Source organism: Lucilia sericata, unplaced genomic scaffold (assembly GCF_015586225.1).
Source record: "Lucilia sericata isolate MDLA Ls3-8-SP2 unplaced genomic scaffold, ASM1558622v1 Contig000501F_arrow, whole genome shotgun sequence".
Lineage (NCBI taxonomy): Eukaryota > Metazoa > Arthropoda > Insecta > Diptera > Calliphoridae > Lucilia > Lucilia sericata.
Genome location: NW_023994515.1, coordinates 158,331 through 302,509, shown reverse-complemented (window position 1 = coordinate 302,509; position 144,179 = coordinate 158,331). Strand labels below are relative to the sequence as shown.

General features: G+C 32.3%; 1 protein-coding gene across 4 annotated transcripts; it reads left to right on the top strand.

The window, feature by feature from the left end:
* The first annotated feature begins 79,349 nt into the window (after positions 1-79,349).
* LOC119605613 (catenin alpha) lies at positions 79,350-135,112 on the top strand. Of its 4 annotated transcripts, none has more exons than XM_037958824.1 (13): positions 79,356-79,489; positions 79,606-79,828; positions 107,216-107,592; positions 110,694-111,011; positions 111,092-111,295; positions 116,284-116,968; positions 117,047-117,198; positions 119,932-120,004; positions 120,237-120,304; positions 120,374-120,555; positions 126,942-127,182; positions 127,659-127,775; positions 134,731-135,112. In XM_037958824.1, exons 2-13 carry the CDS (start codon positions 79,675-79,677, stop codon positions 134,893-134,895), a joined length of 2,736 nt encoding a protein of 911 aa, XP_037814752.1. In that variant the 5' UTR covers positions 79,356-79,489; positions 79,606-79,674; the 3' UTR covers positions 134,896-135,112. The 4 variants fall into 4 exon arrangements, with proteins under 4 accessions (XP_037814753.1, XP_037814752.1, XP_037814751.1 ...); XM_037958826.1 differs by lacking the exon at positions 119,932-120,004 and adding an exon at positions 119,673-119,742 and having other exon boundaries at positions 79,375-79,489; XM_037958825.1 differs by lacking the exon at positions 119,932-120,004 and adding an exon at positions 119,673-119,742 and having other exon boundaries at positions 79,350-79,828.
* The last annotated feature ends 9,067 nt before the right edge of the window (positions 135,113-144,179 follow it).

The window sequence follows — 144,179 nt, the reverse complement described above, 5'->3', positions numbered from 1 at the left end:
TTACCCCCAATTTCAGCATCTCATCTACTTCTGCATAGATTAGATTCTGTATTGCAGGTGACACAGGATAATACCGGTCCTTTACTGGAATAGTTCCCTCTATAAGCTCAATTTTATGGCATTCCACCTGAGTTCTACCTAATCCCTTTTTCTCAAAAGACATAAAACTATTTTTCACCTCTTCTAATTGTACCAATTCATGATTAGATAATTCATGTTGCTCAACATTATCTGTATTCAGGGGATAATCTTTTTCCAATTTATCAATATTTATTTCGTCACTACTAAAAATTTCAGGAGCCAGGTTAAAACTTCTCCAGAAGTCTACTCCTAAGTAAGCTTCTTGGATCAAATCAGGACATAAATAAAATTGTATTAACTTATTTTGATTCTTAAATTCTACAGGTATATTTATTTTTCCTAACACATTATATTCTTTACCACCTGCTGTCTTAATACTAACGAAAACTGGATCTATTTCTAAATTTAACTTATTTATAATTTCGTGGCAATTATTACCTAAAATACTAATTGAAGCACCTGAATCTAACAGACCTTTAACTTCTACCCCACTTATCTTAATGTTTGCAAACACTCTCGGATCATTCTTGACATTATCTTTTACATCACTGCACATATAGAGAGATGATCTTATTTCCTGATATATTTTTCTTTTCCGCCTGAATTTGTTTCTTAATTTCCGTACTCTTATCAATCTACACATTCCTACTTCCTCATTAAAAATCCTATTTCTTACTATATTATAATTTTTTAACCTATCTTCATAAGATGTATATTTTCTATTTTTTTTTAATGAATTTCTACTATCTATGATATTTGTTGTTTTCTTATTCATCCTATTTAATACTAACGTTTTCTTTTCTAACGATTTTTGCTCTTCTAACTTCTCTAGTTTCACTTGTACGCCAGCATCTTTCAATTCGCGTCGGGAGTTTGAGTGGAGCGTGACTCTCCCGTTTTCGACACACTCCTTATTATGTTTTCCAAACATTTTGGGCATTTGGGGGTAATAACTCCGACCATTCCACATTTATAACAAAACAAATTTCTTTGAACCGCTGGGCACTCCATGAAGGTATGACCTGGATGTCTGCAGTTCCAGCAGATCAACGAAATTTGATTTGTTTGTTGTTTGGTCGCAGGGTTTATCTTGATTCTCATTTCATCGACTTGTTCCCAATTTTCTGATTCTGATTGATTCTCATATATTTCTTCTAATCGTCTGGGACGCGCAATTCGTGAAGTTGGCATTATATTAGGGTTTTCTTTCTTCAAGTAATTTCTTTCTATTTCCTTACATTCATCACGTAGTTGCTCTACTGTATATATTTTCATAGGGTATAATATCTGTGATAAACTAGTACGTAAATTTCTTTTTATTATGCGTATAACTTCATGCTCCGGAAGTGGTGCTCTTAATCTGGCTCTTAACTTTCGCATTGCAGAGAAATATGCGTCAATAGATTCCCCTGGTCTCTGTTGACGCTCTTCGAAATCTCGCATAAATTCATATTCACTGCGATTTGATCTATATTGCTGTAAAAGAGCCTCTTTAAGATTTGACCATTTCCTAATATCTTTTTCCCTTATTACAGACCAATACCATTCCTTAGCTTCTCCTTTTAACAGTCTGTGAAAATCCCCCATGATTTCTATCCAAGGACATCCATGGTGTTGTTGTAGATATTCGATTCTAAATATAAAATCTTCAATATTAAGGTTTTCGGTATTTCCGTCAAATACAACATCCCATTTGTCGATTCTCATAGAGGAAATTTGCCTATTTGCGTTTGGCGAGGGATCATTGGACCTGTTTAAATTGGAATCCGTTTCGCCATTGAGTGGCACATATTGAAATTCCAATCTTCGCGGAATTATATGCTGATTATCAGAATCATCCTTTTCAACTTCTATTCCATCATTCCTTTCAGTTCTTTCTCTCCCTTCTCCTATTTCTATTGAACCTTCAGATGATTTATTTAACGTAGTTATCCTTTGAATTTCCCTAAGCATTTCTGCAAAACCTAATCTCAAACTTTCTTGTATTTTCAGCTCAATATTCGTTTCTAATTTGGATTGATATTCAGCATTGGATTGGTTTATCAATTCTTTAATGAGATTTGCATATTCCCTGGGATTTTTTTCTACTGGTTGATGAGATTTCGGAATTAAAGGAGGTGGATATGACAGATTTGGAATCTGTTGAGGATTGTTATTCTTAGGAATAGCTCCCTTAGGTGGCATTATGGCTGTTTCCGGTCTTACTGTATTTTGAGGTGGGTTATTAATTGGGGTATTAATAGTATCAGACATATCCACTATATTATTATCCCTATTTTCCCTTTCAGGTTTCCTATTATCAGGCTTCTTGTTTGAATGAGACACATACATTTTAAATGATTTATTTTTTTAATGTGAAATTCAAAAAAAAAAAATATAATTATCTTAATTTTCAAAACTAAATAAAAAAAAATCAATAGCTCTAATCTAATTGCCAACACTTAAAATTTTATTTTTTTATATAATCAAAAAGAAAACATTGACCAAAAAAAAAAATTTTAAACAACCAGAACATAAAATAAACAATTGGACTACACTTTTATAAATACAAACACTCAATACAATACTTTACTTATTAGGATTTTAGTTTATATCTCGTTCTCTTTTATTATTGCAGAAATGTTATTATATTTTTATTTTGCTTAACATTATAAGTTGTTGATAATATTTTAGATGTAATTCCTTTTTATGTCTCCTAACTTGGTATACTATTCTAGTAATATTATTTTGAAACCTCTATTATGTTCTTCTAATAGGATTCAAATTATTGTGTAATATTCTTCTTGATTATGCAAACTGATTTGTTTGAATCAGGACATAATCTTTAGAATTTCTATTAACTTTATTATTAATGCAATCAATCAAAAAAAAATTTTTTGTTTGGTCACTAATAACATATTAAATTTTAATAACTCTGTTTAATTATTTATCTTAATGATTTCTCTTTTAAATGTTGATTTTGACTTTTCATTTAACATGTAAATATCATATTGTAATTTACAATCAATGGGGTCTGCACTATCTGAGATAAATTACTCAATATTCTATCATTGGTTAAATGAAACTGACTATTGTTTTTGGTTCTTTTGATCTAAAAAAAAATTGGGCGCCATTTACTGTTACGAATCTTCCTCACGGGCATGTATGTGGTGTTGCCGACTAGCTCTGTCTCTCATATTTGGCGTGGTTCACAAAACCCTCACCACATCTCAATTTCGCACAATAAAAAAAACTAAAAAAAAAATTCAACAAATGAAATTGTACTGACACTAAACCACCCTACAGTACACCAACAGAAAACAATAATACAACTGGAACAGATGTCATATCCAGAACCATCTATGCCCTAGCCCAACCTATATCATCTTATTAACTATTCGAATGACCCCTTATCTGTTTTTATATTATCAACAACTTACCCTTTTTACATTTCTGCACACATCGAACTGAGACGACTAAAATCCTATATATTTACTTTACCAAATCATATTTTTATTTAACAATATACAAAACTACATTACTACATATTACATTTAACAAATAAGTGGCTGGTTTTATATCCTTTAACTTTTGGTTTCCTGTTCTCTATTTTTATTTTTTTTTTTTTATTTTTTTTTAATCCGTGAACAATAGGATATATTTGAATAAAAAAAAAAATTTTAAGACAAACAAAATAATTATATAAACGCAAATAAAAAAAAAAACAAATAAAACAAGATCTATCTTAATTTTAAACTTAAATCAAAATTTACTATATTTTCGTTAACAAATTATTATTTATCTAAAAGGACCGAACCGGATATAAAAATATTGGCTTTTTAAATACTCGCCTTTAATGTTGTATAGCTATTTCTTATGATCCCTAAAAGAGCTCTTTGAAGGATATTTTCGCAAACCTTAATATGTCTGCTCACAAAAAAAAAATATTTCTTTTCTGGTTCTAGGTTAAACTCCAGCCTGATCCCCTTTTACAAACATAAAATTAACCTAGTATAATAAAATTTAACAAGCCTTATACTAATTTGCATTAAATCATAAACTTAAACTAAATTCTTATTCTACCCTAATCCCTATAGCCACTGAGAACAGTTTATTTCATAAATTAGTTTTCCTTATAAGAACTTTTAAATTAAAGCTGCAGAAATATAATGTGGTTCAAATCTTAGATACGGCTACCCTAGTTCCGATACAAATTTTAATCAAGCTTTTAAATTGAGGGAAAGCTCTTCCGTTTTCATACTTTAGGAAGTTCTATCCAGATGGTGTTACTAGCAAAATTTCATAAATTTCTTCTGATGATGCCACTATTTATAATATTATACAGTACACAAAAAAAATATTATTCGTTACCTTTTTATTATTTAAATAAAAAAAATTATTCCTCACATAAGTTAGAACATCTATCTGTTTTTCCCTCAGTATGGATATGGGTTAGCCTCCAGAATTGTACCATCAAAAATTTTCTTTTTCTTTCCAAATAGATTTATTTCCTTTTTATTGTTTCCGATCTGTTAAAAACTACATATTTTCAATAAGAACACTACTCATCTTCTTTATTGTTCATATGTTAACACTTACTTGTAATATTGTTTAACTTTTACACAAAACTTAATAATATTATTTTGTGTTTCACGAACAAAATTTCTAACCAATATTAATTTTCTTTTATAAACTTTCTTTCAACTCTGTCACTTTAAGAATAAATCTGCTCTCGTTTTCATTTTTGAAGTTAAACTTAAATAAAACCTTAAGCAATAAACAAATACTAACAAAAAGCACATATAAAAAACATGTACCGGTGTTCAACATAATAACTAACAGATTACACACAAATACAAATGTACAAGAAAAAGGGTCAATGGACTTTTCTCGTTTGGCCTTGACAATTTTCCTAATTTTCTCTTAAGATAGAAAATTCAATATGGCCATAGCATGTGGCAACTCCTACCATCTACATAAAATACAACTCTGAAAACAACAACTGAAACTAATATTCCAGTCTACACACTTATACTTGTACTTCAGCTGACATACACACAACAATTTGTCCAAAAACTAAAATACAAACAAAAACCAACCAATATGAAAAACAGTGAATACGAAACAAAAATAATTAAAACATCACCACGAATATCCTTTCAATATGAAAGTTTAACATACATAATCCACGCTACAACCACAAAACTCAACAATACAATCAAACACAAAGAAGACAATCACCACCCCAAGCAAACACGGAACAAAACAAACCGGAACATAACAAAAACATGCAAGTGGAGCACTACATCTAAAACAAAAAAAATCAACAAGCCAAACACAACAAACAAGGCAACTACAACACCAAACAAACAGCACACCCAAACGGAACACAACACCGACCATCCAAACATAGTGCCTCTGAGTTTTGGAATCTGTCTCGCCCGCAACATTATATTTAAAAGAATGTAATTATTTAATTAGATTTAAATTATTATTTCTTTATTACTTTTAAATAAATACTGTTAATGTATATTTATATTATGAAACTGTCCGATTAAATTCATTTTTAAATAATTCCATGAAAAGTTAAGGTTGAACGTCAAGTAGGTTAGTATTAGGGCATCCAGAATATTGTTGAGATAGCATGGCAGGGTGGGTAAAGATCATTGAAGAGGTAATGACATCTGGTCCTCTTCTTCAAAGTTTCTCAATTCATTTTTATTTTGTATTTTTTTTTATATTGTTTGTCTGTTTGGAAATTATGCTACCTAAGTTTTAAATAAATTATGTACCGAACTTAGTTCAATTATATAGTGGCACCATCCCAATTTCCCTGAGCACGGCCGGTATTAAAGGTAGCACAGCCTCTAGATAATTGAAGCCTTCGTGGTCGGTCCGTTACACGCGTGGGGGCATCATCATTCAGGGTGCAGAAGGTGGACTCGTCAATCTCTTCCGCCAGCAACGCTCCTCTCTGGTCTTCCCCTAAAGAAGAGTGCCAGAGCTGATGGTGGGCGTTGAAGTCCCCTAGGACAAGACGCTTATCGCCGTCTGACAAAGTCCTGATGTCGGGACGGTAGCCTGCTGCACAGCTGGCTACAGGCGGAATATAGACCTTGAACTCCAAGATATTGGTCTCTGGAGTTAGAATCGAGAGAAAGAGCTCTATACTGCACGGTGTTATGAATGATGAAAGCAATGCCCCCACCGTTACATCTGGTGCGGTCTTTTCGAAGAATGTTGTATCCGTTACAACTTTGCAGACTGGAATTGTTCGTCAGTTTCGTCTCCTGGACCGCAGCGACCACGCTGCATATATCGGGTTATCTCGGAAATTTTGTTTTGGAGGCCATTGCAGTTGAACTGCAATATGGATATCATCCCAGGTCTCCGGAATCGAGGTTGTTAGCTGCTGTTGTTGTGATTGCAGGGAAGAGGGCGGAGTGGTAGCGTAGGAAGATGACGATGTTGTTGTCGATGACGCTGTTGTAAGCAGCATGGGGCGACGAAATTTTCCGACCACTCTCGATGATGGTTAAGTCCGGAGCAGTTCCTGAGATGACACCAGCCCAAACAACCCTATAAGAAATGAATGACCGAAACTAACACATACAAAATGATTTTACTAACACACACGCAACATTTTTTTTATAGAATTGTCGAAAAAAAAAATTTAATGGATGATTCCATCAACAATGACAGTCAAATGACCGGTAAAATGACCGTTACTGGACACAATGTGTGGTATAGGGTTGAATTTGCATATGAAAGAATGAAACAACTACATTTTGATTAAAATGTATTAAAATTTATATTTTGATCAACAATGACAGCCAAATGACCGATCAAATGACTGTCACTGTGTTACAGAGTTGTATTTTTCGTCGTTACAAATTAATTGTTTCTGCGAAAGCCAAAGATCAAGAAGCGAAAAAATAAAAAAGTTACAAAGTCTTTAAATTATTAAAAATAAAGAGAATTATTATAAACTAAATTTTAAAAAAGTTCAGGAAGTGGATCAGAAGATAAACAATTCGGAGTTTAATCAATCAATGGTAACATAAATATGTACTTATGATTTTTATATTTCGATATTTATGAATACTTATGTATTTCTTTACAGACAACTTATTTCCACAAATTAATAGGAGCATCAAAGGACTTAAGATTCTGCGAGATATGTAAAATAGTGAAAAGACTGGTAATTTATGTATATGATTACTATATTAATAAAATTAACAATATATATATATATATATTAAAATATCAATAAATTGTGTTTTATTATAAATTGGTATAGCCGTCAGATTTGACGGATACATTCATCAAATGTGATTAGTCAACAATGACCGATTAATGCATCATTTTTTATTTGTTAACTGTGATGGATATATCCATCAAGCATGATTAGTCAATCATGACTAATATTTATATCATCCATGATTAGTAAACAACAAAAGAGTGAGCAGCTCAAATATATGTTTTAAAGTCGATAGAATTCATAAGTGCGAGGGTGATGCAACATCACATGTACACAAATGTTTCCATCACTTTTTACATATTGCCCTTAAGAAAGTGATGGGAGCTTTGTTCTACGCAATGATGGGTATATTCTCAGTAGTGACAGTCAATTGACCGGTCAAATGACTGTCACTGTTCTTATAGGGAAGGGTTGCACCTTAATTGGATGGACATATGGTGGCAACTGGCAAACTGTGCAGAACCATGGTCCGGGATTTAATTCAATTCCGGCACGGAATTCGGGAAATGTGGGCTATACTATTGATGGGCATGGTATTAGGGCTGATTATAAAGGGTTGAAATCGATTAGAGATTTTTCGCTAGCGGATAATCGACATTCCTTACATAGTTTCCTGGGTTTATGTACCTACTTTCGAAGATTTGTTAAGGATTTTTCATTGTTGGCTAAACCTTTATATGACTTCATGAAGAAGGATAGAAAATTTGTTTTGGGAGAATAGAACATAAAATGGGCAATAGAATGCAACATGTTGACGCGCTGAGCAGATGTACTAATATACTGGTAATAGAGTCTAATACGTAGACATAAGCTTCAGAAGAGTGAACATTTTTTTTATGAAATGCGTAATGGGGTGTTGTATAGGGACGACAACAGTGTTAGTTTATTGTTTTATGTTCCTGAGGAGATGGTGGATAATATTTTATATAAATATCATGATGAGATGGGCCACGTCGGGACAGATAAGATAACTGAACTTATTTTAAGAAGTTACTGGTTTCCGAAAGTGAGGGCAAAGGCTAGGGGACATGTGGATAATTGTATGGACTGCATAGTGTATTCTTCTAAGCATGGTAAGGGGGAAGTATTCTTACATAGTATACCATTTCATGTGGTACATATTGATCACTATGGACCAGTAGATAATGGTAGGTCAATGAAACACATTTTGGTTGTAATTGATGCTTGCACTAAATTTGTTAGACTTTACCCAGCGAGGACATGCGCCAAGGAGGCGATTGTGGCTCTGACGGATTATTTAAAATCTTATAGTCTACCTAGATGCATAATAAGTGATCGCGGGGCCTGTTTTACTTCAAAGGAGTTCGCAGATTTAGGTGAATGTTTGGTTGATGTGAGCGACAGCAGATAACAGGAAGTACGATAAGGTTGAGGGCGGCCGAGAGGCAGAGGGAATCACAATTGTATAATGGGACTTGGTCGATAAACGGAGAAAATCTCTAACATTGATGATTATGTTATGGTGAAGAACTTCGATTCAACGGCAAGTGTATCGCGTAAATTGATTCCGAAATATAAAGGTCCTTATAGGATATCAAAGGTCTTGAGGAATGATCGTTATCTTCTTGAGGGCGTAGAAAGGTTCCAACAATCTCGTACACCATACAGGGGCGTTTCGGCGTTACGGCCGTGGTTTGGAAGATGTGGAGATTCATGTAGATAATGTGAGATCAGGGGATATCATGGTCAGGATGGCCGTGTTATAGTGTGATATTTGCTATAGTACTACAAGGTATTTTTGTGAGAGTAGTTTATTATATTTAGCTTTTGTTTATTTTGGCCCACTACTTTTATCTCTTTTTGTTTTAAGTTATGTTATCCTATTGATGCTTCTTGTTTCATTTACATTGTCATGATACTCTATATGTTTGTATGCTTTAAGCTAACGGTTTTCTATTTTTGCAAATTTGTATACTTTACTCTTATTGAATATATTTGTCTCTTTCACTCTTAAGCTTATAAGGTATGTATCGTTTAGAATAGGTTAAGTTTTAGTTGTTAAGTAAACATTTTTGTAAATTATGATCAATTCTGAATAAAACTTGAAAGCAAAACTTTGTGTTTTCCTGACGATTACATACATATTTAAAAAATGTAGTTTTAAAAATATCTGATTTTAATATTAAATATCTTATATAGGCAATTTCATGTCAAGTAAAAAAATAGATTTGGATGAAATTTTAGTGTTTTTTAAGTTTTTCATTTAAGTTTCGCAATTTAACTCGTTTTAGTTTATTAAAATTAATAAATACACATTAAAAATAAAATATAAATTGTCAAAATCAGCTGACATATTCGTGTGCCGCTTGTGACGCTTACAAAAGTAGAAAGTAAATCTGCTTTAAACATTCTACGCGTCAAGGCATTCTACGCTTTTCTTCTTGTAACTTCTAGCACACAACAACATTGATTCTACTTTTTTTTTACACCCGCGTAGAATGCGTGGTGTAGACCTCCAACTTTAGTATTATTAGATAGTAGATCAGCCCTGTCGGTGACGAACTGCCGGAGTTAGAGGAGGTCAAAGTTGGACATTTCGGTTATACAGGGTTTTTATTTCAAAATAATTTTTTGATATATATCTCACTCGCATTAAGCTCTTAAGGGAAATTGTATAAGCTTTCTTTTGAGCAAAAAAGGGCAATTTAAAAACAAATTTTCACAAATTAAAAGAAATAAAAATAATTTAAATTATAAATTCAGGGTGTACTAAGTAAGGTGAAATCATCAATTCTGAAAAAAATAAATTTGTATTTTCCAAAAAAAAAATTAAAATCAAAAATTATGAATTATTAGATAGAAATTTCTGAAACAAATAAGTTCAGATGAAGTCGCATTATAGCATTAATATTGTGAAATAAAATGAAATTATTTTGTTCTAACATTTTTGTTTTACAATTTTAGAAACAACAACAACAAAATATTGTGTTTGTTGTCGAAACGCTTTCACCTGTAAGGTGTTTAAATAATATGGATAATTTCATGTCAAGTGACCCAACTTTTTAAAATCGTAGTCTTCCGAATGAAATTTGTGCCAAAGTTATTTTTCAGCTATATCTGTCAAGAACTGCCGAAGTTAGAGGGGGTCAAAGTAGGTAATTTTGGTTAACTTAAGAATAAGATTTTTTTCAATATTTTCCATTTACTTTACCCTTTTTTCAAAATGGACGTTTTTGCTGTATTTTTTTACTCAAAAGAAAGCTTATATCATTTCCTTTAAGAGTTTTGTAGTAATTTATCAAACGTAGAACTTGAAAAACTCTTTAAATGTCTATAGCTCCTAAACCAGTTAAGAGAGAGACAAAATTTCAAACCAAAAAATTTTTAATTAATCATACTAGACTTGGTTATAAAATTATGGAAATCGGAGCCCTTTAGGATTGTTAACTTATTCCTAAAATAGTATTTTAATATAAAATATGGCCACTTACTTTTTAATTTTATTTATATAATCTTTGAAGATAATTTCTTTTTGGTATTTTTTTAATAAATTTCACCAATTAACAAAACCTTCTTAAATGTTTATTAAAAGTTGATTTTTAACACAACACTGTCATATTGTTTTTTACTACTTAAGATTCACAATATATCAATAGTGTAACTATTTTCTATGAATATTAAATTCAAAAACTAATATAAGAAGAACCTGAGGGAACTTTATTTGTAATAGGTATCGACCAGAAATCTATGGCTAGTCTTGCCAAGAATAAAGGTAGGGCTTACTTCGCCTCTAAAGCTGTCATATTCAAAATTGGGAAGGTGCCGATTGGAAGGGCTGTTACAACAAGCCTCGAAAAGGACACTAAAATACCTAAGACCACAGCATCAGTAGCAACTACTGATAACGTTAAGGTGTCAAATCCTAAAAGCGAGGAAGATACCACTAACTCGCCAAAAGAAGGTGCAGCTGCACTTTCCAAAATTGGGGAGGTGCCGATTGAAAGGGATGTCAAAACCGGCCCGATAAGGACACTAAAACACCTAAGACGGTACCCAAAGCATCATTAGCAAGTACTGGTAATTTTGAGGAGTCAAATCCTAAAAGCGAGGAGCAAATCCCTCACTCGCCAGAAGACAGAACAGCAGTGCTGTCCAAAATTGGGAAAATGTCGATTAAAAAGACTGCTCTTCCTATGCCTGATAAGGATACCGCAGTGCCATCAATGGTACCCACTGCATCAATAGCCACTTCAGGTTACCCGTATGAGTCAAATCCAAAGAGCGGAGATGTGATCATTAGCTCGCTGGAAGACAGTTTAAATGGATGACAATGATTGAGGTTAAACCTCCATCGGAGCGAGACAGCTACCAACGCTCTGATGGCTAAAATTAACACAGGTAAGATACATATAGCTTTAATCCAGGAACCTTCGACGATTCGCAACAAGGTTTCTGGATTAAATCACTTAAATTTCCAACTTTTCTACGCTGATACAGGGTCTCGACCGAGAACATGTATCTTATGTCACAAGAATTTATGTTTTCTCCTCTCAACAGGATTATCCACATCGGATGCAACGGTACTGAAGCAAGGTCGTGGCAACATATACCTTGCATCTGTTTACCTGCCTTTCGATTCTCCGATACTACCACCAACGTCGGAGCTGATGAAACTGGTCGAAGAGGCACAAAGGCAAAATAAGAAAATTGTAATAGGTTGTGATGCCAACTCCCACCATGTAGCTTGGGGTAGTACAAACACCAATCGCAGGGGACAAGCCCTTATGGATTTCCTTAATACTAAAGACTTGATCACGTCGAACTTAGGTAAACGAAGGTAGCTTCGTCAATAGAAACAGAGAAGAAGTATTAGATATAACTATATGTTCAGAAGAGCTAATAAACGAAATTCAGGATTGGAGAATTTCGGACGAGCACTCCTTTTCTGACCATCGGTACATAAGATTCAAAATACTACGGCCGCCACCAAAGCCGATAAAGTTTCGGAATAAGTCTAAAACTAATTGGACAATGTTCGGTTCCTTACTAAAGAAACGTTTAGGTCAGAACACTTTTCATCTGTCCTCTCCCAGCTGTAATTTCACTTAAGCTGAGGGATGGCAGATTGTCCACCACCTGGGAATATTATATTCCCCGCGGACCAAAAAACTGGAAAAAAACAAATATGGAAAATAAAAATAAAAAGATAAAAGTTACGGTGCAGGGCCTAAATAACCCAGTACAGGCGGCAAGTGTTGATCTACTCGCGAGTCACGTGTCGTCGTCATCCTGCAATCGTGAGCAGAATACTACTACGGAGGTGGGTACCTTGGCCTCCGTGGCGGACAATGCGTCAAGTGTACAGCATGCTGCTGGCAAAAATATAGGGGTGAAAGAGAAGGATGTACTCGGAGAGAGCTCTAAGCTACCTCAGCCTTTAAATATAGGTGAGGGTTCCGACTCTGAATCCTCAGATGATAATAATAATACCATTATAGCAAATCCCAAAAAGGATGAAGTAGAGCAAATGGTGAAAGAAGTGAGTGATAGCATAGCTAAACTACCTATTACTAAGAAAAGACTTTCTGGAGCACAGAGGAGGAAGTTGAAAAAGATGCTTCAGGAAATCATAGTTAGTCAATCCCACGACACTCCAAAGGAAAAATCGGACTCTCTCACAAGATCTGAGGCAAAAAGGATGAGGTCTCCCGAGGAGTTGACAACTGAGAATAAACCTAAGAAGAAAAAGAGCTCCCCGTCTTCTAATACACAGTCGAAGCCAAGCCATACTTCACTCAAAGGAATCTCAAGTGAGAATCCTGCGAGTAAGGGTGACAACGCCAAGCCAGATATTCCGAAGACGAACACGTCGGCGAAATCAACCTCGAAGGTAAGGGAATCTCAAAAGAAGCCCCGAAAAACGAGGAAGGAGAAGCTAGACGGAGGAAAAGGAAAAGAGCCGCCATCTTACGCCAAAGTTGCCAGAAGTAGGCACCGGGACGATCTCTGCTATGCAGTTTACGATGCCGGTAATCCGACAGGCAAAATTCCAATAGACCAACAGAGTAAAATAGAAGACCTGGTCAACAATAAGATAGTGGACCATGCAATCGCTTCAAAGGGCAAACAACCAATAGAGAGCGAGAGCTGCGAGTTCAGCATGGGCGTGATGTTGATGAGGTTGGCATCTCACCAATGTGTTAGCACCCTAAAGAACTTGGTGGAAAGTATCCCTCCTCCCTGGGACGGCGCTAGGCTGGGACTGGCAAAGAAGAGCGAGCTTCCGGTGCTCCTAAAGTCCACTGTCTACATAAAAGGATGGGGCAGTAAACTGGCTAATGAACGTATACTGGAAATTCTTGGAGGTCAAAATGCTGAGCTAGCCGTGAAAAAATGGAATGTCTTTTACAGGAAAGAAGAACCTGAGGGAACTTTATTTGTAATAGGTATCGACCAGAAATCCATGGCTAGTCTTGCCAAGAATAAAGGTAGGGCTTACTTCGCCTCTAAATCTGTCATATTCAAAATTGGGAAGGTGCCGATTGGAAGGGCTGTTACAACAAGCCTCGAAAAGGACACTAAAAAACCTAAGAACACAGCATCAGTATCCACTACTAATAACGTTGAGGAGTCAAATCCTAAAATCGAGGAATTTACCATTAACTCGCCAGAAGAAAGTGTAGTTGCCCTTTCCAAAATTGGGAAGGCGCCGATTGAAAGGGCTGTCAAAACCGGCCCCGACAAGGACACTAAAACACCTAAGACAGTACCCAAAGCATCATTAGCAAGTACTAGCAATGTTGAGGAGTCAAATCCTAAAAGCGAGGAGGAAATCACTCACCCGCCAGAAGACAGAACAGCAATGCTCTCCAGAATTGGGAATGTGTCTATTAAAAATACTGCTATTCCTATGCCTGATAAGGACACCGCAGTGCCATCAACAGTACTCACTGCATTAATAGCCACTTCAGGCTATCCGGAGGAGTCAAATCCAAAGAGCGAGGAGGTGACCACCAACTCGCTGGAAGACAGTTTAATGGATGACCATGATTGAGGTTATCCAAATAAACCTCCATCGGAGCGAGACAGCTACCAACGCTCTGATGGCTAAAATCAACACATATCTTTAATCCAGGAACCTTGGACGATTCGCAACAAGGTTTCTGGATTAAATCACGTAAATTTCCAACTTTTGTACGCTGATACAGGATCTCGCCGAGAACATGTATCTTATGTCACAAGAACTTATGTTTTCTCCTCTCAACAGGATTATCAACATCGGATGCAACGGTGCTGAAGCAAGGTCGTGGCAACATATTCCTTGCATCTATTTACCTGCCTTTCGATTCTCCGACACTACCAAGAGGCACAAAGGAAAAATAAGAAAATTGTAATAGGTTGTGATGCCAACTCGCACCATGTAGCTTGGGGTAGTACAAACACCAATCGCAGGGGACAAGCCCTCATGGATTTCTTTAATACTAAAGACTTGATAACATTGAACTTAGGTAATAAAGCTACCTTCGTCAATAGAATCAGAGAAGAAGTATTAGATATAACTATATGTTCAGAAGAGCTTATAAACGAAATTCAGGATTGGAGAGTTTTGGACGAGCACTCCTTTTCTGATCATCGGTACATAAGATTCAAAATACTAAGGCCACCACCAAAGCCGATAAAGTTTCGGAATAAGTCTAAAACTAATTGGACAATGTTCGGGACCTTACTAAAGAACCGTTTAGGTCAGGACACTTTTCAATGTCGAAATAAAGAGGATTCTATATCCAAAGTGGAAACGTTCACAAGTGCCCTGGTTGAATCGTTCGAGGACAGCTGCCCTCTGCGAGAGCGGAGATCTGCCCAGGAAAAACCCTGGGTAACTGGGGAGATCCGGAACCTTGGGAAGACTCTTCGCAAACTATTTAACCGGGCACGGCGTAAAAAGACCGCAGTATACTGGGATGAGTATCGTAATAAACTTGGTGAATATAAGAAAATCGTTCGAAAAGCCAAACGAGACTCCTGGAAACTTTTCTGTGAACAGGTAGATAGCAAAACTCATGTCCAACCGGAATCTATGATCGATGACACGGGCAGGAGGCTTGAGGATATGGAGGAGACAATGAAACTCCTAATGGATTCTCATTTCCCACCCGGTATATCGAATAACATAGATGAACCAATATTGGAGAAAGGGGAGGGTAACACGGAAATAGTTATTACAACTGACATGGTTAAAGGGGCAATCAAGAGCTTTGCTCCCTATAAAGCTGCAGGGCCGGATGGAATTTTCCCGGCACTTTTGCAGATGGAGGCGGGACTGGTTTCCGTACATCTGTCACAGATATTCACTGCATGCTTAAAATTGGCATATACCCCAGTTAAATGACAGGATGCAAGGGTAATATTTATACCCAAACCAGGGAAACCTAGCTATGCGACACCTAAGTCCTATCGATCGATAAGTCTTACGTCCTTCCTACTTAAAACCTTGGAACGGATAGTCGATAGCATGGTTAAAAGCAGCATACCATACAAAGACCTTAAATATAAGCAGCATGCTTATGTAAAGGGACGATCGGTGGAAACCGCTTTAAACGAAGTTGTCCACTACATAGGTGAATCTTTCGATAGCAAACTGTATACACTGGCAGTATGCATTCGAAGGCGCTTTCAATAACGTGCACACTGATACCCTTATCCAATCCCTAGACCAGTTTTATGTTGACCGGGTGCTCCGTAACTGGATCAACTACATGCTAAGGAACAGATGGATAAGCTGCGAGATGTACGGTATAACTATCAGGAAAAAGGTATTTCGCGGTATACCACAGGGTGGCATTTTGTCACCTTTACTCTGGGTTACCACGATTAATAGCCTCCTAAGGACCCTATCCGAGAAAGGACTTAGACCTGTCTGCTATGCAGACGATGTCGTAATACTTTTAAAGGGAAAGGATCCAAATTACTTGTGTAGAAGAGCTGAGGTGGCTCTGAATACGGCCTTGAGCTGGGCTCAACCGAGAGGCCTCAATGTTAACCCGGCGAAGACGGAAATCTGTCTTTTCACAAGAAAGACAAAAATTTCTTCATATACTGAACCTTGCTTCTTGGGCAAGAAGATACCGGTGACAGACAAAGTTACCACATAGAGGATAGGATCAACAAGGCACATCGGTGCTGGGCGATATGTAGGAGAACCATAGGCATGAAATGGGGTCTTAGTCCTACTATGACAAATTGGCTTTATAAAAGTGTAATTAGACCAATTCTAGCTTATGCTTCAATAATCTGGTGGACTGCTTTGGACAAAAAGTGTAATATCAAACTACTGCAGGGAGTTCAGCGTACATGCTGCTTGGGTATAAGTGGTGCCATGTGTACTACTTCAACCAAGGCTCTGGAAACGTTGCTAGATATTCCACCCATTGAAACATATATAAGATATGAGGCGGCGCTTACAGACGAACGGCTCTTTACTTTAGGCGAACTGGCCAAAAACGGTTATAGGACACGTCATCAATGTATACTGGACACATTGGAAGGTTATACACATTCATCGGACGTGCCTGATCGCATACCAGACTCTGAATATGTCGGAAACTTTGAAACGCTAATCCCAGATAGAATGTCTTGGTCAAGCGGAACATTAGAGCAAATACCAGTAGGAATCCGTTGTTACACGGATGGCTCTAAATTAGGGGACAAAGTGGGCCTGGGGTTCTATATTGAAGACCCAGAAACAGAAATATACCACCGTTTACCTAATCATAACACAAGCTTCCAGGCAGAAGTACGAGCAATAACGGAATGTGTAAATTTCATTAGAATAAATATGGCGCCCACAGGGCTTAATATATTTACCGACAGCCAGAAGGCAATTTGTGCGATATCAGGTGATAGAATTAAATCTAAGACCGTATTGGATTGTAAGAAAGCTTTAACTGAATACTCTCCCAGAGGTAAGGTTCACATCATATGGGTACCAGGCCACTCGGGAGTAGTCGGCAACGAAAGGGCGAATGTAATAGCTTTAAAGGGAAGGGAGCTCGATGTAGTTAACCTGACAAACGCAAAACCATTCGACGCAACAAAAACTGAATTAAAAATATGGATGAGAGAATCCCATAAGGCCTCTTGGAATAATGAAACGGTGGGTAGAACCACAAAGATTCTATGGGGTGACCCTGATGAGAGCAAGACGAGAAATCTTCTCAAAATGAGCAAGTCTGAGGTTAGTATGATGGTACGTATTCTCAATGGACACACAGGATTACGAGCACATCTATACAAAATTGGACGTGCGGATTCAGACGAATGTAGAGCATGTGGAGAGGACAGTGAAACTCTGGAGCACTTTCTTTGCCATTGTCAGGCATTCGTCGAAGTTAGATCCAAGTATCTTGGAAGTGATGTTATTCCGGAAATAACATTCTTAACCAACACCGATTGGAAGATTCTTAGGAATTACGTCCAGGAAACTGAGTTTCTGAACATGGAAAAATAATACATTCAGTGAACAATTTATTTTTTTTTCTTGAATTGGAGCGCACAACAGGCCCGATAGTGGCCTAGGTGTATTTCTTCGGATTTGATGTAGTGTACATCCTCCTATCAACCTAACCTAACCTAGATGAACCGATATTGGAGGAAGGGGAGGCTAACACGGAAATTGTAATTACATCTGATATGGTTGAAGGGGCAATCAAGAGCTTCGCTCCTTATAAAGCTGCAGGGCCGGATGGCATTTTCCCGGCACTCTTACAGATGGAGGCGGGACTGGTTTCCGTACATCTGTCTCAAATATTCACTGCATGCTTGAAATTCACATATACCCCCATTGAATGGCGGGATGCAAGGGTAATATTTATACCTAAACCAGGGAAACCTAGCTATTCGACACCAAAGTCTTATCGACCGATAAGTCTTACGTCCTTCCTACTTAAAACTTTGGAACGGATAGTTGATAGTATGGTGAAAAGCAGTATACCCGACAAAGACCTAAAATTCAAGCAGCATGCTTATGTAAAGGGACTATCGGTGGAAACCGCTTTAAACGAAGTTGTCCACTACATAGGTGCATCCTTTGATAGCAAACTGTATACACTGGCGGTATGCATTGACATCGAAGGCGCCTTCAATAACGTGCACACTGATACTCTTATCCAATCCCTAGGCCAGTTTTATGTTGACCGGGTGCTCCGTAACTGGATCAACCACATGCTAAGGAACAGATGGATAAGCTGCGAGATGTACGATATAACTATCAGAAAAAAGGTATTTTGCGGTATACCACAGGGTGGCATTTTGTCACCTTTACTCTGGGTTACCACGATTAATAGCATCCTAAGGACCCTAACTGAGAAAGGACTTAGACCTGTCTGCTATGCAGACGATGTCGTAATACTTTTAAAGGGAAAGGATCCAAATTACTTGTGTAGAAGAGCTGAGGTGGCTTTGAATACGGCCTTGAGCTGGACTCAACCGAGAGGCCTCAATGTTAACCCGGCGAAGACGGAAATCTGTCTTTTTACAAGAAAGACAAAAATGTCTACGTATACTGAACCAGTGACAGACAAAGTTAAGTACTTAGGTGTAATCCTCGACCGGAAATTAAAATGGAGACACCACATAGAGGATAGGATCAACAAGGCACATCGGTGCTGGGCGATATGTAGGAGAACCATAGGCATGAAATGGGGTCTTAGTCCTACTATGACAAATTGGCTTTATAAAAGCGTAATTAGACCAATTCTAGCTTATGCTTCAATAATCTGGTGGACTGCTTTAGACAAAAAGTGCAATATCAAACTACTACAGGGAGTTCAGCGTACATGATGCTTGGGTATAAGTGGTGCCATGTGTACTACTTCAACCAAGGCTCTGGAAACGTTGCTAGATATTCCACCCATTGAAACATATTTAAGATATGAGGCGGCGTTTACATCCGAACGGCTCTTTACTTTAGGCGAACTGACCAAAAGCGGTTATAGGACACGTCATCAATGTATACTGGACACATTGGAAGGTTATACATAATCATCGGACGTGTCTGATCGTATACCAGACACAGAATATGTCGGAAACTTTGAAACGCTGATCCCAGATAGTATGTCTTCGTCAAGCGGAACATTAGAGCAAATACCATTAGGAATCCGTTGTTACACGGATGGCTCTAAATTGGGGGACAAAGTGGGCCTGGGGTTCTATATTGAGGACCCAGAAACAGAAATATACCACCGTTTACCAAATCATAACACAAGCTTCCAGGCAGAAGTACGAGCAATATCGGAATGCGTAAATTGGATTAGAATAAATATGGCGCCCACAGCGCTTAATATATTTACCGACAGCCAGAAGGCAATTAGGGCGATATCAGGCGATAGAACTAAATCTAAGACCGTACTGGATTGTAAGAAAGCTTTAACTGAATACTCTCCCAGGGGTAAGGTTCACATCATATGGGTACCAGCCCACTCGGGAGTAGTCGGTAACGAAAGGGCGAATGTAATAGCTTTAAAGGGAAGGGAGCTCGAGGCAGTTAACCTGACAAACGCAAAACCATTCGACGCAACAAAAGCTGAACTAAAAATATGGGTGAGAGAATCCCATAAGGCCTCTTGGAATAATGAAACAGTGGGTAGAACCACGAAGATCCTATGGGGTGACCCTGATGAGAGCAAGACGAAAAATCTCCTCAAAATTAGCAAGTCTGAAGTTAGTATGATGGTACGTATTCTGAGTGGACACACAGGACTACGAGCACATCTATGCAAAATTGGACGTGCGGATTCAGACGAATGTAGAGCATGTGGAGAGGACAGTGAAACTCTGGAGCACTTTCTTTGCCACTGCCAGGCATTCGTCGAAGTTAGATCCAAGTATCTTGGAAGTGGTGTTATTCCGGAAATAACATTCCCGACTAACACTGATTGGAAGATTCTTAGGAATTACGTTCAGGAAACTGAGTTTCTGAACACTGAAAAATAATTATTTTTTTTTTCATGATAAGGAGCGCACAACAGGCCCGATAGTGGCCTAGGTGTATTTCTTCGGATTTGATGTAGTGTACATCCTCCTATCGACCTACCTACCTACCTAATTTAAGTTCTACAATCAATAATAAAAACTGAAAGCGACAGGTCAAAACACAAAACATCACTGAACTTGGAAAAATGTCTGCATTATTTACTTTTATGTTTTTTTTGCGTTTATGCTAAAAAATGGAGTATTAATATTTTTTTTAACTTTATATTCATTAGATTTCTCTAATATGGGCTTTCAAGGTCATTTCTCATCTAAATGTAAATAAAAAGATTTATATCATTTTTTTTTCATCCAACGTTTCGCTGGTTTTTTCCAGCTTCTTCAGGGATAGTTTTTATTGATCTGGCAACGATATATAACAACACAAAATAGCAAAAGAGGTTATAATTTGATATAAGTTTTAGTCTTAATTTTTTACTTACATATAATCTTTCGTCAATCTTTACATTTAAATTTAAATAAACATTATTTTTATACACCACGACATAAAAACAAAATTAAATAAATAAATGCAAAATATAATCGAAATTAAAAGATCACAGTAAAAACTTAAACTTAATATCACAGTTGAAACCAATTTTACCACACTAAAATATTGTTACAATATTGAAATTGTATAATTAGCGTTTATGTTGTCTTTGTCTTCTTTTCTATTTATTGCATTTGTTGTTCTCTGTTGTATTCTTAAGCTCTCCAATGTATATCTTTTGTTCTCTTTCCGTTCCTTGTCCAATATTCTGACATTGTCAAGACAGTGTTGTGCCAAAGCCGTAGTCGTTTTATTTTTCCTTATATCCGTTTTATATTCTGTCACTCTCGTATGTAAGCTACGTTTTGTTGTCCCACATATACTTCTTCACAGTTTTCGTTGTTGTTACCCTTACATGTAATTTCGTTGACAATATTGCTTTGTTGTTGTGTTCCAATTTTTATTTTGGTTTGACTAAACAGTGTGTTGATCGTTTTGTTTGGCCTGTGTGCTATTATTATCTCTCTGTTGTTTATAATTTCCCGTAGTTTTTTGTTCTCAGTAAGTTTTGGAACGTAAGAGAGACTGTAATATGATTTAGTGATGCCAGATGTGTTGTCTTCTTGTTTGTCCTTCTTTCCTTTCCCTGGTTTCATTAGGTCATTTATGATGTGAACTGGATAATTGTTATCTTCTAATATCTCCCTGATCTTCTGTAAATTCTTATTTATGTATTTCTCGTCACTTAGTTTCCTGACTTTCTCTATCAAACTTCTTGCTGTGTTTCTTTTTTGTTGCATTGGTTGTGTAGAATTGTAGTTTATCAATCGTCCGGATGCTATCGACTCCGTATACCAATCTGTTGTTATTCTCGAGTTATCATTGTATATTCTAATGTCCAAATAAGGTATCGAACTATTCTCCTCTTTCTCAATGGTAAATTTAATTTTATTATGGTATTCGTTAAAAGTTTTCAGTATTTTCTCCTCGTCGTCCTTCTTAATTATCGCAAATAAATCATCGACACATTATTTTTATACACGTCGTGGTGTATAAAAATAATTTTTATTTAAATTTAAATGTAAAGATTGACGAAAGATTATAGTAAGTAAAAAATTAAGACTAAAACTTATATCAAATTATAACCTTTTTTGCTATTTTGTGTTGTTATATATCGTTGCCAGATCAATAAAAACTATCCCTGAAGAAGCTGGAAAAAACCAGCGAAACGTTAGATGAAAAAAAAATGAAATGACCTTGAAAGCCCATATTAGACCTTAATATGAAAGCCCATATTAAGGTCGATTAATTATTAACTTTGATTAATATTTTTTGTAAAATGTGTGCTCTCGTCTGACAATCGTCCAGAAGTGAATACAATGTATACTTCCAGATGATTAAAATGCAACATTAATGTATACACTCGTCAGACAATCTTCCAGAAGTGGAATAAACATACAAGCCAAGAAGATACAAATTCGGAAACAATGTATTTTGTTATTGTAAAATGTGTGTTCTCTCCTAACTGTCATTCAGAAGTCACTAAAACGTATACTTCCAGATGAAAAAAATGAAATAGTCCTGTTTTTTTTTTTTTTTTTTTTTGTTTAAGCAAAATGGATGCACTCTTCTAACTATCATCTGGAAGTAACTTAAAAGTATATTTCTAGACGACGAAAATTCGAAATCAATTTATTTTGTTTTATATAAAAATTAATTATCGTTTAATTTCATTGTGAATGCCGAACCTCTACGTAAATGCAAAAATTGTGGCCGCCTTGGTCATATTGCTATTAGGTGCAGATCTAAGAAACGCTGCCTGAATTGTGGCAGACCTATTATATTTAACAACTCTGAATGCACATATCGCAGATGTTCCTCATGTTTGCGAGGAGATGAAGTGTTTAAATTGTAATTCTAAGGATCGCATCTCAGTTGATTCTAAAAAGTGTCCAACCTGGAAAAAAGAGCAGAGCATAAGGGAAATCATGGCTATTTTCAATCTTTCCAGAAAGGAGGTAGTCCAGAATTACTTCGTAAATTCAAACTATTACGAGATTCTTTTGGAAGATCAATAAAAGTATAATTTCCCCAGCCTTGATTCAAAACAGCCAACTAACATGAGACATCAATTTGATGAAATTAACCAAAGAGTCACTTGCATCAAATATAGCAAAGTAGCTACTCAAAACTCTCATGAACATTACCTAAATAGGTCCAACATCGATATCTGTGTACTAAGCGAAATTTTCAACTTTGACGACACACAGTGGTATAGGAAAAAAAAGAGGGAAATAAGGCGGGAGGTCCACAAATTTTTAAAACGAACGAAAAATTTCGTATATAGAATCTCCTTATCGAGCACTATAAAAAATGTCGTCGTAGCAGTAAATTATCTCTTATAGTTTAGGAGATATTCGCATTTGAAAATTAAAATTTTAAAATTTTTACCGTCCTTACTTTAGTTTTTTTGATAATAGCGGGTCCAAATAAAAAATGTTTTTTATTCAGTTTTTGCGAAGATACAAATTTTTCAAATTGCAATAAAAATTTTATTTATGAATATTTTTTGATGAAATTTTACAGTATGGTAGATTTTTTTACTCAAAATCCAAAATTAAATAAAAATTTTGAATTTTCTTATTAGAAATCCCGGAATTTCCAAAAAAGTTTTAAAAAATCCCAAAAATGGGATTTTTTGGTTTTTTGCCTATTATATCCATACCAGGGGCGGGGTTATCGAAACCCGTTACAAAATGATTAAGAACATATTGGGTCATATAAAGCAGGTCACTATAATTTGATATCGACTATGCGATTTGAGAATTTTTGCTCAAAATTGAATTTTCCATAAAAAATAGGGTTTTTTTGGATGGACCTGGTCCCCTCGGTATCAAACATTTTTAGGTTTTCTTTCATTTATCGTATTTTATGTAAAGTCAGCTTTCCAAAAAGTATAAATTCTATATACATCTTCTTAGAAACTTTTTAGATAACTTAAAAAGAAAAAGATACTTTTTTCCCAAAAAAATGACAAAAAATCGCCTTTTTTTAATTTTTTAAATTAAAATGCCTATAACTTTGGACTCAGTCATGATTTTTACATAATTCTTTCACTGCTTGATATATAAACTTGTTGTTAAGCGAATAAAAAAAATGGCGAAAATCGGGAATATTTGGACCCGCTATTATCAAAAAAACTAAAGTAAGGACGGTAAAAATTTTAAAATTTTAATTTTCAAATGCAAATATCTCCTAAACTATAAGAGATAATTTACTGCTACGACGACATTTTTTATAGTGCTCGATAAGGAGATTCTATATACGAAATTTTTTTTTAAATCGGAACTCAAATGAAGAAATAGGATCGTTTTAAAAATTTAACATAGCCGAGGTGTCCTAATTTGTGGACCCCCCGCCGGGCCCCTGGTTGGCCTATAAGGTCCAAATTCAAAACCTAAACTCGACAACACCTCCTCTTTGTGCATACCAAATTTCATTAAAATCGGATTAACCGTTTAGAAGTTACCGAATTATTTCCCTCTTTTTTTTTCCTATACCACTGTGCGACAGTTCAAATCTTGGCAGCCTTATTAACTACAACCTATTCATGACAAAACGTGCTAATAACAATTTTGGCGGGGTGGCCTGCTTGTTCAAAAAATCCATAAAAACCAAATAGGTAGCTTTTCAAAGTCCTTTCGAAATCCTCAAATCTCACAATAGTTTCTGTATATTTTCCACACAGTATTAAAATCGGAGAATTCAAAGTTGTGATGGCAAAATTAATCTTTTTTCTCGAACCAAAAAACAATGTGTTTATCTGCGGCGATTTTAACTCCCGCCTAATAGCGCTTGGCGATTCTGTTGACTGCAATCGTGACAAAGCTCTACAGACCATTATCATCCTTTACCTGTATCAATGACCTGAGTATTACCTTCAAAAAATCATTGACTGACCCTCTATGTCGTGGGTCTTGATCTTACCTATACGACACCACTTGCCGGTACATACCATCATAGAGGAAATCTCTCAACTTGCAACAAACTTTTTATACAAAAACAAGATCCTTAGTGAATTTAGTCATACCTAACTTTGACTTTATAGAATCAGCTACAAAAACGTTTATAAATCAATCCATTATAAAAATCAACTACAAACGCTCGTTGGACTCCTAAGGGCTGGTGGAACAAGGATGTGGAAAAATTGTATCGATTGTAAACAGCAGCTCAGAACACATTTAACCTCAGGAAAAATTCTCAAAACGCCATAACTTTGTCCCAAGCTATTAATAATTTCCAAAAGGAAGTAACACGTGCTAAGAAAACTGCCTTTGAACCCAAAACAGAAGAACTTAACAATATATCAAACAGCAAACAATTCTACAAATTTGTTAGAGCATGCAAAAATTCTGGCTCTCAAAACTTCGCATCAAAATAGAATCAGGACAACAAGCTCACCTTTTTGGAATATAATCGGGACCACGTCCCTAACAACTCATTTAGTCCTTAATCTACAATCAACATAGATAATCACGACAAACCTTTGTCGCTTCAGGAACTATCACACATCCTTAAAGGCAAGACTATGGAAACAGCTGCTGGAAATGATGGCGTCACTTACTCAATGATTAGAAAACTAACCCCCCCCCCCCTCCAGTCAACATTTGCACTTTTAACTGCCATTAATTAACACTGGAGACTAGCGATAATTCGTGACAGTTGGAGGTCCATACGAATTGTCCCTATATTCAAAAAACATTGCCCTACTTTCGTTCTTTCTCAAAATTATTAATCTGATGCTAAAGAACAGGTTTTCCACATTTGTTAAGGACGAAAATATACTTTCAAAAAGATCATATGCATACAAGAAATATCGATCCGCATCAAACTGTATCAACGATCTGTTACATACAATTTGCACAGCGAAGGAACAGAATCTAAAGGTCACCCTAGTTGCACTGGATATTTCAAAGGCTTACGATTGTGTCAATCTTAGCCGGCTTGCACATTTCTCCTACCCTCAACACTGGATACTCTGGGTAACTGAATTCCTTAGACCTCGCAGACTTTTACTGGGTAACAGTCAGGTGGACATCTTTAACGGACTACCCCAGGGTAGTCCGAATTTTCTTATTAGAAATCCCGGAATTTCCAAAAAAGTTTTAAAAAATCCCAAAAATGGGATTTTTTGGTTTTTTGCCTATTATATCCATACCAGGGGCGGGGTTATCGAAACCCGTTACAAAATGATTAAGAACATATTGGGTCATATAAAGCAGGTCACTATAATTTGATATCGACTATGCGATTTGAGAATTTTTGCTCAAAATTGAATTTTCCATAAAAAATAGGGTTTTTTTGGATGGACCTGGTCCCCTCGGTATCAAACATTTTTAGGTTTTCTTTCATTTATCGTATTTTATGTAAAGTCAGCTTTCCAAAAAGTATAAATTCTATATACATCTTCTTAGAAACTTTTTAGATAACTTAAAAAGAAAAAGATACTTTTTTCCCAAAAAAATGACAAAAAATCGCCTTTTTTTAATTTTTTAAATTAAAATGCCTATAACTTTGGACTCAGTCATGATTTTTACATAATTCTTTCACTGCTTGATATATAAACTTGTTGTTAAGCGAATAAAAAAAATGGCGAAAATCGGGAATATTTGGACCCGCTATTATCAAAAAAACTAAAGTAAGGACGGTAAAAATTTTAAAATTTTAATTTTCAAATGCAAATATCTCCTAAACTATAAGAGATAATTTACTGCTACGACGACATTTTTTATAGTGCTCGATAAGGAGATTCTATATACGAAATTTTTTTTTAAATCGGAACTCAAATGAAGAAATAGGATCGTTTTAAAAATTTAACATAGCCGAGGTGTCCTAATTTGTGGACCCCCCGCCGGGCCCCTGGTTGGCCTATAAGGTCCAAATTCAAAACCTAAACTCGACAACACCTCCTCTTTGTGCATACCAAATTTCATTAAAATCGGATTAACCGTTTAGAAGTTACCGAATTATTTCCCTCTTTTTTTTTCCTATACCACTGTGCGACAGTTCAAATCTTGGCAGCCTTATTAACTACAACCTATTCATGACAAAACGTGCTAATAACAATTTTGGCGGGGTGGCCTGCTTGTTCAAAAAATCCATAAAAACCAAATAGGTAGCTTTTCAAAGTCCTTTCGAAATCCTCAAATCTCACAATAGTTTCTGTATATTTTCCACACAGTATTAAAATCGGAGAATTCAAAGTTGTGATGGCAAAATTAATCTTTTTTCTCGAACCAAAAAACAATGTGTTTATCTGCGGCGATTTTAACTCCCGCCTAATAGCGCTTGGCGATTCTGTTGACTGCAATCGTGACAAAGCTCTACAGACCATTATCATCCTTTACCTGTATCAATGACCTGAGTATTACCTTCAAAAAATCATTGACTGACCCTCTATGTCGTGGGTCTTGATCTTACCTATACGACACCACTTGCCGGTACATACCATCATAGAGGAAATCTCTCAACTTGCAACAAACTTTTTATACAAAAACAAGATCCTTAGTGAATTTAGTCATACCTAACTTTGACTTTATAGAATCAGCTACAAAAACGTTTATAAATCAATCCATTATAAAAATCAACTACAAACGCTCGTTGGACTCCTAAGGGCTGGTGGAACAAGGATGTGGAAAAATTGTATCGATTGTAAACAGCAGCTCAGAACACATTTAACCTCAGGAAAAATTCTCAAAACGCCATAACTTTGTCCCAAGCTATTAATAATTTCCAAAAGGAAGTAACACGTGCTAAGAAAACTGCCTTTGAACCCAAAACAGAAGAACTTAACAATATATCAAACAGCAAACAATTCTACAAATTTGTTAGAGCATGCAAAAATTCTGGCTCTCAAAACTTCGCATCAAAATAGAATCAGGACAACAAGCTCACCTTTTTGGAATATAATCGGGACCACGTCCCTAACAACTCATTTAGTCCTTAATCTACAATCAACATAGATAATCACGACAAACCTTTGTCGCTTCAGGAACTATCACACATCCTTAAAGGCAAGACTATGGAAACAGCTGCTGGAAATGATGGCGTCACTTACTCAATGATTAGAAAACTAACCCCCCCCCCCCCTCCAGTCAACATTTGCACTTTTAACTGCCATTAATTAACACTGGAGACTAGCGATAATTCGTGACAGTTGGAGGTCCATACGAATTGTCCCTATATTCAAAAAACATTGCCCTACTTTCGTTCTTTCTCAAAATTATTAATCTGATGCTAAAGAACAGGTTTTCCACATTTGTTAAGGACGAAAATATACTTTCAAAAAGATCATATGCATACAAGAAATATCGATCCGCATCAAACTGTATCAACGATCTGTTACATACAATTTGCACAGCGAAGGAACAGAATCTAAAGGTCACCCTAGTTGCACTGGATATTTCAAAGGCTTACGATTGTGTCAATCTTAGCCGGCTTGCACATTTCTCCTACCCTCAACACTGGATACTCTGGGTAACTGAATTCCTTAGACCTCGCAGACTTTTACTGGGTAACAGTCAGGTGGACATCTTTAACGGACTACCCCAGGGTAGTCCGAATTTTCTTATTAGAAATCCCGGAATTTCCAAAAAAGTTTTAAAAAATCCCAAAAATGGGATTTTTTGGTTTTTTGCCTATTATATCCATACCAGGGGCGGGGTTATCGAAACCCGTTACAAAATGATTAAGAACATATTGGGTCATATAAAGCAGGTCACTATAATTTGATATCGACTATGCGATTTGAGAATTTTTGCTCAAAATTGAATTTTCCATAAAAAATAGGGTTTTTTTGGATGGACCTGGTCCCCTCGGTATCAAACATTTTTAGGTTTTCTTTCATTTATCGTATTTTATGTAAAGTCAGCTTTCCAAAAAGTATAAATTCTATATACATCTTCTTAGAAACTTTTTAGATAACTTAAAAAGAAAAAGATACTTTTTTCCCAAAAAAATGACAAAAAATCGCCTTTTTTTAATTTTTTAAATTAAAATGCCTATAACTTTGGACTCAGTCATGATTTTTACATAATTCTTTCACTGCTTGATATATAAACTTGTTGTTAAGCGAATAAAAAAAATGGCGAAAATCGGGAATATTTGGACCCGCTATTATCAAAAAAACTAAAGTAAGGACGGTAAAAATTTTAAAATTTTAATTTTCAAATGCAAATATCTCCTAAACTATAAGAGATAATTTACTGCTACGACGACATTTTTTATAGTGCTCGATAAGGAGATTCTATATACGAAATTTTTTTTTAAATCGGAACTCAAATGAAGAAATAGGATCGTTTTAAAAATTTAACATAGCCGAGGTGTCCTAATTTGTGGACCCCCCGCCGGGCCCCTGGTTGGCCTATAAGGTCCAAATTCAAAACCTAAACTCGACAACACCTCCTCTTTGTGCATACCAAATTTCATTAAAATCGGATTAACCGTTTAGAAGTTACCGAATTATTTCCCTCTTTTTTTTTCCTATACCACTGTGCGACAGTTCAAATCTTGGCAGCCTTATTAACTACAACCTATTCATGACAAAACGTGCTAATAACAATTTTGGCGGGGTGGCCTGCTTGTTCAAAAAATCCATAAAAACCAAATAGGTAGCTTTTCAAAGTCCTTTCGAAATCCTCAAATCTCACAATAGTTTCTGTATATTTTCCACACAGTATTAAAATCGGAGAATTCAAAGTTGTGATGGCAAAATTAATCTTTTTTCTCGAACCAAAAAACAATGTGTTTATCTGCGGCGATTTTAACTCCCGCCTAATAGCGCTTGGCGATTCTGTTGACTGCAATCGTGACAAAGCTCTACAGACCATTATCATCCTTTACCTGTATCAATGACCTGAGTATTACCTTCAAAAATCATTGACTGACCCTCTATGTCGTGGGTCTTGATCTTACCTATACGACACCACTTGCCGGTACATACCATCATAGAGGAAATCTCTCAACTTGCAACAAACTTTTTATACAAAAACAAGATCCTTAGTGAATTTAGTCATACCTAACTTTGACTTTATAGAATCAGCTACAAAAACGTTTATAAATCAATCCATTATAAAAATCAACTACAAACGCTCGTTGGACTCCTAAGGGCTGGTGGAACAAGGATGTGGAAAAATTGTATCGATTGTAAACAGCAGCTCAGAACACATTTAACCTCAGGAAAAATTCTCAAAACGCCATAACTTTGTCCCAAGCTATTAATAATTTCCAAAAGGAAGTAACACGTGCTAAGAAAACTGCCTTTGAACCCAAAACAGAAGAACTTAACAATATATCAAACAGCAAACAATTCTACAAATTTGTTAGAGCATGCAAAAATTCTGGCTCTCAAAACTTCGCATCAAAATAGAATCAGGACAACAAGCTCACCTTTTTGGAATATAATCGGGACCACGTCCCTAACAACTCATTTAGTCCTTAATCTACAATCAACATAGATAATCACGACAAACCTTTGTCGCTTCAGGAACTATCACACATCCTTAAAGGCAAGACTATGGAAACAGCTGCTGGAAATGATGGCGTCACTTACTCAATGATTAGAAAACTAACCCCCCCCCCCCCCTCCAGTCAACATTTGCACTTTTAACTGCCATTAATTAACACTGGAGACTAGCGATAATTCGTGACAGTTGGAGGTCCATACGAATTGTCCCTATATTCAAAAAACATTGCCCTACTTTCGTTCTTTCTCAAAATTATTAATCTGATGCTAAAGAACAGGTTTTCCACATTTGTTAAGGACGAAAATATACTTTCAAAAAGATCATATGCATACAAGAAATATCGATCCGCATCAAACTGTATCAACGATCTGTTACATACAATTTGCACAGCGAAGGAACAGAATCTAAAGGTCACCCTAGTTGCACTGGATATTTCAAAGGCTTACGATTGTGTCAATCTTAGCCGGCTTGCACATTTCTCCTACCCTCAACACTGGATACTCTGGGTAACTGAATTCCTTAGACCTCGCAGACTTTTACTGGGTAACAGTCAGGTGGACATCTTTAACGGACTACCCCAGGGTAGCTGCCTAAGTCTTCTTCTTTTCAATATTTACACAGCTCAACTACATAACTTTGCTGATGAAATGACTCACGTATTTCAGTTTGCGGGTGACTTCGTGATTGTCTCTATTCATAAAGAGTTCAGCACTGCTGTGAACAACCTACAACATAAAATCACACAATTTCATTCATCAGCCAATGATCTTAATCTTCATCTGAACACTGGAAAAACGGTCGCAATGTATGTTGCCAAAGGCGACGTCTTAAAATTGACCTAACCCTAAACACACTCTGCTACCAGAGCAATTAAAATGCTTACGCCAATTAAGGGTGGCTTAAAACCAGATATCGCCATAAATCTTACCAAATCCATAGTATTCACAAAAATCGAATATGCTCGGGCATCCATGTCACATGCCCCAAGATACATTAATACGAAAATTAAATTATGAAAAATACCAACACTATAAAATCCACGGACTGGACTTGAGAATGTGTTGCAAAGAGAAATTTGTGATCTCAACAGTAAAATTGATGCATTTATAAATAAAGTTGATGATGAACAGACATCTATTAAACAAGCATTGGCTGATACTGTTACGAGCTTTAAGTTGGAGATGGCTTCCTGTTTGAAGGAAATCAGAGATTATGGATTGCAACAAACTGATACGTAGCCAGTGTTGCCACTTTGGTTATTATTAACCAAAATTGGCTATTTTTATTTTGCATGTGTACATGTGAATTATTTTTTAGTTTTGGTTATTTTTTGCAAACAATTGAACTAAATGCTGTTTGCTTTTATTCTAAAAATAAAATTTAAAAAAACATATTTTATCTCTAGTTTTAAATCAACTAGGTAAATATACATACGTCCCTGTTTTGAATTTTGGTAATATGTGGATTTTTTTTTTACTATTCGAAATTTTTTTATTACTGCAATTTGTACATCTACTGGTTATACTTATGTGCACAAAGGTATTTTTCGACATCTTTACATTTACATTTTCCACATATTAAATGAGTTGATTTAAATCATAACTACACCGTAATATTATTTTATTTACACTAGCCAATCTAACACCGTGAATAATGGATCCTCTCTCTCCTTTTGGTGCATCCATGAACTTAAAATCGCTTTTTGGGTCGATTCAAACTCGTCCTTCCTTCCGTTAATATTTCTATTGGCACTTTTTATGTAAAGAACTATATGAAAAAACGAAGTAGGCTGTATTTCGCATTTCGATTTTTATGGAATTTGGTTTAAAAAATTTAATTTAATTTAAAGTATAATTGCAACTTCTATACCTATTTGAAATTTTGCATAAACAGATACTGTGCTAATTTGCCGAAATTCTAAGATAAATGATTTAATAAGAATTAATAAAGTATTTTCTGCTAATTGATGCAAGAATAGTATCACAATATCTTTAAAGTATTAATCAACTGATATTTTAAGTAACACAGCTAAGGAAAATTAAATTGTATTGTCTACAAAAGTTGTAATAACATCTAATCTCGTACGACGAACAATAATCGCGATATATGCAAAGATTTGATACTCATGGCCTTTGACTTCTACTAAATATCTCACCATGACTTTTAGTTCTTTATTTACATTTTCTAGATGATTTTTTATTTTACCGTCTTAAATTCTAAATTTTGGTCAATTTGTCGGATAATTTGGATAGATTACGTTTACAAATATTGCTGAAGTTATGAATGTAAAACTGAAATATTTTGCCAAAATATTTTTAGTTGACCCAGTTTGCTTGCGAAATATCGGTCAACAATTTCACCTAGCCCCCATATTATGCCCTATTCAGAAAATTACTATATTGCTTAAAAAATCATGTATAGCGATGAAATTCAATAAGAAAAAGTTTTTTTGGAAATGTATTTGTCAAAGTTTATGAGGATCGGTATATAATTGACTCTATCCCTCATAAAAAGTCTCCTCAGAAAATGACTTTAAAGCTCATAATGTACTGCAATATACCAACAAAATTCAACATAATTAAGTTTTAAAGGAACTAAAATATCTCTGTGAGATTTTATGAGAATTGGTCCATAATTGACCATACGTCTCATATAAGATCCCCTACAGAAAATTACTTTAACCCTCATAACTGCCTTCATAATACCAGTTTAGCGACGAAATTTAACATAGTTACAAGTTCCACTTCAGAAAATGAATTTGTTATTTTAATCCATGTCCAAATGTAAACATGAAACAAATAAAAATAATGTTGTTTACTTTTTTCTTAATTTGGTTATTTTTTATTCGAATTTTGGTTAAAAAAAAATTTGTTGTGGCAACACTGTACGTAGCATTGACTCTTCGACGTCTAAGAAAATAACGGAGTTGGAGATGGAGAATAATGTTTTGCACAAAAGACTGAATCGTGCAGATATTGTTGTTAATGGGTTGCCTGATGGTGTTGATGATCTCTTTTCTGTTACTGTTAAGATTGGATCCATTTATAACGTGTCCATTTGTAAAAATGATGTCAACCATATTTGTTATTTCAACAATCGAAAATCTATTTTGATAAAACTTAACAGTGTTTTCTTGCGGGATGAAATTATGAAAGAATATCACAAAACTAGGTCGCTCAAAGTTAATGATGTTATGGGTAGTGATATTGCTCACCGTGTTTATTTGAATGACAATTTTTCTCCGCCCGCTGGAAAACTTAATGGTATTTGCAAAAGGCTACTGGTAAAGAAAATAATGAATAAATACAGAATTTAAATGATAAACTGAGAGCAAAACTTACTATGCATGATGGTGAGGAGTTGATGCTTGATTACTCTGGATGTCTGTTGGTTGATGCTCCATATGTTTGAAAATTGGTATTTAATATTTTTTTCATGTTTATAAATGAACTAGCTATACCCAGTGTGCTTTGCTACCCTAAAAGGAATATGTATAAATAAATACCAGATTTATTATATGTTACATGTGAAAGATGTCAAGCAAATTATTGCAAGTTCGCCAGTTTCTATCTATCGCCAATTTCTATCTATCTATAAAAATTTGAAAAATATAAGAGTTTCCAAGATGCACGAAATTTTGTATTTAATTCATATACATATGTTGTGCAAAGCCACCCATTGAAAGTCCGCCCGTTAAGCTCTAAATGTTCACATGAATTTCAAAGCTCTCCATGTAATATTTGAAGATTCTAGCTCTAATAGTTTCTCAGATATACGATTTTTTCTATTTGATTCATGTGGGGGCTCTAAGCCCCCCAGATGAAGGTCCGCTCTTTTTTCCTTGAAAATGTTCAGATGAATATTAAAGTTCTTCATGCGAAATTTGAAGAATTTAGTTCCATTAGTTTTCCAGATAAACGAATTTTTGTCTTTAATTAATATAGGAGGTGCCGCTCCCCTCATGGGTAGTCCGCCAATTTATTACCCAAAATGTTTAGATGGAAGTTAAAGTTTTTCGTGCAAAATTTGAAGATTCTAACTGTAATAGTTTCCAAGATAAAGGTATTTTTTTATTTAATTTATATGGGAGGTGCCACGCACCCGAATGATAGTCCGCCTACTTTTTGTCCTAAATAATTATATTGACACTAAAGTTCCTCCGACAAAATTTGAGGACTCTAACGTTCAAACATACAAACAAACACACATTCATTTTTATATATATAGATAAGAATATACAATTTTTTGTAATTACTTCACGCGAGAGGCACCAAAATTGGGGACTCTAGCTATTATAGTTTTCTAGATATACATATTTTAATAATGAGATTTTAGTATTTACTTCATATGGGAGGTGCCACGCCAGCTTTTGCTGAACTCCCTATTTTTGTCCAAAATATTTGTATTTAAACAAAAGTTACTTGTACAAAATTTGGGGACTCTATACGTGGGACCTCGCTCATTTGAAATTTCAACATAAAAAGCAGTTATAACTCCTTCCAGACATACAGAAAGATATTGTGAAAATTTAAAGAAAATCAGTTTAGCCGTTTAAACTGATTAAATAAAAAACCCACTTAACAATTTTGAAAATTCTAACTATAATAGTTTTCCAGATTAACAATATGTTACATATGAGAGATACCAAGCAAATTATTGCAAGTTCGCCAATTTCTATCTATCTATGAAAAATTTGTATTTAATTCATATTTGTGGTGCCAAGCGCCCCATTGAAAGTCCGCCCGTTATTCTCTAAATGTTCACATGAATGTCAAAGTTCTTCATGTAAAATTTGAAGATTCTAGCTCTAATAGTTTCTCAGATATACGAATTTAATTCATGTGGGGGCTTCATGCTCCCCGGATGAAAGTCCGCCCTTTTGCCTCCAAAATATTCAGATGAATATTAAAATAATTTGTGCAAAATTTTAAGAATCTAGTTCTATTAGTTTTCCAGATAAACGAATTTTTGTATTTAATTAATATGGGAAGTCAAGCCAAGTCCCCCATTTAAAGTCCGCCAATTATTCCCTAAATGTTCACATTAATGTCAAAGTACTTCATGTAATATTTAAAGATTCTACATGTAATAGTTTCTCAGATATACGAATTTTTCTATTTTATTCATATGGGGGCTCCAAGCCCCCCAGATGAAGGTCCGCTCTTTTTTCCTTAAAAATGTTCAGATGAATATTAAAGTTCTTCGTGCAAAGTTTTAAGAATTTAGTTCTATTAGTTTCGCAGATAAACGAATTTTTGTTTTTAATTAATAAGGGAGGTGCCGCTCCCCTCATGGGTAGTCCGCCAATTTATTACCCAAAATGTTTACATGGATGTTAAAGTTCTTCGTGCTAAATTTTAAGAATTTAGTTCTATTAGTTTCCCAGATAAACGAATTTTTGTATTTAATTTATATGGGGGGTACCACGCCCCCTAACGCTAGTCCGCCTACTTTTTGTCCTAAATGATCATATTGACACTAAAGTGGCTCCGACAAAATTTGAGGACTCTAACTGTTACATTATCTCAAATATACTGATTTTATATTTTCTTAATGTGGGCGTGGCTCATCGCCCACTTGAAATTTCGAAACAAAAAGTAGCCTATTACCTATTCCAGACATGCAGGAATACGCTGTGAAAATTTCAAGAAAATCGGTTCAGCCGTTTAGTAGTCTATAACGTTCAAACATACAAACATACAAACAAACACACATTCATTTTTATATATATAGATGTTGAATTTAACGTAGTTTTATGGGATTTTTGTGTTGTAAAACATGGAGATTTAGCATTTCTTTATAAACACTAGCGATTTTTATTTAATTTTTAATTATTTAATCTTTTATAAGTATTGGTTATATTTTGTGCTCTTTTTAGCTTTTCTTTTTTATAAATTGTTATAAGATGTTAGATTTTGAATAAGAAGCTGTGTTTTTTTATGAAATAATTTTCTAAAGCATAATGAATGAAAAGATTTTTATCTATTTTGTTATATTTTTCATTTTCTGGTTCCCCACTGTAGTCTTTTGTTTTGATGGCGGTTAGCTCAGGTGCTAGTCCATCTTTCAGCAACTATTCTTATATAAAATCAGTTTTAAATCCATACATGCATTTCTTCAGAGCAGGTCATATGAACTGTCAAAGCCTGAAACCTTCAGCTGATTACTGTAAGATTTATGAATTAAGGGCCCTTCACACGGTCACTCTTTACGTACGACAAGTCTAATGAAAAAGTAAAATGAAATTCCATCCGTATGACAAAAAAGAGAATAAAAGTCGTATGATTTATATTTTTTGTGTTTACACGATTGGTATAAAACAATAACAAAGTAAGATGGAACAGCTGTTTCACTTTTTTTGTATGTGTTTACATAAAAATACATCCCTGATCTAATGCGATTTGCTTGTTTTTTGAATCATTTCAAAAAATGAAGAGAGCCATACGACTGTCAAATTTTCCATCTGTATTTTCTCTCAATGTGCGATGGTTTTATTACATATCAGAGATACAAGCCGAGACGGCTCAAATCGGCGGCGGCTGGCCGCCGGTAATATTTAGCAAGCCGCGCCGCCGCCGACTTCTTTCGGCTTAAAGGCTAGCCACTGATAAAGATTGGAATCGCACATGTCTTTCAGAAAATAATTTCACCAATTTGAACAGAGTTGCCACTATTTTAAATTCTTATGGCAAATTCAAAAGAGTTGCCACACAATATTGTGCTAATATTAAAATAGTGATAACTACTATAATAATGTCCATTTTCTGCAGAAAAAACTTATATAGAGACAGGTTTCTATATAACAGACTATTATACATTTTTCAATATAATAAACGCTTATAAGGTCAATTTCTGAAGAAAAAGTTAAATTGAGCAGACAATTTAGCCGCCGCCGATATTTTCTAATATAAGCCGCCGACCTAAAATAGTTTCGCCGCCGCCGCCGATCATTTTGCATCGGCTTGTATCTCTGTTACATATTGCGTTTAGACGATCCCATCCGTTCTCTTCTACACAAAAGTTTGACAGATCATATTACTTGTGTGCTCGTGTGAAGGGGGCTTTAAGAACAATTTTGAGTAATTCGGTATTGAAGGTTTTTGGTTTATCTGAGACTTGGCTCAAACCTTATGTTTCAACTCGTAGTGTAAATATTACTGGTTTCAACTTTTTTCGCAATGATCGCATACATACAAGAGGTGGGGGTGTGGGAATTTATGTTTCTACTGGACTTAAGTGTAAAACGGTATTCAAGGTTTCTGAGCATGAAACGTGGGAATCGCTTTTTGTTGAAATATCTTTTGGTAGTGTTTTGGTTTTGGTGATTTGGTCTCTTTTGAAAATTTTCACAATGATTTGTTTTTGAAATACTCTAATATTATTGTTGTAGGTGATTTCAACTGCAATATGTTTGACATTGTGCAATCTGGTAGCATGTGGGCATTATGTTTAAGGAATACTTTGTTTACGGTTCACAATTCTATACCTACCCATTTTGATGTAGCTCGTGGTTCGACATCTCTGATTGATTTTTGGCTGGTTAATAACAGTTCTATGGTAAATTTCTCTGACAATGTTCATTCATCTCGTATTTGTTTATTATTTGTCGTATTTGTTTATTTATTTTCATGTAAAAAAATAAAGTTTGGAATTTAAAAAAATTTTTTAAGGCTATTGTAGATTCTGTCCGTCTACCCGCGACTTAATTTTAAATATGTTTGTATGAGTGCAAGTCACAATTTTGAAGATATCATAATAAACTTTGGCACATAGGTTTATATTGGTCAAAAAAAGGCGGAACTTCAATTTGGTGAGAACCTCTCCGTTATTTCGCATAGCTCCCATACAAATGGACCTTCCGGATATGGTTTTAGAGCTTATACTAAATATGTTTTTTTATATTCAAAATGGTATGTCAATCTTTAATCATAGTTCCCATATAAACTATCTGTCGCGCATTGTTTAGTTTGAATTGGTCCATTATTTCTCCTAGTTCACATAGAAATTACAACCGAAATAGACCCACAACATTAATAACTTAAAAAATATACCAATATTTAACCAAAGAAATAAAATATCTTAAGCAATTTTTATATTAATTTAGATTATTTTAACTAAAATTTATTTTTTATTAATTGAAAATGGGTAGTAAATTATTTCTGTTATTTTCTTATTCAATGTAATTTTCATTCTCACTATCATCATCGAAACTATCATCACTACTTTCTGCAGAGTTATTCTTATTATTCGAGTCATTTGAAAGAATAAGGAGATCCAATGCCGCTTTTGGTAGAACAGTTTTTTTCTTTTCCTATTTTTTGCTCATACTTGAAACTATAGGATCGGAGCTTAACAAAAGTCTATTAAATATGTCTTCATTGGTTTTTTTTTTCTCTACTACAGAAATGTTCTCTGTAGTTTTTGAAATCCTTGTTTCTTGCCTCTTGAGCTTCTTCAGAAAGCTGGCCAATTGGCAAAAGAGCATGATAAATTATTTCAGGGCCATGAATAAAAAATTTATGCAGAGTGGGGGACATGTATGGATACTTCACAACATAATATCTAGCTGTATTATTCGCGTAGTTTCTGAAATTCTCAATTTTTTTTAGTACAACAAATTGCACCCCATTATATATTTTTTAAAATTTAAAAAAACAACAATTTTAATTATAATTATAATAATAAAATAAATAAAAAACTAAGAAAACTAATGTTATTTTTTTTCGGGTTTTAATTAGGATGGCGGTACATTAAGCACTCATATTGCCAGGTTATCACACGTTTGTCCAGAGAAAACCCCACCAACCGACCTATACCTTCATATAGGAAGTTGGAGCATCCGGACTTAATTTCATCAAAAGTATTAATGGTCTCCACCAGAAAAAAGTTTTAGAGTTTTAATGGTCTCCACCAGTAAATATTTGAGTTTAAATGGTCTCCACCAGGTTATATCGTGAGTATTTTATGGTCTCCACCAGTTAAATACATAACCTCACTCTGAGGTAAAACGAAAGCACGCGTTTAATGAAGACAACGCATAACTTAGAACAGTTATACGAAGTAATGCATTAAATTAGTGCGGGGTGAGAAGTAATTCTGTCGAAAGCCCAGCAACAAGCACAAGCCTGACCGTCCTTAAGAAATAAAAACGATGACGCGAGAGTTGTTCCCCAACTCAGACCTGAATTACAACTGAAAACTAATGTTAATGTAAATATTTTATAGCTACATTTAAAACAATAACTATAACGATGTAAATACTGACAATAAACACGAAAACATAACTAATTCGTTCTCCTGTATTATGATTAGAGGAGCTGGGTACGTTTATTAAAATCTGAGACAATCTTATTCCGAAGATTGTATGTTGTCATCAAAAAAAACACAATTCGGGTTTAAAATATACAATATTTATTAAAACACACTAGTAGGTTTTTATCTTTTTTCAATTGAAATTGCACGTCCGGTACTAAAAAGTCTGGACAATGTTCTTTACAATATGAAAGTCAGAATGCTACTTAACTTCTACACAGCAATGTCGCTGCTTTTATACCATTTTCAAGCATGGTTGTTGTAATGGTATTCAGAATAATAATATCAATGCACAGAGTTGTTTTAAAATAGTATACAAAATAATCATAGTGTTGTATGTGGAAATAAACGTTAAGTTCAAATATCAATATGTTTTCATACAGAGGTGCACTTCGATCAATGCGTTAAATTCAAATATGATATGTCCTCATACAGAGGTGCATTTTAAGCATTACGTTAAATTCAAATATGGATATAAATTAATACAGAGTCGTGTTCAAACAATAATGTATACTGAATTGTATTTTAAATTAAACGTTAGATTCAAAAATAGTTTTAAATAATAAAATAATGATTAAATATAATAATAAAATAATGATTAATAAATGTGTACTGCTACAGACTCCCCCTCTGATGCCGATAACTTCCCGGTGAGGCAGCAGCTAGATTCTTGGTGGGCGTCCTCTTCGTCTATTCATCTGTACTGGCGTTATGGCTTCATCTGATGCGTGATAAGTATCCAATGGTATAGTTATGTCGTCTCCATGAGTAATTATAGATGTAGTTGCTCCTATTCTGTCCATTACGATGTAAGGACTATCTATTTTTGGCACGTATTTGTAGTTGCTAAACCCATAGTTTGCAGCCAAAACTTTGGAATCAATTTCCAGTGGGTGTGAAACATGTTGGTGATCCTCTGTACCCTCCCCCTGGAGCAAAACTGTCCCAAGAGCGTTACAACTGGGAATGTGGGACATCAGAAGTTTGTCTAAGTCCTCGTGTTTCTTGTCTGTCAGCCCTATATCATCGGAATCTTTTAAAAGGCGGATATCCAATGAGTATAAGGGCAAAAAGACTTCAGCCAAGTATGCATCTTGTTCGGATTTCCTGACTTTAATTGGGGGACCAAATAGTGAAGATATCTCACCTGGAGTTCTCTCTCCAACAGGTATTGCGTCTCGAAATATACTCTGGATAGAGTGTGGTGAATAATCATTCGAACATTTAGGTGTGTTAGATAAGGGTGAAATTTTCTTCTTGTCCTCAACAAAACTGATGAACTTCGAAACCTCGTTCATAGCTTTACTGCATGGAGAACACTCGTCACTCTTGAGGTCCATGCTAAAAATACCAACTTCCATAGGATTTTTAAACAAAAATTTGGCTTTTGGATCATCCTCAAAGTACCAGCATCTTTGCGCCATATTCAGGACTATTCCAGCCTGTTCCAAAAAGTCCGCTCCAAGCAAGGTTCGGCTTTTATCGGAGTTTGGAAGATAGACAAGTCGTATTTTACGAATTCTACCGCCAATTACCACGTCACAAATGGTGTGCATAACCTTTCCTGTGGTACTGGAACCGTTGGCTAACGTAACCTCCGCACGAACGTCCTGGAACACACAACCGTTTTTAGTTAAGATCTTCTTTAGGTTGAGGCTGGCTATGCTCGTTTTTGCTCCAGAATCGAAAACTGCTTCCCCTTTTAAACCAAAAATTTCTATATGAGTTGTTGGCAATGCGTGACCAATAATGGTAGATGACAGCGAATTAAATGCCAAGTATTGTGGGCTTTCCTTTGAGTGGTTGCTGCACGTAGGACAATTGGCCCGATACACTCCAGGAGCACCACATCCATAACAAGAAAACGTTGGTTTTCTTAGCAAAGTGTTGTTCGGTTGACTTACTTGTCTTTGTTGCTGCTCCTCTACTTGTTGTATGGCTAGTTGCTCATCACGTTTTTTCTTTTTTAAACAGCTTTCAATATTGTGGCCCTTCATGCGGCAAAAACAACAACGGCTGCTAGAAACATTTTCCTCTTTTATGTTCATGTTACTTGTTGCTGGGCAAGATTCTGTTACAAATATTTCGGCCTCTCTGCTTGCAGCAATGAGCTCGCTGAATGTTCTTACATTCTCACGGCGAACACGCTCACGAATTGTCATACTTAGAAGACCATATATCATATTAAGCTGAACTTCCTCCGATACAGGCACTTTTAATTGGGACAGCAGGAGTCTCTTTTTGCAAATAAAGCTGTCCGTAGGCTCACTTTTTTGCTGTTTTAGCTCAAAAATGTTGGAAAAAATACGCCAATCTGGTATTGGTGGCGAAAATGTTATTCGAATGAGAGCTTTCGCATCCTCAAAACTGGTCACTGTGTCTTTGACACCAATCCACCACGAGGCTGCATAGTCCTCAAACAGTAGGGGCATTCCACGTAATGCATCTCTATCAGAAATTTTCTCGATATCTTTAAACACACTGATGGCAGCCAAAAATTCCTCTACAGCAGCGGGGTCTCGCTGCCCCTTATAGCGCGCTGTACACTGGGTAAACGAACCGCCTCTGCTGTTACCACCCATAGCTGCTAGTATTTGCTGAAATTGTTCTGCAGAAAATGTTGCCATGCTGACTGCGTTTACGTTTTCACCTGTGGTATGGTCGTCTTCGTTTATTACGCAAACCGCTTCACTGCCACTTCTATACGATCTTCTGCCGGCTTCGTTTTCAACGAAAACCGTGTTGTCGCTAATTTCAGCTGCTTTTGACGACGTTACCACAATATGATCGGCCTCGGCGTTGGCCTTCTTCAATTCTTCCTCGGCTTTTAAATTCGAGGCCACTGAGTTGGGCGCCAATGAGACAATCTTATTCCGAAGATTGTATGTTGTCATCAAAAAAAACACAATTCGGGTTTAAAATATACAATATTTATTAAAACACACTAGTAGGTTTTTATCTTTTTTCAATTGAAATTGCACGTCCGGTACTAAAAAGTCTGGACAATGTTCTTTACAATATGAAAGTCAGAATGCTACTTAACTTCTACACAGCAATGTCGCTGCTTTTATACCATTTTCAAGCATGGTTGTTGTAATGGTATTCAGAATAATAATATCAATGCACAGAGTTGTTTTAAAATAGTATACAAAATAATCATAGTGTTGTATGTGGAAATAAACGTTAAGTTCAAATATCAATATGTTTTCATACAGAGGTGCACTTCGATCAATGCGTTAAATTCAAATATGATATGTCCTCATACAGAGGTGCATTTTAAGCATTACGTTAAATTCAAATATGGATATAAATTAATACAGAGTCGTGTTCAAACAATAATGTATACTGAATTGTATTTTAAATTAAACGTTAGATTCAAAAATAGTTTTAAATAATAAAATAATGATTAAATATAATAATAAAATAATGATTAATAAATGTGTACTGCTACAAATCATAATTTCTTAAAATGGAGCAAACTTGTGCAGTTTTTGCGGAATATTAAAGAAGTCTATATGTAGTAATTTTTACCCATTTTTTCAGAGCTAACAAATGATAACATTTTAAGATGCATTCCATTAAATTTCAAAAACAGGTTAATTTTAGACTATTTAAAAAAAATGCAAAAAATGTTAAGAAAACAAAGGGTTTAATAAAATCTATCAAAAGTACCTGAAGTTGATGGTTCCATTTTGAAATTTTTTCTTGTTCAAATTAAATCTGAAAAATTCTTAAATTTATTTTTTTTTTTTTTGTTTTTTTTTTTTTTTTTTTAATTAAAAAAAATGTTCAACTTTGAAAGCACAGTACAAAAAATCAGTAAAGTTTAAAAAAAAATATTTTTAATGTTAGTGATACATAATTTTGCCTAGTTTTATTCGGTACCCAATTTTATACAAAAAAATCATTTTTCAAAAACCAATTAATCGCCACTTTTGCGAGATTTACCCCATCGTGCACTCCCTTATTTTTGCTTCGTTTTTATTTAGTGTTGAAAGAACTGAAGAGTATATTGAGTTCAGAGATTTTAATTCTATTGACTGGGATGGTTTGGTAAGATTTTTGGCTGAATTTAACTTTGAGGGTTTTAATACAAGTATTGTTGATGGGCAGTGCTCACTGATTTCGTCTCTTTTTGAATCTTTAATGGATTTTGTTCCCGTAGTTAGGAAGAAACTTGCTTCTGAGAGTAATAGTTGGTTGAGGTCTAGAGATGTGGTCTATGAAAGGTCTCTAAGGGATCTTGCAAATCGCTATTTTAGAAAGTATCGCAATAAAGCCAAAAGTATTTTGCGTAGGGCTAAGAAGAGACACTATTCCAGATTATTTTCAGGTTTGGACTCTGCTGGTGTGTGGAGTGTTTTGAGAGGTTCTGGATGTGTTGGTGGTGATTCAGTGGAATATTGTGGTGATGTTGATATATTAAATGACCTTTTTTTCGGGTAGTGGTTCTAGTACTGCGGACAATGTTTCCTTTAATGATTTTTCTGATTGTAGGAATACTTTTTCATTTCGCTGTATTACTGAGCTTGAGTTATGTGAAGCATTTGAGAAAGTGAAGTCTAATTCAGTTGGAATTGACGAAACTCCTTTGAGATTTCTTAAACTGGTTTATCCACTTATTTCTAACTATATTTTAGATTTATTTAATAATATTTTGACGACGTCCACGTTCCCTTATCTTTGGAAGGTTGCTTGTATAATACCTATTCCCAAGTCGAAAGTTGTTCATGGTCCAGATGACCTGAGGCCCATATCAATTCTGCCTGTTTTATCTAAGATTTTTTAGCATGTCATGAAGGATCTTCTTGTTTTTTGAGTATTTATGATGGTCAGTACGCCTACCGTAAAGGATTTAATACCACTTCAATGCTTCTTGGTATCACGGATCACATTAGGATGAATGTTAATGACGGTGAATTATGTGTATTTATATCACTTGACCTTTCTAAAGCCTTTAATTCAGTTTAATTTTCTATTATAATTAAAAAAAATAGGGATGAGTTTCTTTTTTCTGGTACAGCATGTCGTTTTATTTACTCTTATTTAACAGGAAGATCTCAATTTGTTGTTCTTAATGAACGGCGTTCATTACTTCGCCATCAGTTATCTGGTGTCCCACAGAGATCTGTTCTGGGCCCTCTTTTATTCATTTTGTATGTGAATAGTCTACCAAATTATATAGCTTTTCCGATTTGTACTTCTTTTCTATATGCTGATGACATATTTTTGCTTTTTAGGAGTAGTATTGATTTTGTAGACGTTTTGCAGAATAACATTAATTTTAGCCTAGAAAGTGTCCTTGAATGGGCTTCTAGTAATTCATTAACTGTGAATCCCTCTAAAACCAACTCCATTATGTTTGGTCCTACAACTCGGTTTTTTCTTAATCTTGACCTCATCAGCTCTAGGATTCTGGGTATCCTACGCCGAATATACTCAGTTAATTTATATTTACCTACACATATAAAGTATAAATTGGCTCATTCACTATTGATGTCACAGATTTTGTATGAATTGGAAATTGTTTCTGGTACCTGTTCTGTACACTTATCCAGAATTAAACGCTTGGTAAATTCTGTAGTTCGTTTTGTTTATAATGTAAAGCGACACACTTTGTTTGTAGTTTTTTTGGTTGTACCTTTGATAATTTCGTAAAATACCAGAATATTATAATGTTTCATAATATTGTCAAATGTAGAAAACCACTTTCTCTTCATAATTCTTTTGTATTTACGCGATCACTAAGAAACCCACAAATTTATATACCGAGAATTAATTCTTCCTTTTTTGAAAGATCTTATGTGGTTAGAATTGCAAGATGGTTGAATATATTACCTTTTTCATTACGTCTTTTTCACAATCAAATAACGTATTTCGTTTAAAACTTATGTTGCACTTTTCTACGTCCATTTTCGTATGAAATGATACAACACTGACAAAAACCGAAAAATTATTTTAAATACTAAACCTCATTTTCAATCATTTTATTAAAGTTTAATTAATATGTAGTGAATACTCTGTGGAAAAGAGACAAAAATGTTTTTTCAGGAGAATGTTTTAAACTTTTAATTTCAATACAAAACTATATAGTTCACTAAATAAAATTCTAATTTTTATAGAAATTTACAGGATGTTGACTTGGGTACATCGATTTGATACAGAAAAACATGACTTTTGAATAACATGAGATATGTACTTTTTTGCCACAGAATTTTGTATTCGCAACCGGATACAGGGAAGTTAGAAGGAAATAATAAAATGTATATGTACATATAAATGTCAAAATGTTTGACATTATTATTGATAGAGTATATATATATATATATATATATATATATATCTATATATATATATATATATATAGATATATATATATATATATATATATATATATATATATATATATATATATATATATATATATATATATATATATATATATATATATATATATATATATCTATATATATATATATATATATATATTGTTGAAGCGTATTTTATTTACACACTTTTATTGTTGAGTGCTTTGTAATACACTCGTTGAATGTTTGTAAGACATTGATTTTATTTACAAAATTAAAATCTTAAGTACTAAATATAAAAATCTTAAAACTACTAGAACTTGAAGACCTCATGCTACTTAATGTGCATTCAATCTTATCAAGTGAAAATTCTTATAACTGCGTGGGTATAGCACGCAAGTGATAAAAATACATATCATAAATTTAAATAATATAAAATATTTTATAAAATAAAAAATATAAAAAACATGTTCAAGTGATTTGAACATTCTGCCGGGGGAAAAAGTAAAATATGAATTGGAAAATGATTAATAATAACTTATTATTTTATCCACAAAAGAATCCTTGGTTTGCTTCCTTTTCCGGAACTTGTGACAAAAATACCCTGGCACACATGACCACAATTTGGCCGTCTTCTCTTCTCCAGGCTTTTCTATTTTTAGTTTTTCTTCTCTATCATCGGAGTCTTCTGCGGCACCATCTATTCCTTTCTTCTCAACAGCTTCCAAGACAATACCAGTATCATTGTTTTCATGTTCACCTTCTAATTATAAAGGACCATCTCTATCTTTATCCAAATTTGATTTTTCTTCTGCATCTTGATTGTCATCACCGCCATCTGCTTCTTTATCGATAGCTACACACGAATAACCATCGAATTTCTGACACACAACCTCTATTTTGGTATTGGTGTGATGTACTGCTCGCGTTTGTGGACCATCTTTGGCTTTGTCCAAAACAATAGTTTCTTGTTCTTCTTCTTTGGCCTTTTTTTTATCCAGCACAGTACCAGTTACCCATGTTAGGTCGACTGCTAAAGCCTCATCACATTTGATGAATATATATATATATATATATATATATATATATATATATATATATATATATATATATATATATAAGTCCTATATATATATATAGGACTTTTTATTTGTATTTAATATTAAATTAATTATTAATATATGTATTATTTACGGCTGTGGAGCCAACAGATGATTAATACTGAATTATATTTAATTATATGATCTCAGGTTTTTATTATTAATATGTAATATTGTTATTTTTGCCGCGAAGGCTTAATATTACAAAATAAATGAATAAATAAATACTTTTCATACATCAACATATATATATATATATATATATATATACATATATATATATATCTATATGTTTTGTTGCAGATTAGGACTTTTTATTTGTATTTAATATTAAATTAATTATTAATATATGTATTATTTACGGCTGTGGAGCCAACAGATGATTAATACTGAATTATATTTAATTATATGATCTCAGGTTTTTATTATTAATATGTAATATTGTTATTTTTGCCGCGAAAGCTTAATATTACAAAATAAATGAATAAATAAATAATTGGCTCAAATCAAGACTTTTCATACATCAACAATCCCTCGTATTTCGCACGTTACCAGTTCCGTTGTCCTTACCCAAACTTTGGTAGGTCAGAACACAACTTATTTAGAAATCCCTGTTACTTGTGGTATTTATTCTGCTGCAATATTCGGTATTATAACATTTAGCAAAAGGATCCTTGTAGCTTAAAATTCCATCAAAACATGAGTGCATAAAATTTCATGAAACAAAATATTTATTTTATTTTTAAAAACAAACATCAAAACATTGTTTTATTTATGTATTGTGACAAATCTTCACTTTATTTGCGGAAGTGGCACGTCCATGTTGGCTGCGGCTAAGCTCGCAGAAAATGGGGTTCTTTCTCCGCTAGATTTGTACAATTAAATTTCAAGTTCGCGCTAATTTGAAAAGGATTCAAGGCATTCAAGTATTCCGGAAACATAAGTTGATCTTTCCTAAGAGCTTGGCGTTATCAGCTCCATTGGATGACCCTTCCCTTTATGACATTTTTCATTCATCCGTGACAATATTCTCACCTTGGCACGATTGTGATATTGTCCCAAACAAAACTACACCTAACTCAAAAGACTTACTTACATATCAACCCAAATACTGCTTCAATACATAAACAAGTACATTTTCACAAAATTACAATACTACTTTGTTTATTAACAAAACGATCATTTTTTATACAACTCAAAAGATAATACAAAAATTAATCATTCTAATGCAAACATTAAGCATTCTTATACTTATATACATATAGTATAATTGTTGATTATTTAAATATCTTACTTATCCTTATCACTAATTCAATTTCCAATTTGAATATTCGACAATTAATACTACATATGGGCAATTCCATGAAAAGGTAAACCACGACTGAAAAAATAAAACCCTTATAACTTCTGCATTTTTGAAGATAATTTGAAAAAATTTGAAATATGATCTTTTGTAGCACCAAAGACGAAGACTGTTGAAAATTTTTGAAATCGACCTATTTTTACATCTCGCTGCCATACAAAATATCACTTTTTAGCTCATAATTTTGTTAATTATAATACTATCCCTTCAAAAATAGGCAGATCTAAAATGTTTATAAGCCTAAACCATTATGCCGATTTTCATAACGATTAGACCTCATTTGACCCTAGTTCCATTCAAAGTTTAATTTCAGAAAAACACTTAAACGTCCGTAACTCACCTCTAATCACTAGTATTATAATAAAATTTGGCACAAATAGGTTTTATATGAATTAAAATCACACCCTAGAATTTTATGAGGATCGGTGCATATTTGACCCTAGTCGCCATATAACTCCAGTTTTTTTATCTATAAATTGTTTAAACATGTATATAGGTCGGCCGTGTCCGACTGCACTTTCCTACTCCTTTGGATTTGTTAAAGTGTGTGTATGCATATATTTCCAAAATATATATTTTATAACCTAAAAAAAATCTGTCACATACGATGTGTCACGTACGATATTTTGTTAATTATAATACTATCCCTTCAAAAATAGGCAGATCTAAAATGTTTATAAGCCTAAACCTTTATGCCGATTTTCATAACGATTAGACCTCATTTGACCCTAGTTCCATTCAAAGTTTAATTTCAGAAAAACACTTAAACGTCCGTAACTCACCTCTAATCACTAGTATTATAATAAAATTTGGCACAAATAGGTTTTATATGAATTAAAATCACACCCTAGAATTTTATGAGGATCGGTGCATATTTGACCCTAGTCGCCATATAACTCCAGTTTTTATACCCAACATCAAAAAAGATGGGGGGTATATTGATTTTATCATTCCGTTTGTAACACATCGAAATATTGGTCATAGACCCACAAAAGTATATATATTCTTGGTCCTCATTAAATTCTAAGACGATCTAGCCATGTCTGTCCGTCTGTCCGTCCGTCTGTCTGTCTGTCTGTTGAAAGCACGATAGAGTCCGAATGGAAAGAGCTATGTGAAATTTCACATAAATATTTCTTATTGGTAAGGTTTGTTTGGTATTGAAAATGGGCAATATCGGTCCACGTTTTCGGATAGCCTCCATACAAGTGGCACCTCGAAAATCAGCTTTAACAGCCATAACTTGCTTAAAAATACGAATATAGCGATGAACATTCGACATAAGTAAGTTTCTAATCATCCAAAATCACTATGCACAATTTTATGAGTATCGGTCCATAATAGACCCTACCCCCCACATAAGGTCCCCTTCAAGAAATGACTTTATCGCTCATTACTGGCTTAAAAATACTAGTATATAGATGAAATTCGACATAAGTAAGTTTCATACGAGTCAAAATCTATCTAAAAACTTTTATGAGGATCGACCCATAATTGACCCTACCCCCCTATATAAGGTCCCCTTCAGAAAATTACTTTAACGCTTATAACTGGCCTAAAAATACGAGTATATAGATGAAATTCGACATAAGTAAGTTTCATTCGAGTCACACGAGGTTTGATGGTGGGTATATAAGATTCGGCATAGCCGAATATAACACTCTTACTTGTTTTATCTATAAATTGCTTAAACATGTATATAGGTCGGCCATGTCCGACTGCACTTTCCTACTCCTTTTGATTTGTTAAAGTGTGTGTATGCATATATTTCCAAAATATATATTTTATAACCTAAAAAAAATCTGTCACATACGATATTTAAAAATGTTCATTATAAAATTATATAATTTTTTTTTATTTAAAAATTATGGATTACTAATGAAAAAATGTCCCAAAGTGTAAGAAATTAAAACAAAAAAGATGCACCTACAGAAACACTTAAAAACAATTCCGTTTTTTGTCACGTATGATATCGCCATATTTTAATCCATATTTTGGAAAACAAGGTTCCGAATGGGATGATTCCATTTGCAAATATAGTATTCTTTAAATGGAACAGAATGACAAAATTGTTTTCCAATTTTACAAAATCTATACCACTCTGAATGTCACATACAGTCGTATGGAATTGCCCATATATTGAGTCTACAATAGCTTAATTACTTTTTTTTAATATTTGTCTTTTTATTATTTATTTTCATATTTTTTGGCTAATGCTGTTACAAAGTTAGAGAACAATATTTTATAATTTATATATGTATTAGTTTTATATCTTATATACATAATTTTTTTTTATATCTTTCAATTTACAATGTATAATCTCACTTTTTTATTCCTTACGGTAGAAGACTCATTATTACATTAAAAAAAAAAGATTTTTCAAATTATATTCAATTAATAATGATTTTTCAAATCTTTTAAATCTATTTTTTTTAATTTTTCTTTTCTTATATATATTTATGTGTATATTATATATTTCCTTATTAATTTTAATTTGTTGTTTTTTTTGTAAGTATTATTTTTATTTATTATTATTAATATTATTTTCCTTTATTTTTTGTGTTTAGTTTTTCTTTTTCTTCTTTTCTTTTTTCTAAGTTAACAAAAACTAAGATTTTTTTATAAGGACAGTGGACAATCACGGTATACATTCACAGACTTTTAATTTTTTAATTGTTAGTGTTGGAGTCTCATTTCTCATCCTCAACTCTCATCAGTGGAGGAAGGTTATATATTTTTGATCACGTGCTAAACACTTCAAATTTCTTAACTTACCAACACCGCTCAATTAAAGCTCAATGTTCGGTGGGTTGTTGTCTTTACTAAATTATGAACTGCTATAATTGATATACCACAGAGTGTCTTAACCAATACAAATTTGGTTGCTTTCACGAATGCAATCCACAGACCTGAGCCGATTTCAGGATCTTTTTTTCTCTCGGTAAATTACCTCTCCTATTTTTACCAACCGACCACTGTCTCAAGTAATACTTTTATTATAGTAACTGCGGTGATTTTCTAGTAGAGGATAAACAAAGGTATTAAAAAGAAGAAAAACTGCGAATGACAGTTTGAATCCTAGGCAGTGTTTATTCGGTTTTTATATTAGATCGGTTTGTCCAAAGTGCAATTAATCAAAGTTTTAAAACGAGATAATGTATGTAATGTGGGGATAATTTCAATATTATCGGATAAAACCGATTAGAAAATATATCTACTCTTAAGATATCATGTAGGTGGAAGATTTATTTTATTAAAATTACAAAAGAGGTTCATAAATTATCATAATAATTTATTCGTAATCTATATTTTATTTAGAAATTTTTCTACTTCCACATTTTCTCTAAATTCCTCTTTTTAAAGGTGTATAAAAACCGAATAAAATTATTTCCATCGATAACTAAAAAAATTTTTTATCAAACAACATGTTTTCCAAATTTTAACTGGTTTTAAATTCCTTCCTCGTTTTTTTAATTTTCCTTATTACAATTAAACTTACTAGAATTGTTTTAAGCACGTGAACACATTTATTCTAACAGAAATGACCGAATCGCTCATCACCTCCATCTATGTTAGGAGTAACCATACTAACGTTTCTACAGTTTTCTGTTTCGGTATATGTCATAGGGTTATCAACATATAGTATGTATATAGGCGAAACTGAAGGGGTCGTCAAACAAAATTTGTTATTCTCTTCACACAGACGAGCTCTGAGAGAATAAGACACACTTGAGAGAACTAAACGCACTCACAAAACTTCAATTTTTCTTCGTGAAATTGCGAGGATATTAGCACTTAATAGTTGTTCTTATCACTTAAACTTAATATTTATTATTTTTTCCACACTTTTGATGTATTTAAAACCCCGAAAATAATTTATATTTTACAAACGAAAAAAAAATATTTTTTATTCTTTGACATTTCATTTTAATTAAAACTGAAAAAAGAAAAGTGTTTCACATACTTTTTTTCTTTTGCCATTAGTGCAGAAAAAAATAACAAAAAGACGTGTTTATAATATGTTTTAAGATGGAATATCTTTTGAAAAAAAATTAATTAACTAATATTTTCATTCACTAGTATATGAAATCCCAGTAATAACACACAAAAAATAACGTATCAAAAATACATTTATTATTTAGTACCTTTTGAACAACTGTGTTTATTTTTGTGCTTCTACTAAACATTCTCACCAGTTAGGTTTTTGACAGGGGACTTAGGTCTTTGACAATCCCTTTCGCCTATATGCTACTACTATATGGTTATCAATGTATGATACATAGGAAAGGTATACATAGAACTGAAACTGAGTATGACAAAACCTAAGTCTACTGTCAAAAACCTAAGTCGTGAGAATGTATTAGTTGAAAAATATTTTACCCAACAAACACAAACTCTTTCGTTTAAAAAGTTTTTATATTTTTGTTTGATATTATATTTCGATATTTTATAAAATAATGGTTTGAATTAGCCTTTTTTATTCAATATCAGTTGACCAATGTAAGAAAGATCTTCATTAAAAATTATTTTTAATTTTAAATAAACTCTTTGTGGTTGCTGGGTTGAGTCAATATTGACACTTGAAAATAATATTAAAAAAATAAGAACGATTGAAAAAAAATTTTTTTTTTCTGAAAATGTTTTCAATAATTTTATGGGAAACATAACTTTTAGCAGTGTTTATTGCAGCAGCAAGGGCTATTTTGCCAAAGGAATTGTGCTAATGCTAAAATTAACGCTTGATATGAACGATTATTGTTAATTTCAAAGCAGCCCAAATCCAGTCAAAATACACTCTACACCACACTAATGGGAACGGTATTTTGTTTATGTCTTAAAGTTTGTAACACCTGCGTCGATGTAATGATGTAATCCTCCCATAAATTAGCCTATTGAACTTTTTTGTAAGCGGTACATGCTATACAAGAATAGGGTATTTATAAAATTCGACTCAACAAATTTTATATATACGAAATTTTGACTATATATTGTTGTAATGAGTAGTACATTCATTAATTAAGCAAACATCAATCTCTTGAATATAACTTCTACATTAAAAAATACTAAATAACTTATTGCTACTTACTCGCAATGTGGTAGGGTATGATGTATTCGGATACATTTTGTACTTTCATATTTTTGTTATTTTATGTAAACAAAAATAAAAATACTCATACAATTGTATTAAATTCACACAGAACCTGTACATGTGAGAGAGTAATATTTCTTATTCTCAGTCTCAGTTCTATTTATTTTTCTATGGTATGATACCTGTATGATATTTGTTGACTAGGGATGCCAATCGGGACTGATTTTTAAAAATCCCGGCATTCGGGATTTTTAAATAAATCCCGGAATCCCAATATCTGGATCCCGAGATTTTCGGGATTACAAAATGCCGAAAAATATAAAAAAATTAAATAATCTTAATAATTTACCGACAAAAATAACATTTTCTATTTCATATTGCAATATGAATAAGTTTGTTTATGTTTACTTTCCAATAAGCATTTTGTGAAAAGAAAAACAAATTAATTCAAAGCACTTAAAATAAAAATCTTTTCATCCCAGGTACTGAATAGTAGAATAAAAACCTACTTGCGAGCAAAAGCTTCTTATCTAAATATGTATATATACATATATATATATATTATATATATATATATATATATATATATATATATATATATATATATATATATATATATATATATATATATATATATATATATATATATATATATATATTTTATGAGAGCCACTTTAGTAATCATAAAAATATTTTAGACAAAAATGGGCGGACTAGCAATAAGGAGGCGAGATATTAATTTAAATTAATTAAGTACAAAAATTCGTATATCGGAGATATTATTACAGCTAGAATCCTCAAATTTTGCAAGAACCAGTTTGACATCTATGTGAACATTAGTGTAATACATTGGCGGATTAGCAATAGGGGGTGTGACCCCCCCCCCCCCCCCCATATGAATTAAGTACAAAAATTCGTATATCTGAGAATCTATTAGAGATAGAATCCTCAAATTTTGCAAGAACAACTTGGACATCCATGTGAACATTAGTGTATTAAATCGGCGGATAAGCATTAGGTAGCGTGACACCCCCATATGAATAAAATACAAAATTTCGTATATCTGGGAAACTATTAGATATAGAATCATCAAATTTTGCAAGAAAAACTTGACATCTATGTGAACTACAACAGGTAGGAGACATGAACTGTTGTACAAGTAGCTTTATCATAAATTAAATAATAAAATTCGTATATCTGGGAATATGGTTTTTAGTGTAGCAAAGCGCACTGGGTAAGCTAGTATCTTATAAATATAATATAATATCTATGATATCCAAATTTACAATGGGTTCCAAATATGTTTGAAACCTAATATTTAGATAGTATGTGTAATGAGGGTCCATACGAGGCTACATAGAGCACCTGTACTTCACCTATGTACTCATGAGACCATCTGTCTTGAGCTGAATATCGGATATGTATTTGGTTTTTAATGGTCAGTAGGGAAATACTACAGACCTGGTTTCTATCAATTATAGCCATAGTAATTCCAGCATTTGCAAAGTTACTAACAATATTATTGACAGGTTGACTTCCATTATAGATTCTAATACACCCATTAGATATCCGATAGTATCAATGCCTATTTATTGCCCTTTTTATACCCTTCACCACTGGGTTTATCCGGAGTAGTGCTTTTGTTATACCCTACACCACTTTAGTGGGGAGAGTATATTGGGTTTGTGCTGATGTTTGTAACGTACAATAATATTTGTCCTATACCCACCTTAAAGTATACCAATCGGCTCAGAATCATTTTCTGAGTCAATTTAGCCCGTCCTTCCATGTAAACCTTGTAATCAGACTACAGGTCGCATTTTTAAAGATAATTCAATAAAATTTGGTACATGATATTCTATTGCCCCAGGGACGAAGCCTATTGAAAATGGTTAAGATCGGTCCATTATTTCACCTGGCCCCCATACAACTGTACTCCCGAATAGGGCTTGTAAACATTGTAATCAAACTACAGGTCGCAATTTTGGAGATAATTCAATGAAATTTGGCACATGATCTTCTATTGTACCGTAGACGAAGGCTATTGAAAATGGTTAACATCGGTCCATTATTTCACCTAGCCCCCATAAAACTGAACCCCCGAATAGAGCTTGTAAACCTTGTAATCAAACTACAGGTCGCAATTTTGGAGATAATCTAATGAAATTTGGCACATGATCTTTTATAATACTGTAGACGAAGCCTATTGAAAATAGTTAATATCGGTCCATTATTTCACCTAGGCCCCATACAACTGAACCCCCGAAAAGGGCTTTTAAAACTTGTAATCAAACTACAGGTCGCAATTTTGGAGATAACTCAATGAAATTTGGCACATGATCTTTTATGGTACCGTAGACGAAGTCTATTGAAAATGGTTTACATCGGTCCATTATTTCACCTAGCCCCCATACAACTGAACCCGCCAATAGGCTTAGAATCATTTTCTGAGTCGATTTAGCTATGTCCGTCCGTCCATGTAAACCTTGTAATCAAATTTTGAAGATAATTCAATGAAATTTGGTACAACTGAACCCCTGAATAGGGCTTGTAAACCTTGTAATCAAAATACAGGTCGCTATTTTGAAGATAATTCAATGAAATTTGGCACACTATCTTCTATGGTACCAGAGACGAAGTCTATTGAAAATTGTCCATTATCTCACCTAGCCCCCATACAACTGAACCCCCGAATAGGGCTTGTAAACCTTGTAATGAAACTACAGGTCGCAATTTTGAAGATAATTCAATGAAATTTCGAACACGATCTTCTATGGTACCGGAGACGAAGCCTGTTAAAAATGGTTAACATCGGTCCATTATTTCACCTAGCCCCCATACAACTGAACCGGACTAATAGGGCTTTTAAGTTCATAATTATGTTTAATATACTCGTATCTCGACAAAGAGCTGCAAAACCAAGTTCTATACTAGCCTTGATGACCCTGATGAACTTTATACTTATAGGGCCTCATTTGACCCTAGCCCCTATAAAAAGCCCCCATCAAAATTTTACTTAAATATCCACAGTTTTATTAAACAATAAATGGCTTATGTATATCTGAGGCAAGGTACAATTCAACTTAAATGCTTTATTATGAAAACTGAATTACATTTTGTTCGTATACATGTGTATAGTATTATATGGTCGGCCTCGCCCGACTATAACTTCTTACTTGTTTTATACTGTCCTTAAATACCCTGATGAATTTTGAAATGATCGGGCTTCTTTTGATCCTAGCCCCCATACAAATCACAGCTTTAACAAAGAATTTAGTGTCCACAATTCCCTTAAAAAGAGAAGTGCCGCAATAAAATTCAGCATAAATACATTTTATGTAACCGTAAATTCGTCCTCCAAATTTTATGAAGATCGACTCATATGAAGGCTTCCCACAAGCATATTTTAGAAAAATATTTTTTTTAACAATAAATTGCGAAAATAAATTGGTGGCGAGGTATAAATCAACTTAAATGATTTATTATTAAAACTAAATCACATTTTACTCTCATAACTGGTGTAGGGGGTTATATGGTCGGCCTCACCCGCCCATAATTTCTTACTTACTATGCCTATTTATTGCCCTTTTTAATTTTGATATTTCAGTTTGTAAGTTAGTAGAGTCATCTTAAGTCGAAAAATTTTAAAAATTCTCTTATTTAACACTTTAAAATGTATAAAATAGCGGAAAAACACTTAAAAATTCGGGATTTTAAAATCCCGAAATTCCCCGGGATATTATTTTTTAAAATCCCGGTTTTCGATACTTTCAAATCCCGGGAATTCCCGTTTGGCGTCTTGTTGTTAAATAATTTAAATAATAAAAAAATAGTCAATTAGTTTTTAAATATAAATTCAGGGGCCACAAATAGCCGCCACAAAGCCAGCTGTTTGTTTGCAGCCAGTGCAAAAGAAACAGTTGGGAATGCTGCTTGTGTTTAAAACAAGTATTGTGGTGAGCAACTGTCTAGACGAATATTGGAGTTGTTATTATGATCCGGTCTGATCTCTTCCTCTGACAACAGGTTTATCAGGGACTCTCACGCCCTGAAAAAAAGGGTGGACATCTAGTATCCTTTCCTGTCCTTATGAAAAAAATTCCCCTTTTCCATGCCTAATCTGTTATCTTATCGCATTGAACCTATATATTTAGTAAACAGAAGTCTGATTCTAGTATTCGTTAGTAAAAAAATATAATATGAATCAGTGTACATTTCCCCGAATAAGATATATGAAATCGTGTAATTGCCTGAAAACTCAGTAACGCAGAAATGATGCCTTATACAGTAGATAGCGAAGTTCCATTTAACCAAATATTATCCTTGTTTTAAATGTTGTGCGTGAATTTAAATTTTATTTAAATTTTCAACTTCATACTGGTTATTGCCAGTTTTGCTTCTAATTCTACATTTAAGCCATGATCTACATAGTTTAGCGTTGATTCCTTTAGCAAAATTACTCTGTACGAAGTTCTTCCTATAGACTTCCTGTCCTGGTATGAATTTAGTACATCTGCTGCGTTTATTATAGGATCTTACATTCCTTTCATAAGCATCATGTAGCTTCTGTTTCATTCTCTGATGTATGATTTACATCCTTTCTGATTGTGACAGTATTAGGTTTTCGCCATCAGCTATCGATCCCAGTTTTATATTATATCCTGTGAGAGCATAGAAAGGTGTAACGCCGGTTGATGAGTGAATAGTAGATCTGAGGCTGCATTCTATTTTTGAAAGGTTTTCGTCCATCTTGTTTGGTCGGTTTGTAGGTAACTTCTTATGCTTGTCAAAACGGATTGATTCACTCTCTCACTTGCGTTGGCCTGTGGAGAGTCAATTGCCGTTCTTATATGTTTTACTCCATATAAATGTAACAATTCTTTGAATGATTCTGAAACAAATTGTTTCTAATTATCAGAATGTATTACTTCTGGTACCCCAAATTTGTGGAAGACTTCTTCGATAAGATATTTGTTGACGGCCTTTGTCATCGCTTTTGCCATAGCCCTAAGCAATACAAATTTAGTTTTGTGATCGAGAACAATAAATATATATGTGTTGCCTGTCTTGGACCTTGGATATTGTCCCAGGAAATCTACGTATATTTTCTGAAACGGCCTATCTGTTATCACCTCTTTTCCCATTTTAGGTCGTAAAGGTTTACCATTGAAGGCCAATAGAAGAACTCACGTATGTTAAAAAGAAATTTAGCAAATCCACTATGTGAGATATTATTTTCATGAGCATTCCTGATAATGCCTTCCGTCAATCCTTTGGTACATATATCTTCCAGATGGAGCTTCAGGCTACATCCTGCCAGGATGAGGTCTTGTTGTTTCATGAGCCATCTAAGTGCAGAGTGATCGGTTATTACTGTGAATTCCATTAATTCAATATACTGACGGAATTTTTCGATTGCCAGTACAACTGCTAAACACTCCTTTTCGGTAGTCGAATAATTTTTTTGAGCAGAATTTAGTTTCTTCGAAAAGTACTCAATTGGGTGCTCTCCACCTTCATCATCCCTTTGGAAAAGAACTGCACCCATATCGACTTTGGAGGCATCGCATTGGACGAAGAATGGATGATCAAAATTTGGACTAATAAGGATAGGACTAGATAATAGTCTTTGTTTAAGAGTTTCAAAAGATGACAAAGCTTCTTTTGTGAACACGAATTTTGAAGATTTTTTAGGGTATCTGTGAGGTGGGCCGTAAGACTGGAGAATTCGTAGATAAATCTACGGTACCATTATACTGTACCTAGGAATCTTTTTACTTTTGGGTTCTTTGGCGGCTTTATTTTCAGAATGGCATCTAGTTTATTAGCGTCAGGATTTATCGTTCCTCCTCCAACAATATCCCAAAAATATGCTAATTCTTTGTAGCAGAATTTCGACTTTTCCATATTTATGGTGAGTCCAGCTGAAGTTAGTCTTTTTCCAACCAATTTAAGCAAATCTATGTGGGATATAAAATCCCTTTATCCAAAGGGATTTGCCAAAAGGCATCCTTGAGGTCTATAGATGAAATAAAATAGGTATCTCCTAGTCTTGCGAGCAGTCCATCGATGTTGAAAGGGGATACGAATCTTTCTTGGTGACTTTGTTCAATTCTCGAGCATCAAGACAGAGTCTATATTTGTTAGGCTTAATTACCAAGGTAACGCGATTATTCCATTCTGCACATGTAGTTTCTTCTATTACATTCAGGCTGATCATTCTATCTAATTCTGCGTACATCAATCTTTGGACCACAGGACTTACTGGGAAATGGCGTAATTTCTTTGCAGGAGCATCTCCGGCTTCTATAGTGTGGGTTTCTAAAGTTGTTTTACCCAAGCCGAATTAAGTGTAGCATTTAAATGACTTTTTATCTTCTTCTAACACAGCGGTTTGCTCACGTGACAGTTGATGAATTTCAGGATTCTCTGGCTTATTTACCGTTGAAATATAATTAATTGTCTCATTTTTCAAACTTAATTTTAACCCTATATTTCTCCATAAGTCATAACCTAGGATAAGTTCTTGTGTTAAATTCGTCAAGAGATACAATGTCAAATTCACAGTCTTCTTACGTATTTCTATGTTTACATTGACTTTTCCTATTATGGTTTGGTTTTTGCCATCGGCTGTTTTTATCGATGATTTATAGTCCAATATTCTAACATTCATTTGGGCAACATTTTTTAAACAATTTTTGCCTAGACAACTAATTCTTGCTCCACTATCCATAAGCCCTTTTAATGGTAGTTTATTTATTAGCACGTCCATATAAGGACTTAAATCATTATCGCAGTTAAGCAATGCTGATGATATTTCCTTTCTTTCAGTCTTTCTCTTATGGTATCTTTCTCTCGTTTTAGCTAATCTTTAACTTTAAATATTCTATTGTAATTTTCCATACGGACCTCGAACGATATGTTTTGTCTAGATTTAGTATTTACGGGGCTTTTGTTTTCTATGGATAAAACTGGTTTCTGTGTATTTTTGTAGATGATCATGGACTTTTACTGGATCGTGACTATTTACGTTATTATGGGCATAATTGTTAGACAAATAGCCAGAGAGATTAGGAATAGTTTTATGATGGTCTAGTTTCATTATGTTCTTGGCATTATCCGTGTCTTTTTTCAAGTCTATCGTCGTCCTCATCTAACTTTAGTTGTTCGCCCTCGTCCGTACTGTTCATAGGTCTGTATTTTACTGGGCTGTTCCCAGTTTCTGCATGTTCATCTTTGGACAGTTAAGACTAGTTACGTTATCGAACCCACACTTGTAGCAGAAAAGGTTTCGTTGTGCTACTGTACATTCGATAAATGAATGGCCTGGAGCTTTGCAGTTCCAACATGTTAACTGTCTTGCCGGTAAAGAATTTTGTCGAAGATGGAATGTTTCGTTGTCTTCCTCTATTATGTCGTGGTCTAGTTTAGTTACTCGTCTGTAGTTTTGCATCGTTTGGCGGTATGGAGTTCGTTTTGCTATGTTCCTTTCGGCTCTTTTACCCTCTTTCAGTAATTGATCTATAGAGCAAATTTTGATTGGAAAGATAAGTTGAGCTAGTCCATCTTTCAAATTATCCTTCATTATCCGAACTAGTTCGTTTTCACGTACTAAGTGGCGCAGTTTAAGAATATCCGAAATGAAAGCGTCTGCAGATTCTGAAGACAATTGTCTTCGTTCCATTATTTTCCGATGAATTTCGTTCTTAAACGTTAGCCACGGTGCTGGCGTTACCTGTAATCAAATGATGAAATTCTTTCATTACTACGTCCCAAGGACAGTGCTCTTAAAGCCTCTACCCTGAAAACAAAGTCTTCAACAGCAAAAGATTTATTTGTCTCGTCGAACTTAAGACCCCATTTTTCCAATTGACATGGTGTGATAAACTTTTGTCCTGCTGTCATAGTAGGATGCATATTTGGTTGAAATTGATGATTTGGGTATTGCTGTTGCAACCGGTGTGTAGGAACGATGTTTGGTGGGTGATTTGAAGGGTTGTTTAGGTAAAGACGTCGATCCTGATTCGGAAATGGCCTTATATATTGAGGAGGATTAAAGTATTGTTTGGTTCTAACTACTTTTCACACAAATGATTGGTTTTATTCTGATCCTTTTTCAAATAATCTTAATAATATTATTTGTTATTAGGAAATGATTACTGTTAATAATCAATTTCTGATATGTTCGGTTCGTTTAATTATTAGTTTAGGAAAAATTTTAAAGCACAACCAAAAAACAATTATTAGTACTTACGAATTATATATATAAATTCTCTTTTCAGATTGAATCTACAACAAATACATATAGAGGGTTGATATAATAAAGTGTTGCCTTATGAGTTTGGTGATTTTAATGAAAAATAAACTTGAAGTGTTTCCCGAAATTTGATTAAATTTATTACAAAAAAAATTAATAAATTTTATTACTATTCTTAGATGGAAATGAATACGGATTATGATATATGTTCCATTTGAATTGATTCCAAGCAGCCCGCAAAACAGCTAATTTCCCAATGACATCGCAACATAGGCATGGTACTAATTGTACCTTTCAGGACATATGCCGAATAAGAACATAACTTCATTTTGATTATAATAACAAGCTACATACAAGATCATAAACGAATGCTTCACGTTGGGCGGCAAATTGTTGACAAATCTTCACTTTATTTGCGGAAGTGGCAAATTGGGTTCTTTCTCCGCAAGATTTGTACAATTAAATTTAAAGTTCGTGCTAGTTTAAAAAGGTTTCAAGGCATTCAAGTATTCCGGAAACATAAGTCGATCTTTCTTGGAGTTATCAGCTCTATTGGGTGACCCTCCCCTTTATGACATTTTTCAGTCATCCGTGACAATATTCTCACCTTGGCACGATTGTGATATTGTCCCAAACAAAACTACACTTAACTCAAAGACTTACTTACATATCAACCCGAATACTGCATCAATACATAAACAAGTACATTTTCACAAAATTACAATAATACTTAGTTTATTAACAAAATTATTATTTTTTTTATACAACTCAAAAGATAATACTAAGCCCAGCGGTAAATGAAACAAAGTACTTAGATAATATTCGATGACGTCAGTATGACGTTCTAAGAGTGCAATATATGCGTAATCCAACATATCATGCACTTTAATTATAACATAGATTACGATTTAAGCAGAGAGTTAGCTACCTTTTTCATGTTGTTGTTTTGTTTTTATTTCTTTAAAAAAAAAAAAACTTAACTAATGTACTACATGAAAAGAAGAATATTTTTGTTTCAGTTTAAAGTTGATCTTTTGTAAGTGACGTTGTGTTTTGTTAAAAAAGTTATTTTATTGTAAAAATTTAAAATAATTGTGGTGATCTAAATGGCAGAAACGGACTTAAAAATTGGGGTAAATTTACTTCATATATTCTAGTTTTAATACTGACAATTTCCTCTTGATTATTTACAGGATCTCTAAAGGAAGATGACCGAAAGTTTCAAAAGAAAATTAAGATTCATTTATCTTCGTTAAAATTGTTTAATTATATTTTTATTGAATTACCCAGCGGTAAAAATACACATTATGTACTCGCTTATCTAAGTGATATTTCGTGGCAGTCAGTGGTGATACTTTCACTTATTCTTCCACTTAGATTTAACATAAAATCGTCCTAGGCTGCCTCATCGATGTGCTCTCGCTTAGAATGTAAGCCACAGTTTCATTAAGACAAATTAAAATTTCACATACATAATGTGTGGAGTTCTAAGCGAAGTTAATGAAACGCCTATAAACGCTTGCAAATAAGAATGTAATGTATGTAGATTACAATCCTATTTGCATTTGTAAGTTAAAGTACCATGTCTTCCGATTTTGTTATAGATAAATTATATATATTTTACGTTTATTTTAAATTATGTAAGTTTATTTAAAAATTATCATCAAATAATAAACAATAAATGAAATGAATCTTAATTTTCTTTTGAAACTTTCGGCCATCTTCCTTTACAGATCCTGTAGACAAACAAGAGGAAATTGTCAGTATTAAAACTAGAATGTATGAAGTAAATTTACCCCAATTTTTACATCCGTTTGTGCCATTTAGGTCACCACAATTATTTTAAATTTTTACAATAAAATAACTTTTTTAAGAAAACACAACTTCACTTACAAAAGATCAACTTTAAACTGAAACAAAAATATTATTCTTTTCATGTAGTATACATACACAAGAAAAATAAAACGGTACTTTAGTTCTGTTTTTTTTAAGATATAAAAACAAAAAACAACATGAAAAAGGCAGCTAACTCTCTGCTTAAATCGTTATCTATGTTATAATTAAAGTGCATGATATGTTGGATAACGCATACATTGCACTCTAAGTACTTAGATTGCTCGCTTAGAACGTCATACTGATGTCATCGGATATTATCTAAGTACTTTGTTTCATTTACCGCTGGGTTAACTATAATACATGTTTATTATTTGATGATCATTTTTAAATAAACTTACAAATGCAAATAGGATTGTAATCTACATACATTACATTCTTATTTGCAAACGTTTATAGGCTTCTCATTAACTTCCCTTAGAACTCCACACATTATGTAAGTGAAATTTTAATTTGTCTTAATGATATTGTGGCTTACATTCTAAGCGAGAGCACATCGATGAGGCAGCCTAGGACACTTTTATGTTAAATCTAAGTGGAAGAATAAGTGAAAGCATCACCACTGACTGCCATGAAATATCACTTAGATAAGCGTGTACATAATGTGTATTTTTACCGCTGGGCAGTTAAAGTTAACAAATAAAATCATAATAATAGAAAAACAAGAGAAAAATAGTTGAAATACAATTAATTCTCTCCAGATAATTTTGAGGCACTTCTGCATTATATTATAGTTAGCTTGTAGTTAGTATTTAAAAGTCGGTTCTTTACGTTGCTAAATACAAAATTTCGGGACAGCTCTGCATTACATTGTAGTTAGCTTATAGTCAGTCTGTAAAAGTAAACTAGAAGTGAATTTTTCTCGTAGTCGACTACAAAATTGCTGGCAGGGTAATATTCTGATTTTTTTTAAAGACACACATCAAAAAATATTTTTATTTTGACATTGAGCTCATGCAAGTACAAAAACAAAATACATGTTTTTTTAGTATTGTTGTAGTCAAGGCGAATTCAGATAAGGTGGTGGCAGTTCGGCAACAACAAAATTTCCGTGTAATTTGTTTTTGCATTTGGTACGCACCAAGGCGAATAGATTATAAGGTGAAGTCCAAGGCGAATTCAGATAAGGTGGTGGCAGTTCTGCAACAACAACATTTTACATGTATTTTGTATTTGGTTTACGTAGATGTCAAAAATCATAAGTACGGCGAATTCATTTGATGAAAAATTTTTGTAAAATTTTTATATTTTATTAAAAAATAAAGATAAAGATATTAACATTTGTGAGGAAAATATATTCTGAATTGAATAATGTTTGTTTCAAACGAAAAATTCTATTCCGGCAGATTAATTTGCAAAATTCAAGTGAGTGCCTGAAGTTAAGTAAAACTTAATTTTTTGTGAAAAATAAACATAAAATAGTACATATTCATGAAAATATTATATTACGAATGAATGAATATTTGTTGCGAATGGATAATTCTACTCCGGCGGAGTAATTTTCAATATTTCGCCATACTGTAGCAGGCGCCGGATGGGTAAATACCTCATATGGGGTTTGTTATATAAAGCGTTCCGGAACAGACTTTTTTTAATTAATATCTTTATCTACATAGTGTATATATAAAAAAAATATTGTTTAATTTGTTAACATTTAATATATTTCAAAATTAAGCCATAAGTAGAAGTCAGCTGCCGCCAACCGGGTAAATACTTCATATGCGTTTCTTAATAGTAAGTGTTCCGGAAGAGATTTTTTTAGTTAATCACGTTATCTACACAATTTTAATATAAAATATAAGACAATATTGTGTAATATGTTAACATTTAATAGAAAAAAAATATTTTTCTTAAATAACATATTTGTATACATACCAATTATGCCATTATTTAAAAAAAAATGATATCTGTTTACGAGATGCTTGGTATTTTCAGATTTTTTACATAAATAATTCAAAATATTAAAGTTTTTCTCCGTTTAACGGACATTTTTAAATATAAAAATGTAAACAGTAACAAACTTTGACAGCTACGTAAACCAGGCGAATTAAGAAAAATATTATCAGCTGATTGAATAACATCACCTTATATGAATTCGCCTTGGCGAAGTCATTTCATTTTGCGGCGAATTCTTTTTTTTATATGGAGTTTGACAGAGTGCGTACCATGGCGAAACTAATAAGGTGAAGTCTTTTCAACAGCTGATTGTTTTTTGTCCATGGAAATTTAGTCCGACGCTGTCAAACTCCATATAAAAAAATTCTCTCTCAAAACCGACGCTGTCAAACTCCATATATAAAAAATTTCATGAATTCGCCGCAAAATGAAATGACTTCACCTTAAGCTGGAGGTCCACACTACGCGTCTTCGCGTCAAAGCATTTCGTGCTTTTCATACATTCTTTGCATCCTATGCATCAAGTTACATGCTACGCTTCTTAAGCGTCAAATGTTTGCTTTATTTATAAAGAACTTCGCGTTTTTTTAAGTTTTTTGTTTATATTTTCACAATTTAACTCGTTTTAGTAATTAAAATTGATAAATACACATTAAAAACAGAATATAAATTGTCAAAATCAGCTGATATATTCGTGCGCCGCTTACGACGCTTACAAAAGTAAAAAGTAGATCTACTTTAAGCATTCTACGCGTCAAGGCATTCTACGCTTTTGTGCTTGTAACTTCTAGCACACAACAACATTGATTCTACTTTTTTGACAACCGCGTGGAATGCGAAGAAGCGTAGAACGCGTGGTGTGGACCTCCAGCTTTATAGTCTATTCATCTTGGTTCTCATTGATGTCAAAAGCAATAATTGAGGCGAATTCATTTAATGAAAATATTTTGTGAAATTTTTATATTTTATAAAAAATACACATAAAAATACTTAAATTTGGAATTCTACTCCGCCAGATTAATTTTACAAAACTTAAGTTTTTGCCCAAAATTATGTAAAATTAATATTTTTGTGAAAAATAAACATAAAAATGTAAAACTTTATGGAAAAAGTTTATACCGAATGAAAGAATCTTTGTTGTGAATGGAAAATTCTACTCCGGCGGAGTAATTTTTAAGATGTACATGTTGTAGTCAGCTGCCCCCGGAGGGATAAATACCTCATATCGGTTTTGTTATAAAATGAGTTCCGGAACAGAATTTTGTTAGTTAATCATATTATATACACAATCTATATATATAACAAGTAAGAGTGCTATCAAGGCGAATAAGGTGAAGTCATTTCATTTTGCGGCGAATTCATGAAATTTTTTATATATGTAGTTTGACAGCGTCGGGTTTGAGAGAGAATTTTTTTTATATAGAGTTTGACAACTTCGGGCTAAATTTCCATGGACAAAAAAACAATCAGCTGTTGAAATGACTTCACCTATGAGTGCTATATTCGGCTGTGCCGAATCTTATATACCCTTCACCATAGTGTATTTAATTTCATTTTTCATTTTCATTTTCCCGACTATATCATTATTATAGCAATAGCAAAACATAATGAACAACAACAACGCTAAACGATATAAACACACAAAAAACAAAATACACAAGGCAGTAAAACCAACAGACATCCAAACATACGAAACGAAATACTGAGAAAAACAAAAACAAAATACACAACGCAATGAAACCAACAGACATCCAAACATACGAAATTCAATACACCAAGAAAACAAAAACAATATACACAAGGCAATGAAACACACAGCCATCCAAACATACGAAATTGAATGCACCAAGAAACAAAAACAATATACACAAGGCAATGAAACACACAGCCATCCAAACATACGAAACGAAATACGCAAAAAAAAACAAAAACAAAATACAAAGGCAATGAATAAGCAGTGTTGTTGTTGTTTATTTTTTATGAAATTTTCAGAGGTTGTCTCGAATTTTTGCTTATATCTCCGTTGTTTATGAACGGATTTTGCTGATTTTAAATAGGAAACTTCTCGAAAGCATGTCTGATAGAATTATTGAAGATTTGGATCCCGAAGATATCTGGGGTCTTCAGAAAACTGATTTCAACAGACAGACAGACGGACATGGCTTAATCGACTCCGCTTTCTATAAGGATTCAGAATATATGTACTTTATGGGGTCGGAAAATTATATTTTGGATATTACAAACGGAATGACAAACTTATATATACCCTTCTCACGAAGATGAAGGATATAAAAATGAATGTGTGGTTGTATGTATGTATGTACTTTATAGACGGCTAAACGGCTGAACCGATTTTCTTGAAATTTTCAGAGTGTCTTCCTGTGTCTGGAAGGAACTATAGGCTACTTTTTATTTCGACATTTCTCAGAAAGTACAACAGTTAGAGTCTTAAAATTTTGTATGGACATCTTTGACATCCATAAGATTATTTTCGTACAAAATGGGCGGAATGGCTGTAGTGGTCGGGGTACCTTCCAAATGAAGAAAATATTAAGTAAGTATATCTGAGAAATTGTAACAGATAGAGTCCTCAAATTTTGTCGGAACCACTTTAGTGTCAATATGATTATTTAAGTAAAAACGAGGCGGACTAGGGGGCGTGGCACCTCCCATATAAATTAAATACAAAAACTCGCTTATCTGGGAAACTATTAAGGTGGAAGTACACAACACGCGTTGTACGCGGCAACGCGTTTATAGGCTTCTGTCAAAAAAAGTTGAAATAGTGTGTTTTTATATAACAAGTTACACACTGTAGTTTGTAACGCGTCTACCGCGAAAAGTTCAGCAACTTTTAACTTTTGACGCGTCGGCAGCTGATGAGGGTTGTATTTTGTGTTTTGTAGAATAAGAATAAACTAAAACCCCACTTACACATACACGAAATCTAGTATTAATGAGATTTCGAGCCAAATCTAGTTGATTTTAACAAGATTTCCAATCAAAACGAAATCTTCTTCGTAACTAGATTTCATTCATATCTACTCAAAATCTAATAGTTTTTAGTGATGCAACTCTGTTTTTCCATAAATAATACTAAAAAATACGACGCTACAAACAAACTTTTTATAAATTGAAAAACATGAATGAAAAGTTAAGCTAAAATAGAAGGTAATGTTATATTTATATATCTATATTTTTATTATAAATAAAATTTTAGTAAATATCCCATTTTTCCTTCTAGTTTTTCATATCAAACACTTTTTCGAAAAATATTAGAAAAAATTAAATCTTCCTAAATGTCAAGAAGAGTAAGTATAAACGGTCTAGACATATAGTAGCATATAGGCGAAAGTGATTGTCAAAGACCTAAGTCCCCTGTCAAAAACCTAACTGGTGAGAATGTATTAGTAGAAGCACAAAAATAAACACAGTTGTTCAAATGGTACTAAATAATAAATGTATTTCTGATACGTTATTTTTTGTATGTTATTACTGGGATTTTATATACTAGTGAATGAAAATAATAGTTAATTAATTTTTTTCAGAAGATATTTCATCTTAAAACATATTATAAACACGTCTTTTTGATATTTTTTTCTGTACTAATGGAAAAAGAAAAAAAGTATGTGAAATACTTTTTTCATTTTCAATACGAAAATTAACAACTTTTCTTTTTTAAGTTTTAATTAAAAAAAAAGAATAAAAAATATTTTTTTTTTGTTTGTAAAATATAAATTATTTTCGGTTTTCTAAATACAATAAAAGTGTCGCAAAAAATAATAAATATTAAGTTTAAGTGATAAGAACAACTATTAAGTGCTAATATCCTCGCAATTTCGCGAAGAAAATTTGAAGTTTTGTGAGTGAGTTTAGTTCTCTCAAGTGTGTTTTATTCTCTCAGAACTCGTCTGTGTGAAGACAATAAGAAATTTTGTTTGACAACCCCTTCAGTTTCGCCTATATCCCTACTATATGGGTCTAGATTTGCAGAAAGATTTTAAATGAAATCTACTAGATTTCGTATATGTGTAAATGGGGTATAAAATTAAATAACTTTCATCAACAATGAAAGAAAAAAATTAAAAATAAACAAAAACTTAAAATTTTGATTTTTAAAACAGTAATAGTCTTAAAAAAACATTAAAAGAAATATCAAAATGATGCGTGACGTTTGAAAAGCGTAAAACGCGTTGCCGCCTCAACGCGTGTTGTATACTTCCACCTTAAAAACTTAAAATTTTGCACGAAGAACTTTAACATCCATGTAAACATTTTGGATAATAAATTGGCGGACTACCAATGGGGGCGTTACTTCTATAAAATATACAAAAATTCGTTTATCTGGGAAACTAAAAGATCTAGCCTCTAGAAACTATTAGAGCTAAAATCCTCAAGTTTGCAATAACAACTAATTGAAGTTGTCGTTTTTCTGGAAAACTAATAGACCTAAACATGTTGGGAAAAATGGACGGACTTTCATTAGGCGTGGTTGAAACCTCCCATATGAATTAAATAGAAAAAATCGTAGAGAAAAAATCCTTTGACACTAATGTCAACATTTGGGTAATAAGTTGACGGACTAGCAAATTGGAACCTCCCATATGAATTAAATATAAAAATTAGTATATCTGAGAATTCAGCCCAGAAAAATGGGCGGACTTTCAATGGGACCTTAGCATCTCCCAAATGAATTAAATACAAAATTTCGTATATCTGGGAAATTATTATATTATTAAAATGTTCATTAGGTTACATTAAAATCTAAATTAACATTTGGATAAATTGGCGAACTTGCACTAATTTGCGTGGTATCCCCAATATGTAAAAAAATGTATATCTGAAAACTATTATAGTTAGAATTTTCAAAATCGTAAAGTGTTTTTTTATTTACATTGCTTTAAAGGTAGCAAAGCACACTGGGTATAGCTAGTGTAAATATAAAACAATTTATTAATTTTTCTTTTAGATCTCAAAATTGGACTATAATGTAGAAGACAGTTGCCGCCTATCGGGTAAATACCTCATGTGGGTTTTTTATATAAAGTGTTCCGGAACAGATTTTTTTTGTTAATCGCGTTATCTACAAAGTGTTAATATAAAATATAAAACAATATTGTTTAATTTGTTAACATTTAATAGAAAAAATATCATTGTTATATTACGTTGGTACATGCGTTAATTATATAAGAAAAATATTCGTTTACAAAATGCTTGGTATTTTCAGAATTTTTACATAAATTATTCAAAATACTAACGAAGTTTTTCTCTGTTTTAACGGAAATTTTTAAATATAAAAATGTAAACAATAACAAACTCTGACATCAGTGCGTACCAATCAAGAGAAGAAAAAAATAATCAGCTGATTGAATAACACCACCTTATGTGAATTCGCCTTGGCTCTCTTTATTATTTGAAATTATTAAAAAACAAACAAGTCGCATTAATTTTATGTAAACACATACAAAAAAAACTGAAACAGTTTTTTCCATCTTACTTTGTTATTCTTTTATACCAATCGTGTAAACACAAAGAATATAAATCATACGACTTTTGTACGTACGTAAAGTGTGATCGTGTAAAGTCCCCTTAAAGGTGGTATTAGGCGACATGTATTTTACATATATACTGTCAAAATTTCCATCTGTACATATCGTCTGATACATATGAAACATTGCATGTGTAAAATACATATGTATTTTTTTCGATTAGAGCGTGCTCTATTTTCGTGTGACAAACATAAACAAAACAGTTGTTATGTTTTGAAATAACATTTTTTGAAAAAATAAATTAAAGAAAATGTATAAAGAACATGAAAGAGTAAGTATTTTTTAATTTTTAATAAATTAATTTATAATTTTAACAATTTTTACACATTAAAAGACACAAGTGTACATAAATATGTAAAATACATGTCGTCTAATACTACCTTTAAGTGCTCGTCTACAAAAGATAACTTTTTTTTAGGAAAATTTTGATTTTGTGTGTGAGAGAAAGAAATATCATTCATCTCTTTCGCGATATGGAGTTTCTCGTACTCAGAAACTTGTTTTGTTATTTTTCTCATTCGTACAAAAACAAATCAATGCAATTAACTCATAGTTTCCGAAACAAATGTTTCTATGTGTAGACAAATGTCAACATTTTTTTATCAACAGCACAAAAACTAAATGGAAAATTATTTTTTTATCAAAATGTTTATAAATTTTATTAAAAATGAAATAATTTTATTTTTTTATTGGTGAGCTTTCCAAAAATATTTTGTTATTTATAATTAAAAATTTTTTAAAAAAATTAGAACATTTTTAAAAATATTATACACTTAAAATACACTTTTCATATTAAATACAACAAATTATGCAGAAATTGTACAAAAGCACGCTGTAAAATGAAAACAAATATGGCAATATAAACATTTTTCACAAGTAAGTCCACAAATAGCAAGTTTAAAAAAAAATAGTCAGCTGTTCAAATGAGTCTACTTTATAAATTTACTTTGGTAAATTTATAAAGTTTCCTACTGTGTACCCAAAGTATATTAATAAAATAGCATCGCTAGAACAGCTGACTATTTTTTTAAACTAGATATTTATAAAAAGTTGCCAAAGTGTATTTTGAAAATTGTCAACATTGTTTATGTCGACATTTTTAAATTTGCTCTTTGTTCAAATTTGTGAAAAGTTAAAAAAAATTATTAAAAGTGGTTTAAAAGTGTTATAAATTATATATTAAATTATATTATAAATTATATAATAAATTATATGATATATATTTTTTATTTATATTTTCTTCACATTGCTGTTGAAAGAAATTTTTGTTAAATTTTATTAACAAAAACCATATGATTTTGTCAAAAACAAAATGATGTGGCTGTTGATGTTGCTGTACAACAAGAGATGTCACTACTTTATTAATATACATTGTGCTAATTTACCATCCCTGACATATAGTTTTGGTTATTATTAGGGTTCTATAAAGCGACTTTCGAATAATCGAACAATCGACTTTTTGTCGAAAAAAGTCGACTATTTTGTTCCAAAAAAGTCGATAACTCGACTATCGTCTATGAAAAGAGTCGAAAAGTCGACTTTGTAAATAAATTCGAAAAGTCAAAAAATCGGAAAGTCGAAAAAAGTTGAAAAGTCGATACCCGTTAATAAAACAACCTTTTGATAAAACAGTAAACCCTAACAGCTGTTTTTGATTGTTGTGTGGTGAGTTTCTGTAAAAACGTAAACAAATGAAAAAAAAAAAACAAATTACTAGACATATTTATCTTGTGCTAAGAAAAATTTATGTATTTTAATAATGTTTTATAGCCAGTGCAAGTGTTCTTGGTGTACACCATCTACCCCAATAATAATCCCGGTTTCATTAGAATCAAGTATTTTTAAAACGGCCATATATAATGTGCAATTCATTCTATATGCCATGACTGGTTGAAAGAGTCACGGAATCCATCGGAGATCAACCTAAAAAATGAAAAAAGGGTGGATTTAACTTCTTGTTCCGTTCATATGGGACAAGATTCGAGCCTCATCGTATCAGTTCGCCAGATACCTCATTTGTGTATATTGCAGGGTCCTGGTACCCAACACAGCCTTATTGTAAACGGTCTCATAATAATACTTCGATCTTTTCTTCATTCTACGACTATGCAAGAATACAGCTATGACATATTAATGCTTTAAATGCAGCATGACTATCAACCTAAAATCTTACCAGAGACCGGCGAACAATGTGATTCCCTATTAGTTCCGTCACTTTCAAGATCGCTAAATCACCACTTGGAAGACACAACCCATCTGGGTGTCAAGGAACATTTTACACCGTTTGTAACACATTGCAATATTGGTCTAATATCCATAAAAGTATATGCTGGGATCTTATTACAGTCTAAGATTGAGTTTGTTATTGAAAATGGACAATATCGGTATACGATAAACTCATCAAGGAGCCAAGGAACTTTTACACCGAAATATTGGTCTAAAATCCATAAAAGTATAGACTAGGATCTTAGCCAATATTTGCCAAAATATTTTTAGTTGATGGAGTTTATTATTGAGCTTCAATATTCCAGTATAGCGAAGAAGAACGACAAAAACAAGTTTTATAGGAACTAAAATCTTTTTGCCAAATTTTATGAGGATCAGGAAATTATTTTACAAGATTTATATTATCCAAAACCTTTCTGGGTTGGTTCAAAATTGACCCTACCCCCATATAAGTTCCCCTTCAGAAAAAGATATTAACTCCAATAATTGTAATAAAAATACCAATATAGCAAAGAAATTCCACATAAACAAGGAGTCAACATCGTTTTGTCAAATTTAAGGGGATCGGTCCATAATTTAACCTATCCCCGATATAAGGTCCACCTCGGGAAATTACTACCACTCATAACTGGCTTAAAAAAATAGCTATAAAATTCGAAAACAACTTTTATATGAAACAAAATTTATCTGTTGAATTTTGTAAGGGTCGGTCCACAGTTGACCCTACCTAAAATCTCAAACAGATTATGCCATCCGATTTGTATATTTCCAACTTAAAGTTCTATATAGGTTTTTATCGTGCACAAGATCGTCCGATAGCAGTTATATATCATTTTATATATACGGCTATAGTAACATTTTTTGTAAAAAAAAAGTTTGTTGTTGTAGTACACACCCTAGAACGATGAAATCCGGAAAAAAATGTATGTCATCCGATTTCTACACTTCCAACTTAAAGTTCTATATAGGTTTTTATCGTGCACAAGATCGTCCGATAGCAGTTATATATCAATTTATATATACTTCCATAACATTTTTTGTAAAAAAAAAGTTTGTTGTTGTAGTACACACCCTAGAACGATGAAATCCGGAAAAAAATGTATGTCGTCCGATTTCTACACTTCCAACTTAAAGTTCTATATATGTTTTTATCGTGCACAAGATCGTCCGATAGCAGTTATATATCATTTAATATATACGGCCATAGTAACATTTTTTGTAAAAAAAAAGTTTGTTGTTGTAGTACACACCCTAGAACGATGAAATCCGGAAAAAATGTATGCCATCCGATTTCTACACTTCCAACTTAAAGTTCTATATAGGTCTTTATCGTGCACAAGATCGTCCGATAGCAGTTATATATCATTTAATATATACGGTCATAGTAAAATTTTTTGTAAAAAAAAAGTTTGTTGTTGTAGTACACACCCTAGAACGATGAAATCCGGAAAAAAATGTATGCCATCCGATTTCTACACTTCCAACTTAAAGTTCTATATAGGTCTTTATCGTGCACAAGATCGTCCGATAGCAGTTATATAACAATTTATATATACTTCCATAATAAAATTTTTTGTAAAAAAAAAGTTTGTTGTTGTAGTACACACCCTAGAACGATGAAATCCGGAAAAAAATGTATGTCATCCGATTTCTACACTTCCAACTTAAAGTTCTATATAGGTTTTTATCGTGCACAAGATCGTCCGATAGCAGTTATACATCAATTTATATATACTTCCATAATAACATTTTTTGTAAAAAAAAAGTTTGTTGTTGTAGTACACACCCTAGAACGATGAAATCCGGAAAAAAATGTATGCCATCCGATTTCTACACTTCCAACTTAAAGTTCTATATAGGTTTTTATCATGCACATGATCGTCCGATAGCAGTTATATATCATTTTATATATACGGCCATAGTAACATTTTTTGTAAAAAAAAAGTTTGTTGTTGTAGTACACACCCTAGAACGATGAAATCCAGAAAAAAATGTATGTCATCCGATTTCTACACTTCCAACTTAAAGTTCTATATAGGTCTTTATCGTGCACAAGATCGTCCGATAGCAGTTATATATCATTTAATATATACGGTCATAGTAAAATTTTTTGTAAAAAAAAAGTTTGTTGTTGTAGTACACACCCTAGAACGATGAAATCCGGAAAAAAATGTATGCCATCCGATTTCTACACTTTCAACTTAAAGTTCTATATAGGTTTTTATCGTGCACAAGATCGTCCGATAGCAGTTATATATCAATTTGTATATACTTCCATAATAACATTTTTTGTAAAAAAAAAGTTTGTTGTTGTAGTACATACCCTAGAACGATGAAATCCGGAGAAAAATGTATGTTGTCCGATTTCTACACTTCCAACTTAAAGTTCTATATAGGTTTTTATCGTGCACAAGATCGTCCGATAGCAGTTATATATCATTTAATATATACGGCCATAGTAACATTTTTTGTAAAAAAAAGTTTGTTGTTGTAATACACACCCTAGAACGATGAAATCTGGAAAAAAATGTATGCCATCCGATTTCTACACTTCCAACTTAAAGTTCTATATAGGTCTTTATCGTGCACAAGATCGTCCGATAGTAGTTCTATATCAATTTATATTTACTTCCATAATAACATTTTTTGTAAAAAAAAGTTTGTTGTTGTAGTACACACCCTAGAACGATGAAATCCGGAAAAAAATGTATGCCATCCGATTTCTACACTTCCAACTTAAAGTTCTATATAGGTTTTTATCGTGCACAAGATCGTCCGATAGCAGTTATATATCATTTAATATATACGGCCATAGTAACATTTTTTGTAAAAAAAAAGTTTGTTGTTGTAATACACACCCTAGAACGATGAAATCTGGAAAAAAATGTATGCCATCCTATTTCTACACTTCCAACTTAAAGTTCTATATAGGTCTTTATCGTGCACAAGATCGTCCGATAGTAGTTCTATATCAATTTATATTTACTTCCATAATAACATTTTTTGTAAAAAAAAGTTTGTTGTTGTAGTACACACCCTAGAACGATGAAATCCGGAAAAAAATGTATGCCATCCGATTTCTACACTTCCAACTTAAAGTTCTATATAGGTCTTTATCGTGCACAAGATCGTCCGATAGCAGTTATATATCATTTAATATATACGGTCATAGTAAAATTTTTTGTAAAAAAAAAGTTTGTTGTTGTAGTACACACCCTAGAACGATGAAATCCGGAAAAAGATGTATGTCATCCGATTTCTACACTTCCAACTTAAAGTTCTATATAGGTCTTTATCGTGCACAAGATCGTCCGATAGTAGTTCTATATCAATTTATATTTACTTCCATAATAACATTTTTTGTAAAAAAAAGTTTGTTGTTGTAGTACACACCCTAGAACGATGAAATCCGGAAAAAAATGTATGCCATCCGATTTCTACACTTCCAACTTAAAGTTCTATATAGGTCTTTATCGTGCACAAGATCGTCCGATAGCAGTTATATATCATTTAATATATACGGTCATAGTAAAATTTTTTGTAAAAAAAAAGTTTGTTGTTGTAGTACACACCCTAGAACGATGAAATCCGGAAAAAGATGTATGTCATCCGATTTCTACACTTCCAACTTAAAGTTCTATATAGGTCTTTATCGTGCACAAGATCGTCCGATAGCAGTTATATAACAATTTATATATACTTCCATAATAACATTTTTTGTAAAAAAAAGTTTGTTGTTGTAGTACACACCCTAGAACGATGAAATCCGGAAAAAATTTATGTCATCCGATTTCTACACTTCCAACTTAAAGTTCTATATAGGTTTTTATCGTGCACAAGATCGTCCGATAGCAGTTATACATCAATTTATATATACTTCCATAATAACATTTTTTGTAAAAAAAAAGTTTGTTGTTGTAGTACACACCCTAGAACGATGAAATCCGGAAAAAAATGTATGCCATCCGATTTCTACACTTCCAACTTAAAGCTCTATATAGGTTTTTATCGTGCACAAGATCGTCCGATAGCAGTTATATATCATTTTATATATACGGCTATAGTAACATTTTTTGTAAAAAAAAAGTTTGTTGTTGTAGTACACACCCTAGAACGATGAAATCCGGAAAAAAATGTATGCCATCCGATTTCTACACTTCCAACTTAAAGTTCTATATAGGTTTTTATCGTGCACAAGATCGTCCGATAGCAGTTGTATATCATTTTATATATACGGCTATAGTAACATTTTTTGTAAAAAAAAAGTTTGTTGTTGTAGTACACACCCTAGAACGATGAAATCCGGAAAAAAATGTATGTCATCCGATTTCTACACTTCCAACTTAAAGTTCTATATAGGTTTTTATCGTGCACAAGATCGTCCGATAGCATTTATATATTATTTTCTATATATGACCATAGTATTATTTTTTGAATGTTTTTTATTAAAAGGCATTCTGTAACGATATAATCCCATATATATTTTTATTTTATCAGATTTGTTCCTTTCCACATTTATATACATATTTTAATTGATCAAAAATAATTTTTTTAAAGTAAATCATGAAAATCAATTTTTTTGAATCTTTTCCACGTGCATAAACACATATTGAAAATGTAAATATTGAAAACGGGTTTTTGCGTCTTTTCCACGTGCACAAACACATATTTGTAAACAAAAAAAACTCACCACACCAAAAAAAATGTTTATTTTGATAAAACAGCTGTTGCGGTTTGTTTTATTTTTCGTCGGGTTGTTTTCTTTATGTGCGTGAAAAGTCGAAAAAAGTCGAAAAAAGTCGAAGAAAGTCGAAAAAAGTCGAAAAGAGTCGAAAATTTTAAAAAAGTGGAAAAGAGGTCAAAAACTCTAAAGTAGTCGGAAAAACTCGAAAAAAGTAAAAAAATAGTCGAAAATAGTCGAAAAAAAGTCGAAATAAATCGAAAATAGTCAAAAAGTCGTAAAAAATCAAAAAGTCGAAAAAAGTCGACCATTTATAAAATACTAAAAGTCGAAAAGTCTAAAAGTCGACTTTTAAATAAATGAAAAAGGTCGAAAAGTCGAAAAATCGACTTTTCATAAAATGGAAAAAGTCGAAAGGTCGAAAAGTCGACTTTTAACTAAATGCAAAAAGTCGAAAAGTCGACTTTTCGTTTCAACTATAGAACCCTAGTTATTATTTGTATCTGGTAGCCAGAGTTACCATTTTAGCACCTTCAGTGCTAGATTTAGCATTTTGCATCGTGAAAATGCATTGAAGTTTTTTAAAATTATGCTAAATGCTTTTTAGCATAATTTGCTTGATAAAAAAAATTAAAAAATATTTCTATGTTTTCTATTAAAAATTATGTATAGTTTAACTGATAAAAATATTGAAAATCAGTGGTTGGATATTACAAAACAACATTTTGATGAAAAAACTGATACAATGTCTTTTTAAATTCAAGTATATAATTTTGAAAATTTTATCGGTGAAAATGCATTTAATGAATTGTCTATTTTTTTGTTGTCATTACTCGTTTCATCTTTTTCTAATGCCGAAGTTGAAAGGCTTTTAATTTCAATGGCTATAATTAAAAATAAAATTCGAAATCGTATTTAATCTGATTTTCTATATTCAATAATACAAATTCGAAAATAATTGATTCGAAATGCATGCTGTTAAGTAGCCTTAATCATAAACAAAATTTAATTTTTATAAATCAAATTTTGTATGGAAATTTAGTATTAAAAATCTGTTACAAAATAAAATTTTGTTTATGAATATATAACTAATTATATTGCAAATGAAATAAAATCATTTGAAAAATATCAAAATGAAGATAATGATGAATATATAGTACCAGAAATATTGGAGTCATGCACTACATAATCAGTATTTTAATAAAAACTAGAAAAAACAATCATTTATTTTGTTTTGTTATATTAAAACATTTAAGCACTTTTTTTCTTCTGTAGAACATTTTAGCACTTAGTTTTTTAAGTTTTAGCGTATTTTGAAATTCATTTTCTGGCAACACTGGTAGCTCTAAACGGAACGATGAGAAATGAGTGTGTTTTGTTTTAGTGCAGAAGTGAAACTGTGACACTGAAGAGACGGGATTACAGCAAAATATTTTTTGTTTGAAAATTTATTCTGAAATAAAAACTTATCAAATTATATTAATCGTAAAATAGTAAATAGTTCTCAAATATTATTTTTAATATTTTCTTTCACATTGAACATTAAAGTAGCTTTATTTGTATTTCTGTATTTCTTTTCCATATTGTTCTCATTGTGTATCTAAAAAAGGCGTCTTCTAGTACATTTTTGTCGTCATCTACAGAAAAAAAGTGTAAAGTGAATTAAACAAAAGCCATTATGGGTACTTTATCGGATTTTGGTCAAATAGCCATGAAATGGGATCCGAAAAATTTGGAAATTCGTACGATGTCTGTAGAAAAAACACTTGAGCCGTTGGTATTGCAAGTAACAACACTTGTAAATACTAAGGGACCAAGCAAGAAAAAAAAAGGTAAGGCTTCAAAACTAATACCATATATTTTTTTAATTAGATTACTAAAAATCGATAGACGGATCCATACATGTCTTTTGTGGGAAGGGTATTGCAAATATTTTACAAATTGAAAATTCTACAATGTCCTCTTTTTGTTGTGTAAAATATTTTCTTTCTAAACTTTAGTTTTGAAATTCTACAGTACATTTGTATTAACAATATATAATTACATATATACATACAGTGAATCAATTAAGTAATTTGCTTATGTAAAATTTTATATTTTAAGAAAAAACTTTATCTGATCAATTATTTTTATCAAAATTATGAAATTTGTTCGTTGTATCTTTTAAAGAATATCTTATATTTTAATTTTCTACCATAAAAAGTAAAATCGTGATATTAATTACCGAGATTTTTGATAAAATGTGAACAAATTGGTAATTTTTTAGGTCAATTAAGTATTTTCCTTTTTAGGTTTTTTGTTCATTTTTTTAATATTGCTGAATTATTTTATAAAATTTAATATTTTTATTACTTCTATATATTACAATAACAATTTTTAGATATTTTAGTAGTGGTACGACTAAATTTGGACATTTCTTAACCGATTTGTTATCCTATATACCTATAAGAATTTATCAATATTTGACTTAACAAGAAATCTATCCTTTCTTTGATTTTATTTCGAAAATAATAAGTAATTTTGAATTGGAAACATAATATACTAAAAATCAATGGATTTGAACCTAGAAAAAATGTTTTGTGGGGTATAAAACTATATATTTTAACAAAATAGTCTGAGTATTTGGTCATTTTGTATTGATAAACAAAAACTATATTACGGAAAATCCATCTATTTGGGGAGTACTATGTGAATTTTATTTAGAATTGTATAATATTGGTTCTTATTCAATAAAGCTAACACTAAGTACCATCCTAGCCACTCATGGGGACATCACCGTATGCCACTATAGAACTATTACATACTAAAATCTTGATTTTCTACCTCATATTTTGAATGCTTAATTTTATGAATAAAATACCGTAGGTGTATTTGGATCTGGATAGTTTTTCTTGATTTGAGTTCTAAATAAATATAAGTGTATATATTAGCTAAAAAATATTGGTTTTGTGGACCTTAGGTGATTAAAACCACCTTTATTTTTAAATATCTAAATTAAGTATTTTTCCTGTTTTTCCTTTATATTGGTTCCAAACAACCTAAGGTCTGTTTAGAGGTCTAAATTTAAAAATATTGTTCTTCCTAGTTCGTATATGGACTTTGGAGAAGATAAATGAGGAGTTCAATGGTTTTCCTTGGATACAAGCCGCTTCCCTTTGGTAGTTAAAGATTTTGAAAGACCACTCAGTGCGTTTTTTCTAATAATTCTTTGGGACATTTCATCAATTACTCTTTTTAATATTTTTTAATGATATTGTTTTAACATTTCATAACTGTATTTCATTGATTTACACTTGCTCTAAAAACCTAAACTAATTTTTTATATTGCAATTGAATCATTATTTTCCTTTAAACATTTTTAACGCAAATAATTTCACAGTTTCCCACAATTAGGTCATAATTTTTGCAAATTGCAGTTGAAAAATATTTAACACGTGTCCTTTTAAAAATAAAACAGTAATTTCCAAAAAGAAATTGAAAAATTATTTTAAAAATCCAATGAAATTAACTGGAATTCTAGAAATGCAAAATACTTTATTGACCTGTAAATTCTGATGAATAATAATAAAAAGCAACAACAAATGCACCAAAATTTGTATTTATTATTTTTTTTCACGGTTTTCCCATTTTACACAATTTATATTTTTAAGTGGAAAACATAAATTTACTTTTTACTTTTTTTTTCAAATTTTATTTATGAACAAAAAGCTAAATTCTCTTTAAAAATGGTAGGCAAAAAACTTAGTTGATTCGCTCTACATACATATATATGTACATATATCTATGTATATATATAAAATTCTAACGTTACTGACTGACTTATTCACTGACTGATTCATCATCGCACAGCCTAAAAGATTGAAGCTAAAGAGCTGAAATTTGGACAGGAGGTTGGTCTCCCACCCAATAGATTTTTGGAAATTCGAATGTTTAGGCGGTAAAAAAGTGTAAAAACGGGTAAATTCGGTAACATATCTCCTAAACTACAAAAGCTACAAAAACCGTTTAAAATTTCCCCCCTTTAGGGAATAAACGCGTAAAAACTGTATTTTGGTACTTTTTTGCACCCAATGTATCTTTTAAACCAGAGAACATTCACAAATTTTTTTGACTCCTTTATAACTTGACGAAAAATTAAAAATATGAATTTTGTACTTTTTGGATATTCGGACGTTTAAGGGGTGAAAATTGTACCTATTTTTGGTACTTTTTCATTTCAAACATTGTTTTTGGGTTATTAAATTATACATATGAATACATAATAACGGGTTTCTAATACAATGTTGCAACTTTTTGGAACAGAATTTTTATTTCGTTAATTGGGAGGAAAAAATACCAAAAGGAAATTTGATTTTATTCAAACACAATGATCCAATTTATATAAAATTTTTGGATCTAGAAACACTAAATATGCTAATGAGGTGTTATTTGGAACACCGGTACCAAGTGGTACTTTTTTGGTACTTTTTCATTCTCCAACCGGTACTTTTTGAGTTTTCTATGATATTGTAATCGAAACATGAAATTAATAATAAAGGGACTTTTCGGTACTTTTTCGTTCTACAAAGGTACTTTTTTGAGTTTTTTTAAATTAAACCTAGAAACATGAAATCAAGCATGTAGAGCGCGGAGTAAATGAGAATATTCCTTCGACAGGTACTTTTAGAGTTTTCTATAAAATTTAACTTAGAAACATGAAATTAAGCAAGTAGAGCCCGGAATAAATGAGAATCTATATTTATCGTACTTCGACTAGTACTTTTTTGAGTTTTCTATTAAATTGAACTTAGAAACATGTAATTATGTATGTGGAGCCCGGAGTAAATGAGAATCTATAAAAGGGGACTTTTTGGTACTTTTTCGTTCTTCAAAAGGAACCTTTTGAATTTTTTATAATATAAAACATAGAAACATGAAATTAAGCATGTAGAGGCCGGAATAAATGAGAACCTATAAAAGGAGACTTTTTGGTACTTTTTGGTTCTTCAAAAGGTACATTTTGAGTTTTTGTATAATATTGAACCTAGAAACGTGTATAGCCCGGTTTAAGTGAGGACCTATAAAAGGGGACTTTTTGGTACTTTTTCGTTCTTCAAAAGAAACATGAAATTATGCACGAAGAGCCCGGAGTAAATGAGAATCTATAAAAGGTCACTTTTTGGTAATTTTTCGTTCTTTGGCTGGTACTTTTTGAGTTTTCTACAAAATTTGAACCTAGAAAACATATAAAAGAGGACTTTTTGGAACTTTATCGTACTTTGACTGGTACTATAAAATTAAACCTATAAACATAAAACTAAAAGGGGACTTTTTAATACTTTTCGTTCTTCGACAATATTATTTTCTATTATATTCAACCTAGAAACATGAAATTAAGCATGTACAGCCCGGATTAAGTGATAACCTATAAAAGGGAACTTTTTGGTACTTTTTCGTTCTTCAAAAGGTACTTTTTGAATTTTCTATAATATTGAATCTAGAAACAGAAAATTAAGCATATAATAAAATGAGTAAGTGATAAAATATATAAGGTGAATTTTTGGTACTTTTTCGTTCTTCAAAAGGTACTTTTTGAATTTTCTATAATATTGAACCTATGTATTTTATATTAAACATGTAGGGCCCGGAGTAAGTGAGAACATATAAAACGGGACTTTTTGGTACTTTTTCGTTTATCAACTAGTTATTTGAATTTTCTATTCTAATGAACCTAAAAACATAAAACTAAGCAATCAGGGACTTGAGTGAATGAAAATTTAAACTGGAGTATTTTCTCGTACTTTTTCGTTCTTTAACTGGTACTTTTTGAATTTTCTATAATATTGAACTTAGTAACATGAAATTAAATAAGAAAGGTCTTTTGGTACCTTTTCGCACTTCATCTGGTGCATACTGATTGAAAGAAAATTTAAAAGGTTACTTTCTGGTACTTTTTTGTTCTTTTACTAATACTTTTCGAATTTTCTTTAATATTGAACCTAAAAACATAAAATTGGACACGCAGCTTCCTGATTGTATAAAAATCTGTATGCGAAGAATTTCTGGTTGAAAGTCAAATATGCATCATCCTGATTTAATTAAAATCTATAAAAAGGCACTGTCTGGTACTTTTTCGTTCTTTATCTGTTTTTTTAATTGTCTGTAATATTGAGACTAGAATCATAAAATCAAACTTATATAAAAGGCGACTTTTTGATATTGCAGATATGTATATGTATATCGTCACGCAAACAATAATAATATTTATTTTATTCCATTACGATGAGTTTAGCGAAGCACACTGGGTTTAGCTAGTATGTAATATAATTACCCTGCCAGCAACTCAACTACAGAGAAATTAAAAAAAAAAAAATAATAATAGTTCCAGTGCTTATTCTTGAAGCTAATTATCGGTTCAAATTCTTTAGGTCCATTTAGTAGCTGAAATTACTCTGGATATAGACCCCTTATAATAAGTTTATGCAATATGAACTGCTTTTACCAGTCATTTCATTAGTTCGGTAAAATTAATAGACATTAATTTCCAAAGGGGGAACTAATAATTACAGCGGTATCAATAATATTATGAATGATTTCTTAATTATTTCCATGAATAATCCAAATTTCCAAATCTAAAATACATTTAAACATTTTATGAGTTAATTAATGTAAGTAATAATAGAAATAATATTATAACATTTTATAATTTCTTTCTGCAATTTATTGACTCTAATTTCACAATAAATACTAAAAAATTACAAAAATTTTAAACAAAATTTCAAATAATAAAGAAATACGAGAAAACATACTCACCCTATATTCAAAAAATGATAATTGAATCTTGGGACAAAGTGAGTTTTTGATGGCAAAGGATTCCTCCATGTCAAAACAGAACTGACATTAGGGACCAATCGCAAAATTTATAGCATTTTCTGATAGGAGGATTACTTTTGCGCCACCTTGTATTTGAAACGAAAAAAGTAATTTTTGCGCTTTTAACAACAATTTTGTTAATATGCTATCTCAATGTTTAATTTTTATTGAAGAGAGTAAGTGGTAACTTACATACAAATTTTAAAAATTTTTTAAAATATCAAGATGAACATGCTGAACACAAAACTGGTAAATATTAATACATTGAAGTTTAGTTTCTAAGTGTGACCATTGTATACGTGTATATATCTAGTTTTACACTTTAAATAATGTTTCAAAAAATTTAAAGTCATTTCACAAATCGTTTATAACATTAAGATCTATAATATTCTATGGTTCCAAGCTAGTCTGATTACATTTTTTTCTATCATTTTGGTTGATGATTATTTATGCATATCATTAGTTGTTTTCAAGCTATAATCCATTATTTTATCATTGCAATGATATTTTGAAATCTTTCCTATATTAGCTAAAAATTAGGGTTATCGATTAGTCGGTATTTGGCATGAAGAAGCCAGTTGATATTTTTCAAATTCAGATAAAAAACGAGTTTTCATTATTAATAAAAAATCTCTTCTAAAAAGTGCAAACATTAACATTTATGTTTAAATTTATTTAATAACACATGGGCCGAACTTTTTAAATAATTATAAATTTAAATCTAATTCTCTGATTTACATAATTTTCTTAATGTATAAAAAATTAAGAAAAATGTAGGACACTTTTGTTAAATGTAAGGAAACTGGGTAAAAGTTTAAGTATTTTTTAAAAAACATTCCTACCATGGTTTAATGGATTCTTCTATTATTTTTGTAATTAAGATTTGTAAAATTTAATAATTGATAAAATTTAAATTAAAGTAATTACAATTAATTTTACAAATAAAGTTTGTTAAATTATTTGGAAAAAAAAAATACTAAAACACCTTAAGAAAAACATTCTAATCCCTGGAGTCCAACAATTTTAAAATTGTATTATTATTTACTTAAAAATTTAATTTAAGTATAAGTATACAAAGCTAATAAAAGTATTTAAACCGAGTTAATCAATATTCAAAAAATCAATATTTAGAAAAAACCAAGAGTAGTAAAACAGAAAAAACAAGTAAGAGTGTTATATTACACCGTCCGACACTTAAAATTAGACACGAAATGGATGATTTACGTCTGAAACTATAAATTTAATTTTTGACATATTCTTATTCTGACAGTATAAAATAAAAATAATACAAAATATTTCCAACCAACCAACATATATGAATATTATATATCCACCATCAAATCATATATGTATGTAACACAAAGTCAACCATATAAAAAAAACTTTGATATTTATGCACTGCCATAATAAACAGGTAAGATTGTTATATTTAGGCTGTACAGAAGCTTATATACCCACCATCTAAGCATGTCTTGTAAATATAAGGTGAATTTAAAGTCAATGTGAACATTGGAATAAGTTCTTTAATGAGGGCTTAGTAATTATGGACGATGTTCTTCAGAATTTCAAACAGTGACTTTTTTTAAATCAAATCAGTTGTTTGAGTATTTCTACCATAATACTTGGATTCATTGATATTTTCAAGCCAGTAAAATAATAAAAATTGGTAGGGAGATTTTGATAAATATAAAACATATTTATGGCGAGTTTTATAAATTTGGTGGTATTTTTTGAGTCAGTAGTGGGTGTTGAAGTCACCTTCTAAAGATGACATTATTAGGGGGGTGGTTGGTGTAGGCTCAATAATGAACCGATCCCAATTAAATTGTATGAAGAGATTTCGATTTATGTAAAACATATTTTTGATGAATTTCATTGCTATGACTGTGTGATCGTTAAAGCATTTTTCTAAAGGAGGCCTTTATCCCTTTCACGAATAAAACGAAACCTCTGGACTTTTTATGAATATGAGCTCACTACACACTTTATGTTGACGTACATATATTTTGATGAAAAATGGAAAAAATGTTTTCGAAGGATGTCGCAGGATATTATACCTTTTAGCATATTATCGATATTGTGTCATCTGTGGTTATTTTGACAGACTAGCAACTAAAAAATGTAAACGAACAATAAAAAATATGGATACAATTTTAAATTAAATTTAAATTTGTGGAAAAATTAAAAAAAAAAATCAGAAATGAAGTTCTAAAGATTTTGTTTTTAAAAACAGTTTTGAAATTAATGGCCATTCAGTTTGAAACATTTCTAAAAACATAAAAATATGATTCAGACCCATTAAAAATGAAACGAACCCAATAAAGATGATACGGACCCAAATCAACATTATTTAAGAATAAAATATTATTTTTTTTTTTTACAAAATTCGACACATCTCAGCAATCACAAATTTCCGTCTGTCCGATTTTTTAAACTAAGAGATTAAAAACAATGAGCTAGGGACGAAATTATCCACATGTCCATACCAATTTTGCCTTAGAACTATGCTCATTTTCTACAAGACTGGCAATTTTCTGAACTGAGAGCTAAAAATCATGCGTCATACTAACTAAAGTCTTTTGTATAAATTTATCAAATTTCAAATATATATATGTACATTAGGGATATAACTATTGACATTTGATGCATATATGCAAGTTGGCATAGCATAGTCGAATAGACAATTAAAAAATGTGAGAAACTACGCCATTATTTTTTCGCGATTGTTAAAATAGTTCACGCACAAAATGTCTGTCCGTCTGTTTTTTTTTTTCAAGTTAATTTTTTGAAGGCTCCATAAATCTGGGGAATCCAAATCTTAAATAATTCAATTAAATATGCTTTAATGAATTTAGCCGCTTAAAACCAGTAAAATCGGTCCATAAGAATCGGAGATATGGTCAAAACAAATATGATCAACAAATATATTTTATGGACTTTTTGATTTAGGGATGTAAAATAGTATATTTGCGTAAAAGTCCAGAAATATTGACAGTGATGAGTCGCAATATGACAAAAGGCCACTTTTCAGGGATCCTAAGATTATTTGTGATAAACTAGTAATAGGGAACTATTAAGGACATCTGGGACTACCGATTCCATATATCGTGGTATCCCAGCCCCTCCTTAAAATTCCACAAATCCTCTCCAGAATTTCATGGCCACTTTTCAGGGATTCTAAAATTATTTTGGAAAAACCAGTAATAGGGAACTATTAAGGACATCTGGGACTACCGATTCCATATATCGTGGTATCTCAGCCCCTCCTTAAAATTCCATAATGACCACAAATCCTCTCTACAACTTTCTGGTCACAAACTATTTTTAATACCAATATAGAAAATTTTTCTTTTTTTTATATGTTTTATTCTGAAAATATTTCAGAAATGCTAGATATATGTTTTTTTTTTTAACAAATTAGAGCATTTTGACCGTTAATTGGTTAACAGTGCACTGTCAACTGCAAAAATAGCTATGTTAAAGAATTTGGTTTGCGTCTTTACTTGTTAAATTCGAATTTATCTTCACACTCTCGTTTGTCTTTCCGTTTGTATTAAGTATATATAATCTGGATCCTTATAGATAGCGAAGTCGATCAAGCCATGTTCTTCTGTCCGTATGTGTGTCTTTTGAAATCAGTTTTCTGAAGAATCCAGATATCTTCAGGATCCAAATCTTCAATAATTCTGTCAGACATGGTTTCGAGATGTTTTCGTATTTAAAATCAGCAAAATCCGTACATAAATAACGTAGATATACGCAAAAATGCGATATAACCTCTGAAAATTTCATCAAAAAGAGATTGGATTGCAAAATATCAAATTCCTTATGGAAAGAACTTACCAAGATAATTATAGGACTGTTTAAACGCATTCCAAGAATGCTGACGGGGCATTGCTTAATAAGGTCTTTGTCCGAAAGCGAAACAGTAATACACTCGTCTATTGCAGGTTATGCGAAGACGCGATCGAGCATAAAATTTACCAGTGTCCTAGGACGCAGAATCTCAGGATGAAATGGCTGGGGAGTAGGTTTCATGAAAAACTGCTACTAGCTTTTATCATTTGATTGGTTTTTATAGGGAGATTAGGATTATCTCACATTTCTTTGTTTAGGAAATTGACACGGTACATCTTCTGGGTTGAAACCCATTTAGAATGGACAAGTTTTAATTCATCTTTTCATTCTACCTATTTTATTTCATTCTTGTTTTACTTTAGTGTTCCTGTTTCTCTGTCTTTGGATCTTCAGTCTCTTTGAGGGGAATCACAATGGACCTATGTCCATCCGAGTGGATGTTGTCCTTTTTATGGCGAATAAATAAATTCTAGCAAACTTCAAAAAGTTTTTTGAGAGAAATGACACTGCCTTTATGTTTTTATCATTGACAATGGTTTCTCCTAACTTGAGCTTCTTGACCTCCTGGATTGTCAGCAGAGAGTCTCTGGGAAGTGACCATCAAATAGTCGAAACTTATTTTGCATAGATCCAATATTTTGCAACTTATTAAGCTGTTCAGTTCCCAAAATTATTGATAGCTCCCGCTTGAATGACAAAATGTCAGAACTCTTTATGTCATCTCGTTTTTTGGAGTCCCCCGAATTTGAAAAATTGAACATATTTGGAGAATTCTTCTATGAACAGTTTAGGCGAAAAGCAGTTAATAAACGTAGGCCCCCAAATCTCTGGTGGAATGCCAATTGCAATAGGATAGCGGCACTTCAGAAATTAGCTTTTCGAAAATATATTAGGAATCCGTCAAGGGAAAACTGTGAAAGTCTTATAAAAATTCGTAGAGAATATAAATACACTTTAAGACATGAGAAACGTACGGAACTCACCCTGTTATATCTGATATAACTTTTTATGAATTAGATAGGGCTATTGAATTTTGTAGGAATACATCACCTGGTTTAGATGGTATTCGTAATGGCCATCTAAAATGCTTTTATTCTGGTAATAAATCCATTATTCTTGGGATGTTTAATGAAGTATTACGTACAGGTTTGATTCCATCTTCTTGGTTTAACTATTCTATTATCCCACTCAGGAAAAAATGCTGCCCATCTAATCTCTCAAGTTCATATACAGTGTCTCTCATAAGTATTCGAATTTAATGTATTATGAAAACAGACATCATTTTATAATAGATTTTGTGGGAAAAATAAATAAATAAATTTATTATGTTGTCCAGACAGTCCTTAAATTTTATACCACATTTTAAAAATTAAAAAAAAAAAATAATTTACTTAAACTAATTTTATTTTTTTAAAAAAAGTGCAAAAAATAGCTTCACAAAATTATTCGAATTTTTTGTATAAATCATATTTAGATTAGCATTATGAAGTAAAAATAAATAATTAAAATGAAATTAATGTTTTGTATAGTAGCCTTTGTTTTTAAAAACAACTTCCAAGCGTCGTGGGACCGTTTCTACCAATTTATGGAATAGTTCTGGCGTTATTATGTCCCATTCTTCATGCAAAGCAACCGTATGGTGGTTTTAGAGGATAATGAGTGATTTAAAAGTTGTTCTTGTAAATATAACCACAAATTTTCAATGGAGTTTAAGTCCAGACATATACTCCATTGAAAATTTGGTGAAAGAAGATACTTAGTGTTGTAAATGATCAACATTTTCACGTACCAGGTCGTGTATTTTGGATCGTTTTTCTGTTGAAAAATAAATTGAATGGGTTGTAGCCCCATTTTGGTGGTACTAGCATGCAAAAAAATTAAAATTAAAATCTAAAATTGACAAGTGGACCTTCTAGTCTATAATTACAATAATAAATTTTAGCAGTCCAACACCGTGGACGAACACAGAACCCCAAAATATGGCAGAGCAACTTGGGTCCTTTACAGTTGGTTTTAAGTTAGATAATTCCAAGGCATCTCCAAGCTTTCGCCATATCATTTGACGACTATCTGAGCCAAAAATATTATATTTGTTCTAATCGTCGAAGATAACTTCCTTCCAGAATCCAATATTCTTACTTATGAGTCTATTTGCGGAGTCAAGACACTTAACATCGATTAACTTCGATATGAGCGGTTTCCACCTTGGTACTTGACCATGCAAATTATTGCTCCCTAGTACTTTGCCCACAATTTCGACACTAATTTTTATTCACAGGACTGTCATGAGTTCGTTGTTAATTTTTGGAGCTAATAGATGAAGGTTCCTTCGGTATTTCCTCATTATTTCTCTGTCGTCCTGTATTCACAGCAGTTTTGGACGACTTGATAATGGTAAATACTCAATGGAATTCTTTGTTCCATGCGTGTAATGACAAAATATATTGTCGATGGGAATCTATCAACCATTTCCTATATGTATTTAATTGATCGGCCTTGATTATTCAGATATAAATTAATTTTTTAATTTGAATTGATCAACTCTTTTTCTTTGAACATTTTAAGCGCTTACACAGGAAGGATTTACAACATAATTATGCAAATTTCCAAAAAATATAATGTTAAATATTCCATATAACCACTACCTGCATAATGGGTTAATTAATGGGCAATAAAACACGTGTTCAAGGATTCTAAAGAAGTTCTTAGAAAAAATTCGAATATTTTATATATATACCTGGAATGACCCTTTTTGGGTTTTTTCCATTTTCTTGGAAACCATTAATGAGTTTTTATTACTTTTTTCTTGTATTTCGTAGAAATAATATAAATTAATAAAATTTCATTAAAAAATTTTAAATACTATTATTATTTTTAAAGTAACATCATAAAATAACACAGTAATTCATAAAAAATAATAAATTCTAATATTTATGTGAGACACTGTAGATCGATTGCTATGGCATCGTGTGTTCGAAAACTGTTTGAGAGAATTTTGAACTTTCTACTTGAATGATATTTGGAATCTGAGGGCAAAATTGGACGCGCAAAGGGAAAGTCCACTATGTATAATGTTATCGGTCTGTGGTCATTTATTTCACTGAAAATGTCAGAAGGCCGTTCTGTATTTTCGGTATTTGTGGACATAAAAGGAGCATTTGATAACGTGAATATTGGACTCCTGTACTCGCGTCTTATCGCTCTTGATATTCATCCACATTTGGCACGGATTATTTATTGTCTTTTTGAGGTTAAGGATCTGTACATTCTTCATAATGGGGAAGTGGAAAATCGACGTTCGTTTACCGGCGTCGCTCAGGGCTGTGTGCTTAGTCCGCTTTGTTTTAACCTGTGTATTGACATCGTGGTTTATTGCTCTGACTTCAATCCATCTGTTGCCAGTAGGGTTGCAAGATTCCGATTTGCAAAAAGCTGGACAAAACAAAAAAAGCTGGACATAAAAATAACTGAGAAAATTTTGGTTTTGTGTAAATAATTTCACAGTGATACACCAAAAAAATGCATGGGTTCCCATATACCAATTCCGTTTTGTTGTAGTCCATAGAGTACGAATATATTTTTAGTTTTCCCCGATCACTTCGTTAACTTAGTTTTTAAGAGCAAACGATGTGAAAAAGCGCCATTTTTGAAGTTTTAAATTTTAAAAATCATAAGTACGTAAACTGTACGTACTTATGATATCGCTCGCAATAATAGGTCTGTTCGCTTACATTCCAGTAAAAAATATTTAGAAACTTTATGATAGAGAGTAATTTTTAATTTACTCTTAATCAAGAAAATATCCAAAAAAGTACGCGAACGCAAATTTGTAAAAAAATTTCAAGTTTTTGTTTATAAACAAAGATTAGTAATGCCCTTTTGCTGAAATCTCAATCGCTAACAAAACACAAAAAAAAAAAAAAAAAAACAAATAATTGAAACTATGATTTTTCCTATAAATAAATGGATATTTAAAGATAACAAAACATGTAGTATCATTAAAAATATATTATTATTGTTTTATTTTTTTGTTAAAATAAATATTTACACAAAATCGCTAAGAGAAAGACAAACCAAATTGTTTTAAAAACGCTAGATTGACAATATTTGTTATGATTTTTCACAACAAATAAACTCTTTTAAAAACTAAATTATGATAAATAAAATTAAAATAAATCTAATTACAAATAATTTTTTAATATTCGTGTGTTATTAATTTATATAGTTCTTTCAAAAAATGTAAAATTTACCAAATTTTCGATTTCTTTGATTTGTTTACATATTCATAAATCAAACATATGTTGTGAACATATGTTGGATTTTTTACTGGGAAAAAATATCCAGTAAAATCAAACAATTCTCTATCAACGAACTGTAATTTTTACCGCTATCTTACTCTCTCGTTGCAAGTTTTCAAAAGTACGCGAACGTAATCCAGTAACAATTGTTGCAAATTGTTAAAAATTTTCGAGTACGCGAACAGACCTAATATTTATTACGACATCAGCTGTTCAAGTGTTGAGACACGTTGTCAGTGATGATAGAAGTGGGAAATCATAACTTAGTTGTATAACAAAATTCTATTTAGCTGGACAAATTAAATTTTAGCTTGAAACTGGACAAGCATCAAAAAAGCTGGACAATCCAGCCAAGTCCAGCCAGGCTAGCAACCCTAGTTGCCAGTCATAAAGCTCACCTTACACTGAATCTGATTGGTGATCGCCTCTCTGATCTACAGTTGTCGTTATCTGTCAGGAAGAATAAGGCCATGATATTTAAGGCTCCTAGACGACGTTTATTGCCAGTACCTCCGATACTATTTCATAATGAACCCATAGAATTTGTGGATTCTTTTATGTTTTTTGGTTTTACTTTCCATAGGCATTTAAACCTAAAACCTCATCTTGAAGCAATTCAGAAAAGCTGCTTTAAATTTATAAACATTCTAAGATCACTATTTGGCGTAAGTTGGGGTTCAGACCCAGAATGTTTAATACACCTCTATGTTGGGATTATTAGACCCAAGTTGGAATATATTGCCCCTCTCTTATTAGCATGTCCTAAATCTATATTTATTAAACTTGAGAGAATACAGTGGAAGGCTCTACGAATAGTGTTAGGCGCCATGATGTCTTCACACACCTTATGCCTGGAGCAAATTGTAAATGTAATGACTCTTCGCGAGAGGTTACAACTCCTTCAGAAAGATACATAAACAAAATGCTTTCATATGACAATAACATTGTGAAGGAAAATATGATAAAGTTGTCCGAATCACCCTTTTTTCGCACCCATTTTCAACAACGGTACGCCAAAAAAAGGAATCGTTTTCTATTGTAAGTAATCCTATACACACAATCTATTTGACTCCTGTGGAAGCTCTTTTATATATACGTGTGGTTGGCTATTTGTACGTTAAAAATCAAATTGTACACCTAATGAGGTGATAGCTAAGTTTAGGAAAATGACTAGAGGTCATTGGTCTAACTTTACATGTATTTACATTGACGGATCGAAATCCGGGGATCTTGTGGGATCTGGTATTTGGTTCCCTAGTACGAATATGGAGGCCTACTTTCCTCTTAACGGTGAATCCTCAATTTTTGCGGCAGAGGCTCTCGCCATAATTGAATCGTTAAAGTTAGCACTCATACAGGGAAACAGGAGAATTTTTGTAGTTTCGGACAGTAGATCAGTGTTACAGGCTCTGGACTCGCATCCTAAAGGTGGAAGTACACAACACGCGTTGAGGCGGCAACGCGTTTCTAGCTTTTCAAACTTTTCGCGCTTTATAAGCGGCAAGTTACACACCACGCGTGATTTTGATCTCTCTTTTAATGTATTTTAAGACTATTACTGTTTTAAAAATCATAATTTTAAGGTTTTGTATATTTTTTAATATTTTTCTTCCATTGTTGAAGAAATTTATTTCATTTTAGATTATTCTTATTCTACACAAAAGAAAATGCACGCGTCAAAAGTTGAAAGTTGCTGAACTTTTCGCAGACGCGTTACAACTGCTATGTGTAACTTGTCAAATGGAAATACACTATTTCAACTTTTTTTGACAGAAGCCTATAACGCGTTGCCGCGTACAACGCGTGTTGTATACTTCCACCTTAAGAGTCGATCGGATTCTTTTATTTTTGATATACGCAAATGTCTATTGGATTGTAGGATAAGGAACATAATAGTTCATTTTCTTATGGGTCGGAAGGGAACGATTACGCTGATAGAGTTGGTTCGGATCATATCCCTTCAATGGACAGATGTGCCATCCCAGTTTTTGGTTCTGATCTTAACTCTTCTGACAAACGAAAATATAACTTATTATGGCAGGGTCGATGGAACGATTCAGAGTTTGGTAGGCATCATCACCCATGGTTCGGTGGGCATCACTTAGGCAGGCCTCTAATAGTCTTTATTAATCGCCTGAAGATCAATAACACTAGATGTGGTGATCATATTTATGGAATTGGTATTAGGGATAATGATTCGTGTTCTGTGGGGCGTCTCAGACTGTAGACCATTTATTGTTTCATTGTACGGATATTAACCCTCGGCTCAGGTCAGACTTGAGAGCTAAGCTCTACAATCTAAGGGCAGGTACATTTAGTGTTCCAAATAAACTCAAATTGAATAACATTGAGATATTTAAAATACTTTTTGATTTTTGCAAAAAAGCCAACATTGTGATATTGATATTGTGATATACTTGTTTTCAATTCCAAATTCTTGAAAAAACAATAATCTGTGATATTTTTTCTACGATCTTAATATACCTCTATTTGTGTCCTTCGTGTTTAGTGTAGTCTATGTATATTTTGTATATATTGCTTCTACATGTCCGTCTATTGGTGTTGTTTACATTTGGATATAATTATCTTATATTAATTTTGTGTTCATCCTTTTCTATCCTATATTTCTCCTATTTATTTTCTATTTTTCAATTCTATTTTTTCTGTATTATCCCCTCATTGTAATCTGTGTATATTATGTATATATTGTATCTACAAGTAAATCTCTAATACGTTGTACACGTCTAAATATGTATGTCGTATATACAGTGTCCAATATTTCTTAAATTATGTTCTATTATCCAAATAAACCTCCATCGGAGCGAGACAGCTACCAACGCTTTGATGGCTAAAATCAACACAGGTAAAATACATATAGCTTTAATCCAGGAACCTTGGACGATTCGCAACAAGGTTTCTGGATTAAATCACGTAAATTTCCAACTTTTCTACGCTGATACAGGATCTCGCCCGAGAACATGTATCTTATGTCACAAGAACTTATGTTTTCTCCTCTCAACAGGATTATCAACATCGGATGCAACGATGCTGAAGCAAGGTCGTGGCAACATATTCCTTGCATCTATTTACCTGCCTTTCGATTCTCCGACACTACCACCAACGTCGGATCTGATGAAACTGGTTGAAGAGGCACAAAGAAAAAATAAGAAAATTGTAATAGGTTGTGATGCCAACTCGCACCATGTAGCTTGGGGTAGTACAAACACCAATCGCAGGGGACAAGCCCTCATGGATTTCCTTAATACTAAAGACTTGATAACATTGAACTTAGGTAATAAAGCTACCTTCGTCAATAGAATCAGAGAAGAAGTATTAGATATAACTATATGTTCAGAAGAGCTTATAAACGAAATTCAGGATTGGAGAGTTTCGGACGAGCACTCCTTTTCTGATCATCGGTACATAAGATTCAAAATACTAAGGCCACCACCAAAGCCGATAAAGTTTCGGAATAAGTCTAAAACTAATTGGACAATGTTCGGGACCTTACTAAAGAACCGTTTAGGTCAGGACACTTTTCAATGTCGAAATAAAGAGGATATAGATGACAAAGTGGAAACGTTCATAAGTGCCCTGGTTGAATCGTTCGAGGACAGCTGCCCTCTGCGAGAGCGGAGATCTGCCCAGGAAAAACCCTGGGTAACTGGGGAGATCCGGAACCTTGGGAAGACTCTTCGCAAACTATTTAACCGGGCACGGCGTAAAAAGACCGCAGTATACTGGGATGAGTATCGTAATAAACTTGGTGAATATAAGAAAATCGTTCGAAAAGCCAAACGAGACTCCTGGAAACTTTTCTGTGAACAGGTAGATAGCAAAACTCATGTCCAACCGGAATCTATGATCGATGACACGGGCAGGAGGCTTGAGGATATGGAGGAGACAATGAAACTCCTAATGGATTCTCATTTCCCACCCGGTATATCGAATAACATAGATGAACCAATATTGGAGAAAGGGGAGGGTAACACGGAAATAGTTATTACAACTGACATGGTTAAAGGGGCAATCAAGAGCTTTGCTCCCTATAAAGCTGCAGGGCCGGATGGAATTTTCCCGGCACTTTTGCAGATGGAGGCGGGACTGGTTTCCGTACATCTGTCACAGATATTCACTGCATGCTTAAAATTGGCATATACCCCAGTTAAATGACAGGATGCAAGGGTAATATTTATACCCAAACCAGGGAAACCTAGCTATGCGACACCTAAGTCCTATCGATCGATAAGTCTTACGTCCTTCCTACTTAAAACCTTGGAACGGATAGTCGATAGCATAGTTAAAAGCAGCATACCATACAAAGACCTTAAATATAAGCAGCATGCTTATGTAAAGGGACGATCGGTGGAAACCGCTTTAAACGAAGTTGTCCACTACACAGGTGAATCTTTCGATAGCAAACTGTATACACTGGCAGTATGCATTCGAAGGCGCTTTCAATAACGTGCACACTGATACCCTTATCCAATCCCTAGACCAGTTTTATGTTGACCGGGTGCTCCGTAACTGGATCAACTACATGCTAAGGAACAGATGGATAAGCTGCGAGATGTACGATATAACTATCAGGAAAAAGGTATTTCGCGGTATACCACAGGGTGGCATTTTGTCACCTTTACTCTGGGTTACCACGATTAATAGCCTCCTAAGGACCCTATCCGAGAAAGGACTTAGACCTGTCTGCTATGCAGACGATGTCGTAATACTTTTAAAGGGAAAGGATCCAAATTACTTGTGTAGAAGAGCTGAGGAGGCTCTGAATACGGCCTTGAGCTGGGCTCAACCGAGAGGCCTCAATGTTAACCCGGCGAAGACGGAAATCTGTCTTTTCACAAGAAAGACAAAAATTTCTTCATATACTGAACCTTGCTTCTTGGGCAAGAAGATACCGGTGACAGACAAAGTTACCACATAGAGGATAGGATCAACAAGGCACATCGGTGCTGGGCGATATGTAGGAGAACCATAGGCATGAAATGGGGTCTTAGTCCTACTATGACAAATTGGCTTTATAAAAGTGTAATTAGACCAATTCTAGCTTATGCTTCAATAATCTGGTGGACTGCTTTGGACAAAAAGTGTAATATCAAACTACTGCAGGGAGTTCAGCGTACATGCTGCTTGGGTATAAGTGGTGCCATGTGTACTACTTCAACCAAGGCTCTGGAAACGTTGCTAGATATTCCACCCATTGAAACATATATAAGATATGAGGCGGCGCTTACAGACGAACGGCTCTTTACTTTAGGCGAACTGGCCAAAAACGGTTATAGGACACGTCATCAATGTATACTGGACACATTGGAAGGTTATACACATTCATCGGACGTGCCTGATCGCATACCAGACACTGAATATGTCGGAAACTTTGAAACGCTAATCCCAGATAGAATGTCTTGGTCAAGCGGAACATTAGAGCAAATACCAGTAGGAGTCCGTTGCCACACGGATGGCTCTAAATTAGGGGACAAAGTGGGCCTGGGGTTCTACATTGAAGACCCAGAAACAGAAATATACCACCGTTTACCTAATCATAACACAAGCTTCCAGGCAGAAGTACGAGCAATAACGGAATGTGTAAATTGGATTAGAATAAATATGGCGCCCACAGGGCTTAATATATTTACCGACAGCCAGAAGGCAATTTGTGCGATATCAGGTGATAGAATTAAATCTAAGACCGTATTGGATTGTAAGAAAGCTTTAACTGAATACTCTCCCAGAGGTAAGGTTCACATCATATGGGTACCAGGCCACTCGGGAGTAGTCGGCAACGAAAGGGCGAATGTAATAGCTTTAAAGGGAAGGGAGCTCGATGTAGTTAACCTGACAAACGCAAAACCATTCGACGCAACAAAAGCTGAATTAAAAATATGGATGAGAGAATCCCATAAGGCCTCTTGGAATAATGAAACGGTGGGTAGAACCACAAAGATTCTATGGGGTGACCCTGATGAGAGCAAGACGAGAAATCTTCTCAAAATGAGCAAGTCTGAGGTTAGTATGATGGTACGTATTCTCAGTGGGCACACAGGATTACGAGCACATCTATACAAAATTGGACGTGCGAATTCAGACGAATGTAGAGCATGTGGAGAGGACAGTGAAACTCTGGAGCACTTTCTTTGCATTTGTCAGGCATTCGTCGAAGTTAGATCCAAGTATCTTGGAAGTGATGTTATTCCGGAAATAACATTCTTAACCAACACCGATTGGAAGATTCTTAGGAATTACGTCCAGGAAACTGAGTTTCTGAACATGAAAAAATAATACATTCAGTGAACAATTTTTTTTTTTCTTGAATTGGAGCGCACAACAGGCCCGATAGTGGCCTAGGTGTATTTCTTCGGATTTGATGTAGTATACATCCTCCTATCAACCTAACCTAACCTATGTTCTATTACTTGACATTTATTGTATATTAATATATGACCTGAAAATTTATAACGTTTTGATGAAAAGAAAATATAACACGAAAGTAAAAAAAAAATAAATAAAAAATGAAAATCTAAATTAAAAGAAAAAAGAAAATAAAAAAGATTTGCGAAGAAAGACAAAATGAGAAAAAAAATAAATGGGAAAAGAAAATAATAATAAATATGAACAATAAAAATACAACAATCGCAATATGGACTTTGTGTCTCCGTCTACTTTTTCCCCACAATTGTCATTCTTGGTTGAATGACATTTATATGAAGAAGAAGAAGACAACTCAACTTTAAAAGAACTCAACTTTTTTGGTGTTATGAATTACAACTCATTTCAGTTGAAATTGTCTTGATGTTGCCAACCTAAAAAAGTCCCGAATAGACAGATGATGCTTTTTTGTCATAAAATTATGCGAAAAGTTTATGAAATCGTATTTTTGTAAACGATTTCGATAAATTTCAGATTTTAGGTTGTTATTGATAATACCAAATAGAGTTGTAAACCATAATAGGAGTATTATTATTTTTTTTTTAAGAGATTTAAAGTCCGAAAATTATATTTATTAAATACAGCCATAATTATATTTATTTCGACAAACTGAAATTTTTTGTATGTTTCGAATTAAAAGCAAGTTTTGATACTTGATTTGTAATTTTACAACAAAGAATCATACCTATTTTATTCTTTAAAGTGGATAGATTGTGATAGTAAAACTTTTTTGAAGAAAATATCGCTAAAAATAGTCCCAAAACTAATTTAAGTTACCGCAAAGCTGGAAAACATCATTAAGAAACCAGTCAAAGTATTTTGAGGGTACGCTTTACATGAGCGTACGGAGAAGTTAAATTTTTGGACGGTATAAGCTTATTATTATGATACAAATTTAAAAAAATTTCCATTTCTTTATAGAAATATTCTACATTAATGAAATACATTAACAATTTAAAGTCAAGCGCAAAAACAATTTCTGTTCAGATTTTTCTACGATTTTGCATCTTTAACATTAAAAAATGTATCGAGTTCTACTCTATTGTGTATTACACCGACCGACACTCAAAACACTCAACATTAGGCACAAACCGGATGATATACGTCTGAAACTACAAATTTAATGGAGAAAAACTGCGTTTTTAGATTTTCATTTCATGATCCTGCATCTTTTTTAAAGGACTTAAATTTTTTATAACAAACATTTTCAAAAAATATTTTAAAATACTTCTATTGATCAAACAATGACACATTTAAAGTCAAGCGAACAAGAAAAGTTTTAAAACATTTTGTGTTATTTTTATTTTATTCTGTCAGTATCTAAAGATGTAAAATAAATAAAAAACGAATTCTCATAATTTTTCTCGTTTTAAAACCGAGTACATACGTCTAGTCGAAAGTAAATAGATTTTAATTTTATTAAAACAAATTAAATAATATTTTTTTGCGTTTTTTTAATATAATTGTAACTTGATATAAATGCTATGGGCATTTTAAACTCTTTTTCAATTAAAATATGATTATTTTTCTGAATTTTACGTTCAAATAAAAATTCGATTTGCAGAACAACAAATTTGGTTTTAAAAGCTTTTTATACCAAGTCCTCCTACGGAACTCACCCTTTTATATCTGATATAACTTTTTATGAATTAGATAGGGCTATTGTATTTTGTAGGAATACATCACCTGGTTTAGATGGTATTCGTAATGGCTATCTAAAATGCTTTAATTCTGGTAATAAATCCATTATTCTTGGGATGTTTAATGAAGTATTACGTACAGGTTTGATTCCATCTTCTTGGTTTAACTATTCTTTTATCCCACTCAGGAAAAAATGCTGCCCATTCATATAAATCGATTGCTATGGCATCGTGTGTTCGAAAACTGTTCGAGAGAATTTTGAACTTTCGACTTGAATGGTTTTTGGAATCTGAGGGCAAAATTGTACGCGCTTAAAGTCCTTTATGTATAATGTTATAATGGTCTGTGGTCATTTATTTCACTGAAAATGTCGGAAGGCCGTTCTGTATTTTCGGTATTTGTAAACATAAAAGGAGCATTTGATAACGTGAATATTGGACTCCTGTACTCGCGTATTATCGCTCTTGATATTCATCCACATTTGGCACGGATTATTTATTGTCTTTTTGAGGTTAAGGATCTGTACATTCTTCATAATGGGGAAGTGCAAAATCGACGTTCGTTTACCGGCGTCGCTCAGGGCTGTGTGCTTAGTCCGCTTTGTTTTAACCTGTATATTGACATCGTGGTTTATTGCTCTGACTTCAATCCAGCTGTTGCCAGGCATAAAGCTCAGCTTACACTGAATCTGATTGGTGATCGCCTCTCTGATCTACAGTTGTCGTTATCTGTCTGGAAGACTAAGACCATGATATTTAAGGCTTCTAGACGACGTTTATTGCCAGTACCTCCGATACTATTTCATAATGAACCCATAGAATTTGTGGATTCTTTATGTTTTTTGGTTTTACTTTCCATAGGCATTTGAACCTAAGACCTCATGTTGAAGCAATTCAGAAAAGCTGCTTTAAATTTATAAACATTCTAAGATCACTATGTGGCGTAAGTTGGGGTTCAGACCCAGTATGTTTAATACACCTCTATGTTGGGATTATTAGACCCAAGTTGGAATATATTGGTCCTCTCTTATTAGCATGTCCTAAATCTATATTTATTAAACTTGAGAGAATACAGTGGAAGGCTCTACGAATAGCGTTAGGCGCCATGATGTCTTCACACACCTTATGCCTGGAGCAAATTGTAAATGTAATGACTCTTCGCGAGAGGTTACAACTCCTATCAGAAAGATACATAAACAAAATGCTTTCATATGACAATAACATTGTGAAGGAAAATATGATAAAGTTGTCCGAATCACCCTTTTTTCGCACCCACTTTCAACAATGGTACGTCAAAAAAAGGAATCGTTTTCTATTGTAAGTAATCCTATACACACAATCTATTTGACTCTTCTGGAAGCTCTTTTATATATATTTACGTGTGGTTGGCTATTTGAACGTTAAAAAATCAAATTGTACACCTAATGAGGTGATAGCTAAGTTTAGGAAAATGTCTAGAGGTCATTGGTCTAACTTTACATGTATTTACATTGACGGATCGAAATCCGGGGATCTTGTGGGATCTGGTATTTGGTTCCCTAGTATGAATATGGAGGCCTACTTTCCTCTTAACGGTGAATCCTCAATTTTTGCGGCAGAGGCTCTCGCCATAATTGAATCGTTGAAGTTAGCACTCATACAGGGAAACAGGAGAATTTTTGTAGTTTCGGACAGTAGATCAGTGTTACAGGCTCTGGACTCGCATCCTAAGTGTCGATCGCATTCTTTTATTTTTGATATACGCAAAAGTCTATTGGATTGTAGGATAAGGGACAATATCGTTCATTTTCTTATGGGTATGGAAGGGAACGCTGATAGAGTTTCTTCGGATCATATCCCTTCAATGGACAGATGTGCCATCCCAGTTTTTGGTTCTGATCTTAACTCTTCTGACAAACGACCCATTTAACTATCTAATTTTTAGATAACTTGGCGAAATTTTTGTTTCCTTATTGAGGGTACTAACATTTATGCATATGTCAAACTAATTTTAATTATGTCGAGAAATATGTATGTATATTAATAGGCCAGTTTGAAAACATTTTAATATAATGATATATCTGTACACAGAACATACTCATTTTGAATTTTATCCGGATATAATCATTTAATTACGAATTAAGTGATATTAAGTGATTTTCAGAAGTATACCTTATATGGGAGCTAAGACAACCTATGGACCGATCCGGAAGAAAAAAATCCGTAGAATGATTTATGTATACAAAATAAACATTTATGTCGAATTTTATCCCGATAACTTTGATTATCAAGTGCATTTGAGTAATTTTCGGAAATGGACCTTATATGGGAGTTGTGACCAATTATCAACCGATAAAGAAAAAATTTAGTATAATGATTTAGTATAATGATTACTACAATAGATTTATTAATTAATAAAATATTTGCGTTTAGGTGATTTTCGGAAGTGGACTTTATATGTATAGGAGCTATGACCTTACACAAAACATATTTGTGTCGAATTTTATCAAGATACCTTTATTTGATAATGAAATATGTGCGTTTAAGTGATTTTTTTGAAGTGGACCTTATATAGGAGCTACTACAATATATGGATCAATCCGGAAAAAATTTGGTAGAATGATTTATATGCTCACAAAACATATTCATGTCGTACTTCATCCCGATAGCCTTATTATTCAAAGAAATATATAAATATGATTTTCGTATGTGGACCCTCTATGGGAGCCTATCCGGAAAAAATTTCGTAGAGTGATTCATATAAAGACAATACATATTTGTGTCGAATTTTATCAAGATAACTTTATATAACAATGGACCCGGATCGGTCCAATAATGGACCGATCCGGGGAAAAAGTGGTAGAATGATTTATATGTACACATTACATATTCAAGTCGAATTTTATCCTTATAGCTTTAGAATTTAATGAAATATATTCGTTTAATTGATTTTCGGAAGTGGACCTTATATGGGGGCTATGACCTATTATGAGCCTATCCGGAAAAAATTTCGTAGAGTGACTCATATAAAGACAAAACATATTTGTGTCGAATTTTTTCAAGATAGCTTTATTTGACAATGAAATATGTGCTTTTAAGTGATTTTCGGAAGTGGGCCTTATATGGGAGCTATGACCAATAATGAACCGATCCGTAAAAAATTTGGTGGAATGATTTTAATGTACACAAAACATATTTTTGTCGAATTTCATCCCGATAACTTTAGAATTCAATGAATTATATGCGTTTAAGTGATTTTCGGAAGTGGACCTTATATGGGAGCTATGACCAATTATGGGCCTATTCGGAAAAAATTTAGTAGAGCAATTCATATTTAGACAAAATTTATTTATGTCGAATTTTATCACGATAGCTTTAGAATTCAATGAAATATATGCGTTTAAGTGATTTTCGGAAGTGGGCCTTATATGGGAGCTATGACCAATAATGGACCGATCCGTAAAGAAAATTGTAAAATGATTTGTATGTATACAAAACATATTTGTGTCGAATTTTATCCCAATAGCTTTATAATTCATTGAAGTATATGCGTTTAAGTGATTTTCGGAAGTAGACCTTATATGGGAGCTATGACCAATTATTGGCCTATCCGGAAAAAATTTCTTAGAGTGATTCATATTTAGACTAAACATATTTGTGTCGAAGTTTATCAAGATAGCTTTGTTTGACAATGATATATGAGCTTTTAAATGATTTTCGGAAGTGGGCCTTATATGGGAGCTATGACCAATAATGGACCGATCCGTAAAAAATTTGGTAGAATGATTTGTATGTATACAAAACATATTTAACTCGACTTTTATCACAATAGCTTTACTCATCAAAGAAATATGTGCGTTTAGGTGATTTTCGGAAGTGGACCTTATATGAGAGCTATGACCAATTGTGGACCGACTGAGATCTGCGTTGATAGTATGATTTCTGTTCATATTATATTTGCATGTACAAAATTTTGTGTTGATACCGATATATTTGAGGGAGTTATTAACGATAAACTAATTTCCGGGAATATATACCTTTGTATGGGGGCTATGGGAAATATTGGATGGATTGTAAAGATTTTGAACATAATTGATTACTGCCCTGAAAAAATAATGTGTGACAAAATTCATCGAAATATCTTTGGTAGTTTCCGAGAAAACTTCAAAAGAATTATGAAAAAACCGTAATTTTTTTCGAGGTAGTCTGAAATTTTTACTCATAACATTTTACATTGTGAACCGATTTTGCTGATTTTCAATACCAAACTGCTTAGGACAATAATGAATATTCTTAGTGAATTTGGCTGATTTCTTTTGCATAGTTTTAACGTGAGCGTGTTTTAACCAGACAGACAGACAGACAGACGGACAGACGGACATAGCTAAATCGACTCAGAATTTCATAAGGATCAAGAATATATATACTTTGTTAGGTCTCAGGTGAATATTTCTAGGTGTTACACACGGAATGACAAACTTATATATACCCTCTATCACCACTGATGGTGGTGGAGGGTATAAAAACTGCGTTTTTAGATTTTCATTTCATGATCCTGCATCTTTTTTAAAGGACTTAAATTTTTTATAACAAACATTTTCAAAAAATATTTTAAAATAGTTCTACTGATCAAACAATGACACATTTAAAGTCACGCGAACAAAAAAAGTTTTGAAACATTTTGTGTTATTTTTATTTTATTCTGTCAGTATCAATAGATGTAAAATATTAATCCTGTATGTTCTGTAAACCAAATCCTAGTAAATTTCTCGTTTAAAAACGAATTCTCATAATTTTTCTCGTTTTAAAACCGAGTACATACGTCTAGTCGAAAGTAAATAGATTTTAATTTTATTAAAACAAATTAAATAATAATTTTTTGCGTTTTTTAATATAATTGTAACTTGATATAAATGCTATGGGCATTTTAAACTCTTTTTCATTTAAAATATGATTATTTTTCTGAATTTTACGTTCAAATAAAAATTCGATTTGCAGAACAACAAATTTGGTTTTAAAAGCTTTTCGGTTTTGAAACCGAATCGATTTACAGAACAGACATGAATAACAGATTTTAAATTGCATTAAAATTGATTCAAAGTAAAAATACCCATTATATTTTAAAATCCGTTAAGCAGTCAGTTAACTTGGTTTCTTCCTTCTCTTATTAAGTAAGATTTTAAAATGGACTTGATATTACCAATTTTAACAAATATTTAATACAAAAATCTAATAAAATTAATGTTATTTTCAATATTTATGAATACTGAATTCTCAACATTATTTAATAGCTCAAAAGTTTATTATTTTGGGATTTCCATCACATTTCCACGAAGTGGTTTACCCACTATTTTATCAATATTTCGTACATATTTTATATCTCGGCCTATTCGAATAATAAGATGCAACATTTTAATAGTTCCTTGCCCGCCGCGGAGCGTCGCTGAAACTATCTTGATATAGACACCACGAAATACACAGTAGGATTGGACTGGATACAAATGTCCACAAAAATAACCTCCTCCGACCAAAACAAGTGATTTTATTGACAAAAACAAAAGGCCCTATCTACAAAAACATTTAAATATATAAATATGTATAATTTAATATATTTATGTAATCGTTTTGGCCAATGAATGCTTTTTGATTATTAATGAATAAATAAGTAAATATTAAAGGTAAAAAGTCCACTTTATCCATTTTTATGTTTTAGGTTTCACTATTAAATAATTTGTTTATTTACTACAAATAAATCGCGTTGATTGATTTTCAATATAAATAGTTTTTTGCTTCTCCTGTAAAATTTTAAAAATGTTAGATAGGGCCGTTTGCGTTTTAGGTGACGATATGTATATTGTTTCAGAGATATTCCTAGAACTTCTATTTTTAATCACAACTTATTTTTTTTAATTATTTATTTTTGTTTTGTATCTTTATATAGAATCAAAAGTAAATTATTGTATTATCATGTTTATTTTCTTAATAAATTTATCTAGCTTTATATACACTAGACCTTTTTTCATGGTAAATCTAGTATAATATACCGACCATACATACCAACACTACAAGGTTACTTTACTATCATCTAACATTCAATCCGTGTTCGAGTATCCTAAAGCAATTATCTAATGTACTATTTTGATTTCGATTCTAGGTAAATCCAAACGAGCGAGTGCTTTAGTGGGTGCAGTAGAAAAGGCTACAGAAAATTTTATTCAAAAGGGTGATCAAATAGCATATGAAAATCCGGATATCACTCAAGAAATGTTAGCAGCTGTCGATGAAGTACGTAAAACTGGCGATGCTATGAGTATTGCCGCTAGAGAGTTTTCTGAAGACCCATGTAGCTCTCTTAAGCGAGGTAATATGGTACGGGCTGCTCGAAATTTACTTTCAGCTGTTACGCGTCTTTTGATATTAGCTGATATGGTTGATGTACACTTGCTGCTAAAATCATTACATGTGGTCGAAGATGATTTGAACCGTTTAAAAAACGCTTCAAGCCAAGATGAGCTCTTAAATAATATGAGGGTAAATTTATAATACAAATTATGTTTTATTCTAATGTTATTTACAGTTATTACTCAGGAAAAAAGTGAGGAAAATGAAGTAGAATTTTCACCACAAATAAAATACTTGAAGTATGTACTTCCAATTTTGGTGAAAAACCTTTGAATTTTACATTAGCATGTCATTGGAAAACTTTGAACTACATCTAATCTTATTTTTAGAAGCTGTAAAAACCCGATATTTGGATATTAAAAATAAACCAATTACTGTAATTTCAGATGTTTTTATTCAAATGTTGAAAATTATTTCAACAAAAACTTCAAATGTGAATTGTTTTATGCATAAAATCTCATTGCTCAATTCATTGTAATCAATAAGAGTGTTTATTCGATCCACACAAAAACGATTATTTTGATTAATAATATAACTCAAAAATGTTGTTATCTTTATGAAACCATTATTCGTTGGTAAATTTTACATATGGAAATATTTTTTCTGGATAAAGAGACTATTTTTCCACAAAATGCTCATTGTTGCATTTTGGAATTCACAATTCATTGGAATTCATTATATATTTAAAAAATAAAGACATTTTTTGTATTTAATTATGAATCCATTTTGTTTATTAACATATTTCAGGTATTTTGGTATAAAATTCACCAATTTTTGGTTATCACTGTTCCAATATTTACTTTTATTTTCTACATGTGTCTACTTCAGCGATTTTCAGTTTTTTGCTTGGTTATCAAAATATTCCCACAAATATTCTATCGAATTGATATCTGTGTCAGATATAAAACAACATGATAAACATTTTACGCACAATATGAGACGCACGATTTCAGTTATTATCGCCTTTTAAGGAGAACGATGCTGGTAAATGAAACTATTCGCGACTTTGTGTGAGGTTTTTCTTTTAGAATATTTACCTTCCACCTTTTTCCCATAATATCGTCATTCCCAAAGCGGAAATAATCCGCTGCAGCGGACATATTACAATGTTTGATATTTTTAACAATATTTAGTTTTTTTTTAACTCTTATGGTTCATAAACATTTTATTGTATAATTAAGTTAGCAAAAATATGATTTTTACCATGGTATAAAAAATATTAGAAGGTAGTTTCAATTTCTATTTATGTCAGCCTGATTAACCATCTATTTTTTAAATCATGATTTTTCAGTTCTCTGATAGTTATATAAACAAAGTATAACACACTGAACACTAATAAGTGAAACGCTGTCATTTTTTTACAACAATAACGTTACGCTCTTCTCACAGACGAGTTCTGTGTAACTCCAACACATGTAAGAATCTTACTCTCTCTCCAAACTTCAGAACTTTGTCGCGAAAATTCGTGGCTTATAGCACTTGAATATATTATTCATCACTTAACGGTATATTTTATTATTTTTTTGCACACTTTAAATGTATTTAGTAGCCCGAAAAGATATAATTTTTACAAACGAAAAAATATTTTTTTATTTTTTTGACATTTAATTTTTGTTGTTGAAATTAAAACTGAAAAAAGCAATGTTGTAAATTTTCGAATGGTACAAGACAAAAATATTTCAAATAATTTATTTATTATTTCAATATTGCAGATTAAAAAGCAAAGATGCATTCATATATTGTTTATAGATAAATTATGTTGCAAAGTATTTAAAGAAATCTTTTAAAATATAAATTTAAATGTAATAATTTTTTTCAATAATTTTAAATCCGATTTTTTGCAACTATGTTGACTTCAGAATTCTACTAATACATTCTTAGAGTTAGGTACCGACAGACAGTAGACTTAGGTACTTTTTGACAGCGTTTCACTTCTTAGTGTTCAGTGGCAAAGAATAAATAAGAAATGAAACTGTTGTCAAAAGTACCTAAGTCTACTGTCATCCGGTACCTAACTCTAAGAATGTATTAGTAGAATTCTCAAGTCAACATAGTTGCGAAAAATCGTATTGAAAAATATTGAAAAAAAATATTACATTTCAATTTATACTTTAAAAGGTTTCTTAAGATATTTTCCACATATTTTATCTACAAACATTTTATAATCACGTCTATTTGTTTTTTAATCTATAATATTGAAAAAATAAATTATTTATTTGAAATATCTTTTTCGTTTACCATACGAAAATTTACAACATTGTTTTTTTTAGTTTTAATTTCAACCAACAAAAATTCAATGTCAAAAAATAAAAAATATTTTTTTTCGTTTGTAAAAAATATATTATTTTCGGGCTAGTAAATGTGTTTAAATTGTGCAAAAAAAATATAAAATATAATGTTAAGTGATAAAAAATAGTTTAAAGTGCTATTATCCTCAAATATTCGCGAAAAAGTTTTGACGTTTGGAGAGAGAATAAAATTTTTACATATGTGTTGGATTTACACAGCACTAGTCTGTGAGAAGAGCGTAATGTTATTGTTGTAAAAAAATGACAGCGTTTCACTTCTTGTTTATTCTTTGGTTCAGTGGTATAACAAGTAGTCCGACTCTCACATATAGGAAATTACTCTCTCACATCTACGAGTTCCGTGTGAATTCAACTCTCTTGTGAGAGGTTTAAACTTGTCAAAACACTCAAAAGTTTACCTTTCGTTGTTAACCACTTTTAAGGATCGTACTCGAATTTTCAGCTATCCATTAAAAATTTGTAATTTTTTAAAATAGATTCATCGCACTTTTCACATAAAATATTGTTTAATTTTCTTAAACTGGAAAAAATATTTTTTTCTATTTATTGACATTTCATTTTTGTTGTTGTTGAATTTTAATTTACAAACAGAGTTTCAATTTTTGGTATTGAAAATTCAAACAAATTTAAAATTGTAATTTATAAATTATAAAACTCTGTGTGTTCAAAATGCACCAACACATATACATTTTTGTTACCAACACATATTTAGAGTTAGGTACTTTTTTACTAACATATGCTTAGAGTTAGGTACTGCTGTCAAAGAGTCGGACTACTTGTTATATAAATAAAATAAATATATATATATAAAAAATACCTTTAAAAACAATTTAAATAATTTTTTTAATTATATTTAATTTAGTTTAGGATAATTCTACAATTAACCAATGGTTAATTAAATTTTTTCATATTTGTTTTCAGCAATTTGGCCGAAATGCAAATGAACTCATTAAGCAGGCAGCTAAACGTCAACAAGAACTTAAAGATCCACAACTTCGTGATGATTTGGCTGCCGCTCGAGCCATGCTAAAAAAACATTCCACTATGTTGCTTACAGCTTCAAAAGTTTATGTTCGACATCCAGAATTAGATCTGGCTAAAGTCAATCGTGATTTTATTTTGAAGCAAGTATGCGATGCAGTTAATACTATTAGTGACGTAGCACAAGGAAAATCTTGCCAACCAACAGACATATATAGTGGGGCTGGAGAATTAGCTGCAGCATTGGATGACTTTGACGTACGTATTGTACAGTAAATATTTTTATGTACATACATACGTTATTTTTGTAGTGAAAAACAAATCATTTATTTTTTTAGGAGGGAGTTATAATGGATCCCATGACGTACAGTGAAAAACGCTCTCGTCAATTATTGGAAGAACGTTTAGAGAGTATAATTAGTGCAGCAGCCTTGATGGCCGATGCAGATTGTACAAGAGATGAGCGAAGAGAGCGCATTGTTGCAGAATGTAATGCTGTACGTCAGGCGTTACAGGATCTTTTATCGGAATATATGTCAAATGTGAGTTTAGATACATCTGTATGTATGTACATGCATGTCGCTTATTTGTTTCAACAGGACAAAAATTATGGTTAATATATTGTAGAAGTATACAACTCCAAAACATGCCTCGAAGAAAAGATATTCAATATAGTAAAATCATTCTTTTTATAACCAATGGTTTGCAGGCTGAATGTCACCATATTATTCCAATATATTTATATCTGGTTAAATATTATTTACGACGATTAAAACAAACCCAGATTTTTGGCAACATAAGCGTGAAAGTTATAAGTAGTAAAAACTGAAATCTACAGTAGAGGATGACGTTTTGGAGTTGTATACCGCTACAATGACTATGAAATTGAAAATATATCAGTGCTAATATCTACATGAATATATACTAGCCAATTTTATCGGAAAATATCGATCCTAGTGGTACGAAAAGGGACTTAAGATCCAGATAATTCAATTAGAAACAAAAGAAAGATCCCAAAAATACATTATGGAAGGTTTAAGTACAGATCTTTACAACAAAAATTATTATTTTTAGATAATTTAAGGGGTCAATTAAATCCCAATATTAATATGGTCAAAAAAATATGGTCAAATACCGCTATTTTAATGATATTACATAAAAGGATGCTCCAAAATTATGGACCAATTGGGTCAAAAATATATACCTTCGTTTGATAGTAACCCCTTAAAACAATTTTAAGCAATAAACTAGTTGATTGTTATTTTTATGTTTCGTATAATATGATGAAATGTGAAATACAGGAAAAATTCGAATACTTTTGTGAGGTAATTTTAGGGACTTTAAAAAAAAGTTAAATTAATTTAAGTAAATGTAATTTTTTCAAATTTTAAAGAGTGTGATATTAAAACTTAGGACGCTCTAGACCAGCGTTGCGCGTTCATATTGTTCAAATTACGAAGATTTTCGGCAATTCACACGTACACTACCCGATCGTAAGCAAGAGCGTAAAAATACAAAAAATTATCTTCAGTTGCTTAACTGCATTCAACAATGTAGGTTGATGTCGCTTTGTTTCAAAAATTGCAAAAACAATTTGTAAAAACAACAACACAATTTGTAAACAAGAGAATTACTTGCGAAAAACTCGAACACTCCAAAAAAATTTTACTAATGCATAAGAATGAAAACACATAAAAATAGTATTTCTAATACTTTTTTTTACACATTTTAAATAAAAAGCTTTATCTTTGTGAAGAAATATATATTTTTCTTTTCTATGAATATGTTTTATCTGTAAAATTTACTATTTTACTAGTTATGAAATTTGATCATAACAAGCGTAATTAGGCAATATTTTTTCTAAGTGTTTTTTAGTATTTTCTCACCACTACAATAACAGTTTCTTAGCGTCTCTCTTTCTGCGCTTGGCTGCTCTAGACCACAGTTCCCCGCTAGTATTGTTCAGAATACAAAGATTTTCGGCTATTTACACAATACGATCGTAGACAAATTTGTCAACAAGAGCGAAAAAATAAAAAAAAAAAATTGCTTGAGAGAACTCAACAATGTAGATTGTTGTCGCTTTGTTTTACAAATTCACACAATTTGTAAAATCAAATACCCAACTTGCAAAAACAAGAGCACAATGTGCAAAAACAACGTACACTCCAAATATTTTTCGTGGAATCCATAACAACAAAAGTAAAAAAGATCGTACTTCTTTATTACTTTTTTTGTACATTATGTGAAGAAATTATAATTTTTATGTTCATTGATTGCATTTTATTTGTAAAAGTTTCCATTTTACTGTAATGAAATTCATTCTTTTAAATTAGAATAGCCAAACCATTTTTTAGTGCAATCTTATTGAAAAAACGCCACTCACTTATCTGCCTCACTATGCTCTAGACCATCCCAGCAGTTCGACGGGACAGTCCCGAACTAACCACTTGACATACCACTTATGGTGGCCCCTAGCCACCCGTATACCCAGGTGACCAACCATTTTAACTTGGGCTTGTCCTACGAGGAAGGCAATCGTCACTCTACCGTCTACAATGAGACTGTCAAGTGGTAGTCAAAAGTAGTCAATGGATGGTAATCTCCAATTGGGTTCTTGGGAGTCAGTCACATTACTTGCTCTTTACTAGTTACTTTATTGGCTATTGACGTGTCCTAGGGGAAAGTCAAGTGTCCCCAAGTAGCTTGTCCAATGGATAGGTATAGCAGTAGGTTTAAATAACCGGTCCGTCGAAGTATAACTCTAAAAACTTATGATAAATAAAAAATACTTTTATTTCTAGATTAAACAGATATTGAAATAAATATTTTTAATATTGATGTTCATTAGTATCTTCAGTAAAATCGGACTTTTTTACTTTGGAATTCATTAATACACATAAATGACTCTGAAAGAATAGAATTTGGTACATTAAGGAATGATTATTTTTTCCGTAATATGTTTTAACTCATCTTAAATAAAATTGTAAATATTTCTTATTTAAATTTTACTATTTTTTAATCAAATTAAAAACCTTTCTTTATTTTAAATTTTACACAACAAAATTTTTTGCGAGAACTGTCTTAAACAACTTATTAAAGTCAAGTAACATAAAAATCAAATAACTTAAAAAGTGATGAACTTGTCTTTGCACTCAGACAAAACTGATCATGTTTATTCTTTTTCTCTTCACCTTCAATTCTTAAGTTTATTCAAGTGTCCCCTCTTTCGTTTACTCGGGGACAGTTAAGTGACGATTGCCACTCTCTTGCTTATTTGGTGTACAGTAAAGTGCGACTGTCTTCGCTCTCGATCACAAAGTGTTCATTAGTGATGAATGACAAAAAAAAAAAAAAATTCAAACAAATATACAATTAATTAAATTTTGAAAAAAATAAAACAAGATTAAAGTAATTGGTTTTCTGTTACTGACAAAACAATGGAAACTTTGGTATTATCTTAACAAAAACGGCCAGAACTTGTCAGGAACTCAGAATATAGTTGGGTATCTTTTACTTTGTATTGTTGCTTGACATCGGAGATGCATTGAAACAATACTTGAGTCAAAAATTTTATTAGCTATTTCCTTATAACTACATCCTAATTTTTAAGTCCATATCTTCGAACTACTGTTTCCCATAGATTTTCTGTGCGGTTGACATATATAAAATAGGCAGACCACTTCAATACAGGTATAATTAATTTAGTCCATAAAATTACCTTATAAAAGTACATATTCGAATTTTTTCTCTCTTATTTGACCACAAATTGACAAAAAATTATAAGGGGAAATTTATCGGAAATTATATATTTTTGGTCCATTTGGTTCTCAATTTCGATGGATTTATACCATCTTTTCATATAATATCATTAAAATGGCGATTCTTGGCCATATATGCAATCAAAATAAATCCAAAATGTTATTGTAATCCTTAACATAATGCCCCCATAAATGTGCTTTGCTATTATTGAGAAATCAATCATGCCTGGATATACATTTTTTGGAAAAGAAACAAAAAATAATATTAAAGTAAAGTAAATTAAATTTAAAAATTAATGTTTAATATTATGCTTCTATCGTCAATATCAGTGATATCAAAGTGAAATTATTAAAATACAGGCTATTGGGGAAGGGTATTCATGTCTTATTGCCACTATGCCTAACTGATGTTGTACGCTGAATTCCAGGGACAGAAATTAATAATTTCTACATCTAATCAATTGACTAAAATCAAATTATTTTATTTTTCACTGACAATATGTGTAGTGTTTTCATATTATCAAATCGAAATATTGTTGGAAAAAAATGGTGCTCATGTCAACTAGAGTAAAATTGTGCATTTTCGCAAAACCTTATTAAATTTCACCGAAATCAATATTCGTTTTCCGTGCATTTTCGCAAAACCTCATTAAATTTTACCGAAATAAATTTTAGTTTTCCGAAAATAACATTCAAAATTTTATTTACAAAAAAAAAAAAAAAAAAAAACAAGATAGCAAATACATTTTTTATGTGGAAAAATAAATTAGTTATTTTAGAATCCAATAGGATAAAGTGCAAACTTTTAATAATACCAGTATATATTTATTAATTAAACAGGCCATACAATTTTTCACCCAGAATCTTACCTTTGAGAAGCTATAAATGCGTGAAGACACCTTTATTTACAGACGTATAAAATTTATTATGTCATCTGAAAGTTCAATGTGTTGACTTTAAAATAATGATTTAAGAAATGAAAGATTCGATATGGTCTGAGACGACTATAACGTGGATATTCCTTAACTGATTTAACGTTTTAGAGCGGGTTTTTGAGATTGTATTAATAATCAGATTAGCACGAAATAATGAAAATACTGACGCGATAAATATTGAACGTGTAGCATACAGAGGTATTCATCAATCTATTAAAATGGGTCGTGATCCATATTGATCAATAAATATTGAACGTGTGGCAGTGGGCACGTGCTACACGGGTCGTACGATGATATCAAGAATGCCGCGAAAACTCCAAATTCATACAAATTTGGAAAAAAATATTATCTTTTATATTTTTTATTAATATTTAAAAAAATATTTGACTTTTGTTTTTTTATTTTATTTATTTTTCCGAATTTTACAAATGTATCGTGATTGATATTACAAAACATGCTACACGTTCAATATTTATCACGTGATCCATTATAAATATTGATACGAATTTTGGATTTCAGAAAATTAGGGTTTTCTGTGATATGGAACATGATCCGTCAATATTGCATGCTACAAGTTCAATACATATCACAATACAGCAAATATCACGATATATATTGAACATGTGACACTGCCCTATGGTTTCAATATATTTACATATAAATATAAGAAAGAAAATGTTGTTTCGATATTGTGAAACAGGCAGTAAGACTTGCTAAACTCGAATACTAATGACATATGCTTTAAACATAAGGTCTATTGAAGCAATTGAGCGATACGAACATACATATGTATATTATGAGCTTTTGTTTTGATTTGTTCTGTTTATATTTAAGATGGGACAAAAGGATAATAGTCCTGGATTAGATAGGGCTATTGATCAAATGTGTAGGAAAACTCGAGATTTAAGGCGTCAATTGCGTAAGGCTGTAGTTGATCACGTTTCGGATTCATTCCTAGAAACAACTACTCCACTTATTGAACTTATTGAGGCGGCTAAAACGGGTAACGAGAAAAGAGTTCGAGAAAAAGCTGATATTTTTACCAAACATGCTGAGAAATTAGTAGAAGTTGCTAATCTGGTCTGCAGTATGTCTAACAATGAAGATGGCGTAAAAATGGTACGATATGCTGCTGCCCAAATAGAGAGTTTATGTCCTCAAGTTATAAATGCAGCATCAATTTTAACTGTGCGACCCAACTCGAAAGTAGCACAAGAAAATATGACAGCATATCGTCAAGCTTGGGAAGTTCAAGTTCGTATTTTAACAGAAGCTGTGGATGATATCACAACTATTGATGACTTCCTAGCCGTATCTGAAAATCATATATTGGAAGATGTCAACAAATGTGTCATGGCATTGCAAGTCGGTGATGCCGAAGATTTAAGAACAACTGCTGGAGCTATCCAGGGAAGATCAGCTCGTGTTTGTAATGTAGTTGAAGCTGAAATGGATAATTACGAACCATGTATTTATACAAAACGTGTTCTTGAAGCTGTAAAAGTTCTAAGAGATCAAGGTATTTAAAAGAACAACAAACTATTTACTTATTTTTTAAATATACATTTACTAAACAGAAACTTCTTTATATTTACAGTTATGTCGAAATTTGATCAACGTGTTGAGGCTGCTGTTAATGCACTTTCATCTAATTCCAATAAAGATGTTGATGAGAATGATTTTATTGATGCATCTCGCCTAGTTTATGATGGTGTTCGTGAAATAAGGCGTGCAGTGCTTATGAATAGGGTAAGTTGTTTGTATATTTTCTTCTTTTATTGACATGGAATATTTATACACTGAGCGCCAAATATTTAAATTTACAAAACTTATATTTTAAAAGTCACAAAATATTTCTTTCCAATATTTAGCTTTAAAAAAGCTAACTTAAGTGTTTAAAGGTTTTCAGCTTCCTATATGAAGATATAGGTCGACTTGGAGGATTTCCTTTAAACCAAAGTGGGATACCCTGGCATTTTGCTTGAGCTCATAGTCAACAATTGAAATAATCCAAAAAAGTAAACAAAGCTGGAAAAAAAACAAGTTAACAACACGCCTATAGAAAAAAATAGAGGAGAGTACATTACAAATCTGATGGTGTTTTGTTTCTGTATTTTACAGTTTTTTGTTTAGGTTTTTGCTAAAATTTTATAATTATTTTTATAAATTTTCTGATGGTTTGAATAGTATAATTCAAGATGATTTAATTAAATTTGGCACATACTCTTATTTTGACCCAATAACAAAGTCTATTGAAAATGGTTAAAATCAGTCCTCTATTTCTCCTAGCCCGATCATTAGGAAAATGGTCATTTGATCCTAGCCCTCATACAAAATCTCCTTCAGAAAATGACTTGAAGCTCAAATGTCACATATAAACACTGATATCGCCATGAAAATCTGACTGAATAACATTAATGTAGACGTAAGTCCTTCTACCAAACTCTCCTTCAGAAAATGACTTGAAGGTCAAAATTCACTTATAAACACTAATAACACGATGAAATTCTGCATAAATAACTTTAATGTAGATGTAAATTCCTCTACCAAAATTTATAAGTATAGGCCCATATTTATCCTTACCCCTTCTCCGATTTAAAAAGTGGCATTAAAGATCGCATTTCAAATAAGTTTCAAATTTAACAACCACTTAAAAATTGTACATCTTTAATGAATTACACCTATGTACATACATATGTCTTTAAAAATTTCTCAAAGTACAAGTAATCTGGTAATGCTCGCTTTGATTATTTACACAAACAATAAACTTCAAACATCTCCTTTCTTGTCAACAAATTTAAATTGAAACAACCTATATTTTTAAATCATGGTATAATTTTTAAATATCTTTATAGATATTTTTAATTTAATTTCGTATAGGGAAGCAAAGCTCCCTTTATGTACTCTAGTTTATATTATTAGTACATTAAATTCTATAACGATCAAGCCATGTCCGTCTGTCTGTTGAAAGCATGATACAGTCCGAAGGTAAAGAACTAGAGTGCTGAAAATTTGCATAAATATTCATTATTGATGGTATATTAAATGGACAATATCGGTCAATGCTTTCACCTAACCCCCATACAAGTATCCCCCGGAATACAGTTTCAATAGTCATAACTGTTCTAAAAATATATACAAACCAAAAACAAAAATTTTGTATTGATATTAGTTGTGTTTTGTTGCTAACGTTCAAAGGCAATTTCATATAAATTTAAAATTTATAAACGTTAGGAGTTAACGTGTAAAATTATACAAGTTAATTTTAACGTTGATAAAAGTGCTACCAATTCAAAAATAAAAATACAAATATTAATGTGTTTATGTCAAACAATAAAAAAATATTTTAAAATAAAATTTAAATCAAAGAAAATTACCAAATAAAAAAACCTTTTCAAGAAATTGTAAATAATTTCAAGATTTAGCAGATTTCTTCTGTGGAGTGATGCCAAGTCAGGTAATGTTCGTTTTGTTCTAACTTTAAGCGTTAACACTCATTGATAGCAACAAAACACAACTATTAATAAATAAATAAATTTCTCTACCAAATTTTATGAAGATTTGTTGCATAATTGAATATACCCCCATATAAGTTCACCTTCATAAAATGACTAACGGTTTGAAAATGCGAATACAGTGATGAAATACGAACAAAAATCTATTTACCAAATTTTCTGATGATCGTTCAAGGACATTTTGACGAAATGACTTTAAGACTCAATACTGGGTTTTAACCCTTAGTTTCCTACCCCCGAAAACAGTCACGTAATTACCTACCTGGAGTCTCTCAGACTCCAATATTCTGAATATATAAAATAAAAATTACCGAATATAACACTCTTGTTTTTTATTTTACTATTTTAAATCAGAATATTTTGCGTTTGTTGCCGAAACGATCTCACCTTACTTATTACATCATGCTTAAAAGTAAAATTTAAATAATAATTCAAAGGAGATTAGTTTAAATGATTTTATTGAAGTTTAAAGAGAAATAAATAACGTGATTACCTGCGTAACCTTTTCTGTGAACAGAATAAGAATAGTTTTTGTTAAATAAATTGAGTTGGCATTCTACTGAAGCAGATACTGAAATAATATTTCAGTTAAAAAAATGAAATTTTAATTTCGTCAAATTTAATTTTAATGTTGAAATCCCAATAAACTATAGTGAAAGTGATTTTGGAGTTTTGATTTTTTATGTAATTATTTGTTTTATAATAAAGGATGAAGATGAACTTGACCCTGAGGACGTGGAATTGGAAGACGCATATAATCTTGAGACTAGAAGTAAATGTAAGCATTTAGTTTGAATCAATAAACGCACTTTCAAGTTCATTTGTATCTCATCATCGAAGGACAACAAAAAGAAGAAGAAATATCAATATTTTAAATACATGTATATAATTTTTTTTTAATATATTTAGTTTGGGTTATATTTTTAGTTTTCAATTTGTTATTTGTGTGAAACATTTTTATTTGCAGAGCTCTGAAGATTTGGACACAGATACGGAATTTGAGCCAGTAGAAGATATGACTTTGGAAACACGTAGCCGATGTAATGATACTTTTTAATATTTCTTTGGTTATTTAGTTGTCCAACAGATTTTTTTTAACTTGAAATTGGTTTCTTCCTCTTTTAGTTGTCTATCATAATGAATCATATCCATATAAAATTTATTAATGTAAACAACTAAATAACAATTCACATAATCATCTTCATGCCAAAAAATTGAATATGTTTTTATTTAAAAATATTTACATTTCTTTATCCTTATCCAAATCTATAGCAAGTGCTCACACTGGGGATCAAACCGTTGACGAATATCCAGATATTAGTGGAATATGTACAGCTAGAGTAAGATTTTTTTGCTTTTTTGCGCTTTGTATAATTCCCTAATAAAAATTTTATTGTTTTGGTAAATAGGAAGCTATGCGCAAAATGACTGAAGAAGATAAACAGAAAATAGCACAGCAAGTAGAGCTATTTCGACGGGAAAAGCTTACATTTGATTCTGAAGTAGCAAAATGGGATGATACTGGAAATGACATTATTTTTTTAGCCAAACACATGTGCATGATAATGATGGAAATGACAGATTTTACACGGTAAGATAATAAAAACAGAAGAGAATAGAGGGAGATAGTATGAAGTTAAATAAGAAGGAATGAAATGCGAGTTGAAGATTAAAGATTAAGAATAAATTAAAAAATTGCACAAGCGAACATGTCTAAAATTAAAAAATACATTCATAAGCAAAAAAGACATCTAAAATCATCGCAGATCCTAAAAATAAGAAAAAGTCTGTGTTTGTCTGAGCAATTTTTGTGTAGTAATGAAGGCGTTAACATTTTACAAGCATTACCCATATCTTCCTGGCTCATTGTGCCATCTGGGAAAGTTCATAGAACATTTTATCCAGTCGTTTTTTGCGTACTTTTATCAGAATGCCGCAAAAAATGTCCATGTCCATATCGGACATTGAGGGTCTTATTTTCGCAAATTCAACCCCGATTCCCGAACCCATTTAGAACGAAAGTTGTATTTCTCTCCATGCTATTTAAGGATGCAAAATCATGGATTTGATAGCATAACTATCGTAGTAAATTTTAATATCTCCATTTGATGTACGATTTCTTAGAAAATTAAAAAAAAAAAAAATAGAAATTCAATCACTTTTAGCGAATGAAAATTTTGATTATTATTTATTTTTTTATTTATTTATTTTATTACGGTATTATAAATTGTATGCTTTACAGTTGTCGTAATTTCTAAAGAGGTTAGGAACATTTTCGTTTTCTACTTTGTTTAATAAAAAAATTATTTATAACTTAAGTGTTTTAATTAATATTGATGGAAAGGAAAAATTATAAAAAAAACTAAATTATATTAAATTACTTAACAATTGCATATTCTGTTAAAATTTGTTGTAATTTTATTAATCTTATCATAAACAAGATCAAAGCCAGGCAGGCTGTGTAGTCATTGGGTGGAAAATTGTCAGGGAAGCTTGTATAACATTTTAAGTAAATTGCTTTGTACTTTACTGATATGAACATTAGTAGTAGTCGACCATACAGCGGTGGCTTTTATTATAAGTTTTTTGTTTAGATGATTATTATGAAATTAAAATGTCGTTGCAACTCCATTTTTCATCGCAATAAATTATGTAATTTCATCATTCTTTTTTAACTTAATTATAATATTTGCATTCGCTAAACTATCATTTGCAATGTTATGGGTCCATGGCGCTTGGCATAAAGGCGAAAGACGCTAAAAAATGGGACAAGACTTCACCATGATCGTAACGACTGAGAATTTTGCAATATATACTGTGAGCATCAAAAAAAAGTGTACACCAATTTCAGTTCTGCAAAAGTGTTACAGTACAGTTATAGATAAAAATTTAAATGTTTTATTGCAGTTTAGAAGGCTTATATAATACGAATTTAAGTGTGAACAAACAGGTACCCAAAGTGAAACACAGTCTTAGATTATAAATGTTTTCTAAAAATAATGCTGATTTTACGCGACATAAAAAGGTGTACAATGTAAGCATAGCTCTTTCGTTCGTTGAATGTATCGAGAAAATGCTTAAATTTCTTTGAAAGACTGTACTTAGGATATCCGTTAAATGGAATGTTTGTTTTTTGCAGCTTTATAAGGATTTTGCTAAAATTATAATTATAAAATATAAAACAAATTTAAATAATGTATAATATACTATCCACGTACCGTAAAATATCGTTTCAAATTTAAATAAATGTTCAGATTACATAACTACCAGAGTTATTGGCTGTGTTCCAGAACTTTTTTGGCTAAGGATAATTAATGAATTTTCTCTTAGTACTTGTAGTGAAAACAAGGAGAAAACTATTTTAATTTCTCTATTTTGTTCTCTTTTACGATTTCTTGTAAAAACCTGCATGAATTAAAAGTTTTTGCAATCACTCATATATTTTTAATTACATATTAAATTAACAGCCTGTTTTTCTAAAACAATTTAGTTTTCAAACGTACATTTCATTTTAATATTGAACCTTTTCGTTTTAAATTTCTAAAATGAAATGAGCTTTTTCTATCATAACAGAACATTCTTGCCTACGTATTTCATTTATGAAATTTTTAACATTTTTTCATATAGTAATAAGGTGTTTGGTGTTAACCCTAAAAATAAACAAAAATCAGATATGGGGGTAGTGCACTAAATTATTAGTTAAATCAATATTTAACTAGCACTAAATATTATTTCAAAAAATATATTTTTCACTAATTTTCAGGAGCTTAGTGGTAGTGAAGCTTATATTTTTAGCACTAATAGTTTTTAGTGATCATTTTATTTTTTTTAACTATAACTCAATTGAGTGATAGTGTAGAAAAAAGCACTACACTCAAATAGTTAAAAATTTGAACAGTCACTAACAAAAGGCTTCAATAATTTTCTTTGCACTATTTTTTTTATAAAAATTAAAGAATTTGTAAGACAATAAATGATTAAATTTTTTAAAAGATACATCTATTAAAATGGAAAATACAGATTTTGTTAGCGATGACACTATGATGGACCCTACATATGCAGTAACCCCAACAACAATGGTGAACTCTCCTCAGAGAAATAAATTAATTGGTCAATTTTGTATCTCGATTACCACTTCAGCTGCGTTGCCAGATGGCAAAATGATGTGGTTACTGGATTTTTTTTAGACAATAGCTTGGAAACTTTGTAAATAATGAACGTTTTACTCATTAATAATATTCGTCCAATGAGTTTTTTAAAATTTCAAATGAGTGAAACATTTCTCTGTTTAAAAAAATATAAATAAAAGTATTGAATAATTTTGAACTACCACTAATTATTAGTGATAGTTAAAAAGTAGTGCACTACCCCCATCTCTGACAAATATAAAATAAATGTACAAAAAATTAAAAAAATAATTATGAAAAATTATATTTTGAAAAACAACATAAAACTTGTATCCAATGTGTCAAGAAATTAAAAGGTTTGTTATGCAAATTGCATCCGTTTTCGGGGGGCCACATTTTATTTCGTATTTTGGTATTATTTTCGTTGTTTTTTGGGCAAACGAAGGGCCTTTATCTATCGTCTATTTTTGACATTTTCTTTCGTTTATTATGAACGAATTCATTCACAACTAAGTTTTATACAAGTCTTGATGATCCTGCCAAATTTCATAGAGATCGGGCATCATTTGGCCCTAGCTCCCATACAAAGTCCCCTTCAGAAAATTACTTGAATGTCCAAAATTAACTTATAAACACAAATATCGCGATGAAATTCAGCACCATCAAATATTATGTAAATATAAATATATTCACAAAATTTATCGGGCTTGGTCCATATATGCCCCTAGCCCCCATATAAAGCCTCTTTCAGAAAATTAGTTTTTCATTCATAAATTGCTTAAATGTATCGGAACAATTACGTGAATGTCCAAAATTAATTTATAAACACAAATATCGCGATGTAACAATAAAATATTATGTAAATATAAATATATTCACAAAATTTTATCAGGCTTGGGTCCATATTTGCCCCTAGCGCCCATATAAAGCCTCTTTCAGAAAATTTGTTTTTCATCCATAAATTGCTTAAATGTATCGGAAGAAGGTAATAGAAGATAAATACTTTATTATGAAAAATAAATCACATTTAATATTTATAACTGGTGTAGGGTATCATATGGTCGGTCACGCCCGACTATACTTTCATACTTGTTTTACTTTACAAAAACGTAAATCAAATTTCGTTCGTTATTTTTACGAACGAAAACATATTTTCATTTTATTTTTTTTATTTATTTATTTAACAATATTCAATAACCTAGCCTATAGGCCATAAGCGGTTACAAGTTTCTACTTCACAATAATTCCTCCAATACAAAATACATAATTATATATAAATAAAAAAAAAAAACATTTTAGAAAAACAGGCTGTAAAATTGTGTTTAAATATACGTTCACAATGTTGGAGTTGCTACTATATGGCTGGAGTACTCCTCTCTGCACTCCAGTAAAAAATGTTAACTGTTCAAAATACAGAGTGGAAAATTTTCTAAATAATTTGTCAAAAAATGTACATTTGTCAAAACAACAAAAATAAACAAAATATTGAAAATAATAAATGTTTATTAAAATTTATATTTTGGGAGAAATTTTGGTTTTTGGAAGCTTTTTAAACAATATTTCGATCCAACAAGGACCTATAGGTACATATTATATGCACTACCTGTTAGTTTGTAATGAAAATTTATATTTTATACCTATCATCAGAAGAATGGAACTTTTTCCCTCAAATTAGTTTTATTGTACGTTTTCCAACTACCCAACCTGAATGCTGATATACAGATGGAACAAACCGTGCAATATACCATCAACTTTTTTAAAAGTTGCAACATATTTTTCTTTGTTTTGTTTGAATTTTTTCATGTCTGATTTCTCCTCCCTCTCCCTCAAGTTATTTTTTAGTGATGCTCTGTTTTTATTTAAGCCCTATGTTTAACAATCTCCCAATTCCTCTGCAATCATCCCTTTATGAACAGTTTGCCGTTACCAATGTCGATCCTGTCCAACACTTATCTTTTGTAGCCTGTCTCTTGTAAATAGTCATCAACCTGACCTGTCCTCTGTATGTATATAAGCCCCTTCGGCTTAACCAAACCTCTTTCAAAAAAAACATCATTCATTTTCCAAGAACACATTCAAAATGTGCTTATTCATTAAAAATATTGAAAAAATAATATTTTTATTTGTCCAATTCACAAGCCTCGTGTATCTACGTATCGTGTGTATTTTTGTATTAGTTTACACTTGTGTATAAATGTTGTTGGTAATTTCAAATAAAAAGGCTCGTATAACTTTACGTTTGTTTTTCATATGTTTATTTATTTTGTATTCAATGTCAAACTGTCATTCTCATGTGAATGCCCAATTTTAAAGAAGGTAAAACAGAAGAAGAATAATTTCATAAAGTAAACATTTAAAAAAGTGCTTTAAAGTGAAATAAAATGAAAAATAATAAATATTTGTGCTATAATTAATTTAGTTTTTCAATCTAATTGGATTTGTATAAATATTGAAGATGTGTTTCTTTCTTTTTTACAACATGGCTTTTTACAATACAATTGGCTGTACACAAGCAGATATCGGAATTCTGTATTTTAATAAACGATACAAAATACAAAGACCAATTGTGAATTGGACAATTCTATTTATTTTTTTACAAAATGTTTGTTTTTTTAATTGACATTTGTCATGTTAGCATTAACATTTTTATGTTAACTTCAGAGTGATAATAATCTACACTCTGGAGTAGAAATTGTTTGACTCTGGACTGGATTAAAACGAGACAGTCAAATTTGAAATTATTGGTATGAAAAAGAAAGAAATACAATTTGCTGAAGTGTGGAGTACTCCAGCAAAAAATGTTAACTGTTCAAAATACAGATTTGAAAAATTTTTAAATAAATTAGTCAAAGTGTAGAAAAATGAAAAAACTATAAAAATAAAAATTTTTAATTTTATTAAGTTCTGATAAAAATTAGTATTTTTGGCCAATTTAAAAATAAATTTTAATTAAACAAAGACCAGGAATTTATTCAATTTTTTTTATTGCTGGAAAGAAATTGTAAGTACATAGATTCAATCAGAAACATCCGAGATTTTCCCTCAAATCTGTTTAAACTTACATACATTTTGTGTTCGTTTTCTAAGTTCTATGGAACCTGATACCAATGGAATTAACTGTTCAACCTACTGTCAGATGTATACTATTTGTCGTCTTTTCTTTTCCATGGTTCCTTTTTATGAGTTATTTTTTATTCCTTTTTATTCCCATCCACCCAATCTATTAGACTACATTAAATTTTCTAGAATATAAACATTCCTGGATATCCAATATTCATTATCAATAGATCTTGCATAACCCAAGCCTCTTCAAAACAAGCCTATTGTAAAGAATGTCCTACCTATCCATTCCCCAGCACACACCCTTTGCAACCGCCCATTGTAAACAATATTCTATCTGCTAACTCCTATGTATGCATCTATGTTTCTTCCGTTCAACCAAATGTAATTCCTTCAAAATAAGAATCATTAATTTTCCTAAAGGACATTCAATTATTTATTGAAAGTATCAAAAACAATAAAAGTTTTTATTTATTTTTACAAAATTTTTGTTTTTATAAATAATATTTGTCATGTTAGCAATAACATTCTTATGTTAACTCCAGAGTGAAAATAATCTACACTCTAGAAATTTTTTGACTCTGCAGTGGATTCAAAAGAGATAAACAAATTTGAAATTCTATGGATAAGAAAAAGATAGAAATAGAATTTGTTGGAGTGTGGAGTACTCCAGTATTGTGAACGTAGCTTAAAGGTTACGTCGTAAGAAAACATTAAATATAATAAAAAATAAATCAAATGAATATAAAAAATTGTTTACATATGTATGTTTGTTTTTTAAAAATTTTAGTGGTCGCGGTCCATTAAAAACTACTATGGATGTTATTAACGCAGCAAAGAAAATTTCGGAGGCTGGTACTAAACTAGATAAATTAACTCGAGAAATTGCAGAACAGTGTCCCGAAAGCTCTACTAAAAAGGATTTATTGGCTTATTTACAACGCATTGCATTGTATTGCCATCAAATACAAATTACTTCCAAAGTAAAAGCTGACGTTCAAAATATAAGTGGAGAATTAATCGTTTCTGGCGTATGTCTATGGAAGATATTCGTGTCTGTTCTGTAAAACGAATTTTCTCGTTTAAAAACGAATTCACATTTTTTTGGTGTTCTCTTAATCGAATTCACATAATGTAAGCCTTTTTAAAACTTTCTAAACAATTAAATTATTGTACTAAATGACTGAAAAAATATGAATATATTTTTAGAACATATTGGTTAATTTCAGTCATATTATAAATGCTATTATAAAAGTATTAAAATAACATTGCAACATTTCTTCTAATTTTGGATAAAATTATTTAAAATTTTTGAGTTTTTAATACAATTGTGGCTTAATAAAAATGCTTTGACGTTTAAATAAAAATTCGATTTGCAGAACATCAAATTCGTTTTTTAAAATTTTTCGTTTTTCAAAATAATATGATTTACCGAACAGGCTCGATTAATTATTATTATTTTTAGTTGAAGTATTATTAATTTTTAATTATTTTGTTTTTTATTTAGTTGGACAGTGCTACATCTTTAATTCAGGCAGCAAAGAATTTAATGAACGCAGTCGTGCTAACAGTTAAATATTCATACGTTGCTTCTACCAAATATACCCGTCAAGGAACCGTTACTGTAAGTTTAATATTTTTTTATAATTATGTTAACTATTGATATTAAATTTATAAAAAAAAATAAATAAATACATACAATGGTAAAAAATAAATAAATAATAAATATTACCCAGCAAAAAATGTGTGGAAAAAGATGTAGTATTTTCATCACAACTAGTAACCCGAAGTGCTTCAAATTCAGGTGAAAACCTATAAATTTGACATTAGCGTGTCATTGGAGGGATGTTGTTCGTTTTTGACAACTTCGAACTACCCAACAAAAACTCGGTAATGGGTTGTACTTCCATAACCACTTACTTTTCAATGACTACTACTTACCCTCTGCATTACTTAGAAGTACTTTAGTAATGACTTTCTTATAATCTGATATAGAAGTACTTTATTTTCGGCTTAGTCGTTTTGTTTGCACATTTTATTTAATTGCGTGTTAACAATTGTGTTTTACAAAAAAGAAAACAAAATTAGATTTGTATGTGAAAACCATTATTTGACGCGCAATAAAATAGCTAAGCAGTGGTGCAGTGAGTAGAACATTTGACTAACAAACCGAAGTCTCTGGTTCGTATTCTAGTTGGCTCTTTTTATTAAGAAAAATATTGGATCCACACATATCGAAGGATGATATTTACATAAGTGTGTATTTGAAAGATTTTTACTAATTCTAAAAATAAGCTTAGATGTAGTTCAAAGTTGTCAAAAATGAACAACATCCCCCTAATGCAGTGGATCTCAAACACATACTACCATAGACTAATATACACAGCAAAAAAAGTGTGGAGAAAGATGTAGTATTTTCATCACAACTAGTAACCCGAAGTGCTTCAAATTCGGGTGAAAAACATCCCAGCAAAAAATAATTGATGTCATACTTTACAAACAACATCTTAATCACATCTAAAAATACGATTACATATTTTTCGCTTTTATAAACCAAGTAAAAAGTGAGGAAATAGTTATAGCAAAGTCACTACAAATAACATATTCGAAGTACATAAAATTTAGATTAAAAACCAATGAAATTTACATAAGCATGTCATTGAAAGAATGCAGTTTATTTTTGACGTCCAAATATTGGATTTTTACTGCTTTAAAAATAAGATTAGATGTAGTCTAAAGTTGTCAAAAATGAACAACATCCCTCCAATGACACGCTAATGTAAAATTCATAGGTTTTTCCCCCGAATTTGATGCACTACTAGTTGTGCTGAAAATACTACATCTTTTTCCACACTTTTTTTGCTGGGATGACATCCAATTATTGGGTATATAAATTTCATTGGTTTTTCATCAAAGTTTGATGTATCCCAGCAAAAAAAGTGTGGAAAATGATGTAGTATTTTCATCACAACTAGTAACCCGAAGTACTTCAAATTCGGGTGAAAAACCTATGAATTTTACATTAGCGTGTCATTGGAGGGATGTTGTTAATTTTTGACAACTTTGAACTACATCTAATCTTACTATTAGAACAAGTAAAAATCCTATATTTGGATGTCAAAAATAACCCACATTCTTTCAATGACACGCTTATGTAAATTTCATTAGTCTTTCACCAAAATTTTATGTACTTCGAATATGTTATTTGTAGTGACTTTTCTACATCTCATTATTCACTTTTAAGTGGGTTTCATTTGTAATGAAATATTTGGTTTATAAAAACGAAAAATATGTTATCGCATTTTTAGATGTGATTAAGATGTCGTTTGTAAAGTATGACATCAATTATTTTTTGCTGGGATTTCGAATATCCCAGCAAAAAAAGTGTAGAAAAAGATGTAGAATTTTCATCACAACTAGTAACCCGAAGTGCTTCAAAATCAGGTGAAAAACCTATGAATTTTACATTAGCGTGTCATTGGAGGGATGTTGTTCATTTTTGACAACTTTGAACTACATCTAATCTTATCTTTAGAAGCTGTAAAAATACGATATTTATATGTCAAAAATAAACCACATTCTTTCAATGAAACGCTTATGTAAATTTCATTGGTTTTTCATCAAAATTTGAAGTACTTCGAATATGTTGTTTGTAGTGACTTATCTACATCTCTTTCTCCATTTTTAACTGTGTTTTCATTTGTTTGGTTTATAAAAGCGAAAAGCTTGCAATCGTATTTTTAGATGTGATTAAGATGTCGTTTGTAAAGTATGACATCAATTATTTTTTGCTGGGATGTTATTTGTAGTGACTTTTCTACATCTCTTTCCTCACTTTTAACTGTGTTTTCATTTGTAAGGAAATATTTTGTTTATAAAAGCGAAAAATATGTAATCGCATTTTTTGATGTGATTAAGATGTTTGTAGAGTATGCATCAATCATTAAAAAAAAAATTGTTTATTAAACTTGGTGAGGGATATATAAGATTCGGCACAGTCGGAAATAGAACTCTGACTTGTTTATCTTAGGTTTATTCTCAGTTGACAATACCTCGGTAAAACCTGTTACTCTTTGCTTCAGATATTGAGAAAGAATCCGATTTTTACAGTAGGACCTTGATTATCCGTGATTCGATTATCCGGCAACGTCAATTTTATTTTGGGTCTTAATTTTATTTTGGATTGATTCACATTTTTCTGTATCGTTTAACCGTGATTACCTCTATAATCCGTGATTATAAGCAAAATTCCAAATCGAAAAGGAGAATTCCCTTGAAACGAAAATACAAGATTGAAAAATAAGAGATAAACAACATTACATGATTATTTTTAGAAATTACATAACATGAAATCCTTATCCACTGTTTACTCTTTTCTGACAAAATTATTATTTTTTATATTTTTGAAACATATATGAATATAAAATTCTTGAATTATTAGTTTTTGTATAAATATGCACATAATCATTTATTAATTAATTAAAGTTTCTATTAAAAAACTAGTCAAAATTGGCTCTCAATTAACCGCGAAAATCGATTATACAGAATGCTTCCGGTCCCGACCATCACGGAAAATTTAGGTCCCACTGTAATATAGGTACTGGAAAAAACAATTCATGGCACTGCACAAGGGACATTTTATACATTTATTTTTAAATGTTGTATTGATGAACTGGGATTTCCAACACTTTATTGGAAGTATATCACCAGAAATAAAAAGGGTTTTTATTTAAACGCTTAAGTTTCCCATTTGTGCAAGTGGGCAAGTTTATTCGACTTGTTTCATGTATTTCTGTTTCTTTTTATCAACAATATTTGAAATTTGACTACCTCATTTTAATTCACTCCAGAGTGGAGTACTCTGCCATTGTGAACGTACCCAGCAAAAAATAATTGATGTCATACTTTACAAACTACATCTTAATCACATCTAAAAATGCGATTGCATACTTTTCGCTTTTATAAACCAAACATATCCCTACAAATGAAAACGCAGTTAAAACTGGGGAATTAGATGTAGAAAAGTCACTACAAACAACATATTCGAAGTACTTAAAATTTTGATGAAAAACCAATGAAATTTACATAAGCGTTTCATTGAAAGAATGTGGTTTATTTTTGACATACAAATATCGGATTTCTACAGCTTCTAAATTTAAGATTAGATGTAGTTCAAAGTAGTCAAAAATGAACAACATCCCTCCAATGACACGCCAATGTAAAATTCATAGGGTTTTCACCTGAATTTGAAGCACTTAAATGTGCAAATTCAAATCCATACATTAAAAAGTGATCAATACAGAAAGGATTTATTAAATGCACAATGAGACTGTTCAAGTTTGCCAGTCTAAATAGTCGCTTAAACTTAAAAGTTTTGTGCAAATCGATTCTCATATAATTCAATTGCGAGAATGGAAACATCCACAAGTTGCACGGTTTGCGGGGGTTTTTAACGTAAATGAAACCCCTTAATGAAATTAAATTGTTAAATTATACTATGCAACCATTAGTGATGCTATTTTTCTGAAATAAAATTAATTTTTGATAATATACCCAGCAAAAAAGACGTGTAAAAAAGTAGTAAATGCATGGGTCCAACTGATAATGAACTGGTTCATATTTAGGTTAAACATGCATGATTTTAACATTAGGGTGTCATTGGCGTGCATGGGTTCGACATTAAAATGAGTGCTTACAAGCTATGAACATTCGATGATTCTCAAGCGAGAATTTCGAATAATTTAACCAATGCAAATTCGATGATTCGAAAACGATGTTTCATTGGCTCAAGCTTTTTCTTTTGTATGTGTTTTTGGAAGATATTTTAAATATTTTTAAGAAATATATAATAAATATGGGAAAATACATACAATAATATTAATAATAAAAATTATTTCTAATAACCAGAGACAGAAAATAATTATTATCTATGAAATTTTTGCTTAAAAAAAATCAGTATGAAAGAATCGTCCTAGAAATGTTTTGAATGTACCAAAATATTTCCCAGACCTTTTTTAATCGATTTCTTCAATAAACTTTTTTTCTTGATTTTTATAATAAGAATTGAAAATAAAAATTATTTTTGATTTTAAAAAATTAAACATTTTGTTTTTAATAATACTCATTCAGTAATTTTTATTTATTCAAACAAAAAATAGAAATCAATCAATGATTTTTATTTTTCAAAGCAAAGAATAAAAATCACCTATTTATACACAGAAAAAACTGAAAAACGATTTCAATTACCAAAACCTCGTTTTCAATTATTTTATTTTTTGAAGTTCAACCTATAACAAAAATTGTATATTCAATTACTACTTATAATTGATTTCGTACACAAAATTTTTATTTTTTTTCCATTTTTGTTGTTGTTAAATACGTATTTGATTATACCTTTTTATGAATCAAATACAAAATGAATTGAACCCTTTTAAAATTTTTGATTAATCGTTTAATTGAAAATTTTTTAAAATTAATTTTTTCTGTGTAATTATATATAATTAATTTCAAAAAATAAAAATCATTGCCTGATTTTTATTTGTGCCTTATGGCAAAGAATAAATAAGAAATGAAACTGTTGTCAAAAGTACCTAAGTCTACTGTCATCCGGTACCTAACTCTAAGAATGTATTAGTAGAATTCTCAAGTCAACATTGTTGCAAAAAATCGTATTGAAAAATATTGAAAAAAAAATATTACATTTCAATTTATACTTTAAAAGGTTTCTTAAGATATTTTCCACATATTTTATCTACAAACATTTTATAATCACGTCTATTTGTTTTTTAATCTATAATATTGAAAAAATAAATTATTTATTTGAAATATCTTTTTCGTTTACCATACGAAAATTTACAACATTGTTTTTTTTTTTAGTTTTAATTTCAACCAACAAAAATTCAATGTCAAAAAATAAAAAATATTTTTTTTTTTCGTTTGTAAAAAATATATTATTTTCGGGCTATTAAATGTGTTTAAATTGTGCTAAAAAATTATGAAATATAATGTTAAGTGATAAAAAATATTTCAAAGTGCTATTATCCTCAAATTTTCGCGAAAAAGTTTTGAAGTTTGGAGAGAGAATAAAATTTTTACATATGTGTTGGATTTACACAGCACTCGTCTGTGAGAAGAGCGTAATGTTATTGTTGTAAAAAAATGACAGCGTTTCACTTCTTGTTTATTCTTTGCCTTATGGTTTAAAAATTATTTGTGTTTTTATTATTGATTTTTATTTGAAAAAGTTCTCAGTAATTTGTACGGAAAATATAAAAAATTCAAATCAAAAGCAATTTGTATTTTCTGAGAAATGAAATACAAACCAAATAAAATTTGTAATATTGTCTCTGCTAATAACATATACATCTCATTTGATTACATTAACAATCTGAATTATTTTTTTTAGTTTTAAGGAAATTTTTTAACCGCGGAATAGGTTGAATTTAGCAAGTCATTTAGAATAAGTTTTATTAGCACTGTTATTAAAGAAGTCATGAAACTTACATTTCCTTTGCACTACTGCAAAATTTTTTTGCTGGGTACATGTAGGTATTCACGTCAACTCTTTTCTTGTGCAAAATTGCGAAAATGCAAAATGTTACTCTAAATGACGTGAGCACGTTTTTTTTTCAACAATATTCACATTTTAATAAAAAAAAAATACAAAAACACAACACATTTGTGAAAAATAGAATAAATTTATTTTAGTCAATTGATTAGATGTAGGAATGATTAATTTGTGTCCCTGTAGTGAATTTCATCATAAAAATGCATCCAACAATTCAGTGTTTATCATCTGTTGGGCATAGTGCCAAAGAAACTGAAATCCTCTTCCGGAATAGCCTGCATTCTAATAGTTTCACTTTGTGATATTGACGATGGGAATTGAAATTAACATAATTTCTCTCAGACATATGCACCTGATATACGTGTATAGACTAATAGTTGCAAAATTTTGTACTTTTATCATAATTGTCATTGTATAAAATATCGCACTAAATTTATACACTAGGTTGGAGGTAGTGCCAAAAGCTAAAGTTTTTTTGCAAAATTTTTTTTCTATATGGTTGTTGTAATGCAGTTAAACATTTTGCACTTTCGAAATTTCGCACAAGGAAAAAGTTGATGTGAATACCTTTAATATTTTGAGCCGAAAAAGTTTTGGGTCCATTTATAGATAACGAAAATCTACCGATTTGTCTTGTCGGCCAAATTTTGAGCAATATTTCAATATATGGCAATTCAAACTGTTTTCAGATATTTAAAAGGGACTTAAATGCCATGACATGTAGACGAACAGATAGAATAAAACCAAAATAATTAAAATTTATCGCAAAAAGTACACTAAATGACACATTCTTGAAAATACACTAGATCGTGAATTGGGCTAATATTAAAACATAAGCAAAATTTGTTTATATTTTACAGGTCTTATTCAAAATATTTATTTATTAAAATAATTTTTTTTTTTAATATTTTGAATATACTATACATACATATATAATTATTCACATTTTAAAGCTATGATATACATACATATACACATTATAAATAATAATTGGTTATCTCTTTTTACGCAGTCACCAATTGTTGTGTGGAAAATGAAAGCCCCGGAAAAAAAACCATTGGTAAGACCTGAAAAGCCGGAGGAGGTTCGAGCTAAAGTCCGCAAGGGATCACAAAAGAAAGTGCAGAATCCAATACATGCATTGTCAGAATTTCAAAGTCCTGCTGATGCAGTTTAAAGGAGATTAACTATGAAAGTTATAATAATTCGAAAAGTATGTTATACGCACTAAATATACACATCTCATATAAACGTTAAAATTTTCAATAAAATTCTATTAACATTTATCATTTACAATAATTAAAATATCCATGTAGTATTGTAATACGTAAGCAAAACTGGAAATCTGTTAGCAAGAAATTATACCTAAATAAACGAGTATTATTCAATTTTAATTCTTTGGAGATAAATTTGATTTAAAGCTTTTAGCACCGTACGACACTAATTATTGGACTTGAACAACACCATATGCGCAGGTTAATTAAGCCACAACAATTTTTATGTATTACTCTAATTTATATAATGTATTACTCTAATAAAAAATAAATGATTAATCAATGTAGTTCGGAGGTTCCCACAGTTTTTTACTTCGCGGTCCCCTTGATTAATTTATTATACCCCCTAAATATTTTGATATCTAATTGTTCCATATAGGTCAAATAAAAGTAGAGATGCATATCTATAAAATAAATATTCTCACACATTAGTAGCGAAAAGGTATCTATATCAAGTTTGTTGACATGGGCTTAAAGAGTCTCGTTTCTAAAATTTGTTGCGATTGCAAAGGGGTGAGCTAAGTATGTAAGCTAAGTTTTTGGGAAAATAATACAATCCAGCCTACTGTGCCAGGATTGGTTGGTGGGGTTTTTGAATTTTTCGGAGATTAGTCTATAGTAATAACAAATGGGGGTTTTTACCGAACCAACCCTAATATCAAGCTCCAGATCCGATCCATCTGCGATCTCATTAACCTGTACGCCACAGTGTATATAACCTGACTAACCTTCCATGGCCCTTTTGCAGCTATTTACCAAGCTAGAAGGTAACGTTTTACACTGTAAAGCTTTAAGAGTTAACTGACTATAAACAAAAATCGTTATTTCAGTCCAGAATTGCCCCTATGTCCAAACTAAGGCCCCTTAAGAAAATATGTTTAGCTATTATAATTGACTTAAAAATTTTATTACCTCGATGAAATTTGACATGAACAGGTTTAATGTTAATCGTTTTACCTGATTTTATATAATGGGATTATAAGTGCCAAACATTCAATCAAACATCAAACATTCATCTCATATTGTTATAATAGTCATTATACATATGTGTGTAATTAATTTTTTAATGTTCTATGATAATTAATATTTATTTATAACTAGCTATACCTAGTGTGCTTTGCTACCCTAAAAGCAATATGAATGAAAACCCTACTTAACGATTTGGAAGATTCATACTACAATGTTTTCCACATATACAATTTTTACATATAAGAGATGCCACGCAAATTATTGCAAGTTCGCCAATTTTCCCGAACGTTAATTAAGATTTTAATGTAATCTATGAAAAATCTTTATAATCTAATACCCTGCGGGAGATGAAGCGATAATTGTCTTAATGCCACTAGTTCTAATACTAGAACAGACACTAGTACAAATTGGGTTAGATTTTATATGGAAAAAATACTAGTACTAGGAGTAGTTGAATGGCGCCACGTGTAGACTGATTTTTTTTGACATGTTTTGGAAAAAATGAATTTTTTAAATTATTAAAATATAATTTTGAAACGTTTTGCATAAAAACGATATTTTTAAACATATCCCTTCAAATGAGAGGATAAATAGTGAATGCAAATTTAGGTCCGGTTGCAAGCAAAGTCTATGTAAGTACGTCTATTAAATTTAAAAACTACAATAATTTTAATATTTGTTTTATCGTACGGCAAATGTTTTTAGAACGAAATGGAGATATGTACATAACTGAATGGAATTTGTGGACATAATAAAATCATTCATATCAACATTGGTGATAAGGATAGAACCAGAATATTTTTCAAACTTCCATATTGAATTGTTAGGTAAATGTATTTACAACATTTTTTATTGTATTTTTTTGGTATCTTTAGAAATAAAATCGTATAAAAAAATAATTGTGTAGTAATTTTCACTTGGAATTGTGCAGGAGGATTGAAAAAAAGCAAAACCACCGATTTTTTATGAATATTAGAACTAGTAAACTGGATCTAAAGGATCTAGAACTAATGGTACTAGTAATTTTTCAAACACACTCAATGTTAATTTGAGCATCATGATGGTATAGGAAAGTTTATAGTTGAGAACTAGTACTGGTGATTTTGTTACTAGTAAAATACTAGTTTGGTATTAGTTCCATTTCCTGCAGGGTAGTTTACCAGATGTACGAAAATTTTTTAATCCATATGGGTGGTGCCAAGCCCCCCATTGAAAGTCCGCCCGTTATTCTCTAAATGTTCACATGAATGCCAAAGTTCTTCATGTAAAATTTTAAGATTCTATTCTCTCGAAGGTGAGGGAATCTCAAAAGAAGCCCCGAAAAACGAGGAAGGAGAAGCTAGACGGAGGAAAAGGAAAAGAGCCGCCATCTTACGCCAAAGTTGCCAGAAGTAGGCACCGGGACGATCTCTGCTATGCAGTTTACGATGCCGGTAATCCGACAGGCAAAATTCCAATAGACCAACAGAGTAAAATAGAAGACCTGGTCAACAATAAGATAGTGGACCATGCAATCGCTTCAAAGGGCAAACAACCAATAGAGAGCGAGAGCTGCGAGTTCAGCATGGGCGTGATGTTGATGAGGTTGGCATCTCACCAATGTGTTAGCACCCTAAAGAACTTGGTGGAAAGTATCCCTCCTCCCTGGGACGGCGCTAGGCTGGGACTGGCAAAGAAGAGCGAGCTTCCGGTGCTCCTAAAGTCCACTGTCTACATAAAAGGATGGGGCAGTAAACTGGCTAATGAACGTATACTGGAAATTCTTGGAGGTCAAAATGCTGAGCTGGCCGTGGAAAAATGGGATGTCTTTTACAGGAAAGAAGAACCTGAGGGAACTTTATTTGTAATAGGTATCGACCAGAAATCCATGGCTAGTCTTGCCAAGAATAAAGGTAGGGCTTACTTCGCCTCTAAATCTGTCATATTCAAAATTGGGAAGGTGCCGATTGGAAGGGCTGTTACAACAAGCCTCGAAAAGGACACTAAAATACCTAAGACCACAGCATCAGTATCCACTACTGATAACGTTGAGGAGTCAAATCCTAAAATCGAGGAATTTACCATTAACTCGCCAGAAGAAAGTGTAGTTGCCCTTTCCAAAATTGGGAAGGCGCCGATTGAAAGGGCTGTCAAAACCGGCCCCGACAAGGACACTAAAACACCTAAGACAGTACCCAAAGCATCATTAGCAAGTACTAGCAATGTTGAGGAGTCAAATCCTAAAAGCGAGGAGGAAATCACTCACCCGCCAGAAGACAGAACAGCAATGCTCTCCAGAATTGGGAATGTGTCTATTAAAAATACTGCTATTCCTATGCCTGATAAGGACGCCGCAGTGCCATCAACAGTACTCACTGCATTAATAGACACTTCAGGCTATCCGGAGGAGTCAAATCCAAAGAGCGAGGAGGTGACCACCAACTCGCTGGAAGACAGTTTAATGGATGACCATGATTGAGGTTATCCAAATAAACCTCCATCGGTGCGAGACAGCTACCAACGCTCTGATGGCTAAAATCAACACAGGTAAAATACATATAGCTTTAATCCAGGAACCTTGGACGATTCGCAACAAGGTTTCTGGATTAAATCACGTAAATTTCAAACTTTTCTACGCTGATACAGGATCTCGCCCGAGAACATGTATCTTATGTCACAAGAACTTATGTTTTCTCCTCTCAACAGGATTATCAACATCGGATGCAACGGTGCTGAAGCAAGGTCGTGGCAACATATTCCTTGCATCTATTTACCTGCCTTTCGATTCTCCGACACTACCACCAACGTCGGATCTGAAGAAACTGGTTGAAGAGGCACAAAGGAAAAATAAGAAAATTGTAATAGGTTGTGATGCCAACTCGCATCATGTAGCTTGGGGTAGTACAAACACCAATCGCAGGGGACAAGCCCTCATGGATTTCTTTAATACTAAAGACTTGATAACATTGAACTTAGGTAATAAAGCTACCTTCGTCAATAGAATCAGAGAAGAAGTATTAGATATAACTATATGTTCAGAAGAGCTTATAAACGAAATTCAGGATTGGAGAGTTTCGGACGAGCACTCCTTTTCTGATCATCGGTACATAAGATTCAAAATACTAAGGCCACCACCAAAGCCGATAAAGTTTCGGAATAAGTCTAAAACTAATTGGACAATGTTCGGGACCTTACTAAAGAACCGTTTAGGTCAGGACACTTTTCAATGTAGAAATAAAGAGGATATAGATGCCAAAGTGGAAACGTTCACAAGTGCCCTGGTTGAATCGTTCGAGGACAGCTGCCCTCTACGAGAGCGGAGATCTGCCCAGGAAAAGCCCTGGGTAACTTGGGAGATCCGGAACCTTGGGAAGACTCTTCGCAAACTATTTAACCGGGCACGGCGTAAAAAGACCGCAGTATACTGGGATGAGTATCGTAATAAACTTGGTGAATATAAGAAAATCGTTCGAAAAGCCAAACGAGACTCCTGGAAACTTTTCTGTGAACAGGTAGATAGCGTAAATGACGTATCGAAGATAAAAAAATTCCTATCCAAAACTCATGTCCAACCGGAATCTATGATCGATGACACGGGCAGGAGGCTTGAGGATATGGAGGAGACAATGAAACTCCTAATGGATTCTCATTTCCCACCCGGTATATCGAATAACATAGATGAACCGATATTGGAGGAAGGGGAGGGTAATACGGAAATAGTTATTACAACTGACATGGTTAAAGGGGCAATCAAGAGCTTTGCTCCCTATAAAGCTGCAGGGCCGGATGGAATTTTCCCGGCACTTTTGCAGATGGAGGCGGGACTGGTTTCCGTACATCTGTCACAGATATTCACTGCATGCTTAAAATTGGCATATACCCCAGTTAAATGGCAGGATGCAAGGGTAATATTTATACCCAAACCAGGGAAACCTAGCTATGCGACACCTAAGTCCTATCGACCGATAAGTCTTACGTCCTTCCTACTTAAAACCTTGGAACGGATAGTCGATAGCATGGTTAAAAGCAGCATACCATACAATGACCTTAAATATAAGCAGCATGCTTATGTAAAGGGACGATCGGTGGAAACCGCTTTAAATGAAGTTGTCCACTACATAGGTGAATCTTTCGATAGCAAACTGTATACACTGGCAGTATGCATTGACATCGAAGGCGCTTTCAATAACGTGCACACTGATACCCTTATCCAATCCCTAGACCAGTTTTATGTTGACCGGGTGCTCCGTAACTGGATCAACTACATGCTAAGGAACAGATGGATAAGCTGCGAGATGTACGATATAACTATCAGGAAAAAGGTATTTCGCGGTATACCACAGGGTGGCATTTTGTCACCTTTACTCTGGGTCACCACGATTAATAGCCTCCTAAGGACCCTAACCGAGAAAGGACTTAGACCTGTCTGCTATGCAGACGATGTCGTAATACTTTTAAAGGGAAAGGATCCAAATTACTTGTGTAGAAGAGCTGAGGAGGCTCTGAATACGGCCTTGAGCTGGGCTCAACCGAGAGGCCTCAATGTTAACCCGGCGAAGACGGAAATCTGTCTTTTCACAAGAAAGACAAAAATTTCTTCATATACTGAACCTTGCTTCTTGGGCAAGAAGATACCGGTGACAGACAAAGTTAAGTACTTAGGTGTAATACTTGACCGGAAATTAAAATGGAGACACCACATAGAGGATAGGATCAACAATGCACATCGGTGCTGGGCGATATGTAGGAGAACCATAGGCATGAAATGGGGTCTTAGTCCTACTATGACAAATTGGCTTTATAAAAGTGTAATTAGACCAATTCTAGCTTATGCTTCAATAATCTGGTGGACTGCTTTGGACAAAAAGTGTAATATCAAACTACTACAGGGAGTTCAGCGTACATGCTGCTTGGGTATAAGTGGTGCCATGTGTACTACTTCAACCAAGGCTCTGGAAACGTTGCTAGATATTCCACCCATTGAAACATATATAAGATATGAGGCGGCGCTTACAGCCGAACGGCTCTTTACTTTAGGCGAACTGGCCAAAAACGGTTATAGGACACGTCATCAATGTATACTGGACACATTGGAAGGTTATACACATTCATCGGACGTGCCTGATCGCATACCAGATACTGAATATGTCGGAAACTTTGAAACGCTAATCCCAGATAGAATGTCTTGGTCAAGCGGAACATTAGAGCAAATACCAGTAGGAATCCGTTGCTACACGGATGGCTCTAAATTAGGGGACAAAGTGGGCCTGGGGTTCTATATTGAAGACCCAGAAACAGAAATATACCACCGTTTACCTAATCATAACACAAGTTTCCAGGCAGAAGTACGAGCAATAACGGAATGTGTAAATTGGATTAGAATAAATATGGCGCCCACAGGGCTTAATATATTTACCGACAGCCAGAAGGCAATTTGTGCGATATCAGGTGATAGAATTAAATCTAAGACCGTATTGGATTGTAAGAAAGCTTTAACTGAATACTCTCCCAGAGGTAAGGTTCACATCATATGGGTACCAGGCCACTCGGGAGTAATCGGCAACGAAAGGGCGAATGTAATAGCTTTAAAGGGAAGGGAGCTCGATGTAGTTAACCTGACAAACGCAAAACCATTCGACGCAACAAAAGCTGAATTAAAAATATGGATGAGAGAATCCCATAAGGCCTCTTGGAATAATGAAACGGTGGGTAGAACCACAAAGATTCTATGGGGTGACCCTGATGAGAGCAAGACGAGAAATCTTCTCAAAATGAGTAAGTCTGAGGTTAGTATGATGGTACGTATTCTCAGTGGACACACAGGATTACGAGCACATCTATACAAAATTGGACGTGCGAATTCAGACGAATGTAGAGCATGTGGAGAGGACAGTGAAACTCTGGAGCACTTTCTTTGCCATTGTCAGGCATTCGTCGAAGTTAGATCCAAGTATCTTGGAAGTGATGTTATTCCGGAAATAACATTCTTAACCAACACCGATTGGAAGATTCTTAGGAATTACGTCCAGGAAACTGAGTTTCTGAACATGGAAAAATAATACATTCAGTGAACAATTTTTTTTTTTTTTTTTTTTTTTTCTTGAATTGGAGCGCACAACAGGCCCGATAGTGGCCTAGGTGTATTTCTTCGGATTTGATGTAGTATACATCCTCCTATCAACCTAACCTAACCTATTCTCTTTTTTTCTCCAAAATGTTCAGATGAATATTAAAGTTTTTCGTGCAAAATTTGAAGAATCTAGTTCTATGAGTTTCCCAGATAAACCAAATTTTGTATTTATTTCATATGGGAGGTGGCAAGCACCCTATTGAAATTCCGCCCGTTATTCTCTAAATGTTCAGATGAGTGTCAAAGTTCTTCATGTAAAATTTGAAGATTCTAGCCCTAATAGTTTCTCAGAATACGAATTTATCTATTTAATTCATATGGGCGCTCCAAGCACCTCCAGATAAAAGTCTGCCCTTTTTTCTCCAAAATGTTCTGATGAATATTAAAGTTCTTCGTGAAAAAATTGAAGAATCTAGTTATATTAGTTTCCCAGATAAACGAAATTCTGTATTTAATTCATATGGGAGGTGCCAAGCCCCCATTGAAAGTCCGCCCGTTATTCTCAAAATGTTCAACGCATTTAATTTTCTTCACTTTCCTGACTATGAAATCGTCTCAATATAATTCAGAATTTTGTTGTCTATCGAACTGCATACTCAGTTTCTTAAATTTCTTTAAATTCATTTTTGCCTTTTTCAGGGTAAATACTGCTTAGTGTGTCGGGAGAAATTTACCTTTGACCAGTATCACCACGTTATCCGTATAAGCGACTATCTTCCTACCTTTAAATTCAAAATAGATAGAGTTGACCGCCAGTAACCACAATAGCGCACTCAACCGACTTACCCTTTAGGTAGTAGTTGAGCGTTGTTAATAAGATTAGATACACATCTTATTATCATTACTCCTGAAATAAAAATCTTTCAGAGGTTCTAAGATCTTAAGTAGAAAAGATAGGCTGATAAGCCTGAAATCATTAGGTTTCAAGCGGCATGCCTTACCGGCCTTAGGAATAAAGATTACCCTGACCTCTCGCCACCTTCTAGGAAGGTATCCCGTGAGGAGAACCTCTTAAAAATATCAGCTAAAATTGCCAATGCGTCTTCAGGAATGTTACAGAGCATGGCCGGAGGAACACCATCCGAATCCGGCCCAGGTCTGTGGTTGCCTTTCCATAAGCAAACAGTAGTTCCTCCATGATATCTGCTTTGCTCTCTTGAGATCTCCCTTATACTTGATTATAATTGAAACTAACTTTGTAGTTGTTCCATCCATCTTCTGAAAGTCTAGTAAGCTTGGCCCTATTAAACAACCTTCTAACCGTCAAGTTCTGATCCACACTGTCACTATTGACCTGAGTGGTAATACAGATGCATGAATCACCTCGAGCTTGTAGTCCGAACTAAGGTCACGAGCTTGGCAACCGTGGTTCTTAAAAATTCAATGAATTTTTATTGCCACAGCACAGTGGTTTCCCTTATATGGACAAGCGATCAAAAGTCAATAACCCCTACCATATTTCACATTTCACGTGAAATATGTTCCCTTCACTATTTTGTCGTGAAAAAAGTCTCCTGTTGTGAAATTTGTTGATGGAATTTTGTAAACATTGAAGAACAGCTGTTGCATACAAAATCAACTATTGTGAATGAATTGTTCGCAACAAGTTCAGTACCCCGTTTCTGTAACTTTTAGTGAGATGTTCTCACATCGAGTGTGAAACAAAAAATTCCTTCGTTTTTCGATTTGTGAGTAAAAAGTGTTTCTGTAACTTAAAGTGAGAAGAGGCTACACGAATTACGTTTTTATTGGAAATTTCCAATAAAACAGCTGTCAAAAACATAAAAATTAAAAGAAGAAACCAAAAAAAAGTACTTAAAATTTTCCTTTCCGCACCGTTTTAAAATGTGAGTTTTTTTGACAGTTCATGTGAGAAACACTTTTACTCACAAATTTCCAATAACTTACGTCAATAAACATAAATGACAGATAGTTCTCACAAAATTTTCTTACAGAAACCCTTGCATGTGAGAAATGCAAAATTAAAAAATAATGTTTATGGACCACTAAGAATTTACAAATTATAAATATCAAGTGCTCCGTTATCCAAAAACAAAAATATTCAACTATTGTTGGTACACATATTATGCTTACTTATATTTAAATAAA

Bases quoted from the DNA above. Each gene is read 5' to 3' on its own strand.
- LOC119605613 (XM_037958824.1), top strand. From the start codon at position 79,675: ATGGGTACTTTATCGGATTTTGGTCAAATAGCCATGAAATGGGATCCG. The intron at 111,012-111,091 runs GTACGTATTGTA...TTATTTTTTTAG, and splicing joins CAGCATTGGATGACTTTGAC to GAGGGAGTTATAATGGATCC. The intron at 127,183-127,658 runs GTATGTCTATGG...TTTTTTATTTAG, and splicing joins GAGAATTAATCGTTTCTGGC to TTGGACAGTGCTACATCTTT.